This window comes from Diadema antillarum, unplaced genomic scaffold (assembly GCF_040938485.1).
Source record: "Diadema antillarum isolate AM-2024a unplaced genomic scaffold, OU_Dant_1.0 seq00000384_RagTag, whole genome shotgun sequence".
NCBI classification, from domain to species: domain Eukaryota; kingdom Metazoa; phylum Echinodermata; class Echinoidea; order Diadematoida; family Diadematidae; genus Diadema; species Diadema antillarum.
In genome coordinates this window covers 903506-1047684 of record NW_027271382.1, presented here as the reverse complement: position 1 = coordinate 1047684, position 144179 = coordinate 903506, and the positions used below count along the sequence as shown (strand labels likewise).

General features: G+C 37.8%; 4 protein-coding genes and 1 long non-coding RNA gene across 5 annotated transcripts in view; all 5 read right to left on the bottom strand.

Annotated features, from left to right (window-relative positions):
- LOC139731759 (monoacylglycerol lipase ABHD2-like) overlaps nt 1-10484 on the bottom strand; it is a 19718-nt gene extending 9234 nt beyond the window's left edge. Inside the window, exons 1-2 of the mRNA XM_071642639.1 lie at nt 10459-10484; nt 4449-4648 (exon numbers count right to left, since the gene is read on the bottom strand). Coding sequence (XP_071498740.1) covers nt 4449-4606 — 158 coding nt within the window. The 5' untranslated portion in view covers nt 4607-4648; nt 10459-10484. The remainder of the gene's footprint in view (nt 1-4448; nt 4649-10458) is intronic.
- Nucleotides 10485-17642: 7158 nt separating this feature from the next.
- LOC139731758 (uncharacterized) lies at nt 17643-23951 on the bottom strand. Its single transcript, XR_011710987.1, has 3 exons — nt 23534-23951; nt 20743-20995; nt 17643-18004 (listed from the first exon to the last, which is right to left on the bottom strand). It is a non-coding gene; the product is annotated as an uncharacterized lncRNA (long non-coding RNA).
- A 10200-nt stretch (nt 23952-34151) lies between these two features.
- Nucleotides 34152-44055, bottom strand: LOC139731746 (acetylcholinesterase-like). The gene is made up of 8 exons (XM_071642630.1): nt 43759-44055; nt 41166-41325; nt 40166-40243; nt 39040-39158; nt 37164-37334; nt 35863-36488; nt 35228-35409; nt 34152-34270 (listed from the first exon to the last, which is right to left on the bottom strand). Exons 1-8 carry the CDS (start codon nt 44053-44055, stop codon nt 34152-34154), a joined length of 1752 nt encoding a protein of 583 aa, XP_071498731.1.
- A 4381-nt stretch (nt 44056-48436) lies between these two features.
- Nucleotides 48437-60382, bottom strand: LOC139731780 (cholinesterase-like). Its single transcript, XM_071642657.1, has 8 exons — nt 60017-60382; nt 58805-58964; nt 57708-57785; nt 54413-54531; nt 51470-51640; nt 50283-50914; nt 49480-49661; nt 48437-48558 (listed from the first exon to the last, which is right to left on the bottom strand). Exons 1-8 carry the CDS (start codon nt 60380-60382, stop codon nt 48437-48439), a joined length of 1830 nt encoding a protein of 609 aa, XP_071498758.1.
- Nucleotides 60383-70568: 10186 nt separating this feature from the next.
- On the bottom strand, nt 70569-140776 carry LOC139731779 (uncharacterized). The gene is made up of 11 exons (XM_071642656.1): nt 140546-140776; nt 96130-96252; nt 88361-88571; nt 80151-80366; nt 79036-79158; nt 78069-78275; nt 77414-77702; nt 72737-72902; nt 72060-72270; nt 71263-71446; nt 70569-70959 (listed from the first exon to the last, which is right to left on the bottom strand). Exons 1-11 carry the CDS (start codon nt 140774-140776, stop codon nt 70569-70571), a joined length of 2352 nt encoding a protein of 783 aa, XP_071498757.1.
- Nucleotides 140777-144179: the final 3403 nt, after the last annotated feature.

Here is a 144179-nt window from a genome sequence, read left to right as displayed (position 1 = left end):
CGGATTTTGTTAAAATTTCCAGGATAGACCAGTTGTAGTAATGGGAACAGTTCAATAGGTTTTTGAACGTCATCAGGATCCAGGATGCATGCACAGTTCTCTGGCATTATTGACCCTATGGCCCTAGTGGAAGTTTGCACTCTCTGAGTGCTTCTTATTTACAAGTGATTTCAGGATATCATAAGGCTATCACCTCATCCTGTTCCTCCTCGCTGTTTCGGCACAGGAATGGTTTATTAGCAGTACAATTTACTGACCCCTTGCAGGATGTACTGAGAACAAAGTCATGAGGTTTGTGTAGTAATGCTTTATGGAATAATGCTCTGTCAATATGCAAAATAGTTGTGAAATATCCAAAAGACATTATACAAAGGTATAAAACTCATACAAAAATACAAGGTGAAGTACTATTGTACAATGCACTTCAGTATCAGACTTATGGGGTGTTGCAAGAAAGTTGCAATCGATTGCAAGTTGCAACTGATTGTTACTGGCCAATCAAAATCATTGCTGCATGCATGTCTTCTTAAAAGGGCAGACCCTGAGCCAATCAGCATGGTTGTTTCAAAATTAGCAATTATTTGCAATTGATTGCAACCTTCTTGCAACACCCCATTAAATTCAGAGCTTTGGCTGAGCAACTGTTTAACTCTGCTGAGCATCTTTTTTCATTTTCCTTCCAATGCACACTTATATTGACCTTTAAACTAAAGGAGCAGAGTCAACCATATTAATGTGTACATGGCACATCATCCCAATATGACTTGATACTTTTGATAGAATGTATCTAGTCTATGTATATCGGTGTGTGTTCATCATGGCATGATGCTCAATTTGCCATAGCATGAGGAACAACTCATAAATACAAAAACTGTACATACTCTATACGTGAGGGTAATGTTAATTTTAGGTGAGAACTTTGAACATAATGCATATCATACATGTATTCAAATTTTTAAGTAGTTCAATCAATAGTTGCTTGAGTGCAATATAAATTTCCTCGACTGCCAAATACGTACAGAGTGTAGAATACATGTGCATGCTATGTCATGTACATTGTACTATGTATTGTTGTCGCACTTTTGGAAACAGGGCACTATTAAAGTTTATGTAGCCCCAAACATTTCCGTTTAAATGACTGTCTCCAGCAAGACACTCCTTATTTGACTTCTAGATTAAGTGAGCCTAATTAAACAAACCCAGTCTGACACAGCAATTAAGGTATGTTAATTGCACGTTCCCTTTCAACGACCAGAGTAACCTTCCGTGTTACAATGAACCAGGAAAATTGATGCACCAATGTTGAGTGTCGAATACAACAGATTATTGCAATACATTTGTACATGTGTACACTTACATAACATGTACTGGTATGCCAAAATTGCATATTGATAGAAATGGCTGAAACATGCAAATATTTTCTGCACTTCATAATGATCTTTTTTCCATGCATTTCTCATGAATCAAAATCATCAAAATTTTTTTTATAACATAAAGTTTGATTTAAATCAATACATGTTTGTTCAAGGGTTCTAAAACATGCCAAGAAACTGGTACTTGAAAAATTCCCTTTGTTTACAAAATTGATCCGATTATAGTAACATGGATTGAGTGAATGCAGAAGTATTAGAACACATGAGCAAAAATTGGACACTCCTTTCAAAAGTAATGAACTTTTATTAAAGTTTCAGCATTGCTATCCCTGGATTAGAAGACTACAACAGTTCAAGATCATAGAGGACGACAATATACCCATAGACAAAAATAAAGAGAATCCCTCTAAATTTATTTTTTCATAAAAAGGAAACATTCCCTTGACTTTCTACCAATTCTACCAATAAGCAAACCATTATTCCCCCTACTTTGCACATAGAATATACTTGTACAGCTGTATATCTCCACATAACATGCATCTATTTCTGCTGTTGCAATGGATTATTTCATTTATAAAGTCACGCTGCATATAATGAGCCATTACCAATTATGAGTTATTTGTTTTAAAAGGCTACTTTATTCTACATAGTAAGCACGCACGACACCATGACTGATGATGCAGGACATGATAAAGTGCAGCTGTGAGGTCATATGGTACATGTATGAAATATGACTGCCATGAAATACGTATATGACTATTCAGCAAAATTCATTATAATAAACCCTTCATAACACAAAGCATGCATACAGAGCTCTGTATGATTTGTTACAAGGCTAAACTTCCCAAATGAAACTTTCCCTTTTCAATAGGCAGTGTCAAGTTGTTGTTGCTGGTATTGCTGGATTGGTGATGACATATATTAAAGGACAAGTTCACCTTCATAAACATAAGGATTGAGAAAATGCAACATTATTAGTAGAACACATCAGTGAAAGTTTGAGGAAAATTGGACAATCGATGCAAAAGTTATGAATTTTTTAAATTTTTGTGTTGGAACCGCTGGATGAGGAGACTACTACAGCTTGTGAGTCATATGCGTACAACAGTATAAAGAAAATATAAAAGAAAATTCAACATATTTTCACTTTTTTCGCATAATAAAAGAGCAATTGACTTGCCTCTTTCTAAAGGCAGGGGGAATAATATTACCCATAACATTTATCGGTAACGAGTCAGGGGAATGTGTACTTTTTTCAAAAGATGGAATTTTGTGAAATTCTCTTTATATTTTCCTTATATTGTTGTACGCATGTGACATCTAAGTTATTCATACACTGCAGTAGTCTTCTCATCCAGCGGGTACTGCAAAAAAACTTCAAAAATTCACAACTTTTGAACGGATTGTCTGATTTTCCTCAAACTTTCAATGATGTGTTTTACTAATATTGCTACATTCTCTCAATCCTTATGTTTATGAAGGTGAACTTGTCCTTTAATACAGGTATATTGCATTTTAATACATAACACTGCACCAAAGGTGTTTTCACTCAAAGCAAAATGTAAATGGAATAAACTTACTTGATTAAAACACTTAACAAAACAAAACAAAATTACATATAGTTGTGTAACATAACAACATACAGTTCCTGTCACAATCTATATCAAGGGCAGCATTAGGGCCTACTAATCTTACTTAGCAGTAAATGATATACACACGTAGATTAGCTACTCTAGGTACATTTTTTGGAGCAAACACTTATAGTTAAAGGCGCCTCATGTGCAATCTTCACAACATCTTTATAGTAGGCCTATACTCTAGGCCTATATATTTAAATGGATAAGCGTAAGTTAATAACAAAACTCATTGGCGAGAGTCATTGCGCATGCAGTATATTATGCATGTATATCCATGATACCAGGTGTAGTGTGTACACGTGTAATACATTCAAATTCGCAAACTCAGGACACAAAATGTACAAGTAGATTTACGTATGCATTTGACAAAAAAAGTCCACTTAGTAGTTATCATGTAACATTCAGTGTGTGATATCATAAACACAATCACTCAAAAAAAAAATTCAATCTAGTTGAAAGCATATTTGTATACAAGCTGAAAACATTTCTCATCCGCAATCTTTTTTTTGTATATGATATTTAATACACCAGCTGCTTTCACATGTAATTAATTCTGACACCATGAATTTACAAAACTACTAATACAACAAGAAAAGAAATATGAAAGGAAAGGGTTGGTTGCACAGGAAGGAAATAAATCCTTATAACACTGCACATGAATCTAGTTTAAAAGAAACAAACTACATGTACAAGACTACATGTACATTACTTTCGAATGATGGATGGAAGGGAAGTAGCATTTGGTAATTAACTGTGAGAACTTAATTCTTCTCGGTGCTTCCAGTGGCGAGTGTGGCTAGGAAGATAGTTAATGTTGAGGGTTGGGCTGCTGCACACGGCTGATCCTGATTCTTACGTAGTCAATAGAGTGCTAGGGTATACATCCAAGCAACAGTATAACGTAAATACAGCTTTTGTGTAGCTCTGTCCTTCCCACAAAGTGTCACTGTCCACAAGGTGGGCGAGGCCAGAGAAGGAGATAATGATGATGATTAAAAGCCATGACTAGAGCTGGTGGTGGTTTGTTTCTTCTATTTTACTTTTTGTCCAGTCTTTGTACATTGTGCATGGACCACAAGTCCTGTGGTATGGGGGCTGTATTGTATGTCATGACAGTAAGGGAAAAATGTGTAGTCTTACACACATTTTGTGCTGGTGTAGATGAAGAAGAGGGAGAATGAGCTGAATCTGGGACACATTTATGTTTTATGTGCATCTAATTGTGCAAAATTTGTACCCATACCAGGGAGGCTATTTCATATTCATGTCAGGATATGAATAGATGTTTGATTTTCGAGGAAGCCTCCTGAACAATCACAGAGACTTGGCAGCTCTGTAAATCATGTCCCACTCCCAAAAAGGAGGGAGGGGTACTGCCAGAAGGGTGGATGAGGGGAGAGAATGGAGGATGGGTGTAAGTGTGCACCCCTTTACTCACGGTTTGGTGAGGATGGAACAGAGCGAGAGAAGGCTGTGGTTGTATTGGGTGTCCTTGAAGTGTAACGTGGGCGCGGCTGGCTGGTCCAGAAGGTTCAGCACCCTGATGGCGAAGTAGATGACAAGAAGGATGATGGCCGCAATGACAAACAGCCCCATGATGTCTGGCAGTGTGGGCGACACTGTGTGTATGTGTCGGCACTGTGGGGGGGGGGGGGGGGGGCAATGGAAAGGAACACTGAAAAATAAATAAATGTAAGTATTACAAACCACACACACACACACACACACACACACAAATAGAAACATTAAGATGCACTTCCCAAATACCAGCATGATTGTTCATGGAAATTATGACAATACTCTAACATTCTGTATGGTGGTGGCCACAAACAGAGTACACAATAATTGATGGAAATATAGAAGTAATAGATTTGAATGAAAAAGAAAACAAGCACATTCATGAAATCTGAATTCAATTCAATATCAAACATGTGAGAATAGTGGATATACAATCTATATATAGTAGAACTACATCCACTACAGGTGAAGGCATTTCTTTTTTTATTTGCATACTTGGTTGTTTTTTTTAATAGCATTTGTTTTTGTGTTTGCTTCTTGTCATTCCTTTGTGTGCATATGTTGGTCATTTGTTTGTTTGTTGGTTTGGTTGTTGTTGCTGTTTTTGGTTGTTTTGTTTTGTTTTGTTTTTTTTTTGGGGGGGGGGGGGGGAGGGGCAAAACAGAACAACTCCGAAGACTGGAGTAGGGAAGGGTTAGTAGGGCTGGTTAAATTCAAAGAACCAAAGTATGTAGACGGCACTTGCGTACAGGATAAATGCCGTTCTTTGACAGACACTGTGCATGTGATATATGCCAGCATACAGTACACATCACATTACAGATACCTGGTACATGTACAATGTTTACAAGTCAGTTCCTGTTACTCTGTAGGATCATGCATAGTTGTGTCGGAATATAGACTGTGCCCTGTCCTTGGTGGTTGGCGTCTGACAAGACTCAATCAAATTAATCATCACCTACATGCAATCATGACTCACAAAGAACTAGCCTACAGATCAGCACCTCCCCTCAGTCAGAGCGGACTAGCAAATGTCAGCTACACAAAGTCCTCAGCAATCACATTCTTGTCCCTGGAAGTTACAGCACACTACCAGTGTGAATAGCAGCGTACAAACAAAACAAACTCCCACTTACTCATGAATGTCCTGGTACTTTAAAGGCATTATTGACCATTTGCAGATAAAACAAAACCCAGCTTCAGTGCTTCAAAATACTTTAGTTCTAACATGTGAGTTAGAAATAACCAATGTAAAACTGTAAATCAATCAATGTTAAGTATTGTTAAATATACAAAATGTGAACAATAGTTATAATAAAAATGGTTTCTTTCTCATAAACCATCTACGTTATGATTAATTGAGAAAAAGACTGATATCTCCTTACGTTTTAAGCTTTATTGCGAAATTCTTAATGGTAGGATGTTTCGTGATACAACTGACCTACACATTTGCATCAAATGTGATAACTCGGATATTTTTAAAATCACTGCTCCCAATGGTAAACAGTAGGATGGACTGAGTTTGCTACAACAAACATTTTCCATCTAGACACCTGCCAGAGTATACTTGGTACTCGTCCTCAATGAATTACATGTACAACTGTACTTACAGTTTTGTATTCCATTACAACCAAAAACAACCGAAACACACCTGTTGTTCAATCCCACGCCATAAAGAATAATTGAAAAATACAATCACACACACATGTTATATAGTATATAACAAGTAGACATTTGATCACACACTAACGTCATGGACACTGTCCAAAGTTCTAAGAAAACATTTCATATTACTAATTTCCTGGATTTCCTGGCATTTAAGGAATTTTTTCCTAATTACATCTCTGCCTAATGCTATACAAATAATGAATGCTAATGAAGAAAGTGTTGTTCTACATTATTGCTTGAGCTTTAGGGTAATTAGCCATTTTGGATGAGGTATGAATTTGTTTTTTACATATATAGAAAAAAGTTTTGATGTTCATCATACATCCAAATCATTTCAAAATATTGATTTTCAATTCAGAGAGTCGACTTCTAAAGATCGGCAGAATGGTAGTCACTTCTATAACCAAATTAAATGTAAAGTGAGCAAGTTATGGAACTTTGAAGATTCATTCGTCCTAGCCAAATAGCAATATTGGTTGCAACCAATTATGAAATATGCATATTAGTGGAGATGTTGATGTTGTTTTACAAAGAAACAGCAAAGAGAAAAAGATGGGACCCTATCAAAAAGAAAGAAAAAAATTGTCCCAGACAATACAGACGTAAAATCAGACCATATTGAATCTTCAGCAAATCAAACAGAGATGTCAACTCAAAACTCTCTCTTTCATTTGTGCACAAAAGCATAGAGATGCGTTCTGTTCATGTCAAAATGACCCCCCCCCCCCCCCCATACACACACACATACATACACACACTACAATACAGTCAACTTACCCTGGTCCAATCTATGTCCAGTGTCACCATATGGTCCTATGGACCCAGAGCCCTTTCTCATAAATGTTTCACTGTCTGTATTTGAATAATTAAACCTGTGAGTTTCAGACGTAGAAAACCCAACGAGCAGCTTCTTGAAACCTACACTAACATGTGCAACCACCTCACAGAGCCATGCTACATACACACGGTGTATCATAAAAACTAAAAAAAAAAACCAAAACTCTAATTAAAGGTAAATTTAGGTAACACAGACTATCACTGCTCCAGTCTGGACTTTTGCTATATAAAGTAATGTGAAAGATTAAATATTTCTCTTTGTTTCTGACATGTCAAAAAAGGAAATCAAGTGGAGATTTGTATGCAGGTCAGCAGATCATTTCCAATATAATGTATTCAAATTTCATGCAAGCTTTGCCCATGGAAGATTACCTTTAAAACTACCACACAGCTTGCTGATGACTGCAAAGTTAATTCTAGCTTTAATACCTGGTAATAAGAAACTTAATATGTTTTCCTGGTAATAAGGAACTTGATATGCTTTCAAAATTCCTGGTAATAAGAAACTTAATAAGCTGGTTCATATTTCTACTTTGATCATGAAAAGACAAGGTCATATGTACTATCAAATATATTTGTTTTAAATAAGCTGAGATGGGCATTTGCAATGAAACAATTACCTTGGGGCAATCCTGAGATCCTTTTAAATGGTACTTGCCAGCACATGCCACCAGGCAGCAAGAACATGTTCATTAAAGTCTATTACATGTATGTAATGTGGCAATAAAGTCTGTTGATGCATTCAAAGTAAAGCAATCGAAAATGGATGCTTCCCCAGGAGTACACTGACAGACCATTCTTGCCATCCTGGTCTACTGTTACAACTGTATTTTGTTTGAACATATTGTTTGTTTTAACATGACTTTGAACATAAATTTGGGCAAGCTTATGTACATGTATTACATGTACAATATGTCTCTCTGAAAATGAGTGGAGTGCACAACTGGATAAGAAAATGAAAGGCCATTTGTACAAATATGCACATTATGCTAATTACTAGTTATTGGAAAGTGCAGGTGGATCTTTTCTAACTTGGATGTAGGAGAAGAAACACCATGAATTGTAACATACATGTATACACTGTATTTGCATTACAGCGATGGTCTACTGGAAATTCAAAACCACAACATCATCGCAATCTGATTTGCATATTACTACCCTGTATGCCTGCTTTCTAGCTGCAAGCTCTACAATATTGATACGGAGCACTGTTTTGAATGAAATGAAAACAAATAGGTGAAACCTTCAAATATCATGTATTTCTTAATTTGAGTCCAACTTTAATAAAACACTTGCCATTTTCTTCTTTGACTTTATTCCACCGGCCAACCTACACATGGGTGTATGTACTGTAGTTTACACTTTCAGTCCCATTATTCTTTGTTTTTCAAAGTTCTGCAAACGAATCCTTTTATCATTCCTACAGATCACATCATTTATCACAAACAGTGTACCGGTATAAATTTATGTGTGTGCACAGTATACCGGTATTTAATGTGGCTCCTATGGAAAGAGAAAAATGCTTCTTTAGCGCAGGTCACTGGAGCTGTATGAATAACAGAATTATGAACTTACACTACAGTAAATAATGGTACAGTAAAGCAAAGAAATAATTCAGTGGATTATACATGAATGAGCGAATAAATGAATAAATACACACATACAGAACAAACATTATAATGAAACACAGAGTTTTGTCTTTACATTTACAATTGTACATACATGTCTTGTATGTATGTGCAGTGTTGAATGCTGCTTTGGTCTGTCACATCTTCAGTGTAGTTTGTACCTTGTCTATGAGTAAAGCTTGGCTTGGTGAGACAGCAATGCATTCAGCGCTCCCTCTCTCCAGGACAGTATCAACCAAAGGAGCTCTCTCAAGACTCTACTTCTTGCAGGTGTTAATAAAATTTATTTACATTTATCTCATCTACAGTTTTGTATATTCTGCATATTTAATGACAGAACGTTTTGGCAGGGACCTTGTCATATATTGTCAATTCTGATTGAAATGTTGCATGGTACTGAGGTGTTAGCCATATATAAAGATCTGTTTTATTAACATTATCAACCATAACATATAAGTCACTGCCTAACAAAAAAAAAAAAAAAATCCTGTGTTTTTTAATATGATAATACACAGTACTTATCATGTAGTAATACTGTACAATAATGGTAATAATAACAATGGAAATAATACTACTAATAATCACAATGTTGATCATAACAAAACTAATATCTAATTATAAAATCATCCTTCTTACTGCCATTACCATCAACATTATTATCATCATATGGGTATACATACATATCATGGGTCTACGTACATTTGTACTGTAAGCATCTTCGACTTCAGCTTGATAAGAATCTGTTTTATTTAAACACTAGAGATTTGCTGCACGGTGGCTTGGCAACTGTTTGATTTCCAAACAGGGTTCAGTCAGCAAAACTGGAAGATAATCTTTAGCATTTCATTCAGACACAGTCACAGAGTTTTTGTGTTTTAATCATGTTATCTAATCAGTATGAACGCTTCTATATAAATGAAAAAAACTAACAAACTAGCATAATACTATCAAAAAGTAACACATACCGGCTTACATATAAGTGTACTTAACAATGCTCAAATCATTGTTTCAATCACCATATTCAACCAACAGTACTCTATATTTTACACATTGCCTAAATTTGACACCTTTTTGTTTTTGTTTTTTGTTTGGTAACATAATTTATTCTTTCTGATACTTCTAAATATTCGTACTCCTACAATTTATGAGTCCTATTAAATGCTAACGTGTACACATTGCAGTTCTCCTGGGTTAGGGTTAGGCCTTTAGGGTTTGTTGCGGCATAAAGTATATGTACAAGTTTGAGTCTATAACATATAGTCACAAGACTATTATGCTATGACTATGTATGAGAGTGCTGGTGGAGTACAAAACTGCATATGCACCATTCTTTTTGCCTTCTGACATAGATCTATTGTAAATTTAAAGATACCACAGTCTGTTCAACGGTTGATGACAAAGTCTTCAGATCTTGAACGATACTTAGCATGTCATAGGCTTAACGTTTTATAGTCCCGCATGCTTTTTAACTATATATTTATAAGTAGGCCACATAGGGCCTAGTATAAAGAGTTAAGACATACAATGTATATCGACATAGAATCTAAAAAAAAAAAGAAAAAAAAAAGAAGGTGAAACACAAAACAGACACAATTTATCACACATGGGACCATGAACACACACAGACACATCCAAGATCATTGTATGACATCTTTGTGGCGAATGTTACAGTGTGCCCTGCGACTCCGGGTGGCATCGATCTTGGAAATTTAAGATGAATAAAGTCGGTATGCGGTGAATACGATGGGTTTACTTTGGTATAGAATCTCAAAGGAACAAAGATGTTTTCATTCTTACCACGTTCTCAATAGCCCGGTGATACAGACGACCTCCAGAATAGCTCACACACAGTCTAGTCACCCCATCCAGCGGAATGTGATGATCATGCGTAGCCAGCCTTTACCGTCCAATAAATGTCCTAGGGCTAGGAACCAGGGCATAATGGACTGCTTGGAGGGGGAAAAAGAAGGAAAAAGGAAGGGGGAAAGAGGGGAAGAAGGGGGAAGGGAGGGGGGAGAAAAAAAACCACGGATTTCTACAAAATATACTGAAAAATACTTGGTTTTCTGTATATAATCATTCAATTTTGGGACCTTTGACCTTTATAATAGTCAGGTCAACTTGATACTTACAAATACTGACTAGACTTGCACCCTAGAGTGAGAAAAATGGCAACATATTTCAGGATCCTACTTCAAAGCTTTTAAATCTTAACCTTATTTTACTGCATCTTCCACGCAAAAAACAAGTTTTTGTAGATAACAGATGAACATCCACTCACACGTAACTCATGACAATTCAGACAAACACCAAGCCATGTATCGTCCTCGCCCACATAAATATTACACTCTGTCATTAAAATGTTTTTTAAGTGTATTAGTTCTAGAGTTTTACTTCTGACCTTTTACATTGTTCAATTTAACCAAGTACTTGACAGGCATATATCTTTAGCAGATGTACCCATGTTTGAGTTTTGCGGACATAGCTCGAAGTTGTGGAAATTCGTTATTGAGAGCAAACAATATATAACGCTAAATCGGAGAAAGTTCATAGACCATCTGACCTTTGACCTAGTTCCTAGAATATTTACCAATATTCAAACTTGAGCAGAATCTTCAGGTGATATGCATGTGGTGTTAATGTGTGGCTATCGTAGCTCTCAATGTGGAAAGTTATTGAGTGTACACCACAATGTGTCCTTATATTGTTTCAAGTGCTTATTAAGTAAGTTCACCGACCATTAATTCCATTAATTTGACCTCTGAATTTGTTGGACTTCACTCATATACAACTTGATTGGCAGTTTTTATTTATTTAGCCTACCTAATTTGTGAGTTTGGTGGTCATTGCTCAAATCTGAAAAAAAAAATATTGATGAGTACACCTCAATAATAACAATAATGATAATAATAATGATAATAATAATAATTAGACAAATCTGTATAGCGCAGCTACTATGTAAATATACTCTACTGTGCTGTGATGTAACAGAGCTCCTGACATTGTTACTGATTAGACACACACACACAAAAATAAATAACAAATTAATCAAATGCTTCTGAAAAAGGTAAGTCTTCAACAAAGATTTGAAGACAGCAAGTGATGGGGCCTTCCTCATTTTCTCAGGTAATTCATTCCAAAGTTATGGAGCAGCACAGCTAAAGGTACAATACCCAAAAGTTACTTTTGTTTTACGTGAGATTGCTTTAGAAGCAACTTAAAACTCTTGTGTACTTCGTAAATTATGTGAATATGAATATGATTTTATTAATATTAATTCTGATAGACAACCAGGTGCTTGACCATGCAGTACTTTACATATAACAAAATCTTAAATGCAATTATCTGCCTTACTGGCAACCAATGTAACTTCAATACTGTGAGTACCTTGCCTATGAGGAAAAATTTTTCAACCATCTGACATTTGAACTTGTTCGACTTTGACAACCACATTTTGAACTTGATTGGTATCTTTAGGTCATGCACCTGTGATGAGTTTAGTAGTAAAAGCTAAGCCTAAGATCTGTAGAAAGTTACAGAATATACATCAATATTATGAGTATAGTGCTTATCAGGGCTAGTTCACTGACACATTCACTTTGACCTTTGACCTAGTTAGACATCACTCATATTTGAACTTGACTGGCATGTTTAAGTATGTAGCTGTTGTGTGAGGATTGATGGTAATAGCTCAAAGTTGTGGAAAATTGGAGGAAGATTGGGTGGTATAAGACTTAAAGGTGCAACACTTCTTTCTAAAAAAGGTCTTATCCGGGCTGGGAAGGCCCTTTTCAGGGCCAAACATATAATCTTGAAAATATATGCGGTGCACCTTCAAGCCTTCTACGATCCAACGTTTTACCGCCGCAAAAACCTTCAAAGATTTCATGGAAAGAGTACATCAAATTGTTGATGTCACCATTGACAGAAAAGTGATGTCTATGCCTCGTTTTTGATATATGGGAGAGACCAAAACTTTACAATCAACATAATTATACACATGAACTTACTCGTAAAATACATAAAATGAAAATGAAAGAGAGGAAAACAAATTCATACCTTCATTTAACATGATCTGAACCAAAAGGTTCATATTCTCTTTATTCAAAACTACGATCTTCATTAAAATGAATTTGGCAAGATTCATCAAGATGTTACATGGCATTTTGCACACAGACAATGAATACCTGGAGTGTTTTCAGATGCAACTGTCAAGTACACCATGTTTTCACTACATATGCTGTCACAGAAAGTCACTTATTTCCTGCGGCAAATATCACATACATATTTAACTGGAAGTGTTTCCTAAATGAGCTGGGTAAGTATGTAATGCCTCTATCAATTAACATAATAAGTCACCAAAATCATTCAACATAATATTATACATTGTTATTTGGTACACTGGCAATACAGCTGTAGGGGCCTATATGCTGGACATATTTCCCAGAGGCAACTGGCAAGTATGCAACCACAAGTACAAAGTATTGGTAGCCTAAACAATTTCATGATATAATCATAAAACATTCTGGAAACTGACACATATATGTCTTAACAGTGTTCATAATAAGGTCATAATGTTCATAAAAGGTCCCTTATTTCACTGAGCACATGAAATAATGCAACGAGACAAACCAAAACTAGGCCAGGGGAGCAGCCCACCCCCCTCCCCCTTCTTAACATTCTGACATTTATGTTATATATATATATATATGTCTTAATAATGTTCATAATAAGTTCATAATGTTCATAAAAGGTCCCTTACTTTACTGAGCAGATGAAATAATGCCACGAGATGAACCAAATCTATAGGCCAGGGGATGAGCCCCCCCCCCCCCCCTTAACATTCCTCTACCAATAAACATAATAAGTCATCAGAATCATTCAACATAATATACATTGTTATTTGGTAGGCCTACACTGGCAATACAGCTGTATATGCTATACATATTTCCTGAGGCAACTGACAAGTATGCAACTACAGGTACAAAGTATTGGTAGCCTAAACAATTTTATGATATAATCATAAAACATTCTGGAAACTGACACATATACATGTATGTCTTTATAAAGGGGATGGCTAGTAACTGATCAGTGGGAATGCTGGGGATAATTGTTTCAATCCTTGTGGGATTCATTGAAGAGTACATTATATAAATCTATTGTGTGAAAATCATTTGCTCCAGAATGGTCTCATATTCAAGTAATGTTTCCAGGTTAGCATGACTGTGCAGTGACGGGGTGATCATTAACGATCAAATAAAATGGAATTTTAGCCTCTGAACCTGACCTTTCACCCTTGACCTTTCACTCAATGTCGCCCAAATCCCAAAGAATAACTGTCAGGCAGTACATGCATATCCACTAAATATCATGATGATACCATGAGCCATTTCTGAGATATGGGAAAAATAGAATTTTAGCATTTTCATTTGACCTTTGACCTCTGATCCCATAGCCCAGAATTTTACCAGAGCAACTTTATCAGGTAATATGTATACAGACAAATTTTTAACAATTGACCATGGCCATTGACCTTGAACATGTGCAACCAAAAGTTGAGAGGCACAACTTCCTTCTCTCATACTCACCGTTTATGCCAAGTTTCATTTGGATACCTAAAATGGTTCTTAACCCTAAAAAGACTGGGGGGGGGGGGGGCCTAAAAGGCCCCCCCCTCGACATTTCGCGCGATTACTCAGCAACACGCAATGCTCTCGCCGCGATGCTCTATGACTTTTTTCTTTCGAGTTTCCCACACATTTTGACACCAAATTTGTGACGCCCGGGGGTACGGTTCTGAAGTTACATAACTTTTTGTACATGCACGTGAGACCGAAAATGGCTCAAAAATGTGATTTTGTGTACAAAGTCAATACAAATTGAGTTTTATCACATGGTTCATATAAATATGCTTATTTTTACTCTCACTGGCTAAAATCAATTTGTTTTAGTAGTATTATGCTTCAAAAAGGGTCTGCCACAAATTTTGCTGAAAAAAACAACAAAAACAAAAGGTCGAAAAAACAAAGAAATACATAAGAAATTCATAAAACAATAAAACAAATAAGAAATTAATTTTGATACCGAATTTTTTTTCAAGTACATTTGCTAAGAATGCTACAAAGAATATCTAGACCAAAAATGAGCACTTTTGGAGCTTTATTTACTGATTTATCGCATAAATTAGCATAATTAATCAAAATAAAATAAAAGAAGACTATTTTGGAAAATTTAAATATACGATCTTGTAGATTACATCACACACTACCATTGTGCAAATTTCCGCGGCGATCGCGCGATCCACGGCTGAGATCTTAAGGGGGGGCCCTTTAGGCCCCCCCCCCCAGTCTTTCGAGCTACCAAAATAGCCCAGTCTTTTTAGGGTTAAAGGGAATCAAGAGAATTGTGGACTGAGTAAATTGAGTATTCCCTTGTTTTCTGAAAGCAATTAGTCATGTGCTCTTTCATTATGCTAGAAAAGTGAATTTTGGTGGAATTTCTTTAATATTTGTTAAATTGTTGTCTACACATACGTTATAACCTCTAGCCTCCTTATCCAGCGGTTCCAACACCAAAACTTTAAAAATTCAAAACTTTTCCATCGCTTGTCCAATTTTCCTCAAACTTTCACTGATGTGTTCTACTAATGTTGCTGCTATCACTCAATCCACATTGCTCTTTGGGTTGGGTTCCCTTTAAGTTTAATGCTGTCCACAAAACTGATTACTGACTGATGGAAGGAGGGATGGACAACCCCAAAACAATGTCTCTGGTTACAATTTGTGGTGGAGGCATCATAAAAAAAATGATTTTTTCATCAACCAAATTTACCAAAAATATGCCTTTTTGTGCAGTTTTTTAAAGTGTTTTTTTTTTCCTTTAAAAAACAAAAACACCCAACTTTACAGTTTTGTATACTGAATTGCAAGGGGGGGGGGGGCTGGGAGAGCTCTGCTCTCTTGAAGTCATCTGCAAATATACATTACAGAAAAATAACCCAACCAAATTAAAGTGTTAAGGGATATATCAGTCCTTACATTCTGAGTGAAATTATGTGACCTTTTTCACACACTAGACCATGTACAGTGCTTTTGAGTTGGCATGATGTTGTCCTGATGGAAAAACCCACGACTTTGCTGGTAATGAATATTATTGCTTGAAATTATCAAAAAAAGTTTAGTACCTTTAAAGATATCAAGAGCCATTGTCAACTTTCTCAAGGTTTCATCTTCCCAGGTTAATCATATTAATCATGAAAGATTACTGCTAGTTCATGCAAGTGTGCTAAAACAAGTTTGAACAGACAACCCAAAATCTTTTATGATGAGGGTATCACGACAACATGTCACTGTCATATAAGATATAAATGCAAATATTCTGTGATACACAACTCACATTTAACCCTTCCTAATCCAAGTGTGGGGTTGGAGCTTATTTGTCCCCCTCCTCAGATCTTGACCTCCAATCGCCCGACCATGGGGAAAATGGGGGAGAGGGTTGTTTGGGCTCCTCCTTAAGATCTTGGCCATCCATCAGACTATCGCGGCGAAAATTGCCAGGCATGTTCCCTATCGCATAATCTCCAAGAATAAAGAGGCATTTTTTTCCAAAAACATGGTTGTTTTCTCTAAATTATGTTCATTATGCTAGTTACATACAATAATTTTTTCTTTTGTGTGTGTGTGTGTGCGTATCAGATTTTAAGCTCTAAACTTTTGAATGAATTCTAAATGGGCAATTTTTTATCTTAACTTTTTATATAGTATTAAGAAATATAAATTTGAAAAACTGCGGTGTCAAAATAAATCTTCAGCAGGCGGTACAGATTCTTCAGCAGGGGGCACAGATTCTTCATCAGTGGGTACAGATTCTTCCGCAGGAGGCTGGGATACTGTGGCAGGGGGCTGTGTCTTTCCTGCATGACAAAACAAACAATGCAGAATATTTTCACAGACACATATTTCAATATCTCATGTGTATCACGCACAGCTGACAAGTATAAAAAAAATACAATCTATTTTGTTCACTATTCTAAGACTTATTCATACAAAGCCATGTCTGGGAAATCATTGCTTATCAACATTACAATTCAGCATCATTGCAATTGATTTACATATTGCTCCACACTGATTTCAATAAGCACTGAACTAATCAGTGTCTTTTAGTAGTAGCCATGACAAAAAGACATTATGGGCATATGTACTCAAGCAGGATTTGAATCTATGACCTTCTGATCTTCGGACAGGCGTCATCTCCACTAGACCACCAAGCCTTCGCCTGACAGCAAGTGGTGGTTCTGATCCTTATGGCATGCAGCGGATACTGCTCAATTATTCAAATTAATGAAATTCTTCCGTCGAGATGCTTCCATTGCAACTGACAGACAAATGGCCCTACACCGACGTAAATAAGCACTAGGTCTGAACTGATCAGTGTTTTGCCAGCAGCCATAATAATAGAAATCATGGGCATAATGTACTCAAGCAGGATTTGAACCAACGGCCTCCTGATTTTCTGACAGGCATCATCTCCACTAGACTACAGAGCTTACGCAAGACAGCAAGTGGTGGTCCTAATCCTTATAGCATGCAGCGGGTACTGCATAATTATTCACATTACAAAAATTCGACAAAGGAAGTTCATGAATTTGAATACAGCATCACTCAAAGAATCTGGTCAACACTAATTCACATAGTTCTTAGAAGTATAATTCAGTTTATCACTTGTATGATGAGCATGTGACCTTAGTTCAAAATGAATGATGCATCAATTGTCTTCCATAAGTTTTACGGTAAATTTGTGTAGCTGTTATATGTCAATATTGTCCCACAATTCTACAAGCATTTCAAGCATGTTCATTTACGATGGAGGAAAGAAATTTGGAATTTGGATACGTTTCACTTTTAACTTTTTTACAAACTTTATCAGCCAATAGACAATCATCAATTATGATACTAACCATACATTGCTGAATGTCTTGGAAGAGCTGGCAAAGATTGTGTTGTTGTGTGCTTTTCAATATCTTGAGTAAGCGTCTCTTCTACTTGGACACGACACATTCTGCCACATATCTGGCAAGACACCTGTGCATGGTACAGTCATGATGCTCTGCAAAGTCTTTGACTAAGATATTTCAGTGACACAGGCAACATTCTCTTGCTGCCTAGTTTGAATACTGTTGCTCGGAAGATGCAGGTTGTTGAAGCCGAGCAGATTGTTGAGGTTGAGCAGGTAATGGAGGCTGAGCACATGCTGACACTGACTCAGTTGCTGGATGCCTTGTTGCTGCAGATGATGAGATGCTTGTCACAGGTAAAATGCCTTCACTGCTTTTCTTAGTCGGCTGTTTGTGAGAAAAATAAATGTAAATTCCAATGTAATACACCTCCACATACTTGTCATGACCATAAAAATTCAAATTTAAAGAAGGATAATAACAAACTGCTGAAACCATTAGACCTAGATAACTGGAAAGAAGAAGAAAAAAATCTTTCAAATGGGTAAAATATTTTTGATAGCTATGTATGTTACTGTTGTTATTGTGCTGATTTAATGTAATCAGATGGTTCATTCTTTGTCGAAAATTACAAGGACTTCTTGATATCTATTTAACAGGAAAAGAGCTTCAATTGAATCCATGGGACAAACCTGAACACTGCAGCACACAATTCACTTCCCCAAACAAACAAACAAACAAACAACAACAACTAGAAATGTCGCTATGGCGACCGGTATGCCTCTGCCATAATGCATCGTTCTCCTAATAGGTCTATAGTACAACATCTTGACAATGTGTGATTACAGTTTCACATAACTGGCAAAATATTAGAATGACAGGTTTGTCACAAATGTGTTGAATGTTCACTTTCCTTGAACTAGCTTTAATTGGATGGATGGCTATACTGCCTAAGAGTGCAGGTACAATTGTATTTGGGGATTTGAGAATCTTTACTTGACTTTTGACACTTTTATAAGTCTATGCATTTAGTAACTTTCAAAGTATGGAGAAAAAGTGTAATTCATGTATTAAATACTACAATTTTTGCATTCTTACTTGGCCTTTGACCCTGGACCTTAGACCCTATGACCCTAAAATTCCCGAAAGAATCACCATCAGGTAGAACATGCATTAATCTGTACTAAGTTTCATGATGATATCTTGAGTCACTTTCGAGATATGGAAAAAAAGAAGAAGTGAAATTTAGCACTTTCACTTGACCTTTGGGCAAGAAACTTCCTAGAAAATCTCTATTGGGCAATATATCAAGTTTCAAGAAAAATCTTGGAAATATTGCAGAAATATGAGGGAACAAATGATATTTTGATTTGACCTTGATCGTTGACCCCTGACCTTTGACCCATGATCCCTACATTCCCTAGATGATCACTGCTAGTAAGTACATGCATAGATGTAATTACATTCTATGAAGATGCCGTGAACCATTTCCAAGATATGGAGAAAAAAGGGTGAAATTTCAACATTTTAACTTGACCTCTCACCTTTGAACTTTGACCTCATAATTCCAAACTCTCTGGAGAATCTTTATTTGGTATCACATGTTTGCATCATGTTTAAAGAAAAACCTTCAGGCATTGCATAAGGGAAAAATAGTGAAATTTTTGAGCCATTTGACCTTGACCTTTTGACCTTTGACCTTGAGCATGAGCACCTAAAAGTTAATAGGCACAACTTCGTTCACTCATGCATGATATACATACCAAGTCTTATTAGGATGCCTCAAAGGTTTTTTTTTTGTTACGCTGTCCACAAAATTCATGACGGACAGAAGGACGGACGGACGGACGGAAGGACAGACAACCTGAAAACATAATGCCTCCGGCGACACTTCGTGGCGGAGGCTTAAAATTGTAGGCTGAGGGTCAGAATTTAATTTCAAAGGCATATTTGGAGCTTAGTTCATAACTGAAAAAAAAAATAGCATTTAAAGACAGACTAACACTAAATTCATGTCCACTCCGAGGTACAATCACTCTCATCTCTCTGATACATTATTACAGTCCTGGGCTGAAAGTCATACCAAAAGTCAAATTGTAATTTCAACATTCAAATAGTTTATTATGTAGAATCGCAATAACACATTTTGGACAAGAACTTGCTGGTACAAAAAGATTAGGTCTAAGGCATGACTTCTAATATGAATGACTTCAAAATTGGTACAGTTTAGTGTGCACAAAGTATTTCACCAATTTCAATATATGTTTTATTTGGACTTTTTTAACTGACTTCTATTCTTTTTCATCATACATAATATGATCTAGAGGCTGCAGCTGAAATTAGACTTTCTTCACTTCTTTCCAATATTGCATCACTTTAAATTCCCCAGCAAACAATCTCTGAACCTAATATATAATGTATTGGACATTTACAACAGTCTGTATGAACTCTGCATCACATGTACAGCTATGTTTTGCAAAACATGAGGATGGAAATATTTAATCTGACAACTCAGGGGACTTTCTGGGTGTTATTCCCCCCCCAAAAAAAAAACAAAAACAAAACAAAACAAAAACAAAAACAAAACAAAAACAAAAACAAAGCAAAACAAAACTAGAAAAGCACTGTGAGCGCAGACCTCCGCAAAGCATGCAGCTCATTTCCACCACTGATCTTGTTCTTCCATCCACCCATATGTACTTATAGCATTGTGTGCTGAATGTCGCCGGATTTCCCAATATAAAAGCCTTTGTTACGTCATAAACCCTCAGCTGCATGGCGAGCCTAGCCCTAGCAGAAACTAGACCACGCACTTTAGTGCGCGCATGTAAACCTCAAATACGTGCAGCCTGAACTCCCAAGTTCATTGACCCTACCTGTCAAAATATAAAAAATCCTTCATAAATTCCCCCACAATTCTCGGATCACTACCAAAAGTTAATCGTTTGTTACTTGTGTCATTCTAAACCTTTCCTGCAAGTTTAATCCAAACCGTTAACTACTTTTTGAGTTATGTTGCAAACGGACAAACTAACAAACAAACAAACCATAACGAAAACATAACCTCCTCCCTTGGCGGAGGTAACAAAAAAAAAAAAAAAAAAAAAAAAAAAAAAAAAACTCACCTCGTGGTAGGGCCTATTGATGTTTGCAGACCAGCACAGCTCCAAACACACCAACAGCTTGCTTCTTCAGATGGAACCATGAAGGTGGCAGGCGTCAATCCTCTGTTTCACCTCCTTCCACTTTTTTTTTTTCCACCTGGTGATTGGCCTACACCAAACCGATATTGTCCTCTTGCACACAATCTCATAATATGGTCTCAACAGCTGTACGGCTTCCCAGTCTTGGTCATTTTGCATGCTGAACTGTAGTAGTCTGTAGACAACAGAAGAGAAAACGGTAGAAGGTTTGACCTTTTTAATAGCATACTTATACTGTCCTGAGTTACTCAGGAGCGGATCCAGGAATTCCATAAAGGGGGGGGGGGGGGGGGGGAGGTGTAAAAGTACCGCTTTGAAATACAGCACAACTCTTTCTACATTTCAGTGCTTACTGAAGTGCTCCTTTTTTTAACAGTTACCCATGATTGACTAGACAACATACTTTCTATCCTGTCTTACTGCATGTGAGTGTATGTGTTGTGCGTGTGAGTGTATGTGATGGTGTCTTGTTTTATCTACTCGATTTCACACAGAATTATTTGTAATGTAGCCAAATATTTTCCTGTGTAGGCATCCTACTGTATAAGCACAAGATGCTTTGAAGGCTGCCTGGCTCTCATCGTAAATGCCACTATTATTATATTGTATGTTTTTGTGTTTTATTTTGCTGAATAAATAGCCTAAATTGGCCTCAATCAATTAAATGAATTCAATAATAATAGTTTTAACAATTTATTGCTATCATTATCATCACCGTCATCATCATTGTAATTACTATTCATGGCATGAGAGAGAGGGACTAGACGAGAAACAAAGAACAACATACGAGATACCAAACAAAAAAAAAAAATTAAGACTAGAGAAGAAGAAACATGTACAATTATGTATAAGGTATGCTGAAATGGAAGTTTACCTTACACAGAACAGAACATTGATGTTAAACTGTATGTGAAAAGAACTGTGTTGACAAACATACTTGTAGACATACTTGTCATACAGAGAGAACTACATGTAGTAGAGGCTAGATTGTAAGACTTTGGGTGACAGATGACTATGTGTATCAGCCAGCTTACCACGACCATCCTCAACCTGACCCAAGTCAAATTTGAAGTGACAACAATTTGATTTTGTCACTGTAAGGGATCACCACTTGGCTAATTGTATAACTTCCTTTACCTCATCATCCTTCCTATTTCTGTGAACATTTCCCTTGTTTCATCTCAACCATAATTCTCTTCACCAATGTTCTTCTCTCTGCTGCATTTCTGTTATTAGTGATAACATTTCCCTTTAACAACTGTTCTTAATCTGTTGGGTATAGTTTCTAAAGCTAGGGTCCCAGACCCAGCTCTCCTCCTCTGTCGTCATTATAATGAGACAAAGGACAGAATGTAACATTCATCAATCAACCACACTTAATCTACAATATTAGACTCCGGTGACATATAAATTGTCTATTAGTAACCCTACTTGTCATATACCGGTCATAGAGAACTGGTTGAGGCTAGACTGTGTGACTTTGTGCGCAATAAATGACAATCAGCCAGCTCGTCACCCTTGTCCTGACCTAAGTCAAATTAGTAGTGACAACAAGTCGTTGTTGTTACTACCACATGCCCAAAATTGGTAGACCCATCATCTGCTTTACTTCACCTACTCCAAAATTCCCTTTACAGTGACAGCATGCCATAAAAGCCTTGGCCATAGACACGCTGCATTTACATCACAACGCAGCAAACACTGCACTGGCACTGGTCTGACGGTCCCAGAACATTAGTAGGCCCTAAAAACCACTGTTGCACGAGCAAATTTTCAGAGATTGTTAAATTTCTGGTCTGACATGACAGGTAAAGGCCAAATCGTGATGTCGGTCCCCTCTCGTTCTGCGTGTGTGTTCATAATTATACACAATTGTATGTGCAAAGTCTACAAGAAAGAAGTCCCCGGCTTTGACGAAATGACTGGAGGTGAATGGAGGGGGACCTACATTGTATTTTGCGATATGAATGCCCACGTAAAACAACAAATACAACATTGTCAAGGCCAACTGAAAAAACAAAACAAAAGTAGGCCACTACGCTACAGAACCAGTTATGGGAACAGAATAGGGAAAATGCATGCCCATGGTATGGGTTAGTCACTGTAAAGTGTGCAGTGCTCTATCTAGCTGTGTTACTGTGGAGTGTTACACGTACAGTTACTCTAGATCTGGTATTTTTAAGTTAAACAAGCAGCAGAAACATACGTGAAAATTAGATTTAGCAGGGGAATTTAATGAAATTAACTTTCAATGCTAAGTTACGTAAAAATTGAAGCAACGAGTGGATCTAACGTTAGAACCTCTATACCGATACCGTACTCATTGTGACTATTTTAAGTAGATTCTGTTTACTTTTGAATTTTGGTTAGGTCGTAACGTTAGAGCAACATTTTGTCATCAACCTCGAAATGTAGTGAGGACAAAACTAAATCATGTTTCAGTTTCAGTAAATATAACCACAGTAGATTAACTCGATGAAAGACGGAGTGGTTTAGATTCTACAATATCCGATTTGGGAAATAAATTAAGAAATGCAGAGACAACCTGGCCACTGGCACTGCACTGGCACTGTATGTACGCAAAGCACGACAATAAGCGTTGACGCGTGCTTGAGAAAGTAACTCCAACATCAACATTTCCTCACACATGCTCTATTATCACCCGGGTATTTCCCCACACACGTTCAATTAGTATTATGAGATTCTTACTCACCTTTACCTTAGAAGGAAGTAACTTTTCTCGAACTGGCATTCGCAAGAAACATCAGACAGAGGTTCGACCGATCCACCTGCCTCACCGTGCACCACCACCGCCGGGAACCGTCGCCGCGCCGCCGGGCGGCGCTCGGCGGCCAGGATTGTCGAGAGTTCGCTCCAGGTTTCGAGTCTCGCGCGTGTTGGTTGCGCGAGAGAGAGCGACGATGATACGAAGACTGTAATTTACATATGCAAATACAGTACAGTGATGCAGCCATTCACGGGCGACGGACGTATCCGCATGCGCAGATAAGGTTTTGACACAGGGGCATAAGTTCGGAAACGTTAGGAAAGTGTTAGGAATGTTAGGAAAGTGTTAGGAAAGTGTTAGGAAAGCGTTAGCAATGTTAGGAAAGTGTTAGGAAAGTGGGTGCCGTCCAATCCCCTCAATCTGGCAAGTGTTACATAAACTCACAACTGAAGTGTACCATGTCTCCCTTCATAATCATGCTTGATAATAATGTAAACTCAACAAAGGTTTTGAAGACCGCCTTATGTCATTTGGTATAAGCCTGATAAATGTAATAGCAAAGCCCTTGCCGCTATACTAAAATGAAAATAAGGTCTATGGAGTATGTGAAATGTATGAGCCTATGATACACACGTTTGATTTGTTTTTCTTGTATTTTTAGAACTTAAAATTTTCAGCAAAAAAAAAAATGGTTGACTTTTTGAGTTTCCGCTTTACATTCCAATATAATTTTGTCGTTGCTGTTGTTGTTCTTAGGATGTAATGTGAACTTGTTTGGAGAATTATGTGACACAGCGGAGGCACATTAATCATAGGGGCATTTTGATTTATTTATATGTTATGTCATAACGATCATTTTAACTATCGCGGAAACACTGGACTTATAATAGGTGGTGAGAGATGTGTTTGTATTGTTGTACATGGAAGCAAATTTCTCTGTCCTATCATACATCAATAAAGATGAATCAACTTAATCTTAAGTCTGAATCTTATTTGTTTTCTCGAAACACGTCATGACCTTTCAATCCGCGCCGTATACAGGTATAGGGCTTATGGGCCCACAGTTCTCATCTCTGTCGGCCTTTGAGCAAAGTGCTGTATATGAAAAATATCTTTGTTCTGGGTTATAGACCCAATTAAGGGTGCATGGATCGTTCCTTAAAAGGTGAGAGTCACGCTTTCATTCATGTGTCAAATTGTTATTAATGAGTTCACTATCGGTTAGCCGTAGGACTCCAGTCTTGATGGCTTACATAAGATGATATCTCTCTGGATGATATAGACACTAAGTTATAGTTAATGCTTCCCCAGAACTCGGCATTTAAACTAAATCTCAATCTCTCCGGCATGCATGTTAGTTTTGTAATGCAAGGTGACACCCTAGCTTTAAAAGAAAGCAAAAGAAGCTTCAACTTATTTTCTTGTAAGTTGAGTGATATTCAATTCGATTAGATTCAAACAACTGTCAAATGAGATTTTATTTCCAATAGCACATTTTAGTCGTCGACAAGTCAAAATAAAGCAAAACGTACAATAGTATAGAGGACAGCAATATCTAAACATACATAATACAGGGCTGCACACTGGCGCCGGTCCGACGGTCAAAGACCGGTAAAAGTCACTGTCGGACCGGTAACTTTTCAGGAAATCCACAAGTTACCGGTCCGACATGACCAGTAAAAAAAAAAGCATTGGTGGGGTCAGTAGAAAGAAAAAGAGCAGCCCCGATCAGGAAGAAACAGAATGCAAGATATCGCACTGTTCAACAAGTTTTACGCAAGTTTTCGTTTATGTCTACCGGTGCAATTTGTACAGTAAACATATATTAGTTTTGAGCACTATAGCAGTCGACCAGTTATTCGCGCTCGCTTGCGCATTTGGCGCTGCTCACGCACTGCCATGCAATGCAATACATGTTTATGCAAAGCAAACGATGCAAAGCATGTACAGTGTAACTGCTTTTCGTTTGCTTGCGATCGGCGGTCATGCCAGACAAGAAGCATTGATAGAAGCGCACGTATTTCTGGGTCATTTTACTCATGATTTTTTAACGCAAGATCAATCCGATCCCGGCTTAGCAGCAGCGTGGCAGTTATGTTAGAACTAATTTACTTGTGTTGATTTTTAGAAAAAGTAAAAAGACATTCAATATTCAGCGATACAGTAAATGGATCTGATTGCGTTTATTTTCGTTTTACACAGTCATTTCACAGATGAATATTTCCATTCGTTCAGAATGGTCTCATAATGAAGAAAGGCGCAAAAAGGATCACGAAATCGGCCCTTCCGTGTACTTTTTAAGAACGCATGCACAAAATGTGAAGAGATAATACTAGGGAGAAAAAAAAATCATGAAATCATCGCAGTCCCGCTTACATATTTGAGGTAGAAATCGTCCCAAAAAGGATTATGAATTTGACCGGCCGCGTCGTATCTTTCAAAAGCTTATGTATATACGAAATGCGAAGAGATTATAGAGGAGAAAAAATAAATAAATAAAGGACACATCTGGTGAGTGCATCATAAAAGATAACAGCCGAATAACAATTCATGAAATCAACGCAATCCCGTTGAAATTTGAGGAAATAATAGGCGCAAAAAGGATCTTGAATTCAGTCCTGCATGCCGTGTTGGTTATCAAAAACACATGCACAAATGCGACAAGATTATCGGGAGAAAAATAAAAAAACACATGCATTTTTACCCTTCTGGTGCGTGCATTACAAAAGATTACATCTGAAGTAATTCATGAAATCGCCACCATCCCGCTGATATTTGAGGTAGAAAAAGGCGCAAAAAGGATCGTGAGTTTGGCCGTGTCGTATACCTTTTAAGAACACATGTACGAAATGGGAAAAGATTAGCGGGAGAAAAATAAAGGACACATTTTCACCCCTTTTGGCGCTTGCATCATATAGGTTACAGCCGAATAGTAATTCATGAATTTTTCGCAATCCCGTTGGAATTTGAGTAAACAATAATAAGCGCAAAAAGAATCTCAAATTCCGCCCTGCATGCAGTGTATAATTTTGCAAACGCATCCACAAATGCGAAGAAATTATCGGGAGAAAAATAAAGAACGCATTTTCAACCCTTCTGGTGCATGTATCACAAAAGATTACAGCCGAAATAATTAATGACATATCGCAATCCCGCTGATATTTTTTGATGTAGAAATAGGCGCTAAAAGGATCGTGAATTCTGCCGTGACGTATAGGCATGTACGCAATGCGAAGTGATTATTGAGTGAAAAATACAGGACACATTTTCAACCCCTTTTGGCCCGTGCATCATAAAGATTACAGACGAATAATAATTCATAAAATCATCGCAATCCCGTTGAAGTTTGAGGAAACGATAGGCGCAAAAGAATCATGATTTTTGGCCGTGTCGTGTATCTTTTAAGAACGCATCTACGAAATGCGAAGAGTTTATCGGGGAAAAATAAAGGACACATTAATTTTTCAACCCCTTTTGGCGCGTGTATCATAAAAGATTACATCCGAAGTCATACATGAAATCATCGCAATCCCGCTCATATTTGAGGTAGAAATAGGCGCAAAAAGGATCGTGAATTCGGCCGTGTCGTATACCTTTAAAGAACGCATGTACGGAATGCGAAGAGATTATGGGGAGAAAAACAAAGAACGCATTTTCAACCAGTATAGCTGGTGCGTGCATCACAAAAGATTACATCCGAAGTAATTCATGAAATCGCCTCAATTCGGCTGATATTAATTTTGATGTAGAAATAGGCGCTAAAAGGATCGTGAATTTGGCCGTGTCGTATTCGCATGTACCAAATGCGAAGAGATTATTGGGAGAAAAATACAGGACACATTTTCAACCCCTTTTGGCCCGTGCATCACAAAGATTACAGCCGAATAATAATTCATAAAATCATCGCAATCCCGTTGAAGTTTGAGGAAACAATAGGCGCAAAAAGAATTATGATTTTTGGCCGTGTCGTATATCTTTTAAGAACGCATTTACGAAATGCGAAGAGTTTATATCGGGGAAAAATAAAGGACACGTTTTCAACCCCTTTTGGCGCGTGTATCACAAAAGATTACAGCCGAAGTAATTCATAAAATCATCGCAATCCCGCTGATATTTGAGGACACATTTTCAACCCCTTTTGGCCCGTGCATCATAAAGATTACAGCCGAATAATAATTCATAAAATCATCGCAATCCCGTTGAAGTTTGAGGAAACAATAGGCGCAAAAAGGATCGTGAATTCGGCCGTGTCGTATACCTTTAAAGAACGCATGTACGGAATGCGAAGAGATTATGGGGAGAAAATAAAGAACGCATTTTCAACCATTCTAGCCGGTGCGTGCATCACAAAAAGTTACATCCGAAGTAATTTATGAAATCGCCACAATTCCGCTGATTTTGAGGTAGAAATAGGCGTAAAAAGTATCATGAATTCGGCCGTGTGAAACATCTTTTAAGAACGCACGTATGAAATTCGAGGAGTTTATCGGGAAATAATAAAGGACACATTTTCAACCCCTTTTGGCGCTTGCATCATAAAAGATTACAGCCGAAAAGTAATTTATGAAATCGTCACAATCCCGCTGATATTTGAGGTAGAAATAGGCGCAAAAAGTATCGTGAATTCAGCCATGTGGTGCATCTTTTAAGAACGCACTTACGAAATTCGAAGAGTTTATCGCGAAAAAATAAAGGACACATTTTCAACCCCTTTTGGCGCGTGCATCAGAAAATATTACAGCCGAAGTAATTTATGAAATCGTCACAATCCCGCTAATATTTGAGGTGGAAATGGGCGCAAAAAGGATTGCGAATTCGGCCCTGCATGTCGTGTACCTTTCAAGAACGCATGCACAAATGTGAATAGATTATCGGGAGAAAAATAAAGAACCCCTTGTAGCGCGTGCATCAGAAAATATCACAGCTAAAATAATTCATTAAATCGTCGCAATCCAACTGACCACCAAGAGCAGGTTACAAAGCAAGTTCGTGCGCCGATGTTTAGAAAAAGTCACAAACGCATTTGATACAATCTGATTTTGTTCATTATCATTTTACACTGTAATTCACAAACAAACATTCTATTTTCTTCCTTTCTTTTCTTTTTAAATTTCTTGTGCAATAAATAAAGCAAGTTTTCCAAAAAAAAATATTAATCTGTAAAATGTACATGGGTGGGGGAGGGGGTACGTCCATAAAAAACAAGAAAATAAGTTTGCAAGTCATTTAATGTTTTTTTTTTTTAGGTTGTCGTTGTTGACCGGTAAATTTTCTGTTCGGACCGGTAAAAAATGGTAAAACGGGGCATTTACCGGTCCGACAGAGACAGGTTGGACCGGCAGAAAAAATGGGTTAGTGTGCAGCCCTGCATAATACACATTAAACTACAATTGTTCTACATATTGGTTACAATCACCGATGCAAATTAGGAGTGACTATAATGATTAATTTAAATCCTTTCATAGCGTTCCCATCAGAGGTTTCTCTAGCATGTGCAAAATCCACCAGCATATTTGTCCAGAAACAAAATATAATCACGACGTGTTTAGTTGATAATGTTGAACCTATGATATACAACCTTTCACATTGAAGGAATTCCTGCTCGGGTGATATCACAACAATAATTCAATCAATTGAATGAGGACAACGTCTGAGATTTTCTTATTTTTCTAATTTCAAATGAGAAAGTGCAGGAGAAAGGCTTGTGAGGCGGTGGCATCTTTATCACTCCATCATGTTTGCATCATTTTATGAGCATGTTTATATCACTGTCACAGTTCATATCTCGTGAAAATATGTGAAATTTTGAATAAAGTTTCGATAAAAACATACTCCTTTTTTTTGTATTTGATTTTGATCACACCTCAATCATCCATTTTAGTCTAATAAATCGAATCTGTTCATTGGAGTGGAATCCAATCTCTCTGCCTCTCTGTATAATTATAACAAGCATGCACGAAAGCACAAATATGAATTACACTGTATATTATATACCGTATACTATAGTATATCAGGGCAATTACCCCCCCCCCCCCCCCTCTCCCCCGGTTAAATGCCGGTTAGTGATAAGGTAAGAGTAAAGATTAGGATTAGGGTATAGGTTTAGGGTATAGAGTTTGGGTTAGGTTCAGGATTAGGATGGGTTAGGGTCAGGGGAAGGGTCCGCCGTTATTGCCCAAGGGGTAATTGCCCTATTCCATAGACCCATATATACATATGCCCTATATGTATGTATGTATGTATGTATGTATGTATGTATGTATGTATGTATGTATATGTATATGTATATATGTATGTATGTATATGTAAGTATAGATATATTTCATTCATTCATTCATTTATTTTTCATTTCCAACAAAAACATATAAATATATTACAAAAATTGAATACAGTGCATAAATTTCATCATACAAAGTAAAGGATAAATTTACAGAAAACTTGTAGGTATAGGAAAATGTTGGAAATGGGGAGGAATGCTAAAAAGCTGAGCTTGTAGGCTGCATTCCCCCCACACGTAATACAAGAAATTATATGATCGATAGACTGATAAGCATTGAAAATGGATGAAACAAAGAAACTAAGACAAAAAGACCTATAACCTAACTTATCCGAAACAAAAACCCTGAACAAATCCCTACACTAAGTCGCTGTCATGCCGGAAAAGAGAGGAGAGAAACAAAATAGTATGTGTGTGTGTGTGTGTGTGTGTGTGTGTGTGTGTGTGTGTGTGTGTGAGTGTGTGTGTGTGTGTATGAGAGAGAGGGGGGGGGGGGGGAGAAAGCAGCTTAATGCGTGGAGTGAAGATAAAAGACAAAAAAAAAATAGAAGGACACAAGAGGTAGTGGATGGATGGAGCCGCTTAGCTGTAATTCCAATAGAATATAAGGTTGGATTTTACACTTCTTTGCAACCAATAAAGAATCAACAATTCTTATAACTGTTCAAAATATTTTTCTTCAGATTACTCTTAAAGGAACTTAAACTTGGAGATGTCCTCAAACTGTTAGAAAGGTTGTTCCAATATTTAGGTCCAGCAAATGTAAATATAGATTGTGTAAACATTGTTCTAGTTAAAGGCAGATGGAATTCATCTGAGTGACGAGTTGGATATTTATGGAACGAGCGGTTTCTCGCAAACATGCTTGTGAAGACAGACGGCAACAAATTATTAGAAAGTTTATACATAAATTGGCCAAGACAATAATAATAAATATCAGTTATCTTTAAAATTTTGTTTTCAGAAAATAAAACATCGGTGTGGGCTCTCCAAGAAACATGACAAATTATTCGAAGAACTTTTTTCTGGAGACGGGACAGTCTGTCGAGATATGATGGATGTGTGTTCCCCCAAGCTATGATGCCATAATTCAAATAAGGTAAAATCAAAGCTGAATATAACATTAAAAGGGTGGGAATAGAAAAATAATATTTAACTCTATTAATAACACCAATATTTCGAGATATTGTGTGACAAATACTATCAATATGTGACTTCCATGAAAGTTTATTGTCAATAACCAAACCTAAAAACTTCATTGATGCAACTTCATCTATAACTATATCATCTATTTTTATATTATTAGGAAGATTATTTAAAGTATTACTAAATAATATACATTTAGTTTTAAGAAGATTTATAGACAACTTATTTGACCTTATCCAACATAACAATCTCTTTAATTCAGAATTTAACAAATCCACCAAAATATGAGGATCTGAATGAGAAAGAAAAACATTAGAGTCATCAGCAAAAAGTACAAAAGATAAAATATTAGAAGCATTTTTTATTATATCATTTATATACAAAATGAATAAAAGAGGTCCCAGTAAACTACCCTGAGGAACACCACAGGTGACAGATTGGTTGCAAGAGTTTTGACCAGATAGAAAAACATACTGTTTACGATCAGAGAGGTAACTCCTGAACCACTCCAAGGCCTCCAATATATATCATGTATATATATATATATATATATATATATATATATATATTTTATATATGGATATAGCCATACATATCAACATGCATGCTGATGGAGTTGCATACAAAAAAGTAACATAACGTATCATGCGTAAAACAATGCCTGTTTTTTTTTTTCATTTTGCATTGTTTTATTAAAAAAAATGTTGGACATTTGAATCAATCATTTATCTGTTTTAACTGTCAATTTCAAATTATACTGTGCTCAATTAGTTTGTTGAATTGACTTTGTATTTCATTTATGTATAAAAAAAACATTCAGAAATCAAATGATATCAATCAATCAATCAATCAAACAATAAGCGGGTTATTAGTGTGTCCTGATATAGAAAACGTTGCTTTCTTCGATATTTTGCAGACATAAAGTCTAAAATCTCTCTCCTTCTCTCTCCCTCCCCCTCTCTCCCTCTCCATCTCTCTCTCTCCCTCTCTCTCTCTCTCTCTCTCTCTCTGTTCCCTTTAATCTTTCTGTATATTTATAATTCAACTATACAAACGTCATTTTTTATTCTTTTTCAAAGTAATTTTCAACTCTTTCTTTTCCTTCATTCATCTGAATTAACAACTGCGCTTTCTGACAATGTCTGGATTACATGGTCTTGAATTGAAAGTCAGATTTCATGCTTTCTTTTCCCGGCAATTTGATGAAACACACTGCGAAGAAAATTGATGTATATACATGTATACTATATGACAAGAATTCATATTGTTATCTCACAACCTATCTACATCAAATGTTAGAGCATATATATATTTATTTATTTCTCGAGTGATCTACGTGTACAAGCTTTGCTTTTTGATAGACACTCTTTTCCATTGCTTTAATTTATCCTTCGTTTCTATTGCAAAGTATGCATTATTTTCTCGACGATATAATTATAACTGTTTGTAAGTAGGGCCTAATATTGTATTATATCTCATGATCTCTATTTTTTTTAAATTGGTCAATATCATAAATCGACAAATGCATACTTTTAAGGATTATTTCTCTTGATGATGGAAATGAATAGTATTGAATTGAAATTGAATTGAATTTATCAGCACGCTATAAAAAACAGGAAAATGCTGATATACTGTACAATGAATTTGCGCTGGAATCAACATACAGCATCTCATATAAGAACAAACATCTTTAATAAGTAACGCTGTGTACATTTCAGTGTAGGGCCTAGAATCCAAATCAATATTGCTTATATCTACAAATCGCCAATTCTTGCACTAATTCTTCCATTGTATGCCATTGTAAAAAAGAAAGAAAGAAAGAAAAGACGTCAGCATTGGAAACATTTTCTCTATCGACTACCATAACAAACAATTTTTTTTTCTGAGTCCAGCTCATGCCTTGGACGGGAGAGTAAAGGAAAGGTCTGATGTTTGTTAAAATAATTTTACACAGTAGGCACACGTCTTGAAAAAAAAAATTAATTAGAATATCTTTACAAAGATACAGGAAGAATGCAATGTCTTCTTTTTTTCATATCCAAGTAAACTAGTTACCTCCGTCCTGAAGTCTGAGTGTTTTCTATTTCATTTGTTCTGTTTAGCTGGGGTTTTTCTTCGGTTCATACTTCACACTTCGCTCTGAAGTCGGTTAATAGAAGAATACGGATCCAATCAAAATTTGCACACGTTTTCTCAAGCTACACCGAAAGAGAAGAATTCGTCCAAACTGAAGGGAACGCATGACTATAATAGTCTCCAAATGAGGTGTATTATGTAGAGAGATGTACCCTATAATCAACAGCAGGCAGCTAATTACTTCTCACCGAGATTGCATGACTTCTTTTTAGAATAGAGAGATTCTCGGTTTATTCCAGTAATCTTTGATTATTCAAATATCTTTGATACGACAAAGTGATGGGGCAAGGGCCGATCCATTTCATTTGCTATAGTGTGTCAACAACAATGACTGGATATGTTTCTATAGTGGCGCCATCTACGCTCGCAGTAGATAAAGGCTGGTGTGATAAAATCAAGAAACCCCCAAATCAGATTGTATGACCAAGACCAATACATTTCTGCTAAATTGCAGAATTTCTGCGCCTCTCCACCAACACTTATGTGTGTAATTTCATCGGCATATAATTATTATAAGCATAGATATTATAAAAGAAAAACTTCATCAAATCATATAGTAACATGCAGAAAACGCAGCATTACACAAAATGATCCATCATTCATCCGCATTTATACAATGAAGTCCAAATATTTTCAGATAGCTATACCTCTAGTTGTTGTAGGTGCCTTTTTTTTTTGCCAACAGTGAAACGAATTCTCTTCTTTTCGTGCATAAAAGTTATATTGCACTCCTCTCAAAAATAAACGAACAGTTCTATCACTGTTATTAAGAATAACTTATGGGGGCAATTCTTCCCGTTTTCGTTCACACGGACATAATATGCAAGGCCTACCATGACTGTTTACATGCTAAATAAATTTCATTTATTTCCACACTTTGTCATAACAACCCTTTTAGATAACTTCAATCATACTATAAAAAGAGGACGTCCATTAAGATCACTCAGATCACCACGAAAATGTATGTTTTTTTTTCTTTATGTAGATGCATTGTGTGGCACTTTGTTACTCGACATACAACATACGCCAATCCCAGACATCTTATTAACAGGGTGGTGTGTTAGCTTTGTAGTCTTCAAACGCATCTTGCCAGGCAACCATGTCTACCGTCTTCCATTGTTCATAGTCTTCCCGCCACTGCTGTTCCAATTCCGGCATGTCCACTGAAACAAACAGACAGTATAAATGAAGCATTTTTCTCTCTGATCGTTGTTCAAGTCGTGAACTGCTAAAACTCGACAAAAGAACACAAACAAAGAAAACTGAAACACTAAAAAACAAAAATCACGCAAGATATCAATGAAAAAACAAACAAACGAACGAACGAACGAACGCACTGGTGATCGAACGAACGCACAGGTGATCATGACTGTTCAGGTCTCGGCACACCGAGCATGGTAACGGCAACAGTCCGTTTTTGTTTTTTGTTTGTTTGTTGTTGTTGTTTTTTGCTATATATATGATGCGCCAAAAGGAACTAGGTCTTAACAAACAAACAATAATTTGATACAAAATCACCACAAAAATTATTCTTATGTCAAAATCGAGAACAACAAAATCACCAGTTGAAGATTATTCCGTAACAAAGTTTTAAGCGGGGAAGTGATATTTTAACAGAACCAAACATGGTTTCTTTTGGCGCACCATAGCAACAAACCGGACCGTTGCCGTTACCGTGCTCGGTGTGCCGAGGCCTTTCCCCTGGTTTCAGTCATTACATTACCATTAGTGAAGGAAGTAGTCAGTGGAATATGACATTAGTTAAATCGTTTTTCACGAGTTAACTTGGCTTATTTTTGGGATTGCTCTTTAATGCTTTCTTATCTAACTCGGAGAATGGCACGACATTGGAATGATGGATTTGTTTGTTATTTTTGTTTTATTTTCCATCTTACAAGATGGCTGGATAGTCCATACCAAGCTCCACTCATGGAGTCCATTGTTTTTAAGCTAAAAGATCAGACTGATCATTTTCACCATGATTAACGGTATACCCAGTATATAAGAAGAAATAAAACAAAGAAACTAAGATGCATTAGCAAGTCTGGATGGATTATCTTTCCAGACTAATTCGTTTCCTTTTGTTTGTTTTGTTTCAAGAGATATTGTCACTCTCGTACTTGTATGGCTAACTAGGCTCGGCAGGTATTCATTCCAGAAGTGGCACGTCTCAGCTTTCAAGGCGCGGCCATTGCTGAGGTTCAGGTCCAGGATCTTATACTCAAGGTCTGGGAGAGTAAACGCGGGCCAGGACTTGGAGGAGGTATCTGGTGTGCCGCCAGACATGTTAAGATTCGGGTTCCTTTAATGACAAGAAGAAAAAAAATCATCATGGAATTAAAGGTATGCATCTTGATAATGTACATTTAGAAAATGACGATTGAGCTTAGCTTTCAAAATTGAACTTTTTTTACTACCAGAAGCTCACTACCATCAAAACACTTTTTTTATAGGATTCAGAAATCACAGTCATATACCACAGGCATTTAATGGATTTAAAAGTAATTATGTACGTGTGTCTCTTTGTGCTTATGTTTATACATTAATTGTACAGAGCGAAATGTTCTACGAATAATTAATATAAAGTGATGTAGGCCTATGCTCATATTAGAACAGACATTATGTAAATTGCTTTTCTCCAGCTATCATTGTAACGGGAACATAACAAAAGTTAAAAACAAAAGAAAACAAAGCCAAACCACTTAAAAGCGAAAACACGTTGAAAATGACGACGGACAGGTCAGGAGAGCCTCACCCAGTCTTGGCAAAGTTTGCGTAGTATCGGATGATGTCCAATGATAGCTCAATCTCCTTCTGTGGCATGTCGTCCCATCTATCGTATGCAGGGTTGAAGTGAAAACCAAATATGAATTGTAAGTCCTCTCCATGAGCCACACCCTTCCACGGCCACCCATCCCCACTCCAGGCGGATGTGTTCGGGTAATGGGTGAACTGGTAGTAGTACACGTCCTGGCCGATCTCGGCGTACGCCCTGGCCCAGCCATCGGCCGGGCAGGCGAAAGCCTCGTCTGTCTCGGCGTCCATGTAGTAGTAGAAGAAGTTTGCCTCGGGGTCGTCGGCAACGGTCCAGTCCACGTACTGCTGCATCATGGCGTCGACGATGACGTCATTGGAGTACGTGTAGGTGAATTGTAGAAATGACTCTCTCAACTCTGCCTCATCGATGGAGGGATCTTCGAAGGGGACCTTCGCCGGAAATGCCCTAGAGGCAACGAGGCTTCCGTCGTCTTTCGTCGTGCCCACCATGATCGGGCACATGTTAAACTCTCTCCGTCTGACGAGCTCGACGGGGTCGTCTGGCAGGAAAGCGCCATCAACGGTAGGCACCAATGGAATGACGTGAGTCGTCGTGAGCATGACCTGCGGAAACAAAATACGAGCAAGAGTACTGCCTGAATAGACGACTTTATAGTCCTATCTAAAGTTGTTGTAGCGCTGTGACATATTCTTATAAGCAATCAATGTTAGTGACCACAATATGATCCAATACAAAGAACGTACATTAAACTAATGAGTGAGGGAACTACCACGGTTCAAAATTTTACTCGTGTACAGTGCTACTCGTATCCGCGTAATATTCTACACTATAACACGCGGTGAATTTTGATAGCTAAAACATCGTCTCATACAGATAAGTTATGTAATATCGTTTTGATTCCCATAATCATCAACTTGGTGATTTGATCGCAAGCACACTTTTTCGAAGAACTCAATTCAGTAATGTAACATAACCAAGATCATTAAAATGCATAAATATTGCGATGACAAGACTGATAACTATGATGACGGATGTTTCGTAGTTCTATTATGAATTGCAATAACAATAGTGATATTGATTATGACAATTATAAAACACAGACCATTATATGAATATGGAAAGGTGTCGTTACAATTGAAATAAATCAGAATTAGAATTTTTCTATAAACCTTCCCTTCCACTCCTCTACAGGATCAAGTGGTAAATGGTGTGAGTTCACTATGTTCAGGGTATTTTTCAGAGTTGTCGTGTCCGGATGGTTTGATTTGGTTTCGTACCGCGTTCATAGCCAGAACGAGCTCCTCCTCCGGAACACCCCGTAGGCAGGTGACAATCTCCTGGCTAGAAGACACGTCTCCGCAGCCAGCCATCCTGCCGACAGCAAAGGCATCGTCCCGCGCCTTCTGCCCGTCGGTCTCAACCGCCCAGGGGCTGGTAGCCGTACCGCTCTGAAAGAACCCGAGGCGGACGATGTATAGTCACAGCTCAATGTCGTATTTTCTTCTTTTTATATCATTTTTTATTGTTCCATATTCAACATTTCATACAGGTATCTTACCTTCTATATGATTTCATAGGAGAAGAATAACACAGAATAGCCAATTTGAGATGGATATAAACAAACGCTAGATATATAGTAAGCAAATATGAATACGCGTACGTAATGAGGAACCTATTATTAAAACTATGCAGGAGCTTGTAGAGTGTAGGCTCAATAGTAATGACTTATAATGAACCAAGTTTGGGTTTCAAGAATCCTATCACACAGTAGGGTGTGTACGTATGATGTCTACCCATGCTTGATCAGACATGAGGGAGGTCTCAAATCCCACCCTCCCTGTTGGTAGACAGGAATTCAAGCAGAGAGTTTAGTATATCCGTCTGCATGAGAAGATAATTTACTTCACTGGCCTATTAATTTGGAACTTTCTTTTATGCGTTCATTTCTATCTTAATTGAGATTCATCCCTGCTTCTCTGACAGCAATCGCATTTAAGAAGCGACGATTGTGTCTGAATATGATGAAAACAACTTAACAACAACGACGACGACAACAACAACAACAACAACAACGACAACAACAACAACATGCAATACTGGAATAACTTACATGATTATAGAGATGCAATTACTGGAAACAAAATCAATGTCTGGACCATTTGACATCACCAGATTTAGGTTCATGTTTACAGATTAATATAATCTTCCTTGTTTTTAATCTATCTTTATATACACGGATTGCATAATCCACGACTGCATCCAAATGTATAATTGCACATTTATAGTCATACCTTGTCATTCTTAGCGCGACATTACTATAGTAGTTGTTTGAAGTCGTATGTTTTGCTGTGTTCCCCATCAAGTTTTATTTACGTGCCCTAAAAATTGGACTTTATCAGACACGCACGCATACACACGCAGAAAGGTACCAATAAACTCCGACTGATAACAGTGTTACACTCGAATAAATCCTTATCAACATGCACTTTAGTTGATTGAGCGTGGTTATCTAGATTCAAACACTTCTAATTGAGCACAGTTATCGATGAACAAGAAGTGGTGATCACAATCCGTGACCCAGTCTACTAATGACAATGTCCCGAACTTTTTTGCCGACACACCCTCCATTCGCCTATTCGTTTATTTGCACTGCAGAATTCGAAACCCAACGAAATTAGCCACTTTCTTCTATGGTTGCATCGCCAAATTTCGATTTGGATGTCAATTTTCTATTTCTCAAATTTCGGAAGATAATTTTTTTTTTCTGCAATGTATGGTAAAGGTATGAATATAATGACAATACATTGAAATTATGGGGTAAACGATACGCCTAAATCATTATGTAGGAAGTGTAATACGATCAATGCAATCAATATCATGCGATACCAAAATGACGAAAAGTAGTGGTTTCTTTTCATCTTTGTCTATAGAGGATGTTTAATATCCCATGTAGAGGGTCATGACGTGCCATTGTGTGCAATATCAGAATTCAGTATCATATTTCATGCTATCACACGGGTGCAATTAAAACAGAGAAAAAGGAAATACAATGCATTTCTAACATAATATGTTGTTATCAACAATGTCCCGGTCTCCATATACATTGACATTAAAAGTTAAACTTAACGAGACTAATTTTATTTATGAACATACGATTAGGATTGCTCGGTTGAAGTATCCCGCGCTCTCAGGCGACAGCAAGTGCAGACCCACGCTGCCGCCACCGGCGCTCTGTCCAAAAATAGTCACCTCGTCGGGATTACCGCCAAAGGCTAGAAGTGAAGAATCGGGGCATGACTTTGGGTGTGAAATGTATAGACAAAGGCCATTATCTTTGTCAAGCACCTACTGCTTATGGCAATGCCCTCGTGGATTTCGTTTACATTTAGATTTGGTTGATTTGTCTCTTGAACGGCATTTAGCCTACGTGAAATCTTATAATGCATAAAAATGACACCTGCACGTCTTCATTTTGTATTTTCAACAAAAATAATGCTGTACATTTCAGTCAATCATTTACCTGTTTCCAAGAATCCTTACATGACACCATTGACGAATTTATAATGTATATAAAAAGTTAAATATTCTTCCCTGCTGACTGTAAAAAGCTCCTAAAAACATCACCACTTTCTTAATGGACACAATACTTGGATTACGAAAAAACAAACAAACCTTGAGCATTTTTTTTTCCATTGACAAGAACAACATTTGTCTTCAATTTTCCTGCAACCAGTAAGCATATCCTTCGTTGTCCACTACCTAGCAACAACCAATGGACTCCAAGTTGGATCAGACGGAGGTTTTAACGACAGATTTGCTAGAAAGTTACAAACAAGCGTAAAAACAAAAGAAAAAATCGGAGCATCTATAACGGGTGCACGTCACGAGTTCGACACCAATCAATCATATAATACAGCCCATGAGTCATACAGCCTATGATTTCGACACCAAACAAGCCAGGCCCAGGACCTGACGAGAGAGACACATTAAGCCCCGTGTTGTAATGTCGAACTCGTGGAGTGTTTTTACCTAGTGTCGAACTTATGGGCCTTATTTGCCTATAGTGTCGAACTCAAGGTTTGTATGTGCGACTCGTCGGCTGTATGACTCATTGACCTTTTTTCTTTTTCTTTTTCAATGTCAACTCATGGGCTGCATGACTCGTGGGTGTCGGTCTCATGGGGGGACTCCTCCATAAAACGCGAACGGATGAACTATGAATAAAAACTATAAAAAACTGTAAAAACACAGACTTAAAAAATGAGAAATTTGTTCTCACCGTGAATGTTGCTTTTCACCCACTTCAACGCCTCCAGCTGGTCGAACATACCGTACATTCCAGGAAGAACAGTATCACCTTCAACGTAATAATATTATATATATCTATACGAATACAACGACAGTAGTGTATTAAAGAGCAAAAGTGTATGAAACCGATAAATGTGGTATTAATCATTGCGATAGAGATCGTAATTAATACAAGTAATGTGATAACACGGAAACTAAGAATGATAAACGTATGTATTGTAAATACACATGTGTTGTATGTAAACATGCTGTTCTCTTGGTCTCACTGTTGAGAACTTAACGTAGAGAGCAAATCATAATCAAACACAGAGTTCTATATAGTCTTGTGACGTTTGGTGAAACAGATGGGGATACATTGAAGTAGTGGCAAAATACAGCGTAGTAATTTAAATGAAGTTAATTTGGTATCGTCGATAAGATTCTAAACGTTTTAACAAGAAATCATTAGTCCAAATCTCTGACACCCTTCAAACAAAGGTTTGATTTCTCTCTGGACCTAGGTGTAGTCAATGGCTACCTTGCAATGCTAAGCTAGTCACACCGGTCGTTGGGAGTGACGATATGCTAAGACTGAAGATGCTTCACGGATAAGTGAGACCACCATGTTATTACTATAGAAAGAGCTCGACAGTGGTGGCCCGGTTACTCTGGGCCACTTAAAATTGATGTCTGGCCACCTAATTTCCAACAAGGTTATAATCTTGATAGTCCGATCGGGCAGCTAGAATTATAATAGAAAGAAATCTTATATTTCCTTTTATTTCGGGCTACTACATTTCTTTTTTCTGGCCACCAAAAATTTAGCCTCAACTATATGGACCACCAGAGAGAAAAAAAAAAGTGTTGATCCCTACTCTATAGTTGTTGCTATTTTGTCACATTTCTTTTTACTATCATTACTATCGCAACAGACACTAATCTGAAGATATGAAAACACAAACAAAGAAACAAGAGCAAAGGGTATTATATACCAGTAGAGAGGAAACCGAAACCGTTAAGTCTGTAATTGATGGCGACGAAGATAATGCCATGTTCGGCGCAGTACATGTGACCGTCATAACCAGTACTGGAACCAGAACCAAAGAGGAAGGCACCACCGTGAATCCACACCATGACAGGTGCGTCGGTTGGCTATCCAGTGAAAGAGCAAAGGAGGAAGGGGGGAGGGGAGAGAAATGTATATTAAATATATATAAATATATACATTATATATATATATTATACATGTACATGTATATGCAGGGGCGGATCCAGGAATTCCGTAAAGGGGGGGGGGGGGGCAAAGAGGGGCTCCCGTGCAATTTTGTCGTCACTTCCGGGTTTCAATTCAATTCAATTCAGATGATTTCATTCGAAATTTTCTGCATTAAATATATGTTACAAATGAAATACAGTCATTTGTTTTTGTTTTCAAGACAATAAAACATACAGTGTGTACATCCGAACGTAACTGAGATATACGTGTACAGATTAAAGAAAAGAATTGAGAACACGTCAATTGGGAACCACTCGGGACAAAGTGAATCAACTGATCTGACTGAATTATGGCGCATGTATTGGGAGTGTGAATGCAGAAGCATATAGCTTGAAGATACGACAGCCCATAGGCCTGACAAGCAAAAAAAAAAAAAAAAGAAAAAAGAAAAAGAAAAATGATTCTGGGCAATTTTCCTCTTTACGAAAGTTAAAGGGGTGTGCACGCGCCCCTTTCATTTTTAATTTTAGTTTCTTTTATTGAAAAAAAGGGGGCGCCCCATCGCCCCCCCCCCCCCCCCCCCCCGATCGGCCACTGATATGTGGTTTGGGTGAATACAGCAATATCAGTATAGATCCTTGAACTGCACCAGGTCCATGCTAGGACATATCCGTGAAGTTTGAGGAACATTTGACAAACCATTCGAAAGTTATACAGTCTTTTAAGCCCCGGTCACACAGCACTCCACGTCTAAATCACGTACATAAAGTTATGAAAATCTGGTGGACGTGGTCGTAAGTGGTATTTTTTTGGTCAATTTTGGTTTGACCGTGCTTTGTACGGGGTATGGCCGTTGGCGGCTGTTCCACTGCTGAAGCACTGCCTATAAAGCACGGCTAATCACGTCCAGCCACGTGTATGTACGCGGAAAAATCCATTTGTCAGTGATAAGCCGCTAAACACGCGCTATTTCCCGTGATACCAACGTGGAACACGCGTCAGATGACCGTGCTCTGCCCGTGACAGACCGCTAAACTTTCGCGTCTTACCGTATCTCTCTAAGTTTTAATTACTGCCAGAACACGGATTATCATGTATATTTCACGTGTGTTGCACGTCTTTATCACGTGTGCCGCCCGTGGTTGTCCGCGGAATAAAATTTTGAGCAGTTCAAAACTTTTTACCGCGTCCGACGCCGTTCCGATTTTTTCCCCGCATCCTGCCACGTCTATAAATCGACCGTAGCTCGTCTTAAACTCGACATCAACGCGAACAACATCGTCTGCTTCACGGGAGACCACTTTTTGACGTGTTTTGGCCGTGATTAAGCCGTAAAGCGCCGTGTGACCGGGCTTTTTAGTTTTGGTTAAATGAATTTGCCTCCATAACTGGATGACAAGACTACGACCTAGACTACGACACAGATAATTCCACAAGATTTCATATTTTATGAAAAACACATAATATTAATTCCTTTAACTTATTACTACAATAATGTGAAGGAGTAATGTCATTTCTCTCACTTTCTGAGAGGCAAGTAAAGTGCCCTTTCATTATGCTAAAAAATGAACATGTATTGAATTCGTATTTTCTTCATGATTTATCATCATAATTTACACACTAATGACAGACAGACTATGTCAGAGTAGTTACCATTGCTTCTCTCTTTTCATATTCGGAATGGTATCGTTTAACAGTGCAAGGAAAGAATAAACAACTTCTGACTTTCAAGACTATACGAGAGTATACAAGAGTAAGTCAGAAGACTATCTTCATGACAATGAATTAAAACTGTGAAACAGTGTGACACACATTTTAAAAAATGCCATTCTGAATATACTTTTTTTTGTATTTTGCGTTTCTTTTGTTACGAGCTTGATGAAATGATTAAACGATTACAAGACGCGTGTCGTTCTATACTTAATAAATCAGTATTTAATATCTACAGCACGGGTGATTTTCGTTATTCCGAAGGTTTGATATGCTGAAACACATCAAGTCCATATACCTAGATGTTCGTTAATCCGTAAGTGAAATAGGGTTCGTCAATCCGAACATTTGTCGCGTTATTCCAAAGATTCGTCATCCCCTAGGTTCGTTAGTCCGAAATTGAAATTTGGAGGTGGAATTTCCATCTCCCTGGTTATTCCAAGGATTTGTTAATCTGGACCTGTTATAAGGTTCTTTATTCCAAACCATCCTTAATCCGAGAATGAAATAAAGGTCGTTCTTCCGAAAATGAACACAAGAAGCAAATTAAGAACCTATTTCGTTTTCGGATGAACGAAATTTGGAAATCACGAACCTTCGGAATAACGAACTGTGTCTTAACATAAGTGAAAAAGCCCTCGAACAACACAGCGATTTACCTGAGGACTGGGAGTCCAGACATCTAGAAACAAGCAATCTTCGCTTTGACCCGGAGTAGTCATATCGGGAAGTTGCCAGCACATACTTCCGGAAGTCGTTGCGTTTAAGACGCCATCGTCGAGAGTCAGCTTGGGCTCCGGCCTCATGAATCGGTAGTTGGAGGCGTTTTTGGCGTAGGGGATACCGCGATAGATGTTGACGTTTGTGTCGATGTCGGGGTAATCGTGGCGGTAGGGGACAGACTCGCCGTAGATTGTTCCGAAATCAGGTACGTCCACATAAGGTTGATTACCCATGGTATGTGGAAGAAAGGCCAGGAAAAGGCCAGAAGTTACAGTAACTGAAATATAGCATCTGAACATTTTGCTTTTTGTATAAAAAGATGGATGCAGACAACGTTTCTCTCACCGTGGACGCATAGGATGCAGTGAAGATTATATTAATAACCTCACGTGCGTGAGTTTATCAAGTGCTCACTACACCTGATACTTTTCTTGGCATCCTCGATAGCTTAACGTTCTAAAATGACAGTATGGTATCTATTTACATCAAAAACACGCATAAGTCGTCTTGGAGTGTTCAGGGTTCAATAGGGTGGATTCTTGATTTATGTGATAGTATTTATGCCTCAGGGATCAGATACCGTAATCTTCTGTGCACAAACTTCCTTCGTTTTAAGACACACCTGTGGAAGTTTGTAAATACTTGAGGCTGATAAAGTTTCTCCAAAATGTCTTACTGCTTTCGTCACTCATAAATTGTCGTCGCCATGCGCACTCTTTACACCCTCGTCAACAGTTAAGCAATGTTTACCTCCCAGTCCATGGGGTTGATTATTCTTTGTGTCTTCCAAGCAACGAGGAGTGAAAAAAAATTGATGTGATGTGAAAAAATTATCAACGAATACAGTACTATGCCACTTCTTACCCTCATTCATTTTCCTACCGATGGCAAGGACATAAATAATGCTCATATAGGACGATCTAACTTTTCATGTCCGATTTCTGAGAGTAGCACAGGAGGGATATTCATTGGATATTCAGTTTAACATCAGGACCCTTTCTTACAGCGATGTTCTGAATACATACGCTAACCTAGCGACGTAAGACCACGTTGTCACTGTATCATCGTCATTATTATTATTATTATTATTATTATCATTATTATTATTATTGCTATTATTATTATTATTATTATTATTATTATTATTATTATTATTATCATTATCATCACCATCATCATTATCATTATTATTATTTCTATTATCATTATTATTTCAATACAGATACTACTATAGTCGTACCAGTATAGTAGTTATAATTTATATGTACATTGTATTATTTGGTATAGTATTTCGTCATAATCTATGATATGAACATTTATTATAATTTCCGAATTCGAAGTACTTGAAGGGATCGTATAGTTTTGGTTGAGACCAAACTTCAGGTTTCTAACATTTGTGTGGTTTTTTTTTTTTTAGATAATGAGAAACCTCTTATGCAATACTATGAAGGAGCGCGTAATTCCGAGAGGCACTCAACGTTTGTTTAATGAAAATTGGTTATGAAATGGCTGAGATATCCAAAACATAGCAATCCTAATAAAAGGTGGGACCCACCTTTTATTAGGATCGCTTTGTTTTATTTTGATTTTTGGATGTCTCAACCATTTCGAAACCGATTTTCATCAAATAAACTTTGAATTCCTCTTAGAATGGTATGCTCTGTATTATTTCATATGTGGTTTCTTGGTATCTCGCAAAAAGTTAAAAGCCCAATCCTTATCTCCACCAGAACTATACCATCCCTTTAAAACGTGTAAAAGTTTTTTGATAACTCGTATTTTGTTAAAAAAATACTGACTTGGAGATCCACTGATTTCATACTAAGAACATCAAAAGCAAACAAGGAGCGGAATAGGGGGCGTGGGGGTGGTTGTTGAGTGGGCGTGGAAGTGGTTGTCAGTGATTGGTGGATTTGATGTCAATCAACACATTAACTTCCTGTGCCTACCACGTTTCAATGCACGTTTTAATCTAAATAACTTTTTTACAATGTTGATATTTCTATAGATATGTTATTAAGAAAATTACCTCTGAAATCATTCTTATGATTCATGATGTGAAAATAACTCGTGCACGTGATTATATTCTCATGTTTATATTGCTCTATTCCACTAATTCTGCTGGTTCTAATTATCTCTTTTTATGCCACTAGAGCATAGACCTACAAGCCATATAGACTTTCTTGTGTACATTTCATTCTCATCATTTTTATTGTCAGCTATAATGATATTGAGTAATTTGCACTGGTTTTTATAATATTATCAATATCTTGTGTCATTCTATCCATTCATTCTATTCGTTTTGCTTGTCATAAATGTCTGTGGGTTTCGTCTTTGTTCTTCTTGAATGTTCAAAATGACACAAATGAAATTGAATGAAATGATAAGTTTAAAAACTTACCATAATATCTCCCTCCGAAAAAAGAGAACACCCCCCCCCCCAAAAAAAAAATGACATAAACTAGAGAGGAAAAAGATAAGTGCAGCAGATCAACAGAGAGACAAAAGGCAAAACGATACACATAATATAATGATTAAATACCCGAAAGTCATGGTAATATAATGATTAAATACCCTTAAGTCATGGTAATATATCGTGTAAACTTCTGAAAAAATAATGTATCAATGTATCTTCATTAGTGTCTTCTGGGTTATAAGAGAAGGGGAGAAAGTTATTGAACGTCACTTTCCAGGAGTTCTTCGGAAAAGCAAACATGTCCTACGTTAACGTTGCATGAAAATGTGATATTGACCTGAAACGTTATCAAAATCATGCTGAAAATTGTATTACAAATAAACCTAATAATGTATATGTGACCGTGAATCACAAAACGAACACAAAGTCGCAGCACTATATTTTGCGTGAGGACCTCAAAAGGGTGAAACAGGTCAACCGAGTCAATCATGAGTTTTTCATACTTTCTGTAAGAGCTATTCTTCGTCTACATTATTCATAAGTTTGGGGTCACAAAACAAACAGGAAAGTGTGTTTTCAACAGTTTCTCTACAACCATTTTTTTATTTGTAGAGTAGTGCGATTAGGTACGTCTTCAGAGGTCCCTTTTCATTTCTCTAAAATCCTTTACACACCCTTCAGCTTCAGCTTCAGCTCTAATAAATTTTGAATAGATAGTGCTACCACCTTGAAAGTTGGCATTTATTATGGACAGAATGTGATACTTGAGCATGCTTGATTTCAGCTTAAACTAATAATCCCTTCATTGTTGTTGCTACGGTGGTTTACATCTTGTTTTTTGTCCCATTCATTGCACAGCCAGTACGGTTTCTAAAGATTAAGCGCTTGAATAGACCCTTTACTTCAGAGCCTCTTTTCTCAGTTGACACTTTCCAGAGTGTGTGCTTTCTTTCCAATATTTAGATAGGTTAGGAGAGTCCATTTGAATTGAGTTATACATCATTTTAAAGCTTAGAACCTGCTCTTTTAATATCAGCCCTTAACTAAAAATCCATGTCTGGCGACTTTTTGTTGGTTTTGTGATGCAGGGTCTCATATATATATATATATATATATATATATATACATACATATATATATATATATATATATATATATATATATACATTTCTACAATAGAAAATACAATACACTATTGTGATAATGCTGATATTGATAACAGTGATAATTTTGGTTATTGTCGTCATTGCTGCTTTCGTTTCATATAAGGTCCTAACGAAGAAAAATGGTACGCGAAGTAGGCAGCTTAGGACATAAATTTCACATTAGTTAGAATTTATTCCACTTTCAAAACAACCGCGACAACGTTTTATGACAACAAAATACAATAAAGAAAAACAACACACAAATATTTAACCAACTATCATATTTTTTTTTGTTCTAAAACAAACGGACAATAGAATTTCAAGATTCAGAATGTTGATGTTGACAATACGTTTACGCTGTCTGCGCATCTTCTTTTTTCACGGCTGTGTATAAGGGTCCACTCGATTCGAAGTTAAGTGTCTAAAATCGCCGTACGAATTCGAAACATGAACATGGACAAAAATGTCAGTGAAGACAGTCTTTTAATAAAAATTCTGTATCAGAATATCATAAAATCGGAGCTTGTGTGACTGCCAAATATGCTTATGTGATATGTATCATATATATATATATATATATATATATATATATGCAATACGTATATGCGATACGTATATACATATGTATTCCATGTACATATATATATATACTACATGTATATATACGTATTGCATATTGCAAAATTTCATATGTATATTGCAAAATTTCATATGCATTGATTAAAACAGTATTAAAAATTGACCTGCTGTGTTCTCGAAATTTTCGAGTTTCCAATCGTTTTTCGCTAAGTCTTGTGAATTTTCGTCGACCATAACGCTTTTTACTCGTCTAACAAACCATGGTATGTCATTCCTTTCGCGCTTTGATAAGCAGTTTGGACGTATTCCACGTAAACATCACTTTTCTTTGTGTTTCCAAATTTCACATGGGCAAGTTCAAATCAAGTTATTACAACAAAAAAATTGCTTAAAACAAATACACACAAACAAATTGACCATGATCACATTTTTTTAATAGTCTCGTAGCACTCTTAAAATGAAATACACTTGTATCTAATCGCAAGGTTGTGTCGTCTGCTTGTAGTCGTCGAAAGCCGCCTGCCAAGCGACCATGTCCTCAGTCTTCCATTGATTGTAGTCTTCCCGCCATTGCTCTTCTAGGTCAGACATGTCCACTGTAAAACAAAAGGTGTAAGACAAGAAATATAATATGCTGTTAACGATATTTCAGTCAACTTTAGAGCCATCACGCCACATCCCATTTTCACTGCAATTCAACACCATGTACAGACTAGCTGTTATAAAGAGCGTACTTTAAGACAAACAGAAAGGTGTAGTTGTTGAATCAAAATCGAACTTCAAATTAGCAAAATGTGGTAGAACATTTAAGTTTTTCCATGGTTTCACGAAACAGTGATATAAGTAAGAACAAACTCAGAAGGTGGCAAAGGGTATCATGTCATCACTGTACCATTAGTGTTTCATTGCACTGTACAAAAATCTTTACTAAATCTTCATTTTTCATATGACAGTAAGGAATATAAGGTTAGTAATTCATATGAAATCATTGTATTCTTGTAATAACCTCGTGACGATGACCTTCATGGGAAAGAAGTTACAGTCACCAAATTAGAGAGGAAAACATGATTTTCATTATGTGTTTTGTTTACAATACCCCAGACAATAGGACAGTTTTAGGTGAATACTTATTTATTCAACGTGGGTGTATTCTTTGTAAACATTCAAAGTATACATTTGAGTAAAAAAGATACATTTAGATTTAGTGTAAACTTTTAATACTTACTTTATTTTATGTCGGACTTTATGAGATGGTATTTCATTCTTCAAATCAAACTTTGATGAAAATGGAATTGCTTCATATTCTTCTATATGGCAGGAAGTTGTAAGATATATACAAGATACTTCGATATGAAAACGTAAATTTATTTCTGCACACTAGTGTTTCTTTTTCTGTAAGATATCTGTAGATAACATTCACTTCGGTTTTTCTTCCAAATCTTTCTTCAGCATGGAACGACAAACATTGCACAGACCATACAAAATAAAACGTTATGAGAATTCATGCTGTAGCTTACTGGTTCTTTGGACTAAAGACGGTAGGTATTCGTTCCAGAAATTGCACTCCCTCGATTTTAAAGCACGGCCATTTTCCATGGCGGGATCCATAATCTTGTACGCCAGTTCGGGAACCTCAAATTTTGGCCACGCCTTCTCCGATGTATCTGGCTGTCCGCCCGGTGTTTCTAGGTTTGGATTTCTGAATTTCATCCAGAGAAAAGTAAATGGTTATAGTTCGTTATTCCCAAGGTAAGTTGATCCCAAACTGAACTGAACTGAAATTCGGTTCGTTGGCACATACTATCTTTTTATTTTCTGATTATTGAACTTTCAGATTAACGAATCCTATTTCATTTTCGGCGCATTGTATTCCTGTCAGCAGGTTCCTTGCGTGTGATTTGAGGGACTTACAGTTTAACAAAGAGTCTTGCAACAGGGTTTTTGTCAAAATGTAAAGAGACTCATGAAAAACCCGAACATTCCTTATATATCTTATATATAAGGGTTTAAAAGCATGGGCGCTGTCAATGATGTAAACATAAAGACGAAACAAACACTATTCTTTTTTTTGAAGGTTGTGCATAATTATGTTAAATGTTTGCGACTCTATACAGACACAACAAAACATTCCCTTTAATCCACTTCTACAGTTTCAAGAACATGGTATTCTTGCATGGGGGCGTTATTTGTAGCTGGAGAGAAAGAGAGAGAGAGAGAGAGAGAGAGAGAGAGAGAAGGAGGAGGAGGAGGAGGAGGAGTGCAGTTATCAGTATAGTATCATCAAATCGGTTGCGAGTAGCATTGATGACGCTGAGCTTACCCCGTCTTAGCAAAATTCGTGTAGTACTGCATAACGTCAAGAGTCAAGTCGACCTCCTCTCGCGGCATATCGTGCCATCGCGTCAAGGCCGGATTGAAGTGATAGCCGAAGATGAACTGCAAGTCTTCGGCGTGGGCCACCCCTTTCCAGGCCGGCGACAGGTTTTCCGACGTCCACACGGTCTGATTCGGCAAGTGCGTGAACTGGTAGAGATACACGTCTTGGTCACTTTCGGCGTAAACCCTGGCCCAGCCGTCGGTGGGACAGGCGAAGGCCTCGTCGGTCTCCAGAGCGATGTAGTTGTAGAAGTAGTTCGCATCAGGATCATCTGCGAGGGTCCAGTCGACGTATTCCTGCATCATAGCGTCGACGACGATGTCGTTGACGTACGTGTAAGTGAAGCGCTCCAGGGAATCGCGGAACTGCGTACTGTTGACATGTGGATCGTCGTCGGGAATGGCGCGGAGGAAGGCCCGGGCCGCTATGAGACTTCCGTCGTCTTTCGTAGAGCCCAACATCACCGGACATTTGTTGAAGCGCCCACTGGCGAGGAGCTCCAGAGGCTTGTCTGGGAGAAATTCGCCATCTACGGTAGGTACCAGTGGGATCACGTTCGTTGTCTCAAGCAGTACCTGCCAATAAGATTCAGCACGAAACTTTCAAATCTCGAAAACAGACTCCTTTTCACACACGCCCATCTCCTTCTCCTGGATCTTCTTCGGATTTCGATTATGAGCAAGAATATAAACTGTATTCGTTCCATTACATGTCTGCATGCAAGTGATACATTTTTACACGGGCAATTTTAGCCATACATAACACCAAGAGGTACCTCCTTGATTACACTGAACAATCATAGAGTAATGATAATGATAATGATAATGAATAACATTTATATAGCGCTTAATACTGATGTTTCTAGGCGCATAGTGTAACACTTTTACAAACAATAAAAAACCCCTAGAAAGCAATAACCTGATGTGTATCAGTTTTATGAACAAAGAGCAGTCTTCAGCCGTATATCAGTGGCATAACCATCAGCTTATCTACAAGGATATACTCAACACACTGTAACGCTATCATGGATACTCGGATAACTGAATGAATTAATGTAACCGTAGCATAATATGTTGTTAAATGACTAAACAACGATTATTTTTTCACCAAAGAGTTCAAGTTCGACATACTCTGTCGATGGCGAACGTCAGCTGTTGTTCGGGTAGTTCTCTCAGGCAGTCGGCCAGAGCTTGGCTGGTAGTGAGATCATCGCACCGGGCCGCCTCCCCGACGCCAAACGCATCGTCTCGAGCCTTTTGAGCGTCAGTTTCCACCGACCAAGGACTCGAAGCTGTCCCACTCTGGGATAAACAAACAAACAAGCAAACATTAACACCTTATTTCGACTACTCGTACTGTTAACTGAACAAGATTCAGCAGCTACTTTGTGTGGTTAGGTGCTGTACCTCCTGCTCAGCTACCTTGGAAGGCTGAGAATCACCTCAAGGTGAGTCAGTTATGAAACTGGTGTATCACTTTGCATATTTTAGGTTATGATGGCACGCATACTTTACGTCTCTCAGTTAATAATAAACACGCAGAAAGACTTCAAATGATCTATTACATACTTGGCTACTTAAGCCTATAACTCTTGAATTATGGGTCAGACATGGGGGTACATGATGGGCGACACTCGCAGAAAAAAAGAAAATGATAGAAACAATACTTTATAACAAAAAGTGCGCATGTTTAGAGCACTGCATGAAATTACACGCATGTGCCTGTATTATGTAGATGACAGGGGGAAACTGGTGACAGCCAAACCTCACATGAGTTGTTGTTGTTGTTGTTGTTATTTTAAAGATCAAAAGAAAAGAGAGAGAGAGAGAAATGGGGCAGTATACAAATAATTTGCCCCAGACAGCACATGAGTTCATGAATAAATCTTTTCGCAACAGTGAAATTTGCACTCGGTTATCTTCCATTACCAGTTGAAAAAAAAAAGTCGAAATTTGCTGGTTTTTTGTGTGGACATCAAATGCTATCAAATTTTTGCATAAGTAACTGATTGCAAATATGTTTAATTAGGGTTTTTTATGAGCATATCTTGGAGTATTGCAGCCCGTCACTTCGGTTTATGCTCGCAATCATTCTTTAAGTTTTTGAATGGTTTTTATCGGGACGTGATGCTTACTTGTATAATTTGTAGAAATGGTCAACCTATTACTCTGCTCGTGTTATGTAAGAATATGGACGCCAGGGAAAAAACAGCTGGGCCAAGTTGTTACAACTGATGCTGGGGCATATCCAGCTGTTTTCCCTTTCTAGCTTCTCGCTCGTTATATATGTTTATGTGCATTTTATTCTTTTTTACATTATGATATAGTGAGAAAATAAACGCTATTATTACTCGTGCTGCAACTGCTGCTACTAATTCAGCTTCAACTTTGCCAAACGCTTTACTCTATTCGCTCCTCCTCACGCCTCATTAAACCTACTTCATCTCCATGAAACATACTGATATATATATACATGAAGAGCTTTATTGCAACAAAAAAAAAATGAGCTAAGCGCCATTTTTAAACATTTCAAAGTAAGTCCATCATCAGATAGAGCAAAATAAAACATTTCCAGTAATACCTCACTAGTAACATGACAAGGGATCTTCTACATGTTCTAGAAGTTATGATTAAAAATATCCTGCATTTTTATTATTTTCTTTGTTTTTTACCAGCTTTAATCATTCGACGTAACAAGAATGGAGTTAGCTCGTTTTACGATAAAACTCTTTGTGTAGTCAAAATGTTTCCGTTCTGTTAATATATCTGTATTAGTTTTCTACCTCTCTCTTCTACCATTAGGCAACATCCAACAGAAACTGGCAGCCGCAATGATTAACAATATTGATTTAACCTTCGCTGAAACTAATCAAATCTATACGGTATCTTTCGGAGAGATAACGCGCACTCATTTACGAAGTGGAAAGCCAAACAAGTCAGTCAGTTATCACTACTTGCTGATAGCGTGTTAGTTTTGCCGTCTGCAGAAGTCATTAGCCAATCAGGAAGGCCACATAAGTTCATATTTCTCTTTTCTTTGAGAAATGATAATTATTCTTATCACGATCGATATTTCACCGAGTCACCCCCCAAAAATCGATTTGGACCTTTATCGGCACGGCATCCTCCGCGTACACATCAAAGGTATACTATTGAAAAAAACTGCTTAAACTTGGACTATGACAGAAGTTGAGTTTAGCGATATGATTATTATCTACAGAAATATTGCCCGAGAGAGCAAGGCGCCGTATATAATGAGAATGCTTCCGTGCAAAGGCATTTCAGCTTCATGAAGTCAAAGGTCCTGATTATGAATTTGATTTTGCATAAGAAACACATTTTCATATGCTCATGCCTCCCATTTATTCATTTATGTATTTATTGTTGTCGTCGTTGTTGACATGTTATTTATTACTAGCAAAGGATGCCATTGCAAACAAAAGAACGACAGCACAATATTACCAGGCTATCCCTGGTTTCCAGGTTCATCGTGTCACCGCCGGTAACCAGGGATATCCTGGTGGTAGTGTCGCTGCCCGGAAAGCAGCAGATGGCAGGTTCGAGTCCCATGGTTCCTTTTCTTCCCGACATGATTGTTAAATTACAGATCAGCAGTTGCGATATCTTACACATGTCATTTGCAGAAGGAGACAAATTGAAGAAAATTCAGACCTCAACCATCACCCCTCTGATTAATAATTTTCTCTTGCTTTCATTGATATCTTGTCCGCCTTGGCGACTACTTAACATAACAATAACGGAATTTCAGAGCTTGGGTATTTGTTCCGGGTTCATTGTGTCACTGCCAGTGACTGCCGGTAACCAGGGATAGTCAGGTGGTAGTTTCGCTGCCCGGAAAGCAGTAGATGACCGGTACGACTCCCGTAGTTCCTTTTTTCCCGACATGTTTGTTAAATTACTGATCAGCAGTTGCGATCTTGTAAATTTAATTTGTAGAGAGAGAGAAATTGAAGAAAACTCACACCTCAAAATGTCATAAGATTGTACAGTCCTTCAAAAAAGCACAAACATTATGATAAAAAAAAAATAAATTGCAAATTTGTGTGAACTCACAACGAGGATTGCTCTGTTGAAGTAGCCGGCACTCTCGGGCGACAGGAGATGAAGACCGACGCTACCTCCTCCTGCACTCTGCCCAAAGATCGTAACTTCGTTTGGATCGCCACCGAATGCTTGAATCAGAAGGGTAAAAATCATGTCATCGTAGCTCACATTAAAAGATAAAGGAAGAATTCAGGTACAATTTCACCTAAAAGATAAATATCAGCAAGTTTTGACAGGTAGTTACATCAGAAATTACTGCCTCTTGTCTGAGTATCCGCTCCGTCCTTTCCTCTTATGGAGCGCATAAATTCAAGAATGAAAAGAAAACCACACTTTAAAAATGCATCTTTCGATGTTTTTTGTAATGCGGCATCACCTCTACAGTGCCTATCAAAAAAAAAAAAAAGGTTATCCAATTATTATTTTGGAGGGCTACTATATATTTCATAATTGTCAGCTAGTTGATGGAGAGTGCAATGTTAGTCGTGAGGAAAGTGGAACTCTTCCTCTTTCCATTGTTACCTATTATGTTGACAAACATCATGCATGACTGAGCACACAAACTTTAAAGGCAACAATGACAAAATGCACTTTTTCCAAGTTGCGTGTTATTGTGAAGGAACAATGCATGTCTCACTGCGTGGATGAGATCTATCAATGAAAGTGGTCAAATCATCAGGCCAGCCAGCACGACTGCAGGTTCGTGTTTAGAGTTTCTTCTAATCTTATGTGGTTCATAACCTTCAACATGGCCACATTGTCGATAACTTGGTCCTTCCCATAAACGCTAAACCATCATCCATTTTCTCTCTTCATATTCAAGACATAGTTTGTCGCTGCGAGATATGTGTTGAATATGAACATAGAAAAATGGACTGTGTGGGTTGGCTTTGTGGGAGTGACCAATTTATTGAACTGGTGACCATGTTAAAGGTTACGAACCATAAAATGTTAGGAGAAAACCGAAACACAAACCCTAAACACAAACCTGCATTCATACAGGGTGGCCTATTTGGCCACTTTGTGACATAACAAATAAGATTGAACTAGCACGGCTAGTGGTTTTATCATGCGATTGGGGAAGGTGTTTCACCACTTCGGCGAGGAGATTTTCAAGTTTGTCTAGACGAGAACTAACGTCCCCGGAGGTAGACGCCCGATCCTCGGAAGGGGCTTTCGATACCGTATGAGGAGCTTTTTTGGGAATTTTCTTCATCGTCTTCTTCCCTGAATCTTGAGCCTTTCCGATGCTCACATTCTTCTGTACGTGCGCCGTACCGGCATCGCCGGAGGGAGGCGCTGGTGGTGGTAACTCTGACTTCGTGGCACAGACCTCCTGTCCACGTGTAGCACGTAAAGCGAAGGATGGATCGTGCTGCTCTTTCGAGCTCATATTTATCGAACCAACGTAACGATTAGGCTCGAAAGATGCGTCAAAACACTTCTCAGTAGGTTCCGGATGACCGGCGAAGCAAAATTTTCTCGCGAGAAGGAAAATTCCGGCGATGAATTTATGGAAAAATTTCAAACCGCGGAGCTATGCAGGAGAACCTCCTGTCGGCTGGAACGAACGCGAACGTATTGCTGGACGCGCGTGCGGGCTCTCCTATTATTACTCTTTATGCATCGTAGTCTCTTTCGAGACTTCCGAAATAAAACAAATAAGATTGAAAATCATCTGATATAAAGATGCAATATGATTACTATCTTAAGTGCATCTCGATTTACTTCCTGCGACATTTGTACCAGATACATATACCACACAGTATAACAATATATTTACATATAATTCTACATGATGTAATATAATATAATATGATATAACATGATATTATACAGATATTGACTTATCAGAGGTGGAATATAACATTTGAGATCCTCGCGGGAAGTTATATTTTTGTCGAGGATTATTATATTTTTCCGAAGCGCGTAGCGCTGAGGAAAAATATAGTATTTCGAGACAAAAATATAACTTTCCAAGGGAAATGAAATGTTATATTCCTACCGAAGGAAAGAAGTCAATATCTGTTATATTATATGACTTCCAGTACAAGAAATAAACTGCTGTATAAAGCAACACGACTTCTCCGTTTTCAAACCCACAGTCAAACTCATGAACGCGCGTTACAACGCTCGGCACTGTTAGTGGTATGCAATCGAGCCAAACCGAGCCATATTAAACTATGATGGCTTTCGCGTAGGCCCTACTATCGGCAATTCGTTCTTCCGTGGCATATAGCCGTGCAGGAGCATTCCTAGAACAGTCGCTATTCAATCATACGTAGGCCTGTAGCGAGGGCCTATTTACGTAGCGGTAACGTTAGAGCTAGATTTTGTAATGACAGTTGTAAAATTATTTTTTAAAAAATTGTAGATGGCTGTTGGTCTAAAGCAAGCTTGTTGAGGTAAGTGTTTGTGGTGATGTATGAGAATGTGAACTTTCTAACAATGTAGGGCCTAATCTCTTCTGTCTGCAGTCACTGGTACATGAACTGTAGCTGTTAGACTATGGACCTGGCCCTGGTCTGGCCAGGTCCAGCGCTACAATAGAACAACCGGTGTCAAAGAAACTTACTCAGTTCAGGCGGTGGTAATACGGAATGGGAAATCCTTTGCCTTCTGGCCCTGTCACGACTGTCTAACATTAACGGGAGTAGTAGGCTCTATAGACTATAGCTTCCAACACATTCACCAGTTTGTTTCTCTCTCAAGCTGCCATTCCAGTTACAACACTGCTAACAGTTTGACAAAAACAAATCTGTTGCAATTTCGCAATTCTCGCTTGTAGCGCGTGTATGCTGTGCATATGAAGTGTTACTACCGCTAACGCTTTTAATACAGTACGTAGTGTGCTGCTGTGTATTGTGGTCACGGCGATTGCATTCGTGTGTGTGTAAAGCGTCTCTGTGTATGTTGCGCGCATCATAACAATTGGTTTTTGATGACGTCACCCCTCCTGATATAACGCATTTGTTTAACGTTGTCGCTGTTATATTTCATGGTTGTACGTAATTTACGTCATGTTATGAAAATATAACGCTTCTCATCCTTGTGACAATGGTCACGTGACTGCATTTTGACCAATCACACATTGATATCTATATACATGTAGGTCATATAATATAATATGATATTATATAACATTATATAATATAATGCAATATCATATTATATTTATTATATTATTATATTATATTATATTATACTATATAGAATTATATTATATAATGTAACGCAACACAATATCATATCATATAATACAATACGATATGATATATGATATGATATGATATAATAGTAGTACCTTGGATATTACGATTGACCCATTTCAGAGCCTCCAACTGATCATACATCCCGTACATGCCCGGTAGTACATCATCTCCTGAATGATTTGAGGGGGTAGTGAGGCAAGGGTGGAGGAGGAGGAGGAATATGAGAGAGAGCAGTTGGTTGCATTGAACATGCAGTGTGCAGTAGTTGCTGGAGAATTAAACTTCTCTTTGTATTAAGTTCAAACATGTACTGCGATGGAGACCTACTAGGATACCGGTTCACTTTATCTCCCGCCAGCCGGTTTCCTAACTTAAAACTAACTAAACTTAGATGAAAATTTGCTATACCTTGAAAACATTTTAGATGACAAAGGCATATTTGAAAAACATTTCGATTATTTTTGATATTCTCAATACAGTTAAGAATATCGTTAATAATGTATGATTAATCATTATGTTATATATATATATATATATATATATATATATATATATATAAGTAAACGAATCAGTAGAAAAAGAACGACGTAAAAAATAATAATAAATCCTAGATCTTGAAGATCTTAAAAACGGAGCATAGCTCTCAAATACATATATATATATATATATATATATATATATATGTGTGTGTGTGTGTGTGTGTGTGTGTGTAAGCGTATGTGTATACACACATATGTACAACTTTTTGTTGGCATATTTTGGCCTATATATTACAATTCATGAGTTATTTTTCTTTTGCAAGAAGCAAACCATGATGCTTTAACCACAATTTTTATATTTGAACTGTACCTTGGTAATATTGTCTTCATTGTCTTACTTTCCATTTGAAAGACAGGAAAATAAATAGAATAAAATGAAGTCATTTCACTTCAATTCAATTGAATTCGATTCTGTTTAGTTCGATTCAATTCAATCATCATTTAGATCCATCCCACAAAAGAGTGAAACAAAATACCATTTATACTCCATCACAAAAATCATAATCGTTTTATCAATTTGTAATAAATACATAATGCATAACTACATAAGTCAAATTTAATAAAATCGACAGTTTTCTTTTTTTTTTTTTTTTGTTTATTACTCTGACCTAGTCTTTTTTGTGCCTATGATAAGTTAATGTCATATCTACCCGTGGACAAGAATCCGAAGCCGTTCAGCCTGTAGTTGGCAGTCACGTGGACAACTCCATGGATGGCGCACAGGGCGTGGCCCTCATAACTCCAAGACGACCCCGCCCCCAGAACAAATGCTCCGCCATGAAACCAAACCATGACCGGTGCATTTTGCGGCTGAGTAGCATTGAAAGGAACGTTCAAAACACAGCGAGTAGCCAAGATGTGATGTTTGTTTTGGGATTTTGTTGTTGTTGTTGCAGTATCCAATAATCAGAAATGTTTTGATCTTTCTACAGAAATCTATGTAATATGAGAATGACACTGTCATTAACGAGATGATCAGGTAGATGGATAACGGGCAACTACTAGTAGAAGGCAGATCGCATATTTTGACATTGTTGCCTTTTTATTTAAATATACACCAAAAAGTAAGCTGTCAGCGGTAACTGGTCACCCTGTCGATCTCCTTATTGCTCCTTTTCTCTCTCACTCTCTCTTTCTCTCTCTCTCTCTGGATATATATAATATACATATATATAAATACATACATACATAATGTTGATATTATCACGCGTCATATCTTCAAGAAGCGACAAATACAACCGTATGTCAGTGTATGGTAACGTTAGAAACCCGAAGAATGCCAATTTCTTGGACTTGACAACACTGTGCATGTGTATACATTGTGCTGACAGTGCCAATTGGGACTATGAAATTTGAAATGACATGACAAGCTTTCGACGGCTTCTGATCCAATATTTTAGTTTTTTAAGTCCTTGAAATCAGTCTATCACTTGAAACAAGGCAGTCCAAGAAAATTAGTAACAACAACAAACATGAGTAAAAGGATGGAGTAATGAACTACCACTTTGTCGATATGTGACAGTTTGTCGCTTTCTTTGTCAACGTTTAACCAAAGCACATTGAAGAAAGGTAGAATATCTCAAGAAGAACCTTACTCTCAATTCCATTTAATTCAATTCAATACTTTGAATCAATTCAATGGTATAATTGTAATTACAACAATTGGACACTGATGAGGTTGAACGTTCATCTTTGCTTTTACCTTCTCACTAATAAATTTTCCTTTCGTTATTCCGAAGTCAAACATCCAATTTGAGTATTGAAAAATACAGGTTGCACACTGAAAGCCCACTTCAAAGGGAAGAAAACATAAAAGATCGGGTAGATGTTATTTATACTTGTTGGCTCGCAATAAAGCTCACCTGAGGATTTGGAGTCCACACATTGAGGTAGAGGCAATCCTCGCTCTGTTCCCGGCTCTCTAGTCTTTCCGGTAGCTGCCAGCAAATTGTTCTGTACTCGGTGGCATTGAGCACCCCGCCTTCGAGCTCCGTCATCGATTCGGGCTTCATGAACCTGTAGTTGGACGCGTTCTTGGCGAACGGTATTCCGCGGTACACGTTCACGCTCGTGTTATAGGACGGGTAATCGTGTTTGAACGGGATCGTCTCCCCGTAGATCTGTCCGAAGTTCGGCACGTCGACCACGGGCTGGTCACCTACGACGTCGACGACGAGAAGGACCAGACCAAGGAAAGAAGCCAGTGGGAAAAAATCAAACTTGTGCATCCTGCCTTGCATTCCCCCTTTCCCGCAACGACGAAATTTGAAATTAGTCTCCAGAAGTCCCCGCACTCAAATACAGAGTACTATACTTGAACGTCGCCAACGATAAGGGGCTCTGATTCGTTCACTTGTTCAAAATGTTAGTTCATCCTCGCACTGTTTATTAATAAACCAATTTTGATCGAAGAACTCTCAAGGTATGGAGAGCCCTTGATGAGATAAACGTTTATCAAATACTGCCGGGACTTGTGTCTATTTCAACAGCCCGGCTCTACGTCGGAGAGTGCTTCATTAATTATAGCAGAGCTAGTTCTGTTTTTATCTTGGTAAGCAAATATTGCAAAGAAAGATCGACCTATAGCAACAGAGCGCCTAAGGGGCCTTCTCAGATATCAAGATGTAAAGAGACCGCTGCCAAGTGTGACTTGTTACATCTCTGCCGGTAATGTGTGGGCATTAGCGATTAGCTCGGGTTGTTATTTGAATGGTGAAGTGTGACACCTCAATTCTTGACCGCCTGTGTTTGACACAATGCAATTAAATCTAATTTTAAACGCTTATCTATGCAAATTGAAGTGGGTGTGGCTCAGATTGTACCGTCTCTTTTATGGAGGCTGTCAAAACGTGCTTTTGTTTCCCCCAAATCAGAGGATCATGAGGGGATAAAACAACAGTAGACACTTTTTTGTTTTTGAACTTCCTGAAATCACAGATTAGGATGTCGTCCCCCTAGTAGCGGAATCTGTTTGGAGACACACCAAACACTACAAAGCGGAATCGTTCATTGCCATGGTAAAGAAGGAAAAAGACAACAGACGACGTATTCTTGTAAATAGCAATAGAAGAACACTTGTTATGTAATGAACTCCCATACTGCTGGTTTACTTACCTACACACACACACACACACACACACACATATATATATATATATATATATATATATATATATATGCGTGTGTGTGTGTGTGTGTGTGTGTGTTTGTTTGCCTCTAAAGTTTTTGCGTGGATATCACTATCAGCTTTGCTTTCTTGAACAATCCATCAATGAGATTTTTTTTTCGTTTTGTTTTGTTTTGTTTGCTGATCCTAACTGAAAACATCTCGCCAGATTCGGACATTGATGTGACATGAAGTGCGAAAAACCCCTGAGAACAATGGACAGAGATTTCAAAGAAGTGGCGGTCTCAAAATCTCCCTTATGAAGACGATTCACAGCAACACGTGACTGGAAACACGTGACTACCGCAGTCACCGTAGCAGACCTTTGGAAAGCAGCAAAAGAGTATCATTTTATAAAAACAGTCACAGCATAAACAGGCTACTGTGACTTAATCCACTGCTTGGGTAGTGAGCGTCTTCTCATCCTGATACGTTTGTTGGTCCTACATAATTTTTAGAGGTGCGAATTAACCCACAATGCTTTTTCTGCTTCATAACTTTCTGGAAGTTAGTTTTTGATAGAATACATCTTTTTTTTTTTTAATGTGAAATGAAGCTCATTTCCTGATGAATTCGTCTGTTCACTATAACACCGATGTGGATGCAGATCAGGGCCCTGTTGCTTAAAAAGCTGCAATCAAACATAAGTCCGTTGGCAGCCAATCAGAATTTAGTATTCAAAGACTTACGTTTGATTTTCTGACTTATATTTGATTTCAACTTTAATGCAACAGGGCCCAGGATTCGTTAAACAAACATGACAGATTCTGTTCTGTCTCGTATCATGGAATTAAGGAGAGGTAGAAGTTAGTAAAGTGTGTATGTTGTTCAAGTTGCCAAACAATGAGCCGGGAACGAATGGTAAAAGAGGGCAGGAGTAAATATCGTTGACAATCCTTTGTGGTTTAGGTGAGAAAAGATATCTTGCCATCAAAGGGGGAAGAATTTTTATTATGTCTTTGAGTGGGTATTTATTCAGATGAGATCAGGTCAATGGACTTTCTGTCTTTGGGAGAAAAGAAACCCCATGTCAATCAGACCCAGAACCAGTGCCGTATATTAAAGGGGCATAGTCCCGGTAGTGTAGATGGCGCTGTTGATGATACTGCCGAAGATTACCGAAGTAGAGCTGTCATCAAGAGTAAAGTGCGTACGTGTTGCTAAGTAACGTTGCCTTTGTTGTCTTCTCTGCGCATCGCGCAGTCTGTAGTAATGCCAGGGTGCGTGCATATGTGCTTGTTATTATGACATCACAAAAGAAGTTTGCTAAAGCTGTCATCCCCCTCAGCCGAATCATGAGCCGAACTGTGATCGGACCACTGACTACAGTGAATCGGACTTCGTCGGACTCGGGAAAGTGGGCCAAAGCGTAAGCGCCAAAAGAAGTCGATAGCGTAGGTCTCTATAGGAGACTTGCGCCGTGCGCCCGCGTACGCATTTGACTAAAACACGGGGACCATGCACCTTTAAGAGAGTCTGGCCAACTCGGTTTTTGGCTTATGTGTTTTGAAGCCTGTGATTGGTCAAAAGCTGGTCCCGTGATCTACAGGCGCCATGTCGTTACCAAAGTCAATCACGCGGGCGCGAGCAAAGCTCATACGCAGTGCCCATTGTTCATTACGCGCAGCTACGCGCTAATTTTGTTTGCCTTTGGGAAATCCCCAATATCAGTCACGGTGCAGTGGGGATAATGAATTGTCATTGCCGTTGTCTACTTTATTGAAGTAGAAGGTATATAATATATTATTTTAAAGTTATTTTGATATGTTTCTGCGGAAAAACTGAAGATTTGTCATGCCTAAATTCCTGCCCAGCATGGCGTTGCTTGAACCACCTGACTCATGTGTAATGATGCACCGCTTTCCGACAGATCCAAAACGAAGGAAAAAAAAAGTGGGAAATCAGTGTGCGACGGGAAAACTGTATGATATGTTTTCTTTGGATTCCTCACGGTGTCTTTCAGACTATCCAAGCTTTGATTTACACTTGTATGCCAACGCCATAACGTACGAAGTGTAGCCTGAGGCATTTGTTTTGGTCGTCCGTCCGTCCTTCTGTCTGTCCTTCATTCCGTAATCATTTTTTGGACACCGTTTGTAATGAAACTGTTTGACATAAGATGCATGTGTGAGTGGACGAAGATTTGTCTTTAGCTTATAAACTTTTGTGTAAACACGCTCAAAGTGAAAGGTCAAAATCATGTACATAATGGTTAAATTCTTAAAACAATATTACTATTTCCCACATATCTACATGCAATTTTTGAAGGTGAGTACATGTATTTCCAGACAAAACTTACTGCGGCGACTATGATTCTCTTGTGATTTATTTATTTTCATTTATTGGGGGGGGGGGAGGTAGGGGTGGGGTCATGGGAGGGGCCAAAGGTCAAGGATCAATGTCAGGTAAAATGTTTAAATTCTAGTATCTATTGTTAAAATATTATTACCCAGTTCCTCCGTACCTTGGAGATTCACCCAATGCAAAAACTTAAAACCAAACACGGTATTTGCATGCCATCATTACTACACAGTTTACGCGTATATAGGGAAAGATTTTGGCCATGATGGTCAAAGGTCAAGTGAAAATAGTAAAATGACAAGATTTTCCACATATTTTCAAAATAACCACTCAGGGTATTGCCATGAAGTATAGATAGGTCAACTGACGAGTAAAAAATGCTCAAATTCCTTAATACTTGCTCTCTTAAACAATAAAAGTCATCCATTCACACCTAGTTCAAGGAAAGTAAACTCTCGACGTATTATATCTTATGACAAACATGCCATTTTTTTCTGTCAATTATATGAAACTGACGTGTAACATTGTCAAGACGTAGTCTACCGTATGTACCCCAAAAAAAATTACAACGGGACTCTCCGCATTGATATCTTTAAAAATAGTCAATCAATCTAAATACAAATTCAGGGTATGAAACTATAACTCATTGCCCACATTATTTACAGAAAACCCCATTCGATTTGCTTCAGTGGTCTAAGAGAAATTAGGGGTTTTGTAGAGGATGTCAGAAATCTCTTCCCTCCAAGTTCTGTCTATTGTAATTTCACACAAGAGCATCGTCGAAGTGCTTAACTTTGGAGAATCAGACTCATGACATGCTTTACAACAATCCATTTTTCTCTGTGACCGCTTTACCAAATTGAGAGCTAAGATATTGTATATTTTAAGACTCTGAAGTAGCATTTAAACAGTTTAATCCTACTGGGTGTTATCAATGCGAAAATCTGATTGTATTTTTTTTTTTTTGGGGGGGGGGGGGGACATACTGTACACCTGCTAAGAGAACAATGTAATATGGCTGAGGTATATGCCGGTAGCCATTTGGACAATTTTATTTGTTTTTTAACTTATTTCACATCTATATATCAAATGGTCCTGATCGTATAGTTTATATTTGGTACGGATGTCACTGAGGATATCCCTCATCATCATAATTATCCAGGTATTTGTGCTTTCGTTCAATTACAGGTCTTTTAAAAAACTATTTCTAAACAATTTGAGATCATTTACATACCTTAATACGCACTTGCCGATGACGTTTCATGTTGTACATTGTACATAGGCGTATTCCTTTTGGATTACATACTAGTAGGCCTTCATGTCTGTTTCATACATAACTATATGGTACTAAATAGGATGGTAATTGATGGTTATTTACGTGCAAAACAGTAATAACTGTGGAATTCGTCTATTGCCTGTGCACTGCTAGAATTGTAAATTTATTTATCATTATTTTTGTTGTACAATATTCTTGTTCCCTGGACAGCTTGCTAAATACGATATAGCATACAGTCTAGTGGTTCAAGTGTATGACACGGCATACTGTGAATTCTTTTTTTATTTTTACAGCAAAAAAAAATTATCATATTTATATTCAAGAATTATGTCCTTTAGACAGCTTCCCTATACCTGGGTGCTTGTGTCTACAATGGTCTATTTGAATGTGTAAAAATGATTGACGATTGTTGGCTTTGTTCAACATGGATGGAATGAAAGAATGTCCCTCCCCCAACCTACACCCTTTCTCTCTCTGTGTCTCTCAAGCAACACAGTGCCTTGCGCCTTTGGGACGCCTGCGCGTAACGCTAACCCCCAAGCGCACACGCTAAAACCTTAAGCGCACTGTACGCTGGGTAACGACATGGCGTCCAATTTATGAGTTGGCCAGACTCTCTTAATATACGGCACTGCCCAGAACCAGTGGACAACGCCCTCAGCGTGCAGGTCAGGAGAGGCATTTTCACTTTGGATACGTTGTGATTTCATTACTTCATTGCATATGACATAATTGATTAGTCTATTATAGACGATGACATTCTTCATGCAATTTTGTTTAAATTCTATTCTTAAACAGTGACGCATTTCCTTGTGACCATGAGAACAATGACAACTGAACATAACATGCATCCAGAAACCTGCTCAATTTGCAAATAAAAAACACAATAGGTTATATATATATATATATATATATATATATATATATATATATATAATACATATATGTAATTTATTTTTTCTATAAGTGAAAATTGGGCAAAGAAAATAGGATTCTTTGCTTAATTTTTTTACTTATCAATTGTATACATTTCTAGTCAATTCTCCTTTGTTTTCGTTTACTATATATATATATATATATATATATATATATATATATATTTATTTATTTATTTATTTATTTATTTATAAATATATTGGTACATCTCAAACAACAGCTCTCTTCTTGCTTTTGTGTCAACTTCTTCTTTATCAGCGAAAGTCTGTTAAGGCGGTTTTTCCCATCAATGTTCTGATAAGAATTTCATCCTATTCTCATTCAACTTCGTGCATCACGATTACAAGTAGAACTTCATAAACGGATGGGCTTTTAAACTGTCACCGTACCTACTGCTTTACATTGTGACATTTTCATTCCTATGATTCCTTACTATTTATAATGAATTCATCCGTGAAAATGTCACCATTGTGAGTGTTATTTGCTCTGGAAAAAGGAAAGAATTCAAGTCAAAACTTTGACAAAAAAGATCAGCTTGAAACAGCCATTTTAAAACACTCGGACAACTGTAGTACATTACAGACTCAGTCGTTGATGCTTGTCTTTATTCAACAACACTAGTATGTACATTTATTGTGAAAATATATTCAAAGGTACACTGCCTATGATATGAAAGTATCGAATATCACATAATTAGTTACATTCAGAAAACTACTTCTAGAATTTATCCGAAAACTTGCCTGCGCTACAAACGGGAGATTTTGTCAGAGATTAGAATTTGAACAATGCGCCCCTGGGCTCCATAGTTAGTTTGCAAGGCTCTAGACGTGCATTTGAATCTGTATTACTTTCGATGAAATCTAGTATAAAGAGTATTGGTATGATTTATTCTTTAGCGGCTAATCCGCGTATCGGACAAACTTATATAACTAATCGAGGAACTACAAGAGTGCACACCTTCTCCCAGTCTGTTCAGAAAAGAGATCACAAAGTCCAAAAACACGACACGTATATAGATAAAACCCTGCGATCAGCAAATGACAAGTCACACCATTTCCTTTTTATTTGTATCTCCTAATACTTTAGGCCTACTGTATATTATCTCAGTGTTCAGTAGTGCCTCAGCGACAGTTCCTTGTACCCTCTTATACAATATTGAATGTGGAACTGCTTTTGTGATATTAAAAGATATCTCATCTTCAAAATCTTTATCGTAAAAATATTGATTTGTTTAGGAGTAGGTATACTGTAAGTAGCAAGAGGGAAAGAGAACATAATGTTTTATATGTCATTTGAATGCTGCTCATGTAATTGTGTATGGTTTATTTTTTGTTTTGTAAAAAAGCATGTGAACAAAACAAATATCCATTATGGACAATAAAGACTGAAATGAAATGAAATGAAATGAAATGAAATGAAATGAAATGAAATTAAGCATGAGGGGTGAAGGTTGAGGTGTGAGATTTCTCTAATTTGTCTCCCTCTACAAATGAAATTTGTAATATCGCAACTGCTGATCTTTAACTAAATTGTCGCAAAAAAGGAACAACGGGACTCGAACCTCTCATCTACTGCTTTTCGGGAAGCGACACTATCATCAGGCTATCCCTAGTTGTCGACAGTGACGCAATGAACTTGGGGAAAAATACCCTGGAACCAATACTTTGGAACAAATGTTCTAGGTAGTTTTTTTTTTTCTTCTTGATATTGTTACCAAGATAATTCTGAAATTCTATCCAATCTTCTTTTCACGTTCATCAAAATCAATGTAAAGAGGGGAATGTGCTTTGCAGCCGAGTAGCAACAAAACCAGCAACTTCAAGTATATCAAGAATTAAGTGTAAGAGCCCTAAACTCTTTCGAAACGATAACTTGATTGTTTTTTTCAAACCAGCAGCCAGATAGTTTCTTAGCAGAGTTGAATTTTATATGACTAATTAATCATACCATGCATCACCGCAATGCATGAATGTTTAAACGTAGATTTATAAGGACATTTTTCTGAAATATTGGCTGGCGGACATAGAATTTTTGTTTCTTCCGAATTGATGCTGTTTGTCGCCATATTCGGTATTGTTTTTGTTGACTAAATAAGGGTAATTGGGGTCATATGAGCTTGGTTGGTGTTGACGGAAATATTCAAAACCGTCCACAATTACCTGAGATAACTTATATGACTCGCAATTTAGCATGTCCCGATTGTCATTTAAAAAAAAAAAGGTAACGGAAAAGAGTAAAATGCACATCAATGTAACATGAAATCTTTATTCTGTTCGTCTGAATCTCAAATCAAGGCAATCTGTAAACTTTAGAAATGGAGAAACCCATTAGAATGAAAACGTTAGTTTTCAGATCCCTCTGACAACAATAAAAACAAAAGAAGAACATTTTGTTATCACCACAATAGGAGAGAAGAGATGGAAAATTAAAAAAAAAAGAATATTTTGGGTCTATTGATTCATGTATTGTGCCTCTAACATCGTATAGAAAAATCCACTAAAGTGCAATGTACGCGATGGCTATAGTGAACAACGACAATTACATGAAGATATGTTCCATGCAATATTGTATTTAGAATTGTATAGGAAGAATTTATCCTGTCAATCAATTTTTGCTTTTAAACCAAGACCTTCGTCCAATGGGTGGTCCAGCCATTTGACTTATGCCTGGCTAAATGATTGTAAAAGATACAGTGTGGATATTGACAATCTTTTTAATTTGTCATGGAGCTGAATTGTTTTGGTGCATAGATCAATATATCATTATTCCTTCATTTCATTTCTTTTATGAAGTTTCCACACAAATTATTCAGCGTTGTATTTGTAAGACACGTCCGCATGACAATGAAAAGTAACACATAATTTTGCTAAATTCAGGGTGTGAGAAGACAAAAATATGGACTATGACCCACTCTATGCTCTGAAATCGGGGATCAACGCTAATAATATTGGCAGGGTTCAATAAAGCCTAATAGTACTATCACATGCAGCGACAGGAGGACTACTATTTCTGCGTAATTAGACAACCAACAAAGATTATTTGAGGTCAAGTGTTCCAACTTTTATCTCATCTCCTTCTTCCCTTCCGTGTATACTTCTGCCTAGCAGTACCCATCTGAACTTTAATTTGCCTGTTACGCTATTTTTTATTTTATTTTATTTATTTATTTATTTATTTGTTTATTTATTTAATTATTTTTATTTTTATTTTCATTTCATTTATTTATTTATTTATTTATTTATTTACTTATTTATTTATTTTTTTTTTTTTGGGGGGGGGGGTTAACATCAATACTTTTTTTCTTGGCTAGTTCCATACCCTGATTTCTTTGTAGATGTTGCCCTACTTTTCTACGTTATACCCCAAATCCACAGAGATTTTCTCTCTTCGCTCACTCATCGGAAGCAAAGTTTATCGCTTCCGGCTACCCACCGAAATGTATCGAACTACAGTCCGAGGAATCCCACTTGTGTTGGTCGACTATTAGGTCAATGCATGTCTGACATGTCGGGCAGTGATCCAATGAGGCAAGATCGTCAGATGTAGTTCGCTGCATGTCTGACACTCGCCTATAATAGTTGACCAACCAAGTCGGATTCATCAGACTGCTATCCAAGACACTCCGATAAGTGGCCTATGAAAAAACAACAACAGGGTATTAGCGAGTGACTTCAAAATGGTTACACATAACTGGCTCATACAACTGAGAAATCAGGACTTGTCGCAGGCTGGTAAGAAATTTCAGAATAAGAACACACAAGCGAATGCATAGTACTGTGCAACATTCCGTCTCCCGCTGGACTGTCGTATTATTCACACCGGCCTGTTACTCCGCGACTTGATCCGACAACATACCACAAATGTTAGTAATGCGACAACGTACCACAAGTAATGCACATGTCGCTAATACTTACGAACGAATAATTGCTACCATCTTCACCAAATTGTGCCCGACGCAATATCTAAAACATGATATGAAAAAAAATGTTACAAATCTATTTAGACACGATGGTTTTATACAAAAAGGGGAGTGGAAATTACTACTCAAACTTAATAGTGAAGAGAGAGAGAAAGTTGCATTTCATGATTTGAAAAGCGATTTTATGTGCTTTTTTATTCCAGTCGATCGTACCGTGGGCCGACTGCACAAGCGTTTATAAAGCATGAAAGTTACTCGCAAATTACCGCTGTGGTGATACATGTTTACTGGGAGTAGTCAAATATTGGTGAGTTTAACATAGAATGACAGCAAACACAGAGACAAAAAAAAAAAATCCTTCACAATCACATAAAGGTTATCACAATGATCATTACAACCACTTGATCAAGTTGTTGGGTTTTTTTTACTCAGGCTACAGTATAAATTTCTCATATTCACAAAGTTTAAGACACTTCGACAACATTTTTGAAGTTTCCGATACGAACTACGCATTCTTCATGCTATTCCATCCACGGAAGTCCTATACATAGCTTGATGAGACACAACATGTCATGTTGTTTGAGAATTGTAGATTCTACTCCACGGATAAAATGTTTTGCAAGTTACCAATAACCACACCTCTGGTTCTCGCTCCGGAATAATGCACCATCTGTTCAGAGAGGTTCAGCAGGATCGAAGTTGCAGAAGAAAATCTACAACCACGGTATATGTCAGTCTTTGTGGAATACCAAGCCTTCCTGTGTGTGACTTTTGATGGTGTTTTATTGTTTGTTTGTCCGTTTGTTTGTCGCTTCTTCAGTCAGTAGTCGCGCTCACTGTCGGCACTTGTTGGTTCCTCCGCTGTGGCCCCACATCCTCGCTACCTGTCTCCGGTCCTACACGCGTGTGCATGCGGTTTTCCTTAACTCGAATGACGATATCGCGCACCTCCGTTACCACGGGGACGACTATGATGAAGATGCCGGCCACGAAGGCCCACGTCTCGGCGAAGTAGATCCAGCCCCTGAACTGCCCTTTGGAGAGGATGCCCAAGGCGCTCATGACGGCCGGCCAGATGATAACGATGCCGCCAGTCAGGCAACAGCCCAGGATGAGTGCCGTCATGTTCGCCTGTCGGAACTCTGTCAGCATTTGGACCAGCGACGGTCGGTTGTATACCAGTTTAACCTCGGATACACCGAACTCTCTGTGGTTTAACAAAAAACAGACAGGAATCTCTGAAATCGATGAATATCAAGTTCACTCTTGGGCTACTTTTCCTACTGGTATATCTCTTTGTCTTTTTTTCCCCTGACGATGTGTCTTGTTGTTGCATGGAATACTCCTGTTTCGACACTTGTAACGACCTGAATTCCCATGTTATACAGAAATGATATGCCTACAAACAGCAATTATATTGTGCCCAGGAAAACAAATGTTAACATCAACATATCAGTAAAATGAATGTGGGGAGGGGGTTCGCAAAGTGAAATTGCGCGTTCTTTCTTACTTGACATATAGTTCGGGCCACGGGGAGAGTGGGTTGTCGATATCGCGTGTCTTCTCCCAGATCTCGGCCTTCTGCTCTTCGGAGATATTCCTGTTGGTGACGAGACTGATGAAGATGCAGAGTAGGGCGCCCGAAAAGATCGACCCGAGGTTTCCAATTAGCATACTCACCGAGAAATACTCCCCTACCCACGTCAAGATGAGACAGAAGAGAAAGGGGGAGGAGGGTGGGAAAGAATAAGAAGAAATGACAATAACTATCCGTGGAGATATTTATAGATGTACGATATCTCATTTTCATGCCAAACTCCAATACCAGTGCATGAGAGATTCAATTTTCTGAAGAAGATTGAAATATCTCTCTTGTCATTTTCTATCTCTCTTGTCATTTGAAAGTGTGCATCTCGACTACCGTTATCATTATTACTTTGTATATGTGTGTATGTGTGTGTGTGTGTGTGTGTGTGTGCATGCAAAAGTTCTGACGCACAGATCATGAGGGTCATAGGCTCTCAGTACTTACTGGGGATGAAAAGTTGGTATTTAACCATCGATATCCATGATCCAACATAAATGACAAAACATGACCCGCAATGGTGACAGGAAATTAACTCCTTCAAAGTTAGCTAACGCAATAGCCATTAAACGCAAGTAATAAAAGCTTTCCGGAATTGAATCAAATCTTGACTTTATGAAAGTGGGGAATAACGCGTTGATTAAAGTGTCATAACAACGTACCAACGGTCATACACGTGAGATTGGTATATAAGCAGCGAACGGGGCTTTTGAATGACTTACATGAACTGTCCAGGAACGTGGCGAACGACACGCCCCTATTGAGCACTGACGAGGCGACGAACCACGTGATCAGACCGCATATTACACCAGTGATGGCGCCCGTCATCATAGCCACGCCTGTCAGTCTGGTCCAAAACATACTCAGCACAATGGGCACGACGGACGAACCGATCAGGATACCCATGAAGTTATACACCACGTTCAGATTCAGCTTTACACAAGAGAGACAGCCCAGAAATATTGTGAGTTAAAAGGTACTACAAGTTTTACAAAAAGTTCAGGGCGACTAGTCGTATGCTAAGGTAGGCATGCACATCCTTGGCCAAAATAGGTCCTATTAAAAAAAAAACGAACTGAAAAAGAAATTCATTTTCGAGTACGATGCTTGTCAACTAATGATTGTTTGTTTGTCTCATTTTCCATCTGACATGATGGCTGGATAGCCCATACTCAGTTGAACTAACTGGTCTTCCATGGGGGTCTAGTTGTGTTATATACGACGTTACTAATATCTATCAGAGAGACAGTCTTTATGGCTACGATATGTTCAGTGTTGTGCACCTACAGTAGATTTCTAACAGCATTAATAAAATTAGAAACGGTTGTACAATGCAGGTCTGAATCTGTCCATTATTTCTTTTCCTCTTTATAAATGATAATAACTCTTGTACGTATACCTGCAGGTAGTCGAATATGAGAGTGAGAGGCACGAATGAGATCGAGACCCAGACCAAGCCCCAGTCCCTCTTGTCCAAGAGCAGCTCCAGGTAGGTCCGGTAGGTGCCGTGGGTGGGACATTTGAAGTTGGGTTTTAGCGCCCTCTTTGTCTGCTCTGCTCGAGCCCTGCGTCATCGAGAATGTGTGCGTGAAAAAATATTAATGACATATTCATTCTTCCGTACTTTGTTGCGTGCGTGGGGGGGGGGGGTGGGGGGATGAAAGGAGGCACTTTCCCCCACTGTAACCTCGTCCCTTTTTTCCTTTCCCTTTCTTTTTCAAGAAGGCTATTATCTGGTTTATAGCCTAGCACTACATGCAAACATGATGCATAATTTATCTACAGTCAATAACCATAGCATTGAAACTCCATTATGATAATTGTCTCCATCTCCCTGATTATGCTTTTGTAAATTTGATTGATTATTATGATTATATTACGGCTGTTATGGCAACAGGGGTCATAGCCCTGAAAGGGAAGAAAAGTATCGCTAATGCGTGAAAAAGAAAATACTGAAAAGAAGGTCGAAGGTCTTCCGGTATTCTAATTGCTTCAGTCTGTTGAAATAACTTTCCTCTGTACGCCTCCCTTCTCAAATGGTGCAATGAGAAATATTTAGCGTGTAATGCAATAATGCAACGATGTAATATGATGGCAGTTCACGCACCGAGGCTTGGTTGATCGTCACAAAAGGGTTATCATTACAATTGCTGTGTTATTACAATGTATGTATTTTTTTTTTGTGTGTGTGATTGTTGACAAGGTAGTAAGAATTTTTGATGTAATATTTATTTCGAAGAAGTATGAAATAAATTGAAATTGAAATGAAGAGATGAAGTGCCTCGTTGACATTTGGTATTATAATGACGATGCCAAGCGTCATGTGCACATTGCGAACAAAGTCATAAAACATATAATGATCAGAAATGGCGCGCGAATGACTCAGACGTGCTTGCATAGAACGCTCAGCGTAATCAATGTTGGTATTGTTCTTCGTCATAGCATTATGACTAGTTATGATTCTCACCAAGAGTGCAAACACACACGTTAAGGGGAAAAAAAGGGTCCTGACAGAGTCATGTACGATCAAGGTGACACGAACTCTTGTTTTGTATTCCCTCAACAATTTCTCCTTCTTTTTTTTTTTTACTAGAAAATGTACATCCTGTTCCCTTACCCAGTAATTCATCGTGGGTGGAAAGATTGTAAAATGCGTATCTCACGTCTCGGGCGCGCACATTGCCCAAACAACCGTGTAATTTCTGGGCAGGATGTCAAGCATGTATGGCGTCGGACTAAAATTTGATGCATCAATGTGCCACCCTATCATCACGCGAACATCGCCGCCCATTGATGTATATGGGGATCGGGGTGACATAATCGAAACAAATTTCCATGCCAACCGCATCATTCATAAGCGTGTACGGCATGCACTTTGTGGTGCCTCCTGTACTGACGTCTTATGTTGATTTTTTTTTTCACATCTGGGCGAATGGAAAGGTCGGAATTTCTTCTTCTTCCTTTTTGGTTGTGGCGTACATACAGCAAGTAACAAGTAACAGCCAAAAGGGGCATTTCTCTTTGTCATTTCTATTAACGTGTGCACATAGATATTGTTTCCCCCTACTATTCTCTAAAACGAAACAAAACAAAATAAAACAAAAATCCCTGTTGTTTTCGATATTTTTCATTGTGTCATGCATCTTACGTTGCTGGTGACCGCATAATCATTATGATCATAATACCATCATGCAGATATCTCGTTATATTAATAGACACAATTACTGCAATGTAAAATTCTCACCAGTATTAGCCTACTGAAGCACTTTCTTATTTCCTACCCAAGTTGGAATGGAGAAATATGATTTAGCGATGCTGTAAAACATTCCATTTTAATCAACATAATTTCGCGGAATGAATTACGGCTCAAATAGCACTTCAAGAGCGACGAAAAACCGCAATTCCTCATGAGATTCCATAACCCTTAATGTGACGTACAGAAAAGTTGATTAGCTATAGTTTCATTTTGTGCGGTCAAAAAAGGTCGTTACCCTCTGCTGATTACGCATTAGATGATTATCATCTGGTGTTTGAGGTAGGCCTAGCGCCACGACTGTATTCATATGCTTCGATACCGTTCAATTGACAGTAGCACCAACCAGACTTTAAACAAAAGCAAAAACAGGAAAACAAACACAGCAATAGCAATAACCATCAATCATGCACCGGAGCTTTTTGAGGAATTAAAAAAAAAACAACGAATAAAAGACTACGATTCTTGACGATGTGAAAGTGTCTGCGACACCATGCCCTGTCGGCGTTCCACCATAACACGATGTGTGACTAAAACGGATGATGCCATTAAATGACAACCACTGCATGGTGACAAGCATGGTTTGTACAGCACGCATTGGGGTGATTCATCAAGTACATTGTCAAGTACTCTGATTCTTATCTCTTTTTTCTTTAAGCCTCCTATCTCTTAATATGTATTACATACCTATCATTTGTTTTGCTTTAATATTAAACCTTATTCTCTGTTACCAAAGAAAGTGAAATGTCCATACCCTTTTCGAAAAATTAAATAAAATTTGAACTGAACTGAACTGAATTGAATTGAATTGAATTGAATTGAATTGAATTGAATTGAATTGCTGTCACGCTCTCTGAATCCGCAACTAGCAACTCCGCTCTCTATTTCGTCTCTTTCTCTCTACCTCTTTCTCACTTTCTACCCAAAGCTTGACGGCAGGCAACAAAATGACTTCGTAGCCGTATAGGTCACTTTTTGTGCTCTGCTGAACATCAATTTGTGATAGTTTTAATGCAATAACAGTTAAGTGTATATTCAAGTAGGCCTTATATGTAAACCATGTTCTACAGTATTTATTTTGGAAACAAATGATAGCTTGGTCACAATTATGGTTTTCATGTTAGTATAGTTTTCTTTTTCTTTTATTTCTTAATCATACAGGCATACCCCACTTCCCTTATTTAGTACCATTAAATCACCTGGTCTGTACTTGCTTTTTCTTGTGAAAAAGAAACGTTCTTCGTTTCGTTTTCACAAACACTGACTATCCGGGTATTACAGCCAAACAAGCTTGCTTTCATGTAGTTTCCATCATATATACTTCCCTTTGTACAACCCCACTTCGATTTCGACCAGTTATCATTATAATTATTGTGTTATCATCATAAATCATATGTATTTTTTGTATATTGTTGACAAGGTAAATAAAAAAGAACTTGTGCTGTTACTTTTGATGTATTTTTGATATACGGGAAGTGCGAAGATAAATTGAAATTGAAATTGAATACTCACATATTCATAACATGCATGCATACATAACATACATGACCTATTGTATATACACCACCATAACGTATATTTTGTATGTGTATAATGGATGCATAAATTGTTGGCTTTGATTGAAGTAGTACGCTGAAAAGGGACATAAAATACGATGATTTAGAATAGATGGAGCGTGAAAGCCATGATAACAAGGAATTTTATATGCATGGATGATATGGAAAGTGATACAGAAAAATTGTATATGATAGAAATGAGATTCATGGATATACACATTCTTCAAATTTACTAGTAATCCATTCATAGTCTTGTAAAGATACCACATTCTGTTTTTAAATAATGTATCGCAGATATGCATTCCGTGTTTCATTTTATACACCCTCTATCTTATTTTAGATGTTCTTTTGCTTTCAAATAGATCACTCAAAATACATGAACATACATAATACGTATGATTGTGTATACATGTGTTGATGAATTTAGAATTTTGGAAGAAGCACATAATTACAAATATATAAGTAAATACAAGAAAAGAGTCGCGAATGAGAAATGCATTTAGAAATATCTTCACGTATGAACACACATGCTTGTAAACAGGCATGATACCACACGCACAAATAAACACACACACAGCATGGCATTAACAATGAGCTGCCATTTTGTTTAAGATGGCGCCATGTACTCAACACTGATCTTTATCATGTTTATGGGAAGTAAATGTATCCAGATTTCTCATATAGGCCAATCGCTTTGAAGCCACCGCGTCGCCATCTTACCACGCACATCGCAGATACAATAATGATTATTGCGAACGGATCGAGTACGACGTCACGTGATCGGTTTCTGCTGGAAAATGCGTGCAAGTACCCATACAGTGTGCCCGGTAACATGGCGGCGCGGCGGTTTCACTTGTTTGTACAGCGTGAATGGGTCAATAAGGTATCCAGATACGTCATAGAGAGATCTGGGACGGGGGGGGGGGGGGGGTGGTGTTTCACGAAGAATCTTAATAAGTCGAACTTAAATGTTAAGATCGACTTAAAATCATGGTACACCGTTTATTTCTCTTTTCAGTTTTGTTTAATGTTTTCAGAATCCGCTTCAAATTGTTATCAAAATTTACATTAAAAATCTGTTGTCCGTCATTGCATTTTGTTAATTAATGCCTGTTTGAAAGAAAATCTCCAAAATGTTCATTGTTATTATTATGAAAGTTAGAATTTTATTGAAGTCACACACAGCCTGCCATGATTTTAAGTTGATCTTAAAATTTAAGATCGACTTAAATTCTTTGTGAAACACCCACCATGGGTAGTCACTCACCTATCGTCCGCGTGACAGCTGCCACAGTTGGTCATGCTCTGGCAGTCACATTGGTCCCTCAGCGACGCCATCCTCCCGCGGGACTTGCCGCACAGGATGCAGGCGTTGCTGTCGGTCATCCGCCGGAACGGCTTCAGGTGGATCTGGTAGCAGTCGTAGACGAGGATGGACGTGATCGCCATGACCTCCGCCGACCCCGTGGTCGTGACAGCCATGAGGATGAGGATCACCATGAGGATCTCGCCGCTCGTCCCGAGCAACTCGTGGGCAACTCTCGGCGAGACAAGACCTGTAATGACGAATTTTACATTTTTTAAGAGGAAACCAAAACCCAAAGAGAAATGTGGATTGAGTGAAAGCAGCAACATTAGTAGAACACATCAGTGAAAGTTTGAGGAAAATCGGACAAGTTATGTTTATGAATTTTCAAAGTTTTGGTGCTGGAACCGCTGGATGAGGAGACTACTAGAAGTTATGGCGTCATGTGTGGACAACAATATACAGAAAATATACAGGGAATTCCACCAAAAAAAAATCATTTTTCTACCATAATGAAAGAGGACTAGGCTTGACTAACCGCTTTCAGAAAGCAGGGGGAATAATTGCTACCCTTAACATATGTCAGTATCAAGTTGATGGAATGTGTGATACCAACCTTCCGCGATTTCTGACGGCGAGAGAAGCTCCGTCCCGTAGTGGGTGTTGAGGGAGAGGTAGCTCAGACCCATGGTCGAGGCGAAGGTGAACGGGATGGAGAACCAGACCAGCCCGCCGAGCAGGAAACCCCACATGCCTTCCCGAGGCTTGGCCGCCACGCTGCTCTGCCAATACGACTGGTCCACGAACACCGTGCCGAAATTTCCTAGCGATGGATTCGATTGGAAATTTCAGTGATGAGATTAAACGTGTTAAAGTATGGATTTTCTAGGGGTTGCGAAGTTAAAAAACAACAACAAACAAACAAACAAAAAACAACCCATGGCACCCACCCCCAAATAAAAAAACAAAACAAAACAAAACAAACATGAAATGCATAGTGTACACAAAATGCTGTGAGTAGTGGGCCCTACGAGTATACGTACAATTCAGTTATTGGATATTGAATACATATTGATAAAAAGAAAACACATTTAAAGGACAAGACGAGATTCTTATCATTTTCTTTTCACCGAGTACAGTGATTGACAAAAGTGTTTAGCTATTCATCACATGATACGAACCTAATCAAAATCACTGATGTATTGCTTTTCAAAAAACCCCAAACAAATTTGCAACTCACATCAAGTTGAGTCTAGCCATTTTGATAAGAATTTTTCATTGATATATCTGGCACTTCTCTGACGATACGGTATATTGTTCTCAAAATTGAAATCAGTGTAGAATCTTAATTTGTCATGTTTTGTCTAAAATTAATAGTCAGCACATGCATGATGAGAATCAGTGTACGCCACAGCACCAGTTATGGTATTGTATCGCAGACACCAGAGAAATCTTCAATCTTGCCATGAAGCCTATATACAGACGTTTCCGTATCTGGATGAAAGCGTTGTTGTGGGTCCCCCCCCCCCCCCCCATAAATCGATTCCAAGCCGCATGAATTATAGAGTCATGATATAACTCACCGACCAAGTTAATGACGCCAAACATGATTCCTTGTGGGGAATTGAATGTTAGGTAACTCCTGCCAAGATTCGCCTGTGGTCCCACAGTACAGTTTAGTAAATCGTAAACTGCATCAGTTGTCCCTGTCGAGAGAGAAAAAAAGCAAACAAACATAGAAATAGAGAGAGAGAGAAATAACACCAACACAAACCGCAAAAAAAAAAAGCAGAGGAAAAAGAGAGAAAGATGGAAGGACGAGAAAGAAAACAAAATAGAAAGAACAAATATTGCAGAGAGACATTAATTTTTTGAACAAGTATGACATAATTTGTCGTCTGTGGTGTGTGTGTGTGTGTGTCTGTGTGTTTGTGTTTTTGCATTGTTCATAGATGACTTCGATGTAGAACAGTTAACTGATCGTTTTATCCTGTATGAATAATGTTCATATATGTGACACATTCTATGGTGTGTACATCACGCAGAACATTTTCCTGTTTCACCATGCGCATTGATCCTTGAAAAAGACTTTGGGGAATGAAAGAGAAGCGATGAGTGGTACGTTTAGAGAGAGGGGGAGGGAGAGAGAAAAAAGGGAGCAGCAGTTTGCCCTCGCACCATTCCGTCCTTGTGCTTTTATGCTGTTGCTATTGCGTGTGTATGTTAAGGGGGGGGGGGGGTATTTTCCCGTCTTGTATGGTGTTAATTGAAGCACGTGTGCGTACGCATGTATTTGTATAATTATACTCCCAAATGCAAGCAAATGAGCAAGTATTTAGCATACGGCCGAGTAATCTAACCGAATTTCCAAAACATCAGAATAAAGGGACAAAATTGGGTTGAGAAGACCGAATTAAGGCTTTCGATCGTGGTTAGACATAAGTAAAGGGATTTACCCCCTCAATCATAAATAAATCAAATTTGCTGTTCTAGTTTTCACACTGGTAAACAAGAATGCCCTGTTACTCTGTCTTTCAGTATTCACACACAACTCGCTCAAAGACTGTAATTGCAGCCCACTGAGTGTAATTTGAAAGTAAAAAAAAAAGCACGTATTCATATCAGGCATTGTTCCATCGTTTGGAGTGAGTGTCTCACGTAGTGCTCTCAATCGTGTTTATACAAAATGGCTGTTTACCAAGCGGGGAGTCGCTCTGGCCCCCGACACCGTTGAAGGTGATGAGGAGGAAGACGATCATGATGATGAAGATGATGCTGGTGTTGAAGTAGGAGAGGTAGAAGGTGGCTCCGAGCCCGCCGATACTCGTGCTCGCCCCGATGATCGCCGCGAGACACATCGCCGACATCTCCAGCGAAAGTTCTTTCACCAGCGAGCTTAGCACAGCGCATCCTCCTGCGGGATGAAAGAAGATGATTGAAGTTAAATTTTCACAGAGGATGTATAGAGGACTCATTCAGACTTTCTTACTTGAAATGAAATACAAATTTGTTCTATAGAGGGGCACTTAATGGCGTCAGACCCACAGTAGTCTGTTTATAAGCGTTTAAGTGATTCTTTGTTGGCCACGTAAAATTGGGGTCACCCCACGAGCGGGACATTGAAAAAAGGTCCACGACCTATACACTCACGAGTCATACGGTCCACGAGCAAGACATCTTGTATAAACAGGCCCACGAGTTAGACACAGGGCAGAGAAGGGCTAACGCATAGCTCGTGGACTGTATAGCTCGTGATGGGAGTATTTTACTTCGTGTTTGAGCTCGTGAGCCCTGCGCACTTACTATCTAGCCGAGGGCTGTGTGACTCGTGAGCTGTATAACTCGTGGAATGTATCATTCGTGGGTGTCTAGCTCGTGACGTGCACCCGTAGAATGAATTCCCACACAAACAAGCAAACAGCAGATCTTGTCTATTTTTTAAAACAATTATAACATCCGTGTCATTTTCTTTTTCAGTATGTTATTTATACTTTTATGTAGGTGAGGAGTATTTTCATTTTTCCAATGATGGCAACAGAAAGAAATATGATTTGACGGTTATATTGATGACAATAGAGGTTAATAATGATTACTATTTTTTCACTTCAATCACCATCATCACCGTAGTTGTTTATTTCATTCATTTAATTTAATTTCATTTCCGACAATAGAATAAAATACAAGTGACATTTGCATATAAAAAAAAATTTAGTTCAATGTGACTTTTGCATATTTAAATGAAATTAATGCAGATCATTTTTTTTTACAATAACTAAGACAAAACATACTTGTAACTTAAATAAATACATGGGCAATCTGGTTGTTTGAAGAGTATTACTGGGGAATCGTTTTTGACAAAAAAACAACAACAACTCTCATCATACAGACTAAACATAACGCCTATTCAATTCAATTCAATAGTTTATTTATTTCCATCATCACAAAGAAAAGAAAAGAAAAAGTTGACATAATCCAAAGTGATACAATTCTTTTTCATTTCTCTTACACTCGTCTGATAAAGGATTTTTTTCAATACAATATAAATTATATTATACACGAATGATGTCGTAAAAAAGAAACAATGCACTTTGTCATGGCAACAAAAATAGTAAATAATCACAATGATGGAAAACAGTGTTCCACTAAAAAGCCACGCTTGTAAGACGTGGAACTCTGGAACAAAACAACAACAGCACCAATTTGTTATATCAATATATTCATTTTAAATTCTTCTATATACTATTGTACATTTTACTCATTGATATAATGATGCTGGTGTGCCAGGAAAATTGAACGGAAAGGAAGATATGCAATCGGCCACAAAAAAAACAACATAACGACGACAACAACAACAATAGCACAATACACAGAAATAACATAGAAGTTACAGAGCACATCAGGTTGAAGATATTAATCTCTGTATCCCAGTTACCAAGGATTCTCTATCAAAGCGCCTGAAAAGCTTTTACGCACTACATACGATAAAGTAATCAGGGTAATGAATAAAGCATATTCCAGTATAGTTACTTTCACCTTGCATGATCAAAGTGGGAGACACTTTATTAGAATTCCTGAAAACTGTATTTATGTATAAGTATGCTTATCTATTCATTTATATACACCGATATATATATATATATATATATATATATAATTATATATATATATATATATATATATAATCATATATATATATATATATATATATATATATATATATATAATTATACATATATATATATATATATATATATATATATATATATATATATGTTGAGATTTCACGTACTGGCTCCTCGAAGAAATGAAGAAACAAACTGGTAATGCATTATGCATTTTCGGCCAATAAAGCGTGAGTTTATTCGACTCAAATTTTTGGCGTCCTACGCCTTCTTCAGGACTGTCAAGATTCTTGAAGAAGGCGTAGGACGCCGAAAATTTGAGTCGAATAAACTCATGCTTTATTGGCCGAAAATGCATTACCAGTTTCTTTCTTCATTTTATATATATATATATATATATATATATATATATATATATATATGTGAGATATTAGGACAGAGAAAGCGGTGGGTAGATTTGAAATTATTTTTCCTCTTATTGTTCCTCCTTTTATTTGGAAAAAAGTGCAAGAGTTTATAGGTATATATATATATATATATATATATATATATGCACATATATAATTATTATACTTTCATCAAAATTGACGTAATGAATTTGTATTGAATGCATGTAGTACTGGAATATATATTGAGTTCTTTCTGAGAAGCCTTTCATACTAATTCGTGGCAAACTTCTCGGTATCTTGTTGTGAAAGGACGTGCAGCCTTCTGCCGAAGTTTACTCTAGGTCGTGTGAAGTAGTTGTATACAGATAAATGAATAAAAGTTTAGTCCAATAACAGCAATTTCGACGCTGCCTGCAAATGTATATTAAATGTAGACTTGTAAACGGTATTTTTCCCATCTTCACCATCCGTCCTTATCAAAACACGCGATTAGTCATGGCAAGGTTCACACAGGGTTACTTTATCCTTGCAAGTAGATCCTAATCTAAAGGCTGTTTGTCTTAGTAAAATAAGCATATATCTCTTGGGCATGATATAGCGGCAATCAACAAACACATACACCTCAAAATCCCAAACAAAATCTATCAGTCTCGCTTTTAACAAACCAGAATGTGATTGCATTAGTGTTGTTTGGTCTATCCGCCCGCTCTATCATTTAGACCCCTTAATCAGTTTAGCTGTAACTTCCACTGGGTGCACATTCACATTATACTTTCTGATCACGAATTCTTCACATAGAATTTAGTACCGTGTCCACCGTTCTGTACCTATAACGAGTAGTTACGGACTTTTTGACATTTACATGGACAAGATTTTAAAACACAAGCACACACATGCATCAATGTTTTAGAGATTGTAATTTTTTTGTGCTTTGGCTAAACACGTTTCATATAACCGTGTGTAATCCCTTTTGATGAAAATGTGGAAATCAAATTAATAAGATCGAGACAATCAAACAAGTATGTCAGTTGACAAGGATTAGAACGTATGGGATATAATGAGACAGAAAACAGTTTACAGATTATCACAATTTCTCTTTCATTTTGATTTGATTTTTATTTTATCTTATTCCTGCATTTGTAAAAGTACGACAAAAGTAGATAACAACGTAACAAACAATTTTCCAAAGTAAATCATATAATGGACAAAGAATGAATATATCATGTATAATCATGTACCTATCATAGAATACAATATACGTAAATTGTAGACATGCACGAACACCAGGAAAAAAATATCGGTCATATAAATGGTCATTAAGATTGTGGCATGGACGCAAGTGTTCCTACTCAAGGTCAACACAGTGATTTTGCTAATTGCGGTTTGATTAAAAAAATCTGATATCAGATAATTATCATTACGCGTTTGATCTTTGTAAAATGAGGTCATTGCTGTCTCTGTGTGCTCTCGTGATAATCATATAGAATCCTGTCAAGAAATATATTGCAACCGAGTAAAAGCGTGCTCCGTCCATGCCAACATCTCCACAGATCCACCACTGCTATTAAGTGTTAGGTGTAAATGGGGGGGGGGGGGGGAGGGGGAGGGTGTATATTTCCTCACGTACTCTGTCTTTCTTACTGCTAAGGCAGACGTGCTTGTGAAATATGTGGATCAACATCATCTTACTAAAGGTCCCTCGCAACAAGATCCTTAATTACAAATAGTTTGCCGGATAAGGGTGCCCTTGATTGACGGTGTCGCATTGTTTTTGTCATCCCCGACCCCCCCCCCCTTTTTTTCCCTTTTACTGCCAAGGTCGCGATGCACTTACACAGATTAATACTACTAGAGGTCTGTTGGTCACCATAGGAGAGTGATAACAACATTTTGTTACCGCAGGTTGCCAGGTTAATACTCGACCACACCCTGATCCATTAAGCTTAGCTTGGGTATGTAACCACGTCATTGGCTAATTCGGTAGCATCCTATTATTATCCAAGTGGACTCATCAAGTATGAGACAAAACAATAATCATGTGAATATGCAAAATGTGCTTGCGTTATCTTTTATCAAAATAGCATGTGGAAATGTTTGCGTCACGTTCGGACAACACAAACAGTTCTGCAATTATTGCTTCCAAAACCCCCAATCAATCCATATTGGTCACTGTCAAAAAAAAGATTTTACTGGAGGAGTACGAATCTATATTTGTGCGTTCACTTTATGACTGCTCCACGTACTCTGCATCTGAACACAGAGAGAGAGAGAAATACGTGAACACACACACACACACACACACACACACACACACACACTAATATCATGTATATATATATATATATATATATATATATATATATATATATATATATATATATATATCGAAGAACTTCGCAGCCATTTCGTAAGACGCAAATACGACCCACAGACCGTAGATGATGCCATAACAAGAGCAAAACAAAAACCCAGACCTGAACTCCTCACCTACCACAAACGTAGAAAAACACAAAGACCAATCTTCACAGTCACGTACAACAGAGCCACGGAAAAAATTCCACGCATCATCCAACGGCACCTCTCAACACTACAGTCGTCATCATCACTTCAGAAAACTTTCCCCGAACCCCCTCTCATCTCATACCGCCGACCGAGATCACTCCGTGATATCTTAGTTAATGCAAAAGACCCGAAAACACAAACACACCACCAACACACAGACATCCACCCTCGCTCTGGCTTCTACAAATGCAAATCAAACAAATGCATCCTACACAAACACATTACAGAAACAAACTCATTCACAAGTACCACCACAAATCGCACATACCCCATCACAGACTACATCGATTGCAAATCAACCTGGGTCATCCATCTACTGACATGTACACTCTGCAAGAAGCAATACATTGGCAAAACAGAAACCACACTCTACACACGACTCAACAACACTCGCTCAGAAATACGAACATTCAACACACAATCAAAACACCTCCCATACACAAGGCACTTCAACCTCCAGAACACAGCCTGAACTGCTTACAAATCACTGCCATTGAACTAATCAAGAAGAAGACCCGCCCTGTGATTCTAAATCGTGAATCCTACTGGATAGCCACACTAAAAACATTACAGCCAAACGGCATCAATGTTGATCCTTAACCAGCAGACCATTAACTGCACATGCGCAACAATGGGATGCGCATATGCAACCATACGCCAACTTACACATACACACACACACACACACGAACAGACACACTCAACCCACACGGACACCGCCGCAAGCCTTTATATCCGCCATTAATAAGGTAAATCCTTTTTTTATTATGTGAACCGTTCACATTCTGTACCTTATGTAATATTCTGTTATATGTTATAATACAACTGTATGTATATGAATGGTTGTGGTATATTAGTATTATTTACCTCATTATACGATAGCCAGAAGATGACGCGTGGATGTTGTACTGTATTATATAGCCACTTACGTCTTGCAATGCTGCCACATGCTATATTATCGTCGACAACATAAAAATGTCTAGTTTGATATTATTACAGTCGTCTGTCACACAACACATAAGATGAGGATACTGAATTGGTGTCTTTGTTATATACCTTCACCTCAATTAATAACACGAGTGTGATATGAAATGTATTCAATAATATGCAATTGATTATGTATATGATTATTGGAATATGTTATATACAGCTGTAATTACGGATTGATTGATTACACAGTCATTATAGACTCACGCCAGTTAGATTTATATTAGTATATATATATATGAATATATATTTGTTAGTGTAGCCATACGAGTGAGTCATTTTTGTATCGTTAGAGCCCTGATGAAGGTCCGTTTGGGACCGAAAGCTCGGCGGCAATAAACAGACACGTTGACCTAGCTACGTCCACCTGGCTCTTCTTTTCACACTGAATGCAAATAATGAAGGCCACACACTGGTACTGTAAATGGTCGATACCCCTTCTCACAGTCTATATATATATATATATATATAATACATGTATATACTACATGTGTGTGTGTGTATATGTAATCATATCCATTTATAAACAATGCATATACGACGTAAACAGGCTGCGAACTCTGAAACAAAATTATGAACTGAGATAATGTTAAACTGTATCAAAGGTAATATAGGTTTTCAAAGATTTATTATCAATTTCGTCCCGAGAAGCACGTGGAACGCAAATCCTAACTTCAATTTCGTCAATTGTCATTGTAATTCGTTTTTCGTCAAACATTTTCGAAACATAGCATTCAAAATCGTCAATTGTCATTCAAATTCATCCCTCCCGCTGACGGATCGCAGAGTGTGAAGATCAAATTCGTTTTTGTTCACACAAATTCAGGAATTTTTTATTCAAATTAGCCAGATGTTGTCGTATGCGAGACGGTACGTCTGTTTGTATCAGTATGTACTCGGATTGCTTGTGTGTGTGTCTGTATCTGTGGTTCTGTGTGTGTGTGTGTGGGGGGGGGCACTTGTGTGTATGTTAACTCCTGAATGTAAAATGTGAACGGCTACAGAAAAAAAAAAACCAAACATGAATGACAGGGAAATCACACCGGATAGAGATATGAGACGAATATGAATGAGAATTTAACGAAAATGATTGACAAAAGACGAAATCGATCCTGCTGTTTTGAGTGCTGCGAGTGAGACTGCCGAATTTGAACTGTAAATGACGAAAATGTATGCCAAATGACTAAATTGAATGGACTTTGTTTGAAAATGAATGACGAAAGACGAATTTGAAAGTGAGATAAAAATGAATGGGAAAACCTATAGCTAACAACAAATGCTACCGAGATACGAATTGATGGACTATAATCATTCAAAGCATGGTAAGAAGGAATGCCGGCTAATATGGATACTGATATGATACCTATGGTATCTAGATAGTGGAAACTGGAGAAACTGACAGAGAAAGGGAGGGGGAGATAAATAATAGTATTGTTCAAACACATATAACAGAAGGAGATGTATTACTGTTGACTTTGTTCTATAACAAGGTAACTTTCAACTAACTTCACAAAGGGTTTCAGTGAAATTGATTTAATCGGTATATTTTACTCAGACCAGCGGGGATGCAGAGGAACAAAGCAAATTGATAACACAGGGACAGGCACACCCACGACCAGTGACGTAAACAATATCGGTTAGGTAGGAAGAAGTAAAAGAAAAAAAAATCGAGCGTCGAAGAATTTTTGATGCCGATTGTCTGACATTGCCAAAGGGAAATATTTCCGTTTCTCATAAATATTGCTGGTAACTCTGGATAAGAAAGGATGTACCATTCCAGAGAGGGGGGGGGGGGGAGGTATAAAGACAAGAGAAACAACAGATAGAAACAAAGTGAAGGAGGAGAGATGGAGCTATTTGAGAACATTTCGGTTCGAAATCGGTATCATTTTGATTTATATCATGAAGCATTTCATTTTTCGTTGGGGCGCTGTGGCATGGTGGATAAGACTCCCGACTCCCGATAGGAGGACCCGAGTTCGAATCCCGCCCAGTGCTTACATCCTTGGACAAGATGTTTTACTCACCATGTCCTTCTCGACCCAGGTGTATAAATGGGTACCTGGCAAAGCTATGGTAATAATAATGGCAGGGTCCTCTGGTAGAGCAGTGGCAACACTGAAGAGGCTACCCTTGATAAATAAGACCTTATTATTATTATCATTATTATTATTGTTATTGTTATTATTATTATTATTATCATTATTATTTGACATTTGACAGAAAGAGAGAGAGAGAGAGAGAGAGAGAGAGAGAGAGAGAGAGAGGGGGGGGGGGAGTGGGGGGGGGGGAAGGCAGGCAGACAGACGGAATAAAGAGTAAGTGAACGAGAGATTATGAAAAGTCACCTAGCATGAGCATTGCCGTGACGATGATGTTGGTGAGAATGGCGAAGGCGCAGAAGACCAGATGGGTGCGGTTGCCGAAACGGGCTTGGATGACCTGCAGAAAAGTTTTGGCGCCGGGCGCGCGTGTCTTCATCTGCACTGACAGGCAGGCGAACAGCAAGATTGGGATGCTGGCCCCGGCCGCGTACCAGAAAGGCCCGCTTATGCCATTCTGCGTGAACGGGCGAAACAGGAGATAATGAAACAGAGATGGTTACCATAGTGATAGCAATATATATATATATATATGAGGGAGGAATGTTTTATTGTAACATGCACACTGAGGGCTGATACTATGCTTTGAGTGGATATAAGAAGTGTATCGACTACCATTCCTTATATTGATATAATATGTACAGGGGAGGACTAGACAAATACTTTTTTTTAAAATCTTGAATGACCTTTTACGTTTAAAAGCTACTGTATAAGTGAGAAAAGTATATTGTTTGATTGAATCAAGTACATTGGCAAAAGTCAGAAGGAAAACGTAATGACACAGATCAGCATTGATAAAGCATTTGAAACTCTCTTGAACGTAGCGTTAAAGACAATGATGGAGACAAAAATTAGCTTCTTTCTTTAGTTTTTGTCTCTATAATAAGCTTTGTGTGCTTTCACATACAAACAGGGGATACCCTTTAAACAAAACAAAACAAAAAAGTCACCGTGAACTCACCCAAAGATGCATTTTATCATTACAGTGCGTATCAAAAAAAAAAGTATTTTGAAGGGCTACTATTTCATAATTGTCAGCTATGAAGAGCGCAAATGTTAGTTGTGAAGAAAGGGGAACTCTTCCTCTTTCCATTGATGCCTAATGATGTTGACAAAATAATGTCATGCATGACTGAGCACATGAGCTTTAAAGACAACAATAACAAATTACACTTTTTCCAAGTTTGAGTGTTATCGTGAAGGAACAATGAATGTCTCTCTGAATGGGTGAGATCTATGAAAGTGGTCACAATAACAGGCCAGGGCCCTGTTTTATGAAGAGTTAAAATTTATTATATAGTTGAGTTCAATTGTAAGTCTATGGCAACCTGTGTGATAAGGAAATTTAAAATCGATTTTATCTTTTGATAAAACGGGGCCGAGCCCGCACAACTGCAAGTTTATGTTTTGTTTAACCTTTTATGGTCCACAACCTTCAATATGGCTACGTTGTCGATAACTTGGTGACTCGCACAAAGGCTACCCCATTAATCACTATTCTCTCTTCATATTCAAGACATGGTGTGTCGCTGCTAGCTGTGTGTTGACTATGAACAGAGCAAATGGACTGCATGGCCGGCGCCATTTCTGTTTCTTACGCGCTTCCGGGGTAAAAAAAAAAAAAAAAGGGGGGGGGGGGGGGCAAAGTGGTAACACCTTATGTAGTCCTTTGTATGGTGCAAATTGTACGCAGGGCTTTTTTTCTGGAGACGTAACAATCTATCGAGATGCATTGAGTGCGTATTACCCAATATGATACCGTAATTGAGATAGGGCAAAATCAAAGTTGAATAGAGCATAAGGAGGGTGGGAATGGGAAAATAATACTTAACTTATTTATAACACCAATGTTACAAGATATTGTATGACAAATATTATCAATATGTGTCTTCCACGTAAGTTTATTATCAATTGTCAATCCTAAAAACTTCGTTGATGGCCTTAGTGGGAATGACCGACTTATCAAACAAGTGGCCATGTAAAAGGTTATGGACCATAAAATGTTGGAAAAAAAACAAACATTAACACAAACCCTAACCCTGTAAACGCAAACCTGTAAACCTGTAAACACAAGGCTGGCCTATTTATTTGGCCATTTCCATTGACAGATCTCATCCATCCAGTGAGACATTCATTGTTCTCTCATGATGACACTCAAACTTGGAAATAAACTCAATTTGTTATTGTTGTCTTAAAAGTTCATGTTGTCAACATAATTAGGTATCAATGGAAAGAAGAATACTTTTTATTTCCTCACAACCAACATTGTGCTCTCCATAGCTGACAATGATGAAACAGTAGCCCTCTAAAGTTGGATTACCTTTGGTATGACCTTCAAGGTGCATGTCAACACATAATCCAGTGTGTCACGTTTGCCCCGTTACCCGGCGATACCTGTTTATACAATACGTAGTTTGAATATATGGAATATCTGGAGAGAGTCCCCCAGCACGTTACAAAACTGCATTAGCATATTGTATGATAATATATAGTAAAACAAAACCAACAACATCAATCTTTTTCTTTTTCTATCTTCTCTTATGCGTGTGTGTATAACAAACTCAAAATTTCCCGATAAGCTTTTATTTGTATCTACTGGTCTCCCAGTCCCATTAGTTATCTCACAGCCTTAGCTCATATCGTGTATATTACTTCGTGTGCGTGCGCCCATGCATGTGTGTATGTGTGTGTGTGTGTGTGTTTGTGTGTGTGTGTATGATCAAGTTGATCAAGATAGCTTTTTTTTGTATTATGAGATTTATGCAGAAATTCATGTCCCTTTTGTATACATGGTATGACTTGATTGTAAAAAAAAAGAACATGTAAAGCACAAGTGCATGATACAGCTGCTAGTTTTTGTTCATATTGGTTTCATTGTGAAAAAAAGATGATATTGAATGATACTGATATTGAATGAAATAAAGAATATCATTAAAAAAAAATGTGTGCACAAAACGTGTTTTCCCCCTTGGTTTGCTCGACCCCCACAGTATCTAATCACCCACATACGCTGTAGAGCACACAGATCCTATAGTCCTTACCAAACATATTCATTTTATAAACATTGTTAAGTCGTTAAGTCTTGCTTACTTGGAGCTGGTGTCAAGCTATGTGAGGATTTGCATTCATTGATTCCACATAATTATAAAACAAAAAATGTCACCGAGAAGAAATTCAAAACCACTTCTCATGGTAAAATCAGAAAAATAAAAATGAAAAATACACGTGCATGAGAATGGGATGTTGGGCCAAATTCCCTGCGTTATAATTTCAAAAAGCGGGTTATAGTCGCAAAGTATAGAATGACAACAGTCAACAATCTGAATGATATCGGGTTACAATCAAAACAAAAGTGGCAGATATTGGACATTCTGACGGACTAAGAAATTTGAATTTCGGTCTAATCTTAGCTGAGATCAAAGGCATTGGAAAAAATAATAAAAGATTTATGATGAAAATAATCAATCAATAAAATTAATGATGCATATGATAAGTACCAACATGAATTGACGGATAATTAATCAAACTATTCAAAGTAAACAATTAGTAAAGTAATGTATCTTCTCCTCATTCCTAGATTTTCACTAAACAAAAGCCCAGCAATTAGGTCTGGGGTCTTATATGCTGCCTCGATATCTAATCTCACTGGGATGTCACATATCAAACTTCAGGTGATTGAAAAAAAAAGTAAACAGGTTTGATATAAGTAATTTGTTAGTGTCGAAGACCGAACAAGTTCTCCACTGATTTTAGTGCTGTGCGCACTTTCTCCAACAAAAGACGAGTCTTCATTGCGACTAAAAAAGTTTGCCAGAAGTTTACTTCAAGCATGCCCGACTTTTAATAGCAGCCACATCCCAACATTCCTCTCAGTATCGAGTTGAAAATGTCGATGAGGAATGAGGCAAATGAAATATATGATCGAGTGTAAGGATTGGAAACCTCTGTATAATGTCTGACTGCATCATATACAGCTGTCGCGATCATCCTCCTTTTCCAGCTCGGAGAAACGTTCACGTGTATCAGCAGGCGAGCGGATCCTTTTTTATAAAACATGCCTTCATGTTTTACCAATGTACACCCATTCAGGCTATCCTTCGCCGAAGCGGCTCTTGGCAAGGACTTTGTTTCAAGCGTGCATGTCAATGAACGCAGCATAGCAACAGCAGATGAATGCCATGAAGGTAAACCCCCGTCAGTGGTAGATTACAAGACATCGTTGGGAAAAAAAGACAAATTCAACAAACATCCATCATCATGCATTTAGTTTATCCCTGGAGTTGAAGATTTTTGTATCAATTCCTGCGTTTTGGGCAGGTGTCTGTGGTCACACCTTGTGACACTTTGCTTACATCGCACTAGGAAATCAGTATTCATGATTCTCCTACAGCATCTGCAATCCATGAAAGAAATGTGGTATATGGAGCGGTATGGTATGGTATGGTATGTCATGGTATGGTATGGTATGGTATGGTATGGTATGGTATGGTATGGTATGGTATGGTATGGTATGGTATGGTATGGTATGGTATGGTATGGTTATTCATGTTAATTTGTGGTATAGTATGATATAGTGTGGTATAGTAAAATATGGTATGGCATAGTATGATGTGGTGTGATATTAATCATGGTATGAAGAGGTGTCTCTTTGAGACGCAATGCATTATCAGTCATTAGGATTGACTTTACAGCCATGTACGCAATGCGCTTTAGACAGACAAAAAATACAGTACGATACACTACAATGAAGAACGATAAAGTAAAACGCAATAGAGTAAGCTATTTATGCCTACTTCAAGTTTCAGAAACAAATTTACCACGAAAGCAAGGTATCATTAATAAAGATCATTTTTTTAAATTTCATTTTCACCATAATGAATGGTCCGTGTGCTTTGCAATGAACTCTCAATTCCCCTTGCTTCCACTGGCGTAGCCAGGGGGGGGGGGCGATGGGGGCGATCGCCCCCCCTAAGATTTGGACCGGGGATTTGGGAGGCGGAAAAAAAATGCGTGTATACTATGATGCATGCACACGAAGCGGGTCTCCTTTGCATCCTTTCATCAAATGAGATATTTTTTGAATATTTCACTCAAAGTGTGCACCAGATCGCTGAATTTCAATTCAAAATATGCAAAATCTCTCGTGCTTGGGAGGGGGATACCCCCTCCCAAACCCTCCCCCTCTGTGCCTCTTTCCCTAGCTTATAACACTTTTTAGATTTTTTTTAAATTATGAATAATTCTGAGTGCACAAGACTTATCACTTATATTCCGAAAACTCAAGGTTCCCTCATGTATAAGGGGAATTCCCCCTTTTAATCGACCCTTTCCTCCCTCAGCCCCCCATCAGTTGTGTGTGTGTGTGTGTGTGTGTGTGTGTGTGCTAGTGTGTGTGTGTGTGTTTTTTCCCAAATGTTGATTCCATCAAAAATGCGTAGATGAGATATCTCAATTTCAACCTTAAAAAGGCAAAAGCTCGATCGGAAGGGAAGAGTGGGGATAACACTCGCCCACGCCTTCTCCAGGGCCTGCTCCCCGGCCCCTTCCCCCCCCCCCCTTCCGCCATGCATAGAAGTATAGACTGTGGCTATTAAATACCCAGATCGCTTTATTTCAATTCTAAAAACGCAAAAGCTCCGCGAGCGGGAGGATGAATCCCCCTTCCTCTAAGCTCTACCTCACTAGACTTTATACATACACACATGGTGAATATTCGGAATAAGAGCTAAATTCCGTGATTTTATCACTTCGATGAAAAAGTATTGCACCAAAAATTTGCAACAGATCGCTAAATTTCAGGTCTGAAAACGCAAAATCACCATCGTGTGGGAGGGGATATGCCCCTATCTACACCCTCGTGTGCATGCTTTTTCTGTTTGACTGCTGAACAGACAGTGTTCATGATATTCAGTGTAAGAATTACTACAAGAAGATTATTTAAATGATATCATTTTATAGGCAAATTGTTCAATAATAATCTACACTAAATTATACTGCAACTTTAAACAAGTGGGACTGTTTCAACTCGTTAAAACACGCAAAAACATGCATCAAATTGCACCATTTGCAACATCAAAATGCAAAAAGTTCTCACCGTGGGAAGGGGACACCCCCTCCCACACCCTCCCCTCCCCCTTCGCTCTCTCCGCTCTCTCGGGTTCAGTCGCGTTCATGATATTCAGTGAAAAGAATTAATACAAGAAGCGTATTTAAATGATAGCATTTTATAGGCAAATTGTTCAATGATAATCTACATCAAAATAGGTAACTGCAACCTTAAACAAGACGTAGTGGGACTGTTTCACGTCGATAAAGCGCGCAAAAACATGCATTAAATTGCACCATTTGCAACATCAAAATGCAAAAAGTTCTTACCGTGGGAGGGGGGACATCCACCTCCCACACCCTCCCCTCACCCTTCACTGGCTCCGCTCGCTCGGGTTCAGTCGCGTTCATGATATTCAGTGAAAAGAATTAATACAAGAAGTGTATTAAACGTGTACCATTAAGTATAGCCAAATTGTTCAATAATAATCTACACTAAAATATACTGCTACCTTAAACAAGTGGGACTGTTTCAACTCGATAAAACGCGCAAAAACATGCATCTAATTGCACCATTTGCAACATCAAAATGCAAAAAGTTCTCACCGTGGGAGGGGGACACCCCCTCCCCTCCCCCCTCGCTCGCTCCGCTCGCTCGGGTTCAGTCGCGTTCATGATTTTCAGTGAAAAGAAGTAATACAAGAAGTGTATTTAAATTATACCATATTATAGGCAAATTGTTCAATGATAATCTACATCAAAATATACTGCTACCTTCAACAAGTGGGACTGTTTCAACTCGTTAAAACACGCAAAAACATGCATCAAATTGCACCATTTGCAACATCAAAATGCAAAAAGTTCTCACCGTGGGAGGGGGACACCCCCTCCCACACCCTCCCCTCCCCCTTCACTCGCTCCGCTCGCTAGGGTTCAGTCGCGTTCATGATATTCAGTGAAAAGAATTAATACAAGAAGTGTATTTAACTTATAGCATTTTATAGTCAAATTGTTCAATAATAATCTACATCAAAATAAACTGCTACCTTAAACAAGTGGGACTGTTTCACGTCGATAAAACGCGCAAAAACATGCGTCAAATTGCACCATTTACAACATCAAAATGCAAAAAGTTCTTACCGTGGGAGGGGGGACACCCCCCTCCCACACCCTCCCCCCCCCCCCTCGCTCGCTCCGCTCGCTCGGGCTCGGTCGCTTCGCTCCCTCGCAGACTAACCGCCCCCCCTAAGATGAAATCCTAGCTACGCCGTTGCTTGCTTCCACCGTTCCATGTTGATAATGTTATGAATGTATTTTCCACTTTTGGGTTGGAAGTTCTTTCAGCAGGTTTTGATTTTTCCAGGGGGTCCAGTATATTACATTAGAAAACATACACTCCAGGTACACAGATAATAACAGTGTACAAAATGAAAAAAAAAATAAACGCATAAATCGAGTCAAACGTATCGCATTGATTTACAAAGTCGAATTTGCAGTAATGTCCGAATGATACACACACATGGTGCTATTGGGAAGAAAAAGATAAAAAGGTCTCACGAGTATAAGGGATGTGATTGCAGATAAATTAACGGCGGCTGTGTAGCATAACCTCCATCGAAATTTGGGATATTGCATTGACCTCGAGAGTCCTTCCCGAAAGGAATAATGTATTATTCATACATGTTCATAAGTAAATTATGTTCATATAGTATACATATACCATTAGAATCAAACTTCATTTTCACACTTTTTTTTTCACCAGAATGTACAAAGAAATGAGTGAAATTTGACAAGCGTGTTGTTGAAAATGTACACAGCCAGCCAGGAATAACATGTTCATGTCTATATGATCAGTACCAATAAAAGAGACATACAATCGTATTTATACACTCTGCGAAAAGGTGGGAATACATAATGTATCAATAATTCATATGGAAGGCAGCCGAGTATGGCACGATATATCAACTCACCTGAGTAGCTACGGTGGTCGATTGCAAGAGAGTGGCGGCCCAGGTCCATTGCGAAACGATCGTGGTAGCCGTTAGACCAACAGACACACGCCCTCCAGCGTCAAAACTGACGTCTAACATCGCCTTCAAAAGAAGAGAAGAGATATATATTGTGACGAACTCGCCTTCTCGTCGTGAATTAAGAGGGTGTATTTGACTGTTTGTACAAATGTCTCCGCGAGCCGTGTCAGGATGGCCGAGTAGGCGGGGTTCGTTTTGTTGCAGTTTACAACGATCCCTTTAAATCATTAAAACTACTAGTCTGTACGTTACCATGTATTATGTTGTGTCAGAGGCAGCTCACCAACACAGGCGGCACACATACCAAGTTCAGCATCACTTAAAGTATGTCACTCCCAAGCGTCACTTGTAGAGGGGTACACTTATTTTGTTACCAACTTTTACTACGAACTCTTGCTACCAAGTTCTGCTACCAAGTTTTGTTACCAACTCTGCTACCGACTTTTGCTACCAACTCAGTCACGCTAACGTGGAACACCTTTCACAACCATATGGTGGCACAGGTGTCGTTGATGGCACGGGGTAAAGTGCTGGTATCGCACCGTTACCAACTTCCTCAGGCGACGACTGGAACTTGGATTGGGCACGGACTATGCGACAAGTCACATTACCATTATACCCGAAATCCAATGACGACGACTGGAACTTGGATTGGGCACGGACTATGCGACAAGTCACATTACCAATAGACCCGAAATCCAATGACTTGCTAGTTGGTCTTCTCAGGAACATGTACCACTACTCTCCAAGCTGTTGTATCGTGGTAGAACACTCAAGAAGACACAGTGAAGTCAGCATTATAAGAACACATGTACAGTTTATTACATATAGAAGCAAACAATAACAACACATTGGGAATGTATCATACACGGGCTACTTGTTGCGGACTATGTCACACAACGGCCACTTTATATGCCTCTCCTACTATCGCGGAATGAGGAGGCAATCCCGCACGGCCGTGAGCATCGCGGAAAATACCCGCTGTAGTCGTTCAAATTATTTACAATGTTGGCGTGGTTACAAAATTCGTACAATGATTATACGTTTTAACAATATCTCTTGTACATGGTTGCTATATTTCGGCATGTATCATCGGTCTAAACCGGAGTTGGTATTAAAATAATCCAAACTTGCCCATGACAAACAAGTAACCACATATCTAATAATAAATGTTTAAACTTATAATGATGCACTACCACCTTGAAACGTTTGTCCACCGTTTCGATATTGTGCCCCTTTCTATGTTATACACACTATCGATCATAACAAATACTAATCGAACAGTTAAATCGAATCGGTTCCACCGACTTTCGTTACAATATATACAAATAGATATAAAGAAAAATAGACATACAAATAGATAGATAGATAGATAGATAGAGAGAGAGAGAGAGAGGGGGGGGGGGGGAGAGAGAGAACGACAGGAAGAGACACAGACATTTAGAAGGAAAAGAACATAACAGCGTAAACGCGTCAGGCTTGGAAATGTGAGTTTTGCAATGTTCCGTGCGCTCACTTCTTTCAATTCGTCACTTTTTTCAATTCAGTTCATTTCAGCTATCATTTATTTCCATCCAACAAAATGGCAAAACAAAATAGAAGAAATACATCAAAAGAATATACTGTTTCATCAATTGTCAGAAAGACATAATGCTGTGTGGTTTGTAAAGTATATAATGGAATATGATCATGAATAATTAAGTTAGATCTTGATGCTAACAAGTTGTTAGTGCTGGGGATATTTAAAGGCCTGTTTAACATTGTCATGACTTTAATGATATTGCGTTCCTTTTTGGCATCTATCATCTCCTTCAGAAGAAGAATATAGTCAATTCCTATCATAGATGCTAGTAAGGGGTATGGTTAAGAACAAAATGCGTTTGGAATTGTATACAATGCCTGATCACAATTCTTTCAAAAATACAAATTACGTGACTGAATATAATACAATATCGCCCTACATGCCTATAGATACTTGTGTAGGCAACTTTCAGAAGGCATTGTCTTTGGGACCGTTGAAGTGAGTTTATTCAGTGTAATTTTAGCTGCTGCATCACATCTACTTTGTTTTTGCACACACTTTGTATGTCGGTCGTGTATGAGCAATAATTATCATAAGCATATTGCTTGTTTGATTTCAAAGTGGTTCTAGCAATGTATCATTAAAGTTCAAAAACTCTACTATATAATTTTCGAAAATAATAGATCATAAACATGTGTCATTTAAGATTTAAAGATAAACTTAAGCCGAGAAGCAACAGTACGTTCGTACTGCCAATGAGGACTGGTGTGTCATCTGGCAAGAATCCAAAAGTTTTGCATTTTTCCTGACAGTTTTTCGATTTTTTAAAATTTGAACATCGTGCGCCGATGCTGCCGACGGAGGCAAATTAAATGCAAACATCGGATAGAGACATGAACAACACGAGAGGCGCCGGGGATCGATGGATTGTCATGATTTGGGTCAAGTACCCTCACGACATGCACGAGGACACCATTACTGCTGATTTTACCACGTTGAAATACTGATACACTTCAGTCGTGTGATATATTCTTGAAAGATAGCCCGAAGAGTGAGGTTTGCGGGCAAAGAATCCTGATTCTTTTTTAAATCTAAGTGTCGATCTAAGGAGTTTACATTTTACCCAAAATTATATCATCAAGATGCATTTGATAGTGATAACTATCTTACGGTACACCATATAAAAAAAAATAAAATGAAATGATGGTCAAAGATTACGATCACTTTATAGGGTTGAATCATGTTCTCTTCTTTTCTCGCTGTCCTTAGGAATATGTTGTTGCTGTTTTAAAGAAAGAAAGAAAGACGAGAGAGAAAAATGGGGCCCTATACAAATAATTTGCCCCAGACAGCACTTAACATTAAACGAACATTGTAAATCGTAGAGAGATATAAACAAAAATATTGAATATACCAAGTCTCCGCGAGAGAGCTCGTATCGTCTCCACGAGGGAGCTCATATTGTGTCCACAAAGGAGATCATTAAGTCTCCACGAGGGAGCTCATAATTATTGTCTCCACAAAGGAGCTCATTAAGTCTCCACGAGGGAGCTCATATATATGAGCTCCTTCGTGGAGAATTAGGAATATACTGTAAATTTTGATGACGTACGATCGGTAAACATGTGATAAGACCATGAGCCATCCTATGAACATTTCAATAATCCAAAAATGTACGTCTACAAGGTTCAAAGGGCATCATACGTGTTTTTTTTTAATATGTTGTTCTTTTAAATCTAAAAGACCCAACGGTGCAAACAGAATCAAAATTTCATAACAATTTAGTCCCTAATTTCAAGTTAAAAATGGAACTTTTTAGGTGAGATTTATGCTAATGAGCTGACGAGCCCGGATGTTATGACGTCACAGGTGCCAACTATATTACTGATTACAAGCCCTCACATACGCGTGCGTAAATTCGTACCGAGTAGCAGACGACGCTTAGGCCTAATTTAGCTAGCAGGCGGCGCTTGTGTACTGTCCTATCCATGTAGATATCTCGAATTTCGCTGAACCAAATCGCACCAAAATTACAGGATATACTTCTAAGCATATTTCAAAGTACTCACTAATATTTGAACGAAATCGGTAGTCGGGAAGTATCAATATTGACGCCGACTTTCAAGTCGTCACTCAAAACAAACTCACTCTTCGTGAGAGATCTTGGCGAACGCGACCTGCACAATCTAGAACTGAAGTAGCCAACTAGTACTGTGCGAACGGGGAATTCACGCGAGAACTAAACTCAAAAGTGTAATGATTGTTGCGACTTGTGTGATTTAGGAACTACATTTTTCATTCAACGTACCACAAATAATTTGTAAATTGATTTTTTTGCTCCCGATTACTTGAAAGATTTGTCTCATGATATTAGATGGCTAACTTCAGTCTGTTCGTGCGCAGCAGGCAGGGTAGGTAGGGCCTACGCCGCAATCACTCATGTTTAGTCGTAGAGCAGATTATTTGTAGCGACGACAGGAAAGTCGACATCTACACTTACGCTTCCCGACATGCGATTTGTTTCCATGCACCGTGAGCAGTTGGATATGAGTCATAAAATATTTCCTGTGATTTTGGTGCAATTTGGCAAGGTGAATTTTGAGATATCTACATGGATACGGAAGTACGCTAGCACTAAAGTTATACCTACACCAGCGCTTGGATCACGAAGCGGCGGCACTGTGTTAGTATCTACGTGGTCAGGCCACTCTTCTGAGATATGTAGATTCGAATTATCAGACAATTAGAAAATGTCAGTACAGTCTTCTTATAAAGCTAAATGAGAAAAAAAAAATTACGAAAAATTTCCAACCCTAATAGCAAGTGCCGGTTTCAGGAAGTGGATATTTCAAAGAATAAGTTTACATACGGTACGAACATCTACAGTTTTAAAGGAAATTCTTCAGGAAACGTTATTGCTCGAGGTTACAGAGAAGAACGTCATTATTCCATTGTGTGTCCTCTTGATGAATTAGCTTTTTAAGGACCCCACCCTTTTATTACTATATGAGATGATTCATTTTCATTGCAGACAAGTATATCAAGATCGCGGTTTGGTTCGTGAGTGTGTGACAAGAAGTCCTTGTCCTAACCCTTGATTTCCTTCTACAAATTACCAAAACACGATTCACATTACTTTACTTAAAAGTGAACAAGCTTCCTATCTGTCTAATATAATGTAAGGACTACAATAACCTTTTAATGTCATGAGCAGTTTTACAAACAAACTTATCAACTATCATCTATATGATAAATGTACCAACATTGATCTTTCCCCACGGATTTTCCCAAGTTAAATCTCTGCAAAAGATAAAGAAGATTAGGGAAAAACTTTTTGTGTATTACTGTTGTTGTTGTTTTTTCTTAGAGAACTACCAAAAGAAAAGAAAAGAAAGAAAAAGATACATGTTTGATTATGTACCTTTAAAACATCATAGTAATCTCAAACTTGCTGTTGTTCCCGTACCCCTCAATTCTTATCCGGTATACTGCAGGTGTGGTGATTCGATGCAATAAATCATATATAGGGCCTACTAATAGATGTTTTGTTTGTCGACCAAACGAGTAGTCATTAGTAGACTAACAAATACCAGAATTTATGTGACGAACAAGTCGAATGCAAAAATTCATAAATTATCATCGAACTCCTAGATAACATTAAACATCTAGAAGCATAAGCACTTTGAGAAATGTTTATATAAGCTTTCATCAGAACCTTATTCTATTTCATGCCTTCATGAAGAACAGTTGCTGCAAAAAGTATTTATTTTTATTTATTCATTTATTCAGTCTTATTTCAACAAGGTAGCCCCATCAGTAGGCAGGTATTGTTCTTCCTGAGGGCCCTGCACATACAAGCATAACAGATGACAAAACAATGACATTTACACTAAATACACCCTGTACAACATACTGTACGTGGACAGGTACAGTTCGTCCACTGAGTCCCAGATACATACAATCACACAATAACTATACACTGACATTTATACACATACTAATCAAACAAACGATAATCCCATGGTGGGCCTATACGTATCTATTATAACCAAAAGGTTAACTATAAATTTCATCAAAAACTAAAACTATCACTCAATGTGATTAATACCCCCACCTAACTCGGAAAAAAAAATGAGCTAAACCTGCAATTATTTTATATACTTTTAAAATAAAATTACAAAAAGACTTTTTACCTTATTTCCGTTTACAAGTTTGTTTATTAGTTGAATAACACTTATCTGTTCTTGCAACAAACCCCTTCACACTGTTATTGTATATATATCAGTAACTGTTGCACCAGCACAAGACAATGTTTTGGTCAGTACATGAATGAAATGTACTGTAAGAAAATTCGAGTGAACAACCGTATAAATGCAGGAATTGATAAACTAACACTTTGTCACGAACGGAAGGGCATTTGTCCATTGTCATGTTTAAACCAAATTATAAGTTGTTTTTTTTTCATGGACGAGGATGAGGACGGTGAAAAGGTATTTCGTATTTTCTTTCATAGAATAGTACGCGACGTCAGTGACCATCCTCCGGCATAATGGTGACGATGAATGCCCACCCGTATCGGCAACACCCCTATCTTCGTCAGAGTTCTATTTTACAATAACAATCTTTTGCTTGCAACAGTCATATCTTATGATATATACTGAATTTTTTGCTTATTGCACTCACACTGTCTTTCTATACTGAATTTACAAAATATGTGTTACTTTTCATCGTCATATATGTACATGTAATGTTACAAATACAACAATGTATAATTTGCGCGGAAACTTCATAAATGAAGGGAAATGACATGAAATGTTCTATTTCTTGTTGTTTTATTTTTTCCCTCAGCGACGATGATATGAGTTTGCAGTTCACCTATAGGAACAACAACCCGAGTCCCAAAATATCTTTTGACTTCACTTTGCCCTTCTTCATTGGTCTGCTGTGGAAATGAGGCCAAGCTCGCATTGGCATCATTTCATTTTTTTTTAAAGATGAAAGGTGATAGTGTGAACAATGCTGTTGTATCGACATGGCACGATGCCTAATTAGTTTAACTGACGAGATCATCAATGGAATACGTTAGATGGCAAGGGGCCTTGTTGCATGGGCGGTTCGCGGCGAGCCTGTTGCGAAATTAATTTTTAAAACAGGTTGCGCATTATCGTTGCTCAAGCCAAAAATAAACAAACAAAAGGAAGGGATAAAAAAAAATCGAGTCGAGGGGGAAAAAAACTTGTCAAATTTTGTATACATTACAACAAATGATGACATCACATCCGGACTTTTTAGGTGCAGTGACTCCATTTTGCAATTCCGATATGATTTTTTTTTCTTTTGCAGAACAATAATTTTACGAGATGTTAGTGAATACGAAAATAATGAACGATACATGGAATACAGGATACCTGATGGAATTAGTCAATTCATTTTTTTTTTGGTTCCTTTACGTGACACGACAGAAATTGCAAATTGTTACTGTGTAATCGTACGCAATAATTATGTTGAAATTGGAGGAAAATACAGAAGACCGCCATCTGAAGCAAAACTCAACTTTGATTGAGGCTTTTTAAGGACAAAGCAGAAAAGAAAGGAAAGTTGCTAAATTATTTAAAAGGCTATGACTACAGTTTAGGATTCCGATACAGATTCGTGTTACATAGACTCTGCAAACGCTGATTATGTCCTAATGTTGGTGTGTCGATAGCAATGTGCTTAAAGGGATGGTAGTATCGATGGAGATGAGGATTGGGCTTATAACTTTTTGCAAGATACGAAGACACCGCTATGAAATGATAGAGAGCATACCATTCTGAGAGGACTTCACAGTTTATTAGATGAAAATCGGTTTTGTAATGGCTAAGAAATACAAAAACAAAGTAAAACAAAGTAACAGAAAGGGCATACTGTCGTCACCTCAAAACACTCCCATTATTACAGTTCGAAGTCGAGAAATATCATAAACACCTTTCTCCGATACATAGCAACTACAATCTCTTTATCACCCCTATCAAAGTGATCGTTGCTATGTTATTATTTTCAGAGCCACAATGATTATTTGAGGGGGAGGATACGACAGATTCCTATCGATTTCATGTCAAAAAGATGACATTAACGAGAAGATTTATGCACTTATTGCGGGAGAGACTGCATCTTCATCTCCTCCTAGTCGAACATACCATGGTTGCTCTCGATATCAATGTTTCATGAAAACATACTAAGATTCAAAGTGCCATTATAATATCTCTTTTATTCCGAGTCCAACTTGATGATTTTTTAAAAATCTATATACATTCAGGCCAAAGATGAACATGAAGTGTAAAATTGCTACTTCAGAGTACAATGTATGTGCGAGTGTTTTGTGTTGGAAGTGTCAACGTTGCAAAGTAAATGTGCATGTGTCACTGTGTAAATACGTGCAAGCGTGGAGCTAGCTCCATGGTTTCAGCTTCTTATGTGGTTGAGCAGTTATGTCAGAATGATCAAGTCATGTCGGACTTATTATTATTCATCATCATTATTATTGTTATTTTAATTCATGTTCCATATTCCACATTTCATACAAGTTTTATATTCCATTTGATTTTAGAAAAAGAAATGATTTTAACACAACAGTCAGTTTGAAACAAAATTGCCCAAATGTATAAGGACATTATAATTGACGTGTAATATTAGGAACCCACTAAAAAGCAAAGCTTGTAGGATGTAGGTTCCAAAAATATATAATAGGCTTTTAGTACAGTATAGTATTCTTATGGAATACGAAAGAATGTTTTTTGTATCCATCATCACCGCCGCCACCTAATTATATGCATTTCTATGAGTCCTTTCAGATGTTTGGACAATGATGATTGTGTAATTGTGTACAGACAAACCTTTCTATAGCGACCACTCAAGGGGGACGAAAAGAATGACCGTTATAGACAGGTAGCCACTATAGACAGGTTCAGAGAATTGTTTTTAGTGGCCGTATACAGCAGGTGGCTGCTATAAGCATGTAGCCTGATTTTTTTTTCTGACTAAAGAACCGTTTCCCTTATTATGAGGCGCCTTTTCAGACTCAACTGCCTTTGAATATTCAAATACCAATGATTGGGAGCAGCAAAGCTCAAAACATAACAAATTTTGTGCCACAGCATTACTGAAGTTAATGGTTGTGGACACGCATGTTACGTTACTTTGACATGGTAAAACATGTATGTCGTCTGTTGTTACTGTCCATGTTTACTCATTTTTCTTGATTTAAGAGGGTTATTATCTTCTGCGCACGTAGTTTTTAGATTTATCGTCTTTTCTGCATGTGGATTCCTCTGGTGTACATCTCGGGCATATTAGTCCTTGTTGGATTGTAATCAACGTCGAAGTAATAACAAAATTTGACGATTACGTTACCATACAACAGAACTTTTTAATCTCACTTCTTGTGAGCAACTTCGAGGAACTCGCCAGACAAGGGCTTTGTGCTTGCTATGTTACAGACACACTGCATAAACTGTAAACATGAGACTTGAAAGTGTCCAAAGAAGGGCCACTAAAATGGCCACAATGACACCAATTTTGACATGTTGTGTCGTTACAGCGGTGGGGAGAACACGTGGTCATTCTATGAAGATTAAATCGTTGAAGGCATCCATAAACTATACGCTATATAACTAACCACTCAACATTCCACGAGCTTGGAAATGGCAGAGATTATAGCAATGCAATAGACATTTCGATTTTCTTTTTTTCTAATGCAAAAAAAAAAAACAGATTACAAAAATTTTTCTCGGGGGTTTCCTGTAGATAAGTATGTCAAAAAATGTTTAAACAAATAAGAGTTAGTAAACAACAGTATGCTTACAATGAGAAAATGCCTATATCTACAGCAGTCGTTGCAACTCACGATAATTTCAGATACCTTTGTGAAATTGGTCACAGATCGCCGATCTGTAGATATCGTTTAAATCGTAAAAACAAAAACCAACAAACAAACCAACCTAAAAGCATTTAGCAATCATGAAATTGAAGCCCCTTGTCTTTCTCGCTTGGTCAATTCTTATCGCATGTGTTTACTCGTACTCGAGTTGGGTCACGGGCAGCCGTCAGTCATTCGTACGTTGTCAGTAATTTTGCCTGATGGAATAATGCTTCAAAGGACATGACATAGTATGATATTCTATACCGGTTGGATGCGGGGTGGGGGTGGGGACCTCCTGTCCATCAATTTCATAATGTGCACACTACCAATACCACTGATTTTCACCTGATTTGACTGATTGAATGGCAATCTTTCACAACGACCGCAATGCTATAACCCTATCGAGTAATTGCGATTTTCTGACGGGCTCTCAGGATTCTATTCAGAGGACATGGACGACATGGGAATGACGGTGAGCCTTTGGGATAACGATGACATTAATTCACAGTGACCCCGAATCCGGCAATTCATTGAGCCACTTGCGCGCTTTCAGTTATGAGCAAAGTAACTGTTAATGTGCATGGCTTGTGAAACACAATATCTATACAAGGTCAGTGCATTGCATTTTCTTCCTCATCTTTGCTTTTGTTTATTTTTATTTGTTTTAGTCTTCAATTCATCTACATTTACTTTTTCACCTTGTTGCAATCTGGGTTTTACGGTTTTATATTACGACTTTGTACCTAAGATTTGTACGAATACAAGTTTTTTTTTTTTTTTTTTTTTTTTCAAGCAGGTCCTTGGGCTTTGACAAGACTACCATATTTCTAAATGAATACAGCTCTACATATCCCCCACCCCTACCTCTAGCAGCCGGGGAAAAATATCTAAGTGTTACTTCATTTGTTAATGGACGGTATCGGTGATGGCAAATTCCATCAATAGGTAATCATGTTTCATGAGTGTTTTCGAGCTAGGTGAGAGAAAAATCCATCGAGCGGTTTCTCTTGTGGCTAGTTACATTCTCTGAGTGCTAAGTCATATTCCTGTCGCCTTCAAAAAAAAAAAACCAAATTGTCGATGCCTTTCGTTTTCTTCGCAAGGTCACATCCCCTACCTAATTATGCCCATATTGAACTTTCAGCACATGGCCGGCGGAGCCGTGGGGTCCAGGGGGGGGGGGGGGGGGCTCGGCCCCCCCCCCCCACTTTTTGTGCACCATACAAAGAAATACATAAGGTGTCATCACTTTGCCCCCCACCCCACTTTTTTTAACCCGGAAGTACGTAAGTGGCACTAAGAGAAATAGATAGAGATCTTAAAATGTGAGCGCGGTAAGGTTATGTTTTCCGCTGAAGACCTTTTATTTTTTGCTTGTCAACTAAAGAAACCCGGAAATGAAAGAGGAGAGATATGAGCTGAGAACCTTTTTTTTTTTGTTTGTTTTTTGTTTTTTGCTTGTTAGCTCATGGAAACCGGAAGTGCCCCCCCCCCCCCCCCCACACACACACACTTTTGGAAACGCTCCACCGGCTCTGCAGCAAGGGGAAAATGTGCCGATCCTCCAGCGCAAGATTGGTTCGGATATTTATCATGAAGGTGAGTAATGTTTGAGGGGACTTCTTAACCCATAGCTTCTTTAGATATCATTGTACGTTCCTGTACAGATTCAATATAATATGGCACACCTAATCCAAGCAGCTACTCTATGGGTCGACAGGAGTAAAACGGGTGATGTTTGGGTGATGTTTGCTATTGAGAAGGTTCGTTAATCCGAAAATGAAAAATTAAAGGTTCGTTAATTCCGAGGGTCTGTTAATCCGAAAATTTTAAATGAGGTTCGTTAGTCCGAAAATGAAAGGTGCGTACTTAACGAGCCTGAGGAATCACGAGCCTTATTTCGTTTTCGGATTAACGAACCTTCGGAATAATGGACTTTTTTTCATTTTCGGATTAAAGAACCTTCGGAAAAAGATATTCAAATTTTATGTTCGGAAATAAGAACCTTTGGAATAACAAACCTTTGGAGTAACGAGTAAAGTAGACGTACCATACTATTCGCCAATAGGCATAGACAATGATCTTCTTCCTTTTTTTTTTTGCCCTTCACGAGGGTAATATCTACAGCTATTTATCATATCCCAGGAGATATGGACGCTACACGTTAAGAGTCAAATTCATGTACACAACATGTTTAAACTGGCTTTCATGGGTAGAATACATTCAGACAAAAGAATAGTATAGAGCTCATCAAAACCGGAATTAAAACAGGAGAAACAAATCTAAGTGAATCTTAAACATCCCATGCTTTCCGAAACACTAATATAAGAGGCATTCAGTACCCGAATTAATCTTCCTAAATTTCCTTATTGAGGTTAAATCGATAGGAGGGGACGTTTTCGTAACAAACGCATGTGAGGCGAGTCTTGGTCACTTTTAAATCGAGCCTGTGTTTTTATGATTATCGATATCGCTATTTGGTGAAAAAACTGAAATTTACAACAATTCTGTATAATCATAGTTCGTATTGTTTGGAGTGGCATGACGTTTGAATATTTGAAGTTTTATTTAAATATAACGCGATTCAAAACAGTGTAGAGTGGTTGAGAGAAAAAAAAAAGAATAATTCTAATAAGCCTTTTTTTAAACTGACCAAAGATAACTTCAAATCAAAAAGGAAAAGCCCGGATTTTGCATGTTGGCAATCACACAAAAGATACTCCTGTGTTGTTGCATGACTGTCTTTTTGACTTTTGGAACCTGGCGTAAAATCTTAAGATAAACGGCGAAGGAGTTTTTTTTTACTTAATCTCCATGAAGAAGATGATGTTTTTTTGTTGGCCTGTCTCCATTTTCCTCAGTTAGGTATTTGTGATTCCTTTCTTGAGACTCCATATTTGTGGTTAACATGTTCTCATGAATTAGTAGATTATCAAAATGTTGGTTTTTGTAATTATTATTCATCATTTTAACGCAGTACACCGGAACACAGGTGTAATGCTGATATGTAGAACAAGTCGTTCGTGTTGGAAGTGTAAGGTAAGGTAAAATGGTAAAAGTTTGCCACACACACAAAAAAAAAAACATACAAGTTTTAAAAAAAGAGAATAAAGATACTGCCAAATAAATTCAGTTCAGGAAGGGAAGCATTGAAAAAGATTGTTGGATTAGATAAAGATGAAAAGAAGAGAAGGTAACGATGAAAAAAGAAAGAAATAAAGAAAAGACGGGACGGACTGGAGGACATGCCAACAGAAGAGTTCCCATTTGAATGAAATGTTTAAATGTAATAGAAAAATCCCTTCGGATAATTTCTATGTTCATGACAGACCATTTGAGTAGTATTACTTTCCAGCAAGCCAAAGGCAAATGTCCGTTATTTCTGATTCATAGTTGTTACTAAAAAAAGTTCCAAAACGACCAAAAAAGAAAAGAAGAAGAAAAGAAAGACAAACGAGCAAACAAACAAATCGCTAATTATCCAGCGTACTATTTCCACTGTCAACGAATTTATCATATCGTCAGACTGGGGACAAACAATTTAATAAATTTGAATGTAAAATGAATCATTTAAAAAATAAAGGGACATGAACGGGGACAGGGCGACACAAAACCAGGTGAAAAAAAAACATCAAGTAAAGAAACGTTGGTTTATCAAAAAAAAAAGGACAGAAAAAAGGATTTACACACTATACTTAACAACTGTTGCTTAATCGTCGTCAAACTTTGGAACATCAATTGAAAAAGGACGACTGGCTGACTTCGGTAATATGATAATCAAGTTTACATTCAATGTCTAAGTTTCAGTAGATATTAAGATGGTTAGTTGGTTTAAAAAAAAGAAGAGGAAGGAAAGGATACAGGTACGTTACCGAGCTTTGGCAATGTGTGATAAAACGTTACAGACAGAATAGAAAATTAGTCAAACAAACAAAGTTAAAAATCAAGTAATACACCTCGTCAAGGTAATTGAAGTGTTCATTACACGTTTTATCAATTGACTGTGCACTGGTTTGAAAACGCAAAAGTGAGATTAAATTTCTTTTGGCTGTCATGACGCACTTTATACAAATGTAAACTGACACCTAACATTTTATATCCGTATGCTTTCAGCCACATTTTTTTTTATTATAGCAGTAGACTTTATTCGTTTTTTTTTTTCAAACACGAATTCGAAAACAAAGAAACCCTTCAAGAAACAGATGAGACTGAATTACAGGGGCATAAAGTGAAGGCTATTATCCATGAAACAGATTTTTTTTAAATTCATGTTCGTGGAAATTTCCAAAAATGTATAAACAAAAGAGCAATTTGCGACATCATCATCATTCTTTGCTTTTCCTACACTGCCGGGAGCTTCAGATGCTGACTCCTGCGTCAGTTTAAGATGACTGCAATCTCCTTTTTATGAATAATTCTTCTGTTTCGTTATACGGACTAGATCGCGAAAAAACTCTCGCAACAGATTTTTTTTTTATTCATGTTCGTGGAAATTTCCAAAAATGTATAAACAAAAGAGCAATTTGTGACATCATCATCATTCTTTGCTTTTCCTACACTGCCGGGAGCTTCAGATGCTGACTCCTGCGTCAGTTTAAGATGACTGCAATCTCCTTTTTATGAATAATTCTTCTGTTTCGTTATACGGACTAGATCGCGAAAAAACTCTCGCATCATGTTTGTCTTAACCACAGTGCAGAAAAGTGTTCATCAACAACATCGAAAATCAGATAGACAGATGTCATCAAAGTACCTTTGGAATAATGGAATGGTCATCATGTCATCACCTTCAGTGGGGACCTGAATATTACCAATGGCGTCTAATGAGTTTGAGAGGACGGCTAAAGCTGTCTCTAGCACTGACAAAGGAATAATCACATAATAAGCAGGCACCTGGGCCCATTATTCAAGACTCTGCGATCACTGGCCATGCAGATCATCAAGTAATTATATTGTCGTGCAATCACACGTGCGAGACTGTCAGGAAGGCTTCAACGCATGAAAAAAAATTAAAAGACTCTTGGATAAATTAGATTGTGCATTTCGTAACTACGACACACTCACACACACACACACACACGCTAAAAAGCCCAAGCCAATAACCTTTGAATAAGGCATAATCCAAGATCAGTAGATTATTTTACGAGGTGGGTCGGAGAATCTCATTAAAAGACACCAATGTGCAATCCCCTTTCATTATTTTCTACTAAATCTTAAACGATTATATTCAACTTAAACGTAATTACGGTTGATCAACAATATTCATTAGATTTTGAGACATTACAGGTGAACAAATAGTCCACATGTCAACGAATTGTTCACAACCGTACAGGCGAAAGAAGTGCTCACGTCTTTTTTCCCTTTTTTAATTCCAGTCCATCAAAGAAGAAAGTACCACTGTATATTCTTCGGAACACAACACCTCTTAATTCTTCTCCTTTTTTTCCGCGGAAGCAAGAACTGTGTAAGCGTGTTTTCCTCAAATTTTGTTTTTATTGTTAACGGAAAAATAACGTAGTACCCACGTTTATTGAACACAGGATACTGTTCGTGAGAAACACACCTCGGTATAGTATAATGCAATTTGCTCGGGTGGAAGGCAATTGGTGCCGAGTGAGAAAAGAGGTCGTTTCTACTCCACACCAAGATCCTCTCCAACCAATATTAAGAATTTTGGAGTGTCCTTCCAGCATAAATTACATAACCAGCTTCTTAAGAGATTAAATGATGTTAGTATTTTGTTCTATGATGACGGGATCTGTCCACCCGCAAAGAGTAAACGCAGGAGATTTATGATTGGTTTATTGTAGGTAAACGTCAGTACTTAATAGTTGGACAACTTATTCTTACCTATGGTTTTTACTTATTGTTTCATCTCAGCCCCGGGATATAAAACATCAAAGTAAGAACAAGATCATATTTTGTCATATCATACTCTATCAAATGATGTAGGATATGTCTGATACAAATATACTTTACGATATTTCTTTCTTTTGTCATTTTTGTCAGAAAAGATACATATGTGTATTATGTCGATGCTCTCATTTATAAATGTCCAGGACAATAAACTGATTTATATATGTATATATATATATATATATATATATATATATATATATATATATACATATATATATATATATATATATACATATATATATATATATATATATATATATATATGTGTGTGTGTGTGTGTGTGTGTGTGTATTTATGTATATATCATGACCGTATGGAAGTATGTGATGCTCATATTTTTAAACAAAACAATTCATATCAAACCAGAGTCAGTTATCAAAATTACCAGTACAGCCTTTCATTTTACCTATTGTTGAATAGCTCTGTTATAACTATATAACACAATTTTATCATATAATATGTGAATTTTTGTCATTTCCAATACAAAGGTGGGTATACATTACTTTTTTGTGATACTTTCCCCGACTTGTAACCCATATTACTTGCTGATGGAAGCAGCAGAATATTAAACTAAAAAAAAAAAAAAACCAGCAACAACGAAAATGAATAATTGGCTGTTCTGACGCCAACTGCGTCGTACTTTCGGCATCCCTGTAACTAAGGTGCCAAATGTCAGCTTAAAAACCAATGTAATTTACCTTCCTATCGAACCCAGCATGTCTACATCTTCGGTAGACAGTAACGAAACCTGCAACAGCATGTACATTAGTCAGTGTGTTAGCCACAATTTATATTCATTTCACTGAAGGAAAAGGGCGTCACGCGTAGTATATTAATTGCTTTAATTTATATAATGGCGTCTGTAAACTTTAAAGAATTAAATTCCAATTTCACATCGCTACATTGTTTTGATTTCATGCGCTGTTGCTCTAAAATGTTTTAAGTGGTGTCATTGTAATTTTCTTTAATGATATAATGACAAACAATTCAAAAAAGGGACTGATGAGTTTAAAATGTTGGGAGAAAAGTACTTTCACCGATGAGACGCACTATATTAAGGGGTTAGGGCGTTTTACCCCTTTGTTCTTCTTCTTTAATACCAGCATCTCGCTTTATGGCTATATACTCACGCGAGAAGAAAAAAAGAAGAAGAAGAAGAAAGAGATGTCCTAACGAAATTTCCAGTCTACTCACGCAGTCAACCAATTGCTAACTAGTGGTGTCATTCAAACCGCTTCCATAACCGACCCTTCGCTTCCACTTACGTGAACCCTCTCCGCATCATCTATTCTCAGGCTTGCCTCTTCCGAGCAATAACCGCGCTTGAAGTCGAGTCAAGTCATTTTGTAAATTCAAATGCGATGGGGTCTAAGTAGTAAGAGGTCCCCCAACGCAAAAGCCTGCTCTCACTTTTTGTTTTGTTTTCTTTCTTTCTTTTTTTTTGGTTGCAGTATAGGGTGTTTATCATTTTTTAAACAATTAATGAGAACGTTTGATCATTATGATCTTACCCTTCAGACAGGTCTGGATCATATCCCCTCTGTCCGATATAAACAGGTAATATCATAATATATGATTGTAATAGCTATAAACTGAAATTCAGGTATGTCATTCTATCAAACTATATTTCACAGTCCCAACAAAATAAACACTTGGAGTATCCTATCGTTTGGTGGAACAAGAAGAAAAAACCCACATAATCAATATTAACAAAACACGTATGAAAGAAACAAGAAAATGAAAACACTACTGCGTGATAAAGCATGTGTATCAATGTTTGTATATATAGTGCATTCGCTTATACAAGAAAATATGACTAAAAAGCAGCTATAAGAGTGATGCTGACGAAAACGTATAGGAATTGAGAGGGCAAATATCACACGAGCTCGATGTTTCTTTGGCACTCTTGATAACTTTACGTTGATAATCTTGTTTACTTTAGGTACAATGATACCGTCATTTCAATACTACTGTCATTATTATTATTATCATTATAAACATTATCATAACAGTTATTATCATTATCATTATTTCTGTCATTATCAACATTCTTTCTTTCTTTATTTTTCTAATTTTTTATTCATTTATTTGGCCATGCAATTGCAATAATAACATACATACATGAACAAGATGCAAGGAAGTGAGATAAGGACCAGGGCTCATAAGGTAAAATTCTTTACTATTATCCAGACTTGTGATCCCTTATTTGTCACTCTCTAATACATAATAATCTAGGAATATATCGGTCGATAAAGGAAAGGATGATTATGCATATACATCAATATATAACAAGCAGTCCATATCCCGTTAAAGGATTTGTTAATGCCACACCAGTTTGCGTTTACACAAGGGAAAAAAAGTTTTAAGAGTAACATTAACACAATATATGCCAAACGGCCATCAGTTGCATGTTGTTTGGCGTTTTTGTATTTCGCTATGGAATAATTCACTTGAAAGACAGAGAAATGAAACAAGTCGATGACTTGAGCACTTGAATACCAAAACCGTAGAATTTTCTCACAAAAGTCATCTAGTATGTTGAATGAACAGAGCATCCCTTTTAGTCTGAATCATATGAATAAGAGATAAAATGCTGCTCTCATTTCAAGAGTATGTGTCTTGCTCAGGGCTCATGTGTGTGTTCTGCAAGGACTCACCTCATAACAGGCATTCTTCCTTCTTTTTCTTTCTTCAGAAATTTCAACAGAAGTATTTTACGCCTTATTTACAGTAATACGCTTTCCATTTCTTTGTCATATGAATTCCTCGTGCATTCCTTACTTGTTGCAATTACTGTCTATATTCACTACTCCCTATATGTATTGAAAAAACACGCGGTATGAAATGGGTAATCCTTGAAAACGAGAAGAATATGTGGGATCGAGTGAAATAGTCTCTAAAAAAAAAATTGTTAGCAGTGCTTCCAGCATGCAAATAATGTAAGGCTCTCTTTTAAGGGTTCATTCTAACCATTTCAGCGTCAGTTGACAACTCAATACGTTTTAATCCTTGGTTATAGGATTACTCTTTGCGAAAGAACGTTGGCTGAGAATTTGCATGTTTGTGATATTAATATGTACATGAATTACTGGCGGATGTGTTCTATGCAAGGAAAACCCTACTTGACAAAGACGCAATTTAGCAAAAAGCGCTATGGTGATTCTTTCACTCACGGAAAACGCAATTTGCATGAAAAACAAATAGTAAATGGCTGAAAGAAGATTAAAAAACCCCGCAAACTATATGGAGACGTTCGACCAGCAGATATCACGCGTGATCTGAAGATATGACATGTACTCGTACCTATATTCTTCCTTAACGTTTCTACATGTACGTATGGCTTATAGGGCCTACATAATATTTTCCAAAACAGTGTTCTTCAGTTGGGATTCTGTTTCTAGTTTTGTAGGAAGATATCAATATAATTTTAGTGATTCCCCTCGGGTAAACATGCCGGGTGATTCTCTTTGTCTCATGACAGGCATCACAAACTCGAATAATTACCAGCAGAGAACAGAGGGTACTTGCCAGCAAACAAAAGCGCGTTCAATTTTCCTAATTGTCCCCTGGTAATTTGGGGGATGGAAAAAATTCGATAATAATCTGCTTTGAAATTTGCCGGCTTTGTTTTGTGTTAACTTCCATCTCACTGCATTACCCACGTACCGTTTGTTGCGAGTCAGCCTACTCGTACTAATGATACGTACGTGATTTCACATGGGATGTTAAGTTTTAAGATACAGATACAAGCATCATAATCACTGATGAAAAATTGACAATACTGTTTGTCTAAAATGTTTTAGCACCCTCTTTCTCTGTATCTCTTTCTATCCATCAACCCATCTACCTCTCATTGAAATGCAGGCTGAGTTGCATGGGTGTGAATAGAAAAATTCTCAAATATACATCCTCGTAAGGCCAGGGTTGTGACGCTGCAGTATGCAAATTGTCACCATGTGCGAGGAACACCCACTATATCTTTTTTTTTTCTTTTGGTTCTCCTCTGTTATTATCAATATATAGACAGATATTGGGACCCCCCCCCCAAAAAAAAAAAAAAAAAAACAAAACAAAACAAAACAAAACAAAACAAAACAAAAAAAAAAAAAAACAACAACAAAGTTCCTGAGGAGACAAAATGACATCACCATCTCTATGCAGATGTACGAGATATATACCTGAATGTGCAAGTCTTTGCAAAGATTGAAGCAACTCTAATACGGGGACGCAGAATATGAGTATACACGACAACCACAAAGGCGGACGCGCGCACACATACACACATTTACGCACACACACTCACCCAGATCCCCAAGGCGTCTCTTCTAGGCCCCATTCCGCAGACAATTCTTTGTACTGCATCTTCCCACCAATGCCCAATGCTGAATACTATATGTAGCCTCAATTCGGGAATGAAGCAGTGCGAACGAAAAAAAGAACACCTTTTGTCACCGAGAGAATTCGAATAAAAAAACAAAAACACGACAACACGCAAAAGAAGCACAGAGAGAGAGACAGACAGAGAGAGAGAGAGAGAGAGAGAGAGAGGGGGACAATGGTTTAAGCAGGGAAAGAAGCTTTTCAACATTTATGTTGATTTCTAAAGAGCCATGAAAGGATGCCTCTTTGTGGTAACCGCAGCTCGACGAAATAGGTCCTCAACGTTGCTCTGGGCAACCAACAATGCAGAGAAGGCATCCGAGGGAGTGACGGAGAGCAAAAGTAAACATTACCCATTTCAACAATTTGGAATTTTTAAGTCAGATCCTACATAATAATTATTATCTCACTTTTCATTTAAGGAGTCGCGGGATGCAAGGTATAGCCGGTTCTCTTCCCCTTTCTTTCTACATATTTTGTGTAATATTAATCTATATATATATATATATCTATATATATATATATATATATATATATATATATATATATGTATGTGTGTGTGTGTGTGTATATGTATGTATGTTTGTGTGTGAATGTGTGTATGTATATGTACATAATAACACAATATCAATGCAAAGTAGTAACGAAGAAAAATACTGTGAAATTGACAATACTACGCATCACTTTCAGATGATTATGAATCAAAATTAAAGTTGCAGGAGACGTGCTGAACAGCCAAGCGTGTATTTTGTAGTCTCCTGCTCGAAGACAATATAACTAATCACTGAACAAAGCTAACAACACCAAGGAAGGAAGTCGCTTTAAAAAAAAAAAAGAAAACACGTACACACACATACATACCTATACAAACAAACAAACAATAGACAAATACGAGGAAGCTTTCCTGTTGAGGAGAAAGAGAGAAAAAACTCAGAGTGAAAGAAAAGAAGGAATGAGCTTGGAAAGAGAAACAAAAAGAAACATGAGAACAGGAAAAGATAGGGAAAAGGCGCCAAGGGAGAGGAGAATATGAAAGGTCTATACCAACACATGCGATGGATCACCGACATAGATAAGAAAACGACGAGTATGACGAGTAAGAAAGAGAACTCAAAGTTAGAGCTTACTAATAAAATGTAATTCATTATTCCGCTATACAGAATATTATGAAAAAATATTAAATTTCAATGTGAATGTGTTTAAACTTAAAGCTTCTCTCACACTATTATCGAGAGAATTCCAAAATTTGGGGCCAGTAAAGGAAAATACAGATTTTAGCAAAAATGGTTCTAGTTAATGGCAAATTAAATGAGGTGGATCATTGCCGGGTAGAGTAAGAATGAACAGATTGTTTTTAATGAACATGGACTCTAACACTGAAGGGAGAGAAATGTTGGTAAGTTTGTACATGAATTGTCCTAAAAGTAAAAAGTACAATTTCCTTTACCTTTAAAATCTTATTTTCGTGTAATAAAACATCAATGAAACTTCTCCATGATTCATTACAAACGATACAAAGAACTTTTTGCTGCAACAATAATATTCTTTCTAAATGCGAGGGACATGTGTTTCCACAGGTGAATATACCATAATTTGAATATGGTATAATATCAGTGATAAACGTATAAGATTTAAAGAATGTTCATGGGTTAATGAGTCAATAATATATATATAGTCAATCTCCAAGTGAGTTTACGGCCAAGAATCAAACCTAAGAATTTGATTGGAGGGACTTCTTCAATAACTGTATCATCCAGGTAAACATTTCTTTGTAAATAATTTTTTCTTGGTACTTTACATTGACGTGGATCTAACGGGAAATAGGAGATCAGGTGCATGGGGCATTCATGATCTCGAACATGTACAAGTCAGAAAATGAACACCATTAGAATTCCGTACCTCACCGTTAAAGGTCATTCTTTATTCCACTCTACACTTTTATACTGACGAATTCCAACTCGAATAGGAGTCATTTCACAAATATCCGCCGCGGTTTTTAAATTCCCTGGACAAACGTGAAGAAAGCTTTGAATAAGGGCTAATGCATCTCTGCTGGTAATAACTCTCCGATGAAAGCTAAAGGTGCTATATGATGGTGGCTTTATAACAAGAGGAATATTAACATCGGATCTCAAGAGCCGCATGAAGCGCATGGCCGAGAGGTGCAATGGAATTTGACAGTCTTCGTGCAGAGCTGGCATACACTTAATAACAAAGATTAGGCACTTTCCGCTTCTCTATACTCAACGCACCACTACTTATCTCTATTCTGTATCTTAAGAGAAGGAGATGATACAAAAAGATGGGTGCGATGACATAGAGATACCCAAATTATAGACTCGGGATCTTGGCATTTTCCTTTGACGATGCAGAAGTATAGAAATGGCACCTATTTACACGGAATACCTGAAAAAAATTGCCACATAAAAAGAGAAAACAGACCCTTTTGAACTCTTTATATCAACAGAAATGCCAGTAACGTATGCTATCGCCCACGCGATTTTATATTGCCCTTTGTCCTTCGTTGTTGTTTGGAGGCCATATTTCCAGCCACAGAGTTCATAAAAACGGAGCAAGATATTCATTTTCATGGTAAAGTTAAACTTTGTTACAGCCATCGGTAATTATTCAATTCAAGAAGTTAATGTCTTTTTGTTCAATGATGGCAATGATTGCTCGATTGATAAATTGCTTTCAAGATCACCTATTCTTGTGGTGTTTCTTGATGAATGATGAATGATGATGATGATGATAATGATAATAACAATAACAATAGTAACAATGATGATAATTATAATAATAACAATAATAATCATAATTATTATTATTATTATTATTGTTATTATTATTATTATTATTATTACCATTATTATTATTGTTATTATTATTATTGTTACTATTATTATTCAGGTTACTCTTAATACGTCTATTCCACATGACTGATGAACTAAAGGCGCAGTACGAAAAATGAGTTATGAAATACAGAAATCATTACAAACACATGTACATGGAAGTAAGTAAAAGAGTCGAACAATAATCATGAAAAACTAAAAATAACATAAACAGTCAACATTTGAAATGTAACTGATTCCAGCAAAAGGCCTTTCCCCCATCCCATCATTTCTTTGTTCACAGCCTATCGCAGTTAAACCCTCAAGCATGACAAAAATAATTCATATGTGAAATTGACCGCAGACCAAGCTGTTTGCACATTCAGCGAGAGAAACAGTGTGGCCGTAATTTCCTGCCAATGCCTGTGAACATAATTTTGAACAGCCTACAGCTATAGGGGGAACTTTTTGTGGGGACCGTTATGCTGTGATATAAACTAGAGCCCAGAGATGCCTTATCACACCAGAGGCGGTCAATATGATATTACCCTAAACGAGAATCTATCTCGCTAAAGACAACGTCCCCGCTGATGCATTGCAGTGGAAAACCGATTGTACTAACTGTTGATTGCAGTGGAGAACCGACTATTTTTTTAGAAGCGTCTCCTTTCATGCGTGTTGTTGCTCGACTTTCAAAATTGCACTTACTTTGCGAAGTCTTGATGATCGTTGGTAAAATGAACATTATTTGATTGACTCGATGTCTCTAAGTTTTAATCTCTCAGATTCTAATCATGATTCTTTTTTATTTCCTTGCTGAACTGGGCATGTACCGGCAATCCTCTGAAATTGAGGGTCATAAAAACCCATTCCCCCTATATTGGACCATCCCGGTGTTCCGGGTGAATGGATCATGCGCCTGCCTTTTTCCATGCAGTGATTTTTTTAAAAGCATTAGGACCTATAATAAGCCTACCATTCCACTACAATAATAAAATTTGTGTGTTCACACGAATGAGGATATCGACAATTGCAAAAACAGGGTACAGTCTGAAGACATATTTCATACTACTAACCTTTTGGCTAGACCTGCAATATATATGTTGACAGCGCAATACATCGTTCAAAAGTTATCAACATGTAAGACTCAATTAACGAACATGTTGTATTATGACACTACAAGTTCAAGACATTCATGCCATGATCATAACTGGCACAAAATCTTATAGACGTCATATCAACTGAAATGGATACTGTCATAGAAAACCGTGTTATCCATAACGTAGAAACGGACGTGATTTGTACTGGTCTCTTCCTACCATTACAGGCTTGAGCAGACGTACGGAAGCATTTTTAGCCCTTATATTGAAATATAAGAAACATATATAATTTTATTGTATATATCATATATCATATATTATATGATTATATGATAATATACTATATATGGTTATACATTATATATTCCATATAACATATATATCATGCCTTTAGGATATCAGTCAAAATGTTAATCTCAGTGTACTTGCGATGATTTTAGTCCTTATTTTTTACACACAGTCTTAAGCCCGTCAGGTTGTGTCAGAGGTGTTTTCCTTCGTTGCATAACAGAACCAAGGAGAAACATTCGTGAAATATAAAAGGCATATATAGATGATGGTTATTGATACACATGACGTATAGATCAAATCCAATGGGAATGAAATAACCTAAATAAATATATAGAACGAGTGAATGCTTCTAGAGTACATCACTAAAGTTTGAGGGAAATTGCACCATCTGGTCAAAAGTTACGAATGTTTAAAGGTTTGGTTCTGCCATTGGTGAAGGAGAACACTACTACAACATTTCAAAGAGGGGTGGAATGTGTACTTGTCAAAAAAAAATTGAAGCTTTATGAAATTCTTTCAGGTGGCTTTCTTCATCTTAACTCAAACTTCACTGATGTGTTCTTAACAATATTGTCGTTGACAATAGTGTCAACGAATGAAAATAGACACCTGCCAATTAATGTGCACGTAATGTGTTCTCTATTTAGGAGAGGGGAAGAAACATGGGGGGGGGGGGGGCACGGTGCAGAACAGAAAGAGAAATAAACAACAACAACAACAGCACGTAAATTGCCCTTGCTATTCTCAAGTAAGAAACGATTCAGTAAACGTCTTTGTCCCTTCCATCGCGCAGCATTATTTGGGTGAAGACATAACTTGAAGAAAAAAAAAATAATGCTTTCGGTCTCGTTCGCTTTGACTCGGTTTCGCGTGCATATTAGACCTATGATGTATTCCGACAGAATGTCTCTATTCTCCGTGTGTTGAAAAGTGTACCAAATTTACCGAGAAACGAACAAAGGGCGCAAAGCAGATTAGACGTGTCACGACTCAACGTAATTCAAAAATACTTGCCCTTAATTGGCACCTTGACTATCGCATAGTTTTCGTGTTATTTGTTCGTACGCTCAAAGCGAACGAGCGTGGAGTAAAATGGATTCTTCACAAAGTTCAAGTCCGTACAAAGACGGACTTGATATGTTTTGTTATGTTATGTAGAAAATGACCTCTGATATTTGAATGGAATAAGAAAGATTGGTAGTTACACATATCTTAAATTGACACTTACAAAGAAACAGTTGTTTTGTTTTTGTTTTTGTTTAAATGTATGCCTGTTAACGAAATTTGTATTTTCTATATTTTAAACTGACTGTTTTGGGTGCACCGTTGGGGAGGATGGCCTGAGGGCCCAAGTCATTCAGTTGGCTCATTCCAGACCCGGGCTGCCCAACCTGGTGCACCCTTACCACTCCAGTGTATGTTCTGATTTCGAAATATGTATTATGATATTTGTGAATGAAAGCCGAATAAATAATAATTAAAAAAAAAAGACACGTCGTGTCAACACAGGTCAACGTCAGTGAACCACAGGACAGAAATCTTACAAAAGTTAAAAAAGAAATAACTTAAGTTATCTTTTAATTTCAGTTAAAAAATGATAACTTTAGTTTCAATAGATTTTTTCCACGCTTCATCTTATATATTTTCTTCCACAATGATATACCACCGATGTGTCACAATCATGTTTTCCCGTTCGCTACGAATCTTATTCTCAGGAACTGCTTATTAGTGTTATAATAGGGCAACAGAAGAAAACATTGTAAGAAATGATATTTCATGTCTTTCGTCGGTGACATAAATTGCGCTTTTATAGTGAGTGTTATTCCTGCAACCTTGGAATCCGTGATTTTAACTGGAGCCTCTCAACCCATGATGCATTTGTTAATGTTTGTTGTCTGCGTTCTCACGTCATATATCATGCAAAACCTTTATAGACTCTTACGCAGTTAATGTCACCATGTGCATAGAGAATGCACAGCAAGACACAAGATATCGGAAGCAAAGGACACAGCTGACCTCAATATACTTTGATTAGATGTAATCAAATTGATTAGATATTGATAGATTAAATTGTCGTTGCTGTTGGCGACTTCAACTTGCCCGAGGTTGATACGCCAATGACACGACTATGCTCAGCCAATATTATGCTCAAAATAATGCTCCACCGACAATTTTACCGAAAGTTGAGACAAATTAAATGCTCCGCGACATTAATTGCCCCACCGACACTTACTCCGCTTACAATATTGCTCTGCTCCATTGGCAATTCTTCCATCCAACATTAATTGCTCCTCCAACATTTGCTCCGTCGACATTACTATCTGCTGAGTCAGCAAAGCATTTGTGCCTTGAGATCAAATGCCGAATCTTCGAAGAAAACGTCAGCGGAGCAATTGTCGGCGGAGCAACTGTCGTATATTTTTGGAGCAAATGTTGGCTAACCAGTTGTCGGCGGAGCTATGTCGGCGGAGCAAATGTCGGCGGAACATAATAATGTCGACGGAGCAACTTTCAGCTGAGCAAATGTCGGCGGAGCAATTGATGTCGCGGAGCATTTATCTCAACTTTCGGTAAAATTGTCGGCGGAGCATAAGTCTTGAAACCGATATGCCATTGGGGATTTAGTATTCTGATAGGTTACCACTGCCGAAGTGAAGACTGTGTTTGTTTGAGTCAGTGAGTGATTAATTGTCGGTATCTCAGAGAGAGAGAGAGAGAGAGAGAGAGAGAGAGAGAAACGTGGGTAAGGGAAGAGACAATGACTGAAAGGTACCTTGTGTTTCTTCATTGTTTGATTCAATAAATTCCTGCTTAAAGTTACTTTCACGGCTGACAATAAAATAAAGTTTATCTTTTTGCACCTATTCCATGCGAATGTGGGATCCGCATAATCCCCAAGATTTCCATATTGCAGTTTCTATCGCCCAGCTGTGCGTTTTATTATTTTTATTACGAATGTTGTCGGGACGTCAGCATCATTGCGGCAATCACTGGGGTGTGAAAATATGTACAAAGAAACCATCTTTTGCTTCTCAACGCGCTTTTTGTCATGTTTGTGTTTTGATGATTAAAGAGCTATCCTACCCTTTTGTTCAATCTTCGATCGGTTGTGACTTAGATATATACGGCTGTTTCATTAAATATTACTGTGAAAGACCGTCGTATACGACAAAACAACAATAAACAATACAATAATCAAGAAACTACCAAACCGTGCGGCGTTCAAGTACAATGGTACCTGCAATAACCAGGATAACCTTGAGAAAAGTTAACCCTCTATGTGCCGAGGATTTTGGACAGTGTACACAACATTACAGTGTTTTCTGTGCAAAGCGCACAAAAGGTTAACCTCAATATACGAGCCGGGCCCAGTACTAGTTTACGTACATCAACGACTATCACTTGGCAAGTTGATAGACTCTTCAGTGAACTATCAAAGGTCGCTAATGCCAGCCCATTTTGAGTGGGTGGGCGGTTTTTTTTTTCTTCAATTTAAAGTAGACAGATATGAGATTGAAACAGACATAATTATTTCAGATCGATATTTCGAGTCAAAATAATGCTCTTCAAGGTGCTCTAGAGTAGTAACTCAAAGTTTTATCAGATGATCATCAAGTATATACCACCAGTATACCGTAAATGGATTGAACACAAATACACAAAAAGATGAAAAGACACAAACACGAGTATACTCTAAAGTACTTAATGGCAAACCAGAGAGAGAAAATGGAGGCTGTCTTTTGGGGGGAAAAAGAGAATTAACAATAATTTGTTATTGAGTAATTTTCTCTGCAGAAAAGATAAGAAATATGATAAGAAAGATAAGAAATATGAGAGAGAAAAAAGAGAAGAGAGAGACAAAGACAATCAAGCAAGATATTGAGATGAATATACAAATAGATATTAATACATAGATGCTCAAAGATGGAGAGAGAGAGAGAGAGAGAGAGAGAGAGAGAGAGAAGGAAAGAGAGGGAGAGATTTTGACCTAAACCTTTTCATAATGAGAGAAGTTTTCCACTCTCTGGAAAGGACGCCAACATTCGCTCTAAATGGAACTTCCTGTTTGGAAAAGCTCACTGTGACTGTTGTGCTCAGTATTTGTCCACTATAATTATTGGCACGTTACCATGGTTATATGGTCACACAAAAAAAGACAAAAAGGCGTCAGGTTAATTGCATATAGCCATTTTCTTCCGTGGATCGAATAGAAAAGAATGGCATGGGCTCTATTCTAATAGGCGAAATGAAAATCACAATTTGTATCACCGTGCTATTATTGTGGGTTATATTTTTCTTTTCAATTTGCTTTTAAATATCGCAACAGAATTGACCTTCGGTCAACCTCTGCATTTAATTGACTGGTCAGTTTTCGTCCACCGCAGTGGACGTTCTCAAGCTAAAGGATTCATTCACATCTTCGCTGGCGGTCTGATGATGCTCAATGGGAGCTCGGCGGCGGAGATGTGTGACCATGTGTCCCCATTGGCCGAAGTTCAGTGTTTAAGCAAAATTCCATTAGTGTGACTACTTGTTAAGGTCCTTGTCCACGTTGTCATTTAGTCGCTTCGTTGAGAAATCATCCAAGATCACGTTATTAATGACCTTGCCAGTCTGATAATTACATCGGTATATCAGGGTAAAATTTTCCACAAGGATTTTAATTCTCTGCGTTGGTTTAGCGGCAAAATTTGTTAGACCATAACTGTGATAGCAAAGGAAATCATGATAAGAGTAAAGTATATAAGAAAGGGGCGGATCCAGGAATACCGTAAAGGGGAGGCGCCTTTAAAAAATTAAAGGGGGTGCACGCGCCCCCCCTTTAAAAAATTAAAGGGGGTGCACGCGCCCCCTTTTTTTCGTTTTACTTCTCTTGTTTTAACAAAGAACAAGGAAAAGTAGAAATTACGCGGTGCGTAAAATATGTCCCCGCCGGAAGTAGCATTTAGTATCAAAATGTACTATATAGGTCAAAAGATCAAGGTCAAAGGTCAAAGAAGTCAAAGGTCAAAATTCTGTGTAGAAGTTTTGAAGCCCTCACCTAGTGCCATCACATAAAGCAAACGGAATCGAAATCGGGTTAGAAATGGCGAAGGAGTAGCATTTTGTAGCAAAATGTACAATATAGGTCAAAAAATCAAGGTCAAAGGTCAAAGAAGTCAAAGGTCAAAATTCTTTGTAGAAGTTTTGAAGCCCTCACCTAGTGCCATCACATAAAGCAAACGGAATCGAAATCGGGTTAGAAATGGCGAAGGAGTAGCATTTTGTAGCAAAATGTACAAAACAGGTCAAAAATCAAGGTCAAAGGTCAAAGAAGTCAAAGGTCAAAATTCTGTGTAGAAGTTTTGAAGCCCTCACCTAGTGCCATCACATAAAGCAAACGGAATCGAAATCGGGTTAGAAATGGCGAAGGAGTAGCATTTTGTAGCAAAATGTACAATATAGGTCAAAGGTCAAGGTCAAAGGTCACGACTGAAATTCTGGGTAGAAGTTTCAAAGCTCCCATGTAGTGCTATCATATAAAGCAAACAGAATCAAAATTGGCTCATAAATGACAGAGAAGTAGCAAATTGAAGATTTTGATCACACACGGACGCACACACGGACGGACACGCGGACGGACACGCGGACACACACACGTACGGAGCCCGTTTTCCCCTGCTCGAACTCGTTCGGCGGGGACAGCAAAGAGAGGGCGCGCTCCCGATGCGATCCCCTCTGGATCCGCCACTGTATACGTTGATAGTATATCATGTTTTGTATTATAACAGTGTATGGTAATAGCATTTTGCTTTGTCGGAAACCACAAGTAAGATTTGAATCAACCTGAATTGAAACATAACTAATAACAGGCCAAATATCTGTCTTCAGAAAATTGAACTATATTTGAAATTTTAATTGATTATGTACTTCAAACTCTGATACAAGCTGCATTATCATTGTATACATTGTAGCCTAGTCATCAAAGTCATATTTGAGATTTTAATTGTGTTGCGTAAAAAAATGCAACTAATAAATTTCACCGACCATGAAGGAGGCCGACACTGTTTGTCTTCAGATTTATCTCACAAACTATTCATTTCGTATATTTTGATTAATCTCCAGCCGCTTTTATTGCCTAAGCAAGTTGAACTCACTATTTTTGCTGATGGAAGTTGCTGTGATAACGATAATGAAATCAATTGTAATAGTCAAAATGAATTGATTGAACTCACTATATTTGCTGATAGGAGATGCTGTCGATAATGATAATGAAGTCAATTGTAATAGTCAAGGTAGATTGATAGTTATAATCTATATTACTGCTGCTGCAGTGTGCGCCAGATGGTTGAATTTAATTTTTGAATTGAGAAGGCTCCCTCGTGTGGAAAGGGGATACCACGACCCGCCGATTTTTTTTCCTTCGAGTCTCAACCAGTCAGAATCAAAAGTGATCGAAAGGAATCGCTGTCACTTTTTTTTTTTTCGTTTTGCTCCGCGAATACAGGCTCCCGTATTGCAAGCTCCTGACTGGTCACTGCGCTAGAAAGTCATGAATATTGATGGTCCTCTAATCTCACTTGGTGGTTGCAATATCGGTTGCCAGGGAGAGCGCGCTGGAACAACTAAAGCACGATGATACACAGAGACGTCACTCATATACGTTTAATGTCCCATGTCATTTGTCCTGTGTTGTAAGGACTCCCCCTGCCCCCCCCCCCCCCTCTACAAATACAGACAAGGGGCTGGCCTTCTATGAAGACGAAGGACAATATTGTTCGATTCAATTACAAGGAGTCATCAGGGGGGAGCTTATTACACTTGATTAAGGTCGCAGGAAACACAATGGTTGCAAGTTCGGCGTATACAATTTTCTCTCCTGCATCTCCCACTAATTTTCAGAGATTTTTTTTTTTTTTTTTTTTTTTTTTTACAAAAACGTGTCTTGATTCTGCATTCTTAACAAAATTTGGCTGATTGCCAGTTGGTGTTGTTTTTTCCCCAGTCCTCGGTTTTACACTTAAAGCCCCTCTTGCAACACCTCGATTTCGATAGAATAGAAAAGAAATAACGACGACAACAGCAACGATTACATTATGCATGCCTCGGTGATTTCACGCAATAATTGTTTCGTCAAAGAGACATAAAAGATGTTAGGATAGCAACTCTTGCTGGAATGGCAACTTCCAATAGCAACAGCCAATCAGGAAGCTGGATTTTTGTCGTTACTATGACAATTGCCATCCCAGCAGAAGTTGCTATCATATCAACTTTTTATGAAACGGGGCCCAGGTCTAGTAGTACGATATTGTTCGTGACAATCAATCAAAGTGATCAGATTGGGCTGGCTGATTGAAGATCCCTGTTTGAATGAGGCAATATTATGATAAAATTCAGTGTATAACTCTCTGCATCATCTGACAATGTCTGATGTCCCACTGAAAGAGGTGATCCGCTCAAATAGCTGATGGGAACCAACGCAGATCTTTTTTTTATCATCATTATTAAAAGATAGACAACGGGTGTTATCTCCTTTGTTGGTTTTCGTTGGACAAAAGGACACTGTCTTTTTTTTACAGTTGTCATGGTAACCCGCTAAGATGAATTAATGAAGCAAGTCTCGTAAGCAAATTATTGATATTCTGGGGTGTTTTTTTTTTGGGGGGGGGCAGTAAAAATAGTTTCTTTTTAATCACGGTGTTAACAAGTTTGAATATGCCTTCATTCTCTTTACTGGAAACAGCAGAAAAATTAAGCCAAAAAAAAAAAAAAAACCCCAAACAAACCACGGCACATAATGTTAATGTTTTTAAAGACAGAGTGGCATTGATGTCGCTTTATGTCATCAAGTTGTTTACACAGCATACACGTCTATTGTTAACGTGTGAAGCAAAAGACTGGAGTTCAGAAGCGAGCGCGCAGGAAAGCGTGTCGGTTTGTGAAAGAACATTCATTTCCCTCAATGTATTGAAATAAAAGGGCGAAGGAATGCTTGGGCTTGCGCGTGACTACGGAGGGATACTATAGAGCTTTGGGACAAGGGCGTGCCCCAGCAGGTACGGACAGTAAACTGTTGATGCTTTCATTTTCAGCTCGTATAGATAATTCAGGCCGATATACCTCGTGCGAAATTAATTTGTCAGCATATTGACGCTTTGCTAGAAATATAAATAACAACAAGGCAGATGGTAGGTTGCGACGCTCCCCTTTCTTTCTCGTGGTGTCAGTCATTACGGTAATTAATTTGCTCTCCTGTCATGACTTTTACGCCTTTATACTCTCGACCTACACGTTATAACGCTACCAGTTTTCATCTAGAATAGCCGCGGCCTTCGTGACTCTCTACTAATGGGCCCCTACTTCCCTTCAATGACCACCGGGCTATTGCCGGCAAAAGCTACGGCGATACAATCGAAACGATAGAGACTCTCAACTAGGGGCCCCGTATTTGATCAGGCGCGGAAGGTCACTTAATGAGGTAGACAATGCAGTACCGCACCTTATGAAACTTATTTTCGGAGAATCGACAGATAGACATACATGTAGATCAATAGCTTTTTGTATATTTAGAAGGTGTACTGAGACATATACGTAGGGCTATCCACTTATGGTTTTAGGCTCTCATTAAAACTGAAAGTTAATAGTGGGACAATTACTTACATTGCGGCAAAAGTTCGGTTACTTTCGATCGCTTTGGCACCTTCATTACTCGTGATGACGTTGGAAATTAATGGTCATTACAGCTGGATTACGTTGTCAATTACAATATGTTTCTTCTTAATCTAGTCTGTATTAATCGCAGTTTCCTTATTAGTAGGATTCCAAGCCTTATGAGGCCTTTGAAACTTTGAGGGGAATGTAAAATCGCCAGTTCATAAACGTGACATTCATTGGTAAATGAGCGAAAGAGCAATAACCGTTGTTTTGGTCTGTCAGCGTGATGGTCGGTATTGGATCGTTTTATTGAATTGGTAAATCTTGATACTCTCTCCACTGCACACTGACAGAAAGAGGGGAAAGAGAGACGATATCTGTATGTCAACGTTTATGTTATGGGAAAAAAATGAAAAAGATGAAAATGAAACTAATCAAAATCTGAATACATGCATATGTATCATGTATCATTTCGCTCTTTGGGGATAGTGGCTGAGGTGTATACGGCCAAGGTAGCTAATATCTATCTCTATAGATCTAGAGACAGGCCTCGTTTTTTCCCCACCTCTGTGGAGTAATACAGGACAACCTGCAGAGTAACATAGGGCAACCTGTAGAGTCAGATAATTTGTAGAGTCATGCAGAATAATCACGCGATAGATTATGTAGAATAACATAGAGTTTTCTGTAGAGTAACACACAGAAGGAATATCCTAAAAAAACTGAAGAGGATGGAAAGAAAAATTCCTCTAAAAACAGATAGGCCTCGTTTCTTCTCTCCATACCACCTCCGTTAGAGTAATAGAGGCCAAGTTGTAGAGTAAAATAGAGTAATCTGTAGAGTAAGAAAGAGTAAAATGTTGAGAGAGTAATCTAGAGTAATCTATACGTAAAACATAGAGTAGTAAAGAATAATCCGTAAAGTGATATGAAGAGTAATAAAATATGTAGAGCAATACACTTTGCCAAATGCATTAGCAAAGTGATATAAAGTAATACTAGTAGAGCAATACACAGTATAAGGTGCTGAGTAATATAAAGTAATATCTGGAATTTAAAAAAAAAAATGTATATAATGACCAAAATAGGCTCAAATGAAAGAGAGTTGTAGGACACCTTATGAAACACTGACATTGTATGCTTTTTTTTTTAAAATGACAGCATGCGATGACACCAAGGAAATTTTGTTCGGCATGTGAGAAAGGTAAATCGGGACAACCCGATTGTCCCTGGAATCAAGCCAGGTATGCACACAAACAAATAACCCGAAAATTTTATCCGACCCAACAATTGAGAGTTGATGTCACTTTATCAAACGAGACAAATCCTTTGTTTGTTTGTTTGTTTTTATTTTTTCATATTCCACGTTTCAACAAATAAACCATAAACACACACACACACACACACAAATGAATGGATGAATTGTAGAATACAGCAATTACATGAATTAAGTCAACTGAACATGTGAAATATGAGGAATCTACAAAGAAGCATTTCTTGTACAAGAGGGTGTAGATTCCACAGTGCTTATATGAGATGAATTGTTACTTGAAATTTTAGATTGAAAGGAATGGCAACTTGTAAAGTAGGGAAATACAGACGTTGAAGAATATGAAAAAGAAAAGGACAGAAAAGAATGTCTGCAACACAAAACTTCTAGAGTGGCGTGATCACCACGAACTGACTCGCGACCACTTTCTTTTTTTCAGTCGACCATTTGGCACTTCAGATAAACACTGATGCCATGGAATCTTTGTTTAACCAAGGTTTAATACTTGTAGAGAGTTAGTAGGAGTACCTGCTCATAGCTAATACGCGGCATACCCTGGAGCAACCCAACGCGAGGGGTAAGATATGGATCAGAAGACTTTAAAACCGCCTTGAACGAATGAACGGAGGATTTGCATGTATTTAACCCACTACAGATGGTTTCCAAGGCACCACTTACAAATCTTCAACAAAAACGCAGGTGATGTCATCTTAACGAGACTTGCAAACAATAATACTTCGGAAATGCATCGAATCCTTTTTCCTCCTTTCTTTTTGTTCTGTTTATTCTTATCTTTTTTATTTTGTTCACTTTCTTTTTCTTTTTAGATTTGTTTCTTTCTTCCTATTTTTTCCTTACTCTCTGTAATTGTAACCTTATCACCCCTTCCCCACCCCTTTTCTCCGAGGTATATACCCACATAATACAAGCAAGTCTTTTGAGTATGTACCTCCATCTTTTCCCCAAAATATTATGTAGTAAGTATGTGTGTCTGTATGTCTTGTTTTATTCATTATAGACGTGAACATACTGTCATTGTTGCTTCCAGTGTATTACTCAAATTCATGTCCAATTTCAATCGTTGCTTTGTATGTTCTGTTAAAAAGATAAAAGTAATGATTGAACTGAAATGTTTAAAACATGATAATAACACAAACAAAGTAGAATTTGGACGTCTGGATGGATTAAAGCTGCCGTGAGGTGGACCAAAATGTACTCCTAATTGGTGAAGACTTGAGTCTATAATTATAGTAAAAACTTTAAAGGAGGGGCGCCTCATACACATTGAAAGCACATGATAATATGTGACCCTGCATCACAAAACCAACAAAAAGTCGCCAGACGTAGATTTTTAGTTAACAACAGATTCTGAAAGAGCAAACTTTAAGCTCTTAAATGATGTATAACTCGATTCAAATGGACTCTCCTATCCTATCCAAATATTGGAAAGAAAGCACACACTCTGGAAAGTGTGAACAGAGGCTCTGAAGTACAGGGTCTATTCAAGTGCTTTATCTTTAAAAAGCCGTGCTATAGCTGTGTGATGAATGGGACAAAACACAGGATGTAAACCACCGGAGCAACAACAATGAAGGGATTATTAGATTAAACTGAAATTGAGCATGTTCTATTAACACATTCTGTCCATGATTAATGCCAACTTTCAAAGCAGTAGCATTATCTTTTCAAAAGTTATTAGACTTGAAAGTGAAGAGTGTGCAAAGGATTTCAAGAAATGAAAAGGGGCCTCTAAGACACACCTGATCATTCTACTCTCCCCCCACCCCCCCAAAAAAAAGGTTGCAGAAAAACTGCTGAAAACACACTTTCCCATTCATGTTATGATCCCAAACTAAAGAATAATATTGAAGAAGGATAGCTCTTTTAGAAAATATAAAAACTCGATATTGACTTGGTTGACCCATTTCACGTTTTTTTTTTTGTTTTTTTGTTTTTTTAGTTCAAACGTAAAATCAAAGGATGCGACTTTTTGTTGGTTTTGTGATGCACGGTCACACAAAGACGACAATACTTGCGTGGGATGATAGCTTCTTTCAATTTCCGGCGACTTATACTTCCGAACATTTTTACCTTTGACATGCTTTTAAATCATTATTTTGGAAACCTTTCCCCGGCACTCATACATGAGCCTATACAAGCTAATCTCACGGAGGGAGTATCCAGGCATTAACGTGATTAATGGTTGTGGTGGTAATAATCATAGCCATTTTCCATCTGCAGCTTAGGTTAAATCATCAAAACTCGCAGTTTCTGATCCCGCAAACCTGTGGTATCACTTTTTGTTTTGGTCGTAAACAAAGTTATGGAAAATTATGTAAAGCTCAAAATACATACGCATAAACATGAGTTTTAATCAGAGTGAACCATGATTACTGGAGTTTTTAGGAATTAGCCCATAAAGCGTTTCACCTATATTCCAAGGTTTTTTAATTGGTTTTTAAATGTATAAAATTGTATGGATGCTAGCGTCGACATCAATTCTCGGTATCGCCGATACCTAGGTGCCGTGCGCAGAGCAGCGTTTTAGATGCATTATGGGATAGCTCAAAGGACAAATTTGCCCCGTTATTGGCTGTCTTGTGTACTTAGGTTACGTTCCGTCTTTATCCAGGGGTATTTTTTGTTGAAGATTTCTTCGCTTTCCATCATGTGACCAGCACATTGAAGCCTTGCAGTAATGAACCATAACTCTAGTAACCTCAAATCAGTAAAGTTTTGAAATTTCAGCTCTTTGTTAGTTGAATTCTAAGTGAAGAAGAAAAGCAACAACGAAAGAAAAGTAGACGAAAATTGCATTGAATTGCATGGGAACTAAGACACGCGCAAGACAACCAGAAGCGACAATGGCATCCCAAAGGAATCCCACAGTGCATCTGTGACAGAGCTTTTTATCGTGCGCAGAAGTTTTCTGCGCATTGGCGATACCGAAAATTACAACTCTTGGGGTTTCTCAAATAAGTCGTTACATAATAATATACCATGTGCCTCCACCAAGATGATTCCTTAGAATTTCATAAGGTTAATCCAAAGGTATCTATTTCAGTTTCCCATTTTCCACTAATTGTATCTGCACATTATTTTACGAAAAAGCCGTTCATGACCTTTACATGTATTATTGTTATAACTATTAATGTTATAATTATTATTTGTTATAATAATAATTATTATTATTATCATTATAATTATCATTGTAATTATCATTATTATTTCATTGTTATTGTTGTTATCATTATTATCATTATCATCATCATCTTCATCATTGTCATTTTACATAAAAATTGCTTAAAATGGACGCGAATGGGGGAAACGTCACTGCAGGAGAAGAATATTCCTGGGATTATAAATGAGGATATTTTGTTCACTGACAAAAGTAGTACAACATCCGTGCAAGATCGGACTTTTATACTCTAAAGTCAATCGAACAACAACAACAACAAATGAATATAGAGCATACTATAGTATGCGTGCGTTTGTGACGGTAATCGACAAAAACGATTTGAATAAAGATGGAGGGGGGAAGAAGGAAAACATGTTCACGCACTGCAGAAAAATCACGGTTCAACACTGTAGCGATAATTGGTATGGATATCGAGGGTGTAGCCTGTCACCATAATCATCACGACTTTCTGGTGCATTTCTCTTGTATATGATAAACGTATATTTCCCTGCCTTTATTAGTATGAGACCTGAGCTAGTTGTATTGAAATTCGTGGCACAGAAGTTATCAAGTTAAATCATGTACGGTAAACAATGGGCCAAGTATGAATTCAACTGTTCGTTATAGGCCCAATATTATCAGAATCTCACTCCATAAGGGGGAATTCTATGAAATCAATGACACAGACAATATGGCAGCACTTTTGAGCCCGGCTGCACAAATCTGGCTGTTTGTTAAACCTGTTCAAATATTGACCCATCTATGTAGTAATAACTGCAATATCATAACGCCAACGGGCAGGCAATTTTCACAGTAAAGAACCTCTTATACAAGAGCTGAACATTAAAATAATGACGACCATCTTGGGAAATCACCCAAGTAGTTCTCTCACGGGTGTGTACCTGTTCATATCCACACCATACCCCCTCCCTACTATTAAAAAAAACCCTCTAATTTGACAGAATTGCAAAATAACAATATCTTCTTACCTTTTGTACCCTTTAGCCGGTTTGATCTTTAGAAATCTTTGTTATGATCATAATCTACACACATGTATAATCTTTCTTTGATTTTGAGATGACCACAATGGATTTGACTTCGTTTTAACGTGACACGCTTTCAATGTAGATTTGATGGATCTTGATGGATCTGATCCAGATAAGTCTGATCCAGAGCAAGTAGGTAATAAATGTAAGAGATTATTTCCCGAGTATCGGGAATTTTATTCATTTTACTTCGTTACGCTTGACGTTATGACCAAAAGAATGCTGATTTTGAAACTGTTAGACCAATGACATGTAAAGAGGATGAATATCTAATCTATAAAGAGGATGAATATTTAATCTTTTAAAGGGATTATCAAGCATGAGATTTGTCGGGACACAAAGCTCTGGCGGCGGGAAATATAATAATAATAATAATAATTGACAGTGCTTATATAGCGCATAACACAATTCAATTCAATTCATTTTATTTTCATACTTCTCATTTATGAACATTACAACAGAAACCAGACAAGTTCTTTTACCTTGTGAACAATGTGCAGAAAACAAACAATATACATGGTGATAACACAGTAATTACATGTAATGATAACTGGTCAAAATCGAAATCGAAATGGGGTTGATCAAAGAGAAGTATGACGGGACCTACATGAAAGCTATAGCTTGTTTGGCTGTAAGCCCCGAGTAATCAGTGTTTGTGAAAAAGAAACGGAGAACAGATAGAAGATAAGACCAGAATGATGATGTAAGGTTGCCAAATTTTATGTAATAGAAAGAAGAAGAAAAAGAAGAAGAAGAAAAACAAACAAACTATACATTAATATGAACTTGTGTGACCGAGCCATCATTATTATACAGCCTACTTTGGTATATATACTATGAACTATTGTTGCATTAAAACTTTCACCAGGATATGATCAGTAAGACACAAAAAGTAACATGTACAACTATTAAGCCATTTGGTGCCTGCCGTCAAGCTCTGCATAGAAGGTTAGAGAGGGGTAGAGGGAAAGAGGAAGAGAGGGAAACACATAGTGATAATGTCCCTATGCACTCAAAAAAAATCTCTTAAAAGTGAGGGTCAAGAGATGAAAATAACAGGTATTTCTTTTGCCAGTTTGTCCCTTTTTGCCATCCCACCCCACCCCCCTTGTCTGCTATATAAAAATGCAAACATATAAGGTACAGTTGACTATCAAAAGCAAAATACAGTGGGCGGTAATTTGATTACATAGATCCCTCAATGCTGCGGTCAATTTTAGCAGTAAAGTCAATAATATCGACAGCTGTGTCAAATATTTTGACAAAATTTCTGGCGTTGGAACATGAAAAGAACAAAAGTCTCGTACTGAGGCCGGAACAACAAAATTCGAATCGATTTTTCCTTATTATCAAAATCAATGTCGATATGCATTCAAAAGAATATGTCCAACGTCTTCATTGTGCAGTAGTTTTGTTCCAGGTGTTTTAAAGTTAGAGAGGTCTTCTAAATTAAGAAAAAAAGGTGCTAACGTTGAACGGTGTTGTATGATATTTGCTGTAAAGTAAAAGGAGAAAACTGCTTTCATCATTAAAGGGTTTGTCTTCTCACATTCATTTCCTCTGTCTGATGAAGTTAGAAGAGATTAATGTGAATGTGAAAGAAATAATTTACAGCAGAAACCCCCCCCCAAAAAAAAAAAAAAAATACCACAAATGACTATTAGCGAGATAAAGTACAAAACACACACTCCAGCTTTTCGGTTGAGGAGGGGTAGATTACTTCGGTTGAAGATGCAGTGTCCATTGACAGATATCAACCAGTTACTCATAAGACGAGACCGGACACATTTCCCTGCTTTACGGGTTACAAAGTCCGGAAAAGCGTGAAGAAATTGCGCCTAAATGTCTAAGTTGTTTCTCATCTATCAGCTACAAGGGAAGAAAGAAAAGCACATAAAAAACACGTGCCCTTGGGTACAATGGCTGGGGCATTTTAAGTAACTTGGTTTGTGACTGAGTGTGTGTGTGTGTGTGTGTGTGTGTGTGTGTGTGTGTGTGTGTGTGTGTGTGTTTGTTTGTTTGTTTGTTTGTGTGTGTGTGTGTGTTCGTGTGTGTGCGTTTCGTTTTACAAGCCATTTTTTTGTTGCCCTCAACATTAATTTTGTCCTGCATGCGGAATTCTTGATATAACAGTATAGCTTGAGCAAACAGTAGGTCTTAAAAACTTCGTTTAATTGTCTCTTTTTCGTCATTCATTCTGTTCTAATCCAGTTTGCTAAAGTACAAAAGCATGACTTGCACCTTTATAAAGATAGGGGAACATAAAATATGGCTCAGAAGGTGCAAAAAGGATACTTCTCTGGCTGACATTTCCCTCTATACAGAAATGAATGTAATATCGTTTGAAAACGATAGTATCGCAGCTTGATAACCAGAAGTATAATAGAAGAATAGAGAACTGTTAGAATTTACTGCGATGTGTATACCATATACCTATACTCCTTGAAACTCGAAACATTACAGTGAAGTATTGTTGGTCGTATAGTTGGACAGCCGACGTGAAATACTGGACGATAACAAATGGCTCTCAATTTCATTTCTGTCTCTCCCTTCCGTTATTGGTAATGCTATCAGAGGGGAAAATCTGTCTTCAATGGCAGTCCTCACCCTTGCTTCCTGTATTCGTTTTTTAATCGACGCAGACTGAACAAGAAAATTACGTGTTCTCCCAACAATCAGAGCTTCTCACCGCCGCTCACCACATATCAATGGAAACCTTGCCAGTACGTCGCCCGCTTATAAGGAAAGTTGCCTTCCCGCAAAGCGTTATCTCTCCCTCCCCCCTCCTTTCTCTCCCCTGAAATGACTCAAGTTATTAGGCTGCAAACTGGAGAATAACATATCTATGATCAAATCGCTTTGGGGAGAGCATTCGGTACGGATGAATAAGTCTATATTGGATACTAAAAATAGCAATACTATTTACCACCTTGAAATGCCCGATTCTAAAATGTTCTGTGACGTGTCCTTTCCCGTGATTTACTAGAGTGAGTGTGTCTCAAGCATTTAGTGGCTATCTTTTGATCAATTACATCAAACCTCCTCTCCTAAATCTAATTTGTACTCCAGAATTTTCTCATCTGCCACTTTTCCTCATTTTCCCATGGTTACACCTTCCGATTTGATTTTGCTTACATATATTTTTCATTTTTATCAGTTTGAAGGGGAAGTCCAGACGATTTCACGTCATGTAGTACATATTAAAATCGACAGCTCCAATATGTCCATGTATAGTTTTGTGGAATTCATTGTGGTCCTTGAGCAGAGAAACCAATCCTCGGAAAAAGCCCAAACAAATGACGCTGAACAATCTTGATGACATTGGAGGCTCAGATATTTCAGATGTGTATAGCAATGTAATTCCATTACAGTACCGCGTTTTGTAAACAATATTCTATGCATGCGTTGTTCAGCAAAACCACGAAACTTGGTGCCTTCTCGCTCTACTATATGTCAACAAAGATGAATGCCAAGTGAATTTCTGCCTAAAAGATTTATGTCATGAGACGGAGCAGGTGGAATGAACATGTTCCATTACTAGGCTATAAGAAAAGAAATATCCATCAACTTTGATATTATATTCATTGACACATTACTACGTACATGACGGTTTATTTCGTCACTCGCATATCACTCATCCACGATGTCTTTACCCAGTTCCTTTCATACCTATATAGCATATGCCTAGCAAACAGCTACAGGTTCCTCTAATCCAAGTTTGAGCGATAAAATTCACAAGTTGTTCCATTCGCAAGTTGCTGCACGAACTAACTGGATCGTTTACAGCGCCGTTCAACCGTAAAGCAAAAGATGACTATTTTTCGAAAGTGCTGGCTGCCAAAAAAAAAAATATGAGAACTTCAATAACTTATCATATTGTCAGAATTAGTTCTGGAATCTATGACCGTCACGGGCACCGGTCCCTCATAGTGGGCAAGATATCTTGCTACGAGGGCAAAGGGCACATGTCACAGGATATGTACAAGATTCGAAGCCATAACTTCATGTCCTAGATTATAGAACCTTTCCAACTAAACCACAGAGTCACAATTACACCAATTTACTAAGCAGAAGTGTCATGAGTTTTTTTCTTTTTTTGTTCTTTGGGTTGTTGTTTTTTTTTCTTTTTTTTTTACTCAAGCATTCAGTGGGATGAACAATACGGAACAAAAACAAAAAGATAACGTCAGTAGAAGAATATGTCTGAATAGAGACGGAACTGAAATATAGTTGCACTCTTCTGCAGACAGTATTACGGGCTCATTTGCCAATCATTGTGCACTGGCTGTTGGAAATAATTCCTACTGAAGGAGACAAAGTATGAAGAGGCAATGTTTTTGTTTTTGTTTTTTGTTTTTTGCATATTATATGCTGTAATTTCCAACAGATGGATTGACCTCGCTGTTGTCGTTTGCTAGGTGCCTTGAAAGCATCTTTGGACATTCAAAACAACAACAAAAACAACAACAAGCAAACATTGATTTTCGAGAAAGACTTTTTTTTTGTAGAGTTATCTGTTTAATTACAATTTGTAATTAGGCAGAGTCGAATATTAACTATGGTTTTGAAATCAATTCATTAGTGGTCAATGGAAACGAGGCTCCGTAAATGATGGCTGCTATAATATAATTTGAGGTTACAGATGTCATGGACATATGGAATGGTTAATCTAATTATAAGAGATTAGCCGAGATATATATAATCATGCGAAGAGTTTATTGTTGGTGGTTAGATTTGGATATGATACTTTCTCTGCTCGCGCATCTCATCCTAGGAAGGTCACCACTCCTGGCTTGATGAAGAAAATTGAAAGACACAGAGAGATTTTCGGATCAAATATAGACAGTTTTTAATAATTTCAGGAACCCTATTCCAGTGGTCATTGCATGGTACGTGCGGGGTAAAGGCAAACCTTAGAATCGATCCATACGCTCAGGTCAAGAGCAGAACCACGCCGAGTACGTCCACACTAATCAAATAAAGGGCTCAGAAAAGCCACATGTTTTTCCGCTCATGGGCTCGTACTGACGCCGGGTGTTTGGTAAATGTCCACACAGAGCGGCTGTTGATGCCTGAATCTGTCTCAGACTGGGTCATGGAATAAAAAATTCTTTTTATGATCACTTAAATATACTGACAAGATTTGATACACGACGACAGTATATTCAATACCAGGGCGTAAACAATGACAGAGACATCTACGAAAGATGTGGAACTAGTGTGCGAATGATGCTAGACATCATACAGACACACGCACACACACACACGCACACAAAAGCACAAGCATATACACAAATGCACACGTTTTCAAAACAAGCAAACAAGCAAACACGGCCACGCACACACACACACACACACACATTATCTTTCTCTCTGAGACAGTGATAATGAAAGTGATAAGTGAGAATGGGATGAAACTAATAACTATATTAACAGTTTGACTTTTCCTAAACTGACACAAATGAATGCACATGCACGCAGTGTTGTACGCACACAGATTATACACGCACACTACGAATTCCCACAAAATATAGGGATTATCCACGTATTGATGTTAAGAAATCCCTCCGTCACCTGACCCCAACCCTAATCCTTATCTTGAACCTAATCTTAACCCTAACACAAACTCTATATCCTAAACCTAACCCTAATCTTTACTCTAACCTTACCACTAACCAGTATTTAGCGGGGGGGGGGGGGGGTAATTGCCTTCGGGGGGTAATTGCCCTGATACACCGCCACTCGTATGCACTTGTAGAATCAAAGTAACGAGGGAAAATAAAACTACAACCATTGTCAGTGATTGTCGCCCACGAAGAATATATTTTGCCAACTTGCGATCAAGGTTAATTTTCTCGCTTAAGTGTAAAGCTTACTTGGGCTATAGAGTGAAAATTGTACATCGCCTGCCTTGGATTGATCTATAGAAAATTTTAAACGAGAAGAGGAAAATATCATAAAAATTTGAGATGAAATATTGGCATATATTTCTACTTTCAGTTAGAGAGAGAGAGAGGGGGGGGGGGGAGTGCAGAGAGACTCCTGTAAGCCTTCAATTGATTCAGATGATGTCTAATTCAATTACGAATTACTTACTTAGTACTGCTATAAGAGATCAGGCCGATTTGTCGATGCAGTGTATAGTTCTAAATGTTAAACTAGCAACATCGATTTCTTTTTCACGTTTTTTTTTCATACTCTGATTGTTTAGCCGTGTGGCATAAGTGTGATTCTTGTCTACTCCTTTGCGGTATAAATTCAACACCAAAAATGTATAGGGGATACCTTGTCGTGGTAGATGAACCTTCTGATCACGTTAAAGAGATAAGATAACATGATGGCGAAGATCCCGAAGCAGACGATGGTAATCAGAGTCGTCCGGAATGATAAACTGGATTCCGTCCAGGCGGCTGTCAAGTTGGACGAAGAGACATTGACCATGGCCAAGCAGGCGTCAACGGGTGAGGAACCACACCATGCCACCAACGCCCCGACTGTCAAACAAAGCCGCACCATGGCCCAAGTGCCAGCGTATTCAAACATCTACACGGACTGTCTTCTTCCTACAAAATACTTATAAACTTTAAATCTATATATAAAGAATAGATTGCAATAGCCTGTCCCAATCTGCGCAAATGATTAAATCTTCTGATAACGGAAAGTGCCTGGAACTAAAGTTGGTACTCCCTCAAAATCTTTCAGAGCTACGAAGACTGGAGACTTTTAACAGCAGAATGCGCTCGAGCTCATTTTCGACAAATCACGTCCATCGCACACTCTGCTAGCATTCAGCACATGAGATCATTTCACATGACTCCACGCATCCCAAGAGCCGATTCGAAATGCAACTACTGTTCGTGACACTAGTGAGCTTACGGAGTTGAGCAGTTCTCTCTCTCTCTCTCTCTCTCTCTCTCTCTCTGCTCAGATTGGCGTTTATATGGGCGTCCACTTACAGACAGTCTGACAGAGCAAGTCTTGAGATTGTTTTTCTTTCTTTTTATGTAAAGAAAAAGGCATACAATTTTCCTTAATAACACGATGGAACATACCCTACATGGTCATTCCTACGCTCACGTCTCCTACGTCGCGAAGTATTGTATTCCCTCGTGCATTTTTTTTTTTGTTTGCTTAATTATGAGATCGTTAGGATAAACCCCATATGGGGACTTGGTCATATTTGGTGGCGTGTAGATGTTTCTTTATGATCCTATCAATACTGCTGTGTAAGATTACACCGTAATAATAGAACGCTTACCAATAAGTAAATCGATGTTCACGGGAAAAGCAGGAATCGCTTTGTGGTAGATGATACATCGTACTTCGGAAAATATATACATTGTACATGGAAAAAAAAATAGGTTAGTCAACAGTGACAAACATTAACATATCGGCTGCTCGTCAAAATTTCACAAGTAACTCGGGAGTAACTCTGCTTCAAAGAACACATTATCATGACTATTTGAAATACAATGTGCAATCACATTGTTAAATTCGAGCGTTCTAACATTGTCATTAGGCGTTTTCACATCAGCCCGATGTTTCGAAATAGCGCGCTATTTTCTGCCTTGGGAAATTGGAAAATATCTCGTGCTTGGATTTTTATCGGGCTGACGTGAAAACGCCTATTGTGAACGCATTGTAAATCATCAACTCACAGTGTGAAACAGGACGGTCACGTTGCTATTATGGACACTCTTTGAAAAAAAAAAACCACAGTGTAAAATCACCTTCATACTTTTCAATTCGAGCGTTTTCACACGCCCACTATCATGACACTAGTATGTGAACACACTGTGAACACACTGTGAGACATTGTGTTCTTTCAAGCTCAGAAAGTGATTGGGATCTCTTTGGTTTCTCGTGACTATATCAACGAGATGTATCATGCAAGTCATGATTTATGGGGTCCATAAAGCTTTTTCCACAAAATTTTTATTTGAAAAAAAAATAACTCGATCTGGTGAAGGAGCGGTATCTTCTCTGTCTCTTCTGGAATCTCCTCGAAATGTCAAACGAATATTACACGATCCCTTCTTCATGCGAGAACAAGACACTTCCACCAAGAATTTCCTCCAACGAAGAAAAAAAAAAACCCACAACAAAACAAAGCTATCATTGCATAATCTCCAGCTAATATTTCTGTCTGACAATGTTCGTTCTTCTTGTCTTTCAATTTTTGCCGAATGGACTACAGGCTCCTTTAGCAAAAGTGTCATACCAGTCTTAATCCTACAACTTGTAGACAAACAAAGTTTCACAGCATTTTTCATTGTCAGACACATCAGTTTATCGAGTCACAAGCTCCTTTACAGCCAACATGTTAATTTCATTCTTTTACATATCGAGTATCTTATTCATCTTTTCTTCCTAACTGTAGCCCCATTTAAAAATTATTTCAAATGTATGCCTTCTTTTTATTCTGGAATCATTTTCATTTTATGATCTTCTGCTTTTTTTTCTTTTAAATTCAAGATTCCTTGATGATCATAAGCAGCGCGATTTAACATAGGCCCCCTTTCCACCTAACGTATCCTTTAACAAGAAGACAACTATGAATGATGTTGGCAGATATAAGGTTGACTTAGGTTTGAGATCCAAACGCATTTGGAAGGAGCTTTGTTGGCTTACAGAGTTACATGTGTGTTCTTCCATACATCTTGTCTTTCAGTAGTAGGTAATAATGTGTAATAATGAAAGTTATGCTACATATCTATTTTTTTTTCCTGGACCGTATTATGGCCTCATAACAAGTTGATTCATCCGCCGTTTCTTCCTCAGTGCGTTCAATTTTCGTAATATTTGGGATTTCTGGTTACTAGGAACACTTTTTTGTTGTTGTAAAGGTACACAGATGGCATACATAAAATGTTAAATAATAAGAATAGTAAACCAGTCAATAAGCAATGGCTTTCTTGTTAAACAGTGGTTTCCTATCCGATCTATGAACCTTTCCTTTCTGATTTAGGAGGATAGAAGGAGGGTTGTAAGCCCGTTGGCAACGAAAATATCTATATTTATAGCTAAAAATAATGCTGGTTTAAGATAGAGGAGTGAGATAAATGAATCGCAAAATAGAGTGTATATTGAAGAAATAGGTCATGAGGTAAGGGAGAAGGCGGGGGGGGGGGGAGTTGAATGCTGGCTGAGTTACCCTTGGCTTCTCTTTTCCGTTTTGGTACCTGCGATTGTTAAGAGAATCACAATGTCATAAATGACGCAGGTGTTTGAAAGCGTTCTGGCGCAATTTCCACAATTTTGACAGACCACTTCGACAGTCACGAAAGGTAAAGGAATTTCCGTTTTTCGGCGATATGCTTAAAGGTGAAGTCTACCCAAATATGTAGATTGAGTGACTGCATGAATATCAGTGGAACACATAGGATGAAATTTAAGGAAAATCGGACAATCCGTTCAAAAGTGATACATTTTTAAGGTTTTATTGCCGCCGTCGCTGGATGAAAAGAGTAGATCAGTTCGTGACGTCATTCCAGAACGACCATAAACATATTTCACTTTATGTCATACAGTGTTATAAAGGGAAATTTATAGAGAATTCAACGTAGTTTCATTTTCTAGCATGAATGAATAGAGCACTCGACTTACCTCTTCTAGAAAGCAGGGGGAATAATATTACCTTTAACAAGAGTGTCAGTATACAAGTCGAGGTAATGTGTTATTTTCAATAAAAATCTAATTTTGTGGGATTATCTTCATATCATTGTTCTGCAGTGACGTCATGAACTGTTTGTAGTCTTTACATACGGCGATGGCGGCACTGAAACTTTCGAAATTCATATTTTTTTTTTAAACTTCCCATTTTCTTCAAACTTCGTTGATGTGTTCTACTTACATTGCTGCGTTCGCTCAATTAACAAGGACATTTAGTTTCCCTTTTAATAAAGAGGCATTTGAGACA

Bases quoted from the DNA above. Each gene is read 5' to 3' on its own strand.
- LOC139731746 (XM_071642630.1), bottom strand. From the start codon at position 44,055: ATGGGTAATCAACCTTATGTGGACGTACCTGATTTCGGAACAATCTAC. The intron at 41,326-43,758 runs GTAAATCGCTGT...TTCACTGGATAG, and splicing joins TCTGGACTCCCAGTCCTCAG to CCAACCGACGCACCTGTCAT. The intron at 37,335-39,039 runs GTATGTTCATAA...GGGTTCTTTCAG, and splicing joins TCAACCGAGCAATCCTAATC to AGCGGTACGGCTACCAGCCC.
- LOC139731780 (XM_071642657.1), bottom strand. From the start codon at position 60,382: ATGCACAAGTTTGATTTTTTCCCACTGGCTTCTTTCCTTGGTCTGGTC. The intron at 58,965-60,016 runs GTGAGCTTTATT...AATGCTACTCAG, and splicing joins TGTGGACTCCAAATCCTCAG to CCGCAAAATGCACCGGTCAT. The intron at 50,915-51,469 runs GTATGTCGAACT...TCTTATTGGCAG, and splicing joins TGACGTTCGCCATCGACAGA to GTACTGCTTGAGACAACGAA.
- LOC139731779 (XM_071642656.1), bottom strand. From the start codon at position 140,776: ATGGTGCGGCTTTGTTTGACAGTCGGGGCGTTGGTGGCATGGTGTGGT. The intron at 96,253-140,545 runs GTATCCCCTATA...CTTCTTTTGAAG, and splicing joins GGTTCATCTACCACGACAAG to GCGATGTTAGACGTCAGTTT. The intron at 72,271-72,736 runs GTATACGTACAA...TCTTGTGTAAAG, and splicing joins TCATATTCGACTACCTGCAG to CTGAATCTGAACGTGGTGTA.